The sequence below is a fragment of the Lepisosteus platostomus genome, chromosome 8 (genome assembly GCF_059453375.1).
Source record: "Lepisosteus platostomus isolate fLepPlt1 chromosome 8, fLepPlt1.hap1, whole genome shotgun sequence".
NCBI classification, from domain to species: domain Eukaryota; kingdom Metazoa; phylum Chordata; class Actinopteri; order Semionotiformes; family Lepisosteidae; genus Lepisosteus; species Lepisosteus platostomus.
The window spans coordinates 6,490,413-6,634,591 of NC_142618.1; the positions used below are offsets into that span (position 1 = coordinate 6,490,413).

At 36.9% G+C, this 144,179-nt stretch overlaps 1 protein-coding gene across 3 annotated transcripts; it reads right to left on the bottom strand.

The window, feature by feature from the left end:
- Positions 1 to 5,006: 5,006 nt before the first annotated feature.
- dok6 (docking protein 6) lies at positions 5,007 to 111,376 on the bottom strand. Of its 3 annotated transcripts, none has more exons than XM_088642202.1 (8): positions 111,160 to 111,376; positions 64,056 to 64,163; positions 49,663 to 49,777; positions 31,426 to 31,545; positions 29,411 to 29,600; positions 24,688 to 24,826; positions 23,926 to 24,040; positions 5,007 to 7,312 (listed from the first exon to the last, which is right to left on the bottom strand). In XM_088642202.1, the coding sequence occupies exons 1-8, from the start codon at positions 111,223 to 111,225 to the stop codon at positions 7,149 to 7,151; spliced, it is 1,017 nt and encodes a 338-aa protein (XP_088498328.1). In that variant the 5' UTR covers positions 111,226 to 111,376; the 3' UTR covers positions 5,007 to 7,148. The 3 variants fall into 3 exon arrangements, with proteins under 3 accessions (XP_088498328.1, XP_088498330.1, XP_088498329.1); XM_088642203.1 differs by lacking the exon at positions 5,007 to 7,312 and adding an exon at positions 16,043 to 20,338; XM_088642204.1 differs by lacking the exon at positions 31,426 to 31,545.
- Between the last annotated feature and the right edge of the window lie 32,803 nt (positions 111,377 to 144,179).

The window sequence follows — 144,179 nt, forward strand, 5'->3', positions numbered from 1 at the left end:
TGCAGCATTCTCCAGCTGATGGAAATTTTTTCCTAGGGAGACTTATTCTTGAAGACGTTCTTGAAATCAATTTCCAAGAGCTGTTCTCATTGATTTTGATGGTTTAGACTCATACTTCTTGGTGTGAGGAACCTTTTGAAATCTGATGACTGGAGGGGTTTCAGAGACAGAATGCAGGACTGCCCTGTTGAAATCCCAGCTAGGGTTAGGGTTAGCATTCCCACAGCACGTTTTTTACGCTCAGTGCTGTTTTTTGGGTCCCGAGGGAACTTCAGGATGAGTGATATTTTGCTCCTTTCTGCAATTTGTTTTCCGGAGACTTTTGGCTACCTACTGTAGGTTGTACTGTATATTGCCATCTTCACTAGTTTTGCTCCAAAACTCAGTCAGTTCAAAAGTTGTAAGAAAAACTGTTCTACTTGGTAAACTCTCTTAATGTTTTTCACTTAACGTGCAAGCAGATGTATAACTGAAGTCAACATTGAATAGTTCTGGTAACACGAACCCTACACTGGCCTGACATACCCACTCATTTCAATACCATTTTTCTGTTGAATAAAAATTTGCCTAAAGAAGACACATTATTGAAGGCCATTTCCAAGAGTTTTTTTTTCAATTTTGATTATTTAGATTCATAGTTTAGATTCAGACGATGGGGCTTCAGAGACAGATTACAGAAGTGCTCTGTTGAAACCTCAGCTAGCACAGACATTTTTTTTACGCTCGGTGCTGCATTTTGGGTCTCAGGTTATTTGTGATAATTTGCTCCTACCTGCAATTTGTTTTCAGAGACGTTTGGCAGCTTGTGTTGCATATTGCACCCTTCAGTAATTGTATCCAAAACTGAATCAGATGAAAAGTTGTAAGCAAACCTGTTCTAAAGGGTAAACCTCTTAATTTTGTCATTTAAAGTGCAAACAGAAGTATAAGCGCAGTCAACACATTAGCCCTACACTGGCCCAAAATGCATGCTCTTTTAAATACCTTTGTCTAAAGAAGATACAGTGCTTTATTTGGGATTAGTAAATTTAAAATCTATAACTATCTAATATTGTAAAACATACAATAAATATATATGCCAGCTTCCATATCATAGCAACTCACAACTGGCAACCCACTGAAGCTATGCGAACCTGGTAAGTAACTAGATGGGTGATCTCCTGGAAGAAATATTTGTAGAAACACTAGGGGGCGCTCACCATGTGGTCTGTGTGGTTCTTAATGCCCCATTATAGTGACAAAGACAGTATAATGCAAAAGGCGACATCCTTTGGAAGAGACGTAAAATGGAGGTCTTGATTCTCTGTGGTCATTAAAAATCCCAGCATGTTTCTTTAAAGGAGAGGGTTATAACCCCATCATCCTGGTCAAGATTTCCCCTTGGCCTTTACCAATCATGGCCTCCTAATAATCCCCATCTACAGTGCCTTGCGAAAGTATTCGGCCCCCTTGAACTTTTCAACCTTTTGCCAGATTTCAGGCTTCAAACATAAAGATATAAATTTTTTATTTTATGTGAAGAATCACCAACAAGTGGGACACAATTGTGAAGTGGAACGAAATCTATTGGATTTTTGAAACTTTTTTAACTAATAAAAAAATGAAAAGTGGGGCGTGCAAAATTATTCGGCCCCTTTACTTTCAGTGCAGCAAACTCACTCCAGAAGTTCAGCGAGGATCTCTGAATGATCCAATGTTGTCCTAAATGACTGATGGTGATAAATAGAATCCACCTGTGTGTAATCAAGTCTCTGTATAAATGCACCTGCTCTGTGATAGTCTCAAGGTTCTGTTGAAAGCGCAGAGAGCATCATGAAGACCAAGGAACACACCAGGCAGGTCCGTAATACTGTTGTGGAGAAGTTTAAAGCCGGATTTGGATACAAAAAGATTTCCCAAGCTTCAAACATCCCAAGGAGCACTGTGCAAGCGATCATCTTGAAATGGAAGGAGTATCAGACCACTGCAAATCTACCAAGACCTGGCCGTCCCTCTAAACTTTCAGCTCAGACAAGGAGAAGACTGATCAGAGATGCAGCCAAGAGGCCCATGATCACTCTGGATGAACTGCAGAGAACTACAGCTGAGGTGGGAGAGTCTGTCCATAGGACAACAATCAGTCTTACACTGCACAAATCTGGCCTTTATGGAAGAGTGGCAAGAAGAAAGCCATTTCTCAAAGATATCCATAAAAAGTCTCGTCTAAAGTTTGCCACAAGCCACCTGGGAGACACCCCAAGCATGTGGAAGAAGGTGCTCTGGTCAGATGAAACCAAAATCGAACTTTTTGGCCACAATGCAAAACGATATGTTTGGCGTAAAAGCAACACAGCTCATCACCCTCAACACACCATCCCCACTGTCAAACATGGTGGTGGCAGCATCATGGTTTGGGCCTGCTTTTCTTCAGCAGGACAGGGAAGATGGTTAAAATTGAGGGGAAGATGGATGCAGCCAAATACAGGACCATTCTGGATGAAAACCTGTTGGAGTCTGCAAAAGACCTGAAACTGGGACGGAGATTTATCTTCCAACAAGACAATGATCCCAAACATACACCAAAATCTACAAAGGAATGGTTCACAAATAAACGTATCCAGGTGTTTGAATGGCCAAGTCAAAGTCCAGACCTGAATCCAATCGAGAATCTGTGGAAAGAGCTGAAAACTGCTGTTCACAAACGCTCTCCATCCAACCTCACTGAGCTCGAGCTGTTTTGCAAGGAAGAATGGGCAAGAATTTCAGTCTCTCGATGTGCAAAACTGATAGAGACATACCCCAAGCGACTTGCAGCTGTAATCGCAGCAAAAGGTGGCTCTACAAAGTATTAACGCAAGGGGGCCGAATAATTTTGCACGCCCCACTTTTCATTTTTTTATTAGTTAAAAAAGTTTCAAAAATCCAATAGATTTCGTTCCACTTCACAATTGTGTCCCACTTGTTGGTGATTCTTCACATAAAATAAAAAATTTATATCTTTATGTTTGAAGCCTGAAATGTGGCAAAAGGTTGAAAAGTTCAAGGGGGCTGAATACTTTCGCAAGGCACTGTATGAACTGGCTTCATCACTCTGTTCTGCTCCCCACTGATAGCTGGTGTGTGGGGAGTGCACTGGCACGCTATGGTTGCTGTTCCATCATCCAGGTGGGGCTGCACATTGGTGGTGGTGGAGGGGAGTCCCCATTACCTGTAAAGCCCAGAAAAGGAGTGTCTAGAAGAGGGTGATGTCTTTTCTGCAATTTAATCAGCATACAGAATTTACTGCTGTCTGGAGAGTGGAACTGTGTGTCACTGGGTCTGCTGATAACCGTGGTTGAGTCCAGGCAGGGAAAGGCCCGGAGGCGCTTGTCAATGGTGTCCTGTAGAATTCTTCACCAGGGGACCCGGTCTTCTGGCGTAGCGGAGTTCACCATGTCTAGGGAGTGCGCTGTGGCTGCTCAGAGCCCAGGAGTGACTGGGATCAGATCCTGGCATGTGCAGGGCAGAGCCGCATGCATTACACAACCAGAGGGCTAAAAGGACAATTTGTGTGTTACAAAATACCAATCTGTAAGGTTGAACTCTCAGCTTCTGTGACAAGCGCAGCTCTGCCTCTGCTGGGATCCGATCACAGTGGCTCACTGTCCCATCATGACACTCCGCAGCTCTCTAAACAGCAGTGTATGTCCACTGCATCATAAGACCTACTGAGGGCCTTCCTACTGCGCTCTGCACTGTCTAGGGCTTTGAAGATGATGGCTGTCTATTTCTGTAGTTGTGCACTGACATACTGTAATTGCAACACAAGACCAGGACAAAACATTCAGTAAAACAGCATCACCGATTTGTTTTCCTTGAAGAAGGAAAAACATTCTGTTAAAAGCGGAATAACGCAAAATTCCTAAGACCTTTAGCACAACAGTGTAATTATTAAGAATGTGCCACATAGATGAAGCTATGCTTTCCGTATTTCCTCAACATCTTCCAAAACAGGTGTGGATTGTCTTGTTTCCAATAAAGATAGCTAATGCTAATGTCAGGAATGTACTGTACTAACTACCGAAGTGAGCTGCAGTATATGGGATGAATGGCCTCTTCTCGTTTGTGACATTTTTTGTGTTTAATGTTTCTTAGGTTCTCTGCTGTATGGTGGCACTAAAAAATATTCTATCTTGCTTCTCACCATTTCCACCTACCTAGCTTCACACTGATACACACTGTATCAGCCCCCTCACTCATCGCTTCTGAATCACCCTGTGTTACTGATGCCCTCAAGGCAGGAGGAATTAGTCATTGCCCTAGTTTATTTGTCTTCATTTCTTGGTTAGTTCCTTGAATGAGTCATCTTGGAAATGTATGAGCAATGGATAAACAAGAAGTCTTATCAGCCCCTTTTCAGGACATTAAAAAAGAAGCATAATTTCCCTATGAATATATTTAAAAAAGCCTTTGCTAATAGAAATGTTCCTTTTCAATGGTCTGAAAAGAATTTTCCTATGTAATGTCACATGCTACTTCATGTTCTTATTTAATTGTCCTTGAAGTCTGTAGAATGACCTAAAATTCTCATTTTGCTCAGTTCGGTATGCAAGATTTAATTTTAAGTTGTTTCTAATAACTAAGATGTAATAATAAAAAAATATAAACGTGAATGCGACTTATAATTCCAGTACACAGTATGTCTAGTAAATAATAAAATTTAAATATATTTTTATCCTGACGTTTTTTAACCCTATATCCCTGCTGCTATTAAATTAAATATACAGCCAGTTTTCCTCCAGCCGGCATTAAGTCCCTTGAATGAGTACAGTATGTAGAAATTAGCAGGTCCCAGCTGGATACATAAGGGAGTGATTTGTTTCACTGAATCAGTACTCTTTAATAGCCCTGACGTGTTTCTTTGCAGTTGAAAAGGCCATATACTCTGTGCAGATACTGTATAGTGTGAGGGTCAAGTGGGCTGCAGCCAAGGAGTGAGGAACAAAGAGAGGTTAATTCCATTTTAAAAGGAAGAAAAAGTACAACAGTTTTCTGTGGAGTGGAATATGGCACATTTACTTTTTTATTTTTGCTTTTCAGGATGCATTTATATGCTGGAATTATGTCAGTGTGTAAAAATTTACTTTTTTTTTTCATAGATCCATCCATCTTGTCAGGAGAGATCATTTCTGTGGTAGGTCAGCTTCTGCCTTCTGTGGCCAAGCAAGTTTTTGTGAAGTGTCTAAGCATTTCATAAAGTATCTACTTTGCTTTTTACTCATAGCATGGATACTTCAACCACAGAAAGCCTATTTCACAATAAATTAAAAAACACATAAAACATCCTTGCAGCAAATGCACTCACTTATTAGGTTATGAAGCCTCATTTAGAAGCCTGCAACATACTGCTGTATGTATGCTGTCATGCTGTAACTTTTCCAACCAATTAGCTATTAGGCAACAATATACTGTACTGTATATACACTCACACCATTTTTTTTTTACACACCAGTTGTTACTACAATGATACAATCAAAGCTGGCTATTTAACTGCTGATTAGGCCAGTAATGTATGTCATTTTCAAATGTGCATCTGTACGTTTATGGCAAGAAAATACAGTATTTTCTATTTGAGTGGGATTTATGCTGCAACAGTGACTTCCTCATGGATAATCTGTTTCTCTGTAAAAACAAATCAGGCACTTTCTGAAAGCATAATGAATGAAAAAATATGTGGATATGGCCAGTTCATTTTATTATGTCTATAGTTAGATGTACTGTACATAAGTACACAAATTTGTAGTTTTGTGCAAAAAAAACAAACTAGTAGAATCCTTGTCATCTGTCTGAGGTTTATGGTAACATGGTATCTAATTTAGAAGAGAAGGCTTTTGAAATCTGAATAATTTCTGTTTTGAAATTGAAATTATACTTCTGATTTTTAGGACACAAGTACACAGGACAAAGAGTCCAAAACATATTGTTGCATTATGATATACAACATCTTTGGAAACATCTTATGTGCAACGGAGTATCTCATTACTTAACATGACCTACAGAGGTTATCAATATTTTTAGTTGTGACAAATTTCAGTGTCATAAATGGATTCACCCTTATATCATAATTTAAAATCTATATTCACAGTTCCAACCTTGATAGAATGATATTACTTTTAGGACCACAGTCTTCAATGATTCTACACATTTAAAAAACATTCCTGGAAGATTCTCTATACCATTTCTGACACATTAACAGACTATCTGTTTCATAAATCTCCTATTCACTGTATATCATTACTATACTGTGCACATATGCTGGCAGGTGCCCTTCAATTTGACAAAAGAACCTAATTGAAAAAGCTTAACATATAAACCTTTGCCTTTTGTTTATTTTTAAAGGGTTGCTGTACCTGCTTCATCTTACAATATACAGTATATCTCATCCATCTTCTTCCATACATTATGTCCCAAAGAGTTACTTTCTGTGTTATTGTTAACCTGAAGATGCTGTGTTTGGGTCTGATTTTTGGTCCAAATGTTTTATCTGAATGACTCATTAAAATGTATGAATGCCCACACTGTTTTTTGATTGGGATAGTACAGCCATTTCAGAAACAGTACATTTTCATTTTACTCAAAGTATAAAAGCATTACTTTCATAGGCTTAAGATGTTAAATGGTTCAATTAAAAAAAACGAGAGTATGTACATATTAATAGGTCTTTGCTAATTAAAAATAAGAGACAGGTAAATAAAAATCCAATTGTCATTAGCAGCATTCCTTTGTAATTATATTACCAATCAATTAGATGTTATCAGTTAACCATATTCCACTTTTATAGTATGTGTTAAAAAAGGGATGGGGACTTGTAATAGATGAAATCAGACCATTCTAATAATGCTCTAGTCATCAAAGAGCTTGGCTTGTCTTCAGTATGAAGAGTAAAGACTTTTTCATAAAGCCAGTCCTAATTCTCATTCTAATTAATGGCTACTGAAACCCTAGAACTCTTACCTTGAAGTACCATAAAAGTATTCTTTAATTCACATTTCTAGCCTTCAAAGTGTTTGCAATTGTCTCTTTTATACAGGCTACTAGATTAAAACTATGTTTGATCTGTACCACCTCTACGAACTAGTGTAATGTCCCATGTCAGCCTGAAGAAAACTGTGTGCCTTATTCATTGCATGTCATTGCACTGGTCCAGAGCTGTAACTCGATCCATAGCCACTAGAGGGAGACAGTGCTTGTTCTTGGTGTCGGATCCGGGCAAGTTCTTCATCGGCACCTTGTTCCAGCAGATGGCTGGGAAAGGTCTGTGCTCGAGGAACTAGCGTCATACCCAAGCTTGCTCCTGCAAACATGGAAAAGACACACATTGTTACCTTTAGTAACAATTTACCTTCAGCCAGTAAACAATGGCTGATCTTAAAAATGTCAGGCTTGTCCGAATCATTTGGCTAAAGGCAAGGTTTCGGAGGGGTAAAACATGACGAAGAAAACTGTTTTTATTATTCAGGAGATGAATAATGAAAAGAAACGCAAATAATTATGAGATGCAACACGTGTAAGGTGATGAATGCAGCACTGACAAATAAGCATCCCTTTCCCAGTCTCAGGTAAGACTGAAACAGATTCCTCACCTCCTCTTCTGTAATATTTTTTCCCCTGTGATGATGTTTATGTGAAGGCGGGTCCATCAGGATTTTAAGCATGGTTCAAATAAAATGTAACCAAAGCTCAGGGCAGATGGAGAGTTCTGTGACTTTTGTAACTGACTAGTATAATCTTAATCTTCACTGTTGGACTTCAGTCCAGGAGAACCTGATAATAGACCACTGAATTAATACAAAGGTTAATCACCTTGGGATCCTCTCTAATACCATGTACATGAGGACCTACTTATATGTAACACTAAACAAAACTAGTTTGTGGCCTCCTCGTTTTGCTAACAGCGGATGCTTGATAGAAATTTCGTCTCGATCAGTGCATTTTGTGTTCCGCAACACTGTGTTCTGTGCACAACCACACTGGAATGACTGCTCTTGAAAACATCCATCCATCCATACAGTACAGTATATCTTTTTTCTATCACTTTCATACATCATCCTGATTAGGTGATTCACAGGATTATCTGATACTTTAACCGTATTATAGAATCCAAGTAGAATATGTAGATTCTTGTTCTATAATTTGCATGACTGTAACACACTGCAAACATATTAAGTTTATGCAAATGCCACCTTTCATGTTAACGCTTTTCAAAATTGTTATTCTTGTCGAACTCCGTTCCTATTTTTATTTCAGTCTTCTGAAATAAGGATTTCACCTTTTCCTGATCTTTTCCCCTCAGCTACATCATTTTCCCATTTAAATCATTGAACCTGCACAGAAATGTAATCAGGTTGATCAGCCGTTCATGAAATGCCACACACAGCTGCCAAAAATGATGACAGGTCAACGCTGCGCTTCAATTAGGTCACATTCAAAGTCAATTCATAGCTTCAGGGTCTATTTTAGATGTAGTCATTGCATCAAAATTATATACTGTGCTCCTTGGCTGCATGTCTGTTAAACTGATTAGATGCTAAACATTATTTTGTTCTACATAAATATGGATTTTGTAGTTAAAGTTAATTGCCCAGGACAGCACGACGCTAACCTTCTTTGATTAAATGATTATGAGAAAGTGAGCAGTTGCACATGCCTGAGCATTTTGGATTTTGGATGCTCAAAGACATTTTTGTATTACTGTATTTATTTATGCACAATTACAGTACATACCAAAAAGTGATATTTAAATACTGGAGTGAGCATTATGTTGCAGAGAAATGCACAAGGCAGGAAGAGGTTCCCAATCCTAGTTCTGCAAGTCACACCTGATGGTTAATTATTTATCTGAAGCCATAGTTGAGCTAACAAGTTGCTTGATTGGAACATTTATTTGTTTTGTTTTTTTCTACTCCAAAGCTGATATTGCATGTTATGAAATGCAATAGCTCAAAGGCACCTTCGAACATATTTACAAGCTGCAAATGAATCTTATTATTAAGTCAATCAATGATTCAATTGTGTTAGTTAGAGCTCAGCAAGCTTGAAAACAAGCAGGTAAGTGGGATCAATTACAAACCAGGACTGGGAACTGCTGGGAGAAGGCATCCAGTTGTTTGTGTTGTAAATAAATTACTGATTTTAAACTTTTATACTTAAAACATCCTACAGTGTTGAAACCCATGCAAACACAAGGAGAACACACAAAATCCGCACAAATAGCACCCCCAGAATTTGAACCCAGGAATCCAGCATTGCAAAACAGGAATCATTACATTTTTAAATACTATAAATAAAAAAATGTTTTAATAATACAAACTGTAATGTATCATATATTTTACTGAGACACACACTTATTATGCTAAGAAAACACCCTTCACTTTTGAAATTCAAAAGGGAATTATTTAAATATTGAATGTGGATTGTGTAGATTGTGGAATAAGAATTACTACTCAAGCTACATCACACAGAATGTCAAGTTGTTGAAAAGCTAAAGTCCACAATAATGCATCTATTTTGCTTTAAACAATGTTGTGCTCTGACACATCACTGAGTTTCAGTATAGCCAGTGTAAAACTTTTTAGCTTCCCTTGCTTAAAGTAGTCATTAGTTTGCTTATGTCAGTCCTTCTCTAGGTGCTCAGGTGTACCCTTTATCATCTTTATCTTTATCTTTATCATCAGCTATCATTGGAGCCCTCTGAATTTCCTTGTAGTGTAGCTACCAGACGGTGTTGATCCCAGCTGAAGTGTAGAGACAGTTCACAACACTTTTCTATTGGATGTGGATGTGAGCCTACAGGAAGCCACAAGTTAATGGGGTATTATTGAGTAGTTTCAGTCCCAAAAAGACCCCTCTTACTGACAGATTTGTCCCAAATTCCACCTACTGTAAATCAAGAAATTCCAAACAGAATCTTCCAGCAATCATTCTTTTATTAAACATGTTTTTTCATGTTTCAATGTCATACGTGCAAAAACGTCTAATATACAAGTTGCCTTACTGTATCTTGTGAGATTAATGCACAGCCCAAACCTATTTTTTTTCTACTCTTTCTGTGATTAAGCTTCCTTTTCAAACCCTGGTATAAGCCACTTAGAAAAAGAAATCCTATGTTAATTATTTAAACTGTGCGTAGGAATTTTTATTTGATCAAAATTAGCTTCCAGTGTTTGTGAGTCATTCCTTGCTTCAAGACCTAAAACGAAAAAGAGTTTATCTCACTGTTTTAGAGCAGCCTCCTTTGTATTCATAGCTTTCTCCATGAGATTACACAAAATATATTTGAACAATAATTTCTATATTTTCATAGCAGTATTTAGTCGAGGCATCTTGCATTTCTCGGGTAAATGGCCACATCCCCTCATGCTGTCCTTAGCCCTTCTCTCCTAAAAATCGCCAAAGACTCTGCTTATTTCTGCTCTATGCAAATAGAAAAAAGTTATTAATCTCATCGAGTTTACCACCTTTGGCTTTAATTATTGTAGTTATTTTTTAAATGGTAAGTAGCAAATTAAACAACTATATTTGTAAAGGTACAGTATTTTAAAAAATGTATCAGAATTCTCAAACTACTTGTATACTTTTTAAAAAAATTTAGACATCAAAAGGGATACTGTATGTGTTTTTTTCATTTTCCTATATACAGTATAACTTCAAAAACATCTATTTACTTTCTAATAGAGAGGGACATTAAAATTCAACCTAAGGATCTCATTAGTCAAAAATCGGAAATCTTCTATTAGAGAACAACTGCTTTTTAGACCCCCAACGGCATTTGTGACAATGAGACTCCAATGAATGGTATGATTAAAAACAGTCAATTAATTATCACCCACCACAGCCTCATTTACTTAGAAACATCTCTTTGTCCTATTTTTTTTTTTGTAATGCCTGATTTGCCTGTAATGTATTCAATATTTGGACAGCCTGTTCTTACTGTGTGTATTAAGGTTACCGAACCAAGCTACCGCAGTGAATGTTAAGACAGATTCAATTAAAGTACAGCCCACCAACTCCACAACATAAAAAAGTTCTTGGAAGTACCAATCAAAAGAAAACAAGAGTTTTCTTTGTTTGGAAAACACATTGCCAATGTCATGACTTCACACAGTGAATAAGAGTTACAAACAAGGGGAGATCACTGGGCTGATCTAGCTCCTATGGTAGTTAGCTAATTAATCAAAGGATCTTGTTCTATTATGATCAAGTGTATACTATGCTTGGAATTACAGTATCTGAACGAAAATATGTCTATTTCATATTACACAATGTTCACAAAAAATCATGGCTTGACTGGAAGGATTTGCTGTCTCAATTCCTTTGGAGGACACTGGTTATTTACAGTATACTGTTTAAAACAGAAGCCTTTCTTATGCTGCCTATCTGCAACCCTTACAAATGCTCACAGAGAATAGTTACAAATTAATGTCAGGACTCAAAAAGGGTTTCAGGCTGCTTGCTGGGTCAGCACTCCTAGTTAATGGGTAATAATACTGTATGTTCACCGTGCCAGAATCTTGTGTTTTAATATTTGTTTTTAATATTCCTTAATAAAGGAAAGTACTGGAGGTAGAGGGAGAGGAAGAAAGTACTGTAAGTGCAACTTCAGAAGCACACGTTAATGAAAAGATAATAACAATGTCTTCATAGCTTCTGCTAATAACATGAAATGATATAAGAAACAAAGACAGGTACTGTAGCTGTTTGATTATAATAAGATACCAAAAACAAACCACTAAATCTTTCTGAAAAAAGAAACAATAGGAACATCCTGCAGAAACTAACTTCAAAATGTTAGCTATTTATAATATGGTGACACTAAAACAATTACTGCACATGAATGGTAATTGTGCAGCTTATACAAATATAAAAACCTGTACAGAAGTGCAACATTGAACTTGTCAGGGATGAACTTTCCTTTGAAACAAACACAGATAAACAGAAATAACGGATGTGCATATTTTTTTCTAGTTTTAGTAAATTGGAGGGTCTCCAAAACTGTAAAAACCCTGAAGAATAATTTATGCCAAAATGTATTCACAGAAATTGCGCCCATTTCACAAGGACTAACACTACCCAAGAATTGCCTGTGTTTGAGAATGCTGTGGCTCTGTGGCTAAGAATCTGCGCTTGTGGCTTGTGCCGGTTCAAATCCCCTGGCTGGCAGAGGAATCCTATTCCGTTGGGCCCCTGAGCAAGGCCCTTAACCCCAACTGCTTCAGGGGTGCTGTATAAATGGCTGACCCTGCGCTCTGACCCCCAGCTTCTCTCCCTGTCTGTGTGTCTCATGGAGAGCAAGCTGGGGTATGTGAAAAGACAAATTCCTAATACAAGAAATTGTATATGGCCGATAAAGTGATCATATCTGATCTTATGAGGTACAGTATGTGAGATTTGACATCACCTGTGTTGCTGAGGTCCAGCTCTCCTCGCTGCAGGACGAGGAGGCTGGGATCACCATGCAGGGTGAGGAGAGGACCAGTGGGGTGAAAGCATGGTGTGTGAGGTGAAATTTGACCCTGCTATACTGTAAACTGACTTGTATTGTCCCAAATGGGAAATTCGTTCTCCAGTGAGGTAAAGGATAAACACAATATACAGTACAATACATTGAACACCATACGAATAAGAGGCACTCACATATGATGAGCAAAATATATAAACAATGTAAAATATACAATGAACTGTCCAAATAAAGCAGGTTCATACTGTAGCTGTGGGAACAACAGATTACCCAGATTCAAATGCAAAAGAATCAAGTTGTTTGAACTGATGATGGAAGGGGCTCAAATTCACTGTGCAAGGGGTGGCCTATGAATATGTTAGCTTTCTGAACTATTTGTTTGGAATAGATGTCTGTAAGCTGTAGCTGATGTGCATCATTAAATTTGCTGGCTAGTTTTACAATCCTGCTCAGTCTGTTCTTATTGTGTGTAATGTATTGAGGTCACCGCAGTGAATGTTATAAGGGATTCAATGAAAGTAAAGCCCACCAAATTCAAAACATAAACAAGTTCCTGGGAGTACCAATCAAAAGAAAAGAGCCATCTTTGTTTGGAAAACACATTTGTTCCTCATCAAAGCTCTTTAGCAAGAATTTTTTTTTTTTACATTTAGTTTGAAGAAAAACATCAGTATTCAGTGTAGGCTTGTACTAATATACTGTATATAGACGTATATACAGTATCCTGTTAATAATACTGTTAATGTATTCTAGGGTGTAGTTTTCAATATTTTTTTTCTGAAATGTCTTGCAATTCCACTGCAGTAGTACAATATAAGAGGAAATCAAGGGGTTTAGTTCTGATTCATGTTTCTGCTTGTTCACTTTTTAATGTTTTTTTTTCAAAGTTTCCAGTGCTCAGTTAAGCTTATATCTCCTTGTTTATTTGTAACTGAATAAAAACAACATGGTCATTTACAGTATACATTATATGTGTTATTGTTAGTAAATTGAAGAGAGATTTGCACCTACAGAATTTGAACATTGGTCAAATAAAAATGGAAGAAATCCTACAAATAAGAGGGAGACTGTTTAGGCCACTGGACTGCTACTGTAAGTAGCCACAGTAGCTGATTCGAGGATCTCGCTCAGAATTTGCTTGACAGTAGTGCTTCCTATTCTCAATTTTAAATGCACATCGATGTAATGTCCCCCAGTGTCCTTGTCTTTGCCTTTTTCTGTTGATTTTGAAGAAAAGAGAAAATAAGACAGAACGAAAGAGAAAAATATGCAACCTCTCTCACATTTTGCCTCACTATCATTTGTCTATACATGGACCATGTTTCGAAAACTGCAAAAACAGAAGGAAACAAATATCCAACTTGTGCATAATAAAGCAATTGGACTTGAATGAAAAACAAAAAAAAAACAAAAATGAAAACCATAAAGGCAGAAGTAAAAAAAAACATCTTTGTGTGTCTTTGTATAACTTCTCAGACAAAACACACAAAACAAAAAAATAGAAAATCATCTTAGAATCTCCAGATCTGATGTTCCAATGAGTAACTTTCAAACTCGAGCAAGAATTTCCTGTTTTTCCTAATCCGCATGCTGTTTTGTTCCTCTTCTCCTACAGTGCATCATTCCAGTCTCCCATAACTGCAATCCCCAACATCAAAATCTGGGCTCTCTGCAATTTCTGAATTCTCTTCAAAAAGGAATACACCATTTTTTCTTCTCACTCTACCCCTCTGGGTAGAGAAGTACTCATCTATACCCCATAACAAGCACATTTTCTGATCCACCCACAGGACTTTCAGCTTCCACGATGACATCACCCAGTGTGCAGTGAGGAGTGTGCAGACTCCAGGCATCTAAGAACTCTGAAGTTGTCCCTGCTGCCACTCCTAGGATCTTCAGTTTCTCTTAACTTTCCCCCTTACATTCTGTCCCTGTTTTTCCTGCTTTTGGCCACTCTTCCTTCTCATTCTGCTTTCTGTTTTCCTCATCTTCCTGGTCATTAATTTCATCTCTGCTTTCTTCCGCCCACTCCTCTGCTTCTATCCCTGGCTTCCAACATGGCCCAGTTGTCAAGTCTCTGATCTCCTCGGCCCCGGCTCTGTGCAGTGTCCAACCTCCAGTCCAGTCAGCTGCCTTCTTAGTTGCTCATTAAGGTATTTCTTAAAGTTTAATTAACAAATTGTCACTGATTTTTAAAGTTTGAATTATTTAATAATAACAATTCACAAAGCATCCTATTCTTGCAGGTTGTCATCCCTAGGGAATGAATATTATTTCCTGTTTATAGGAAATTTCTCATTCATTAAAAAAAATCTCTAGTTTTTCTGACATTATCTGATTATAATTTTGCCTGCATATCCAGTACTTTTGAACTATATCTCTAGACTAAATGTTTTGGGTTTAGTGAGTACCAGAGCAAGTAGGAGGTCTTAACTATTGGTGTTACATTAATGTAAAACCAATATTAATATTGGGCTACTGCAATTAATTAACTCGTCCATATTTCTTGAACTCTTTAGAAGTTCCCTCAATTAACTAGCACTGTTGACATTTTAATTTAAATGTTTGTCAAAATGTGTAACGCTGTGTGAGAAAATATGACAGAAACAACCGTGCAATTTTAGAATTTCAGTAATGTGACTGAATAATTTAAATCCTACTAGGATAGTCATACTGTATCTTCAGTGCATTCATTCTGGATAAAGGTTTTTCTGTGTTGTTTAGCAGCACCATATACAACTTGGGCGATAAAGATCCTTTGGGATTTTCCAAAAGAGCAGGGATATTTGCCCTAGTGTCCTAGCTAAATCACCATGGGATTGCACAATCTTGTCTTCCTACACTCCCCCCTTAGCTCCATAGGTGCATGAAGTTCTTACTCTATGCCTCATTCGCAGTGTAGTGGGGCTTCTGCTCCTCACCCAGGTGGGTGCTGCACTTCAGTGGTGGATGATGGGGCTCCACTCCTTCACAATATTTAAAGTGCTTTGAGAACCTATGTCATGAAAAATGCTATATAAATGCAAGAAATTATTAACAGTAGCTATTTAGTGGAGGTGCACTTCTTAATTGGCTTTAGTTTAAGGGTACTGTAGTTTCAAAACTGTGTTTGGCCTTAGAGTATAATATTTCGGGGTCAGATATTGTAGATACCCTAAATAAGATTATTATTGGAGGTTGTTACACACTATTAACACACATTCTGCTTGTAGATGTTCCAAAGGTGTTTTCGATATACAGTAAAACCTTTTAAACATATGACTTGAGAAGAGAATGTAAGCTGTTAAATATTCCAGATGTTGTGTATATACAGTGTATACATAATATTCTAAAACAATGTGTTATCTTCGCAGTAAATTGGCAACCCAAAACAATGCAGACAACCTCCTCTAGCTGGCAGACAGTGACTAAAACCCTGGTGATATATCTGATTTATGTCACAGATAAAACATTCTGCAGCATTTGCATTTCTTGGGCAACTAGATTAGATGGACGAATGCTTCTACATTAGGTCCCAGCAACTGTGAAACCAACAATGGAAATGCCAAAATGATGAATGTGCTGCAATGCTTTTTTTACATACTTTAATTTGTACAGGGCTGTAGGGGTACAGTGCTAATGCCCAAAGGAATTTTCAAAGAAATAGATATAACCCAGCGCATTAAGAAGCATTTACATACAGCAACCTTGGTATTCCGTGTGTTCACATTTACAAAGTAATCTTATTTTATAGATTTTAAAACATAAATTGACTGTAGCTTTCTTCACAAAACAGTTTTCTTCACATCTCAATCATGCATTACACACAAAAATGATACATCTTAAAATTTATTTAAAAAAAAAATTTTACAGCATGGAGCTTCGAAAAGAAGGGGTACTGTAGCTCAGAAAGCCAAAATATAAAATTCTTGAGGACCTCACCTTATTAAGTGTTTTCATATATTTTATTATTCTGAAATAGGCCATTTGTGCTGTGATGATTTTCTTTGTAGTTCAGTACCTTCAACACATTTTATTTTCACGGTAACAACAACTCAGTGGCTGAAAGGTAATCAATTATGTTGTTCCAGACCTGGGTTTTAGTGTTGCACAGACACAGACATACTGTATATGTTGCTGGACGTACTGTATGAAGCCAATTTGCAATGACATATTGCTTGTGGATTTGAAGAACTTACAGAGGACAACACCAAGTAATATATACAGTAGTTTTTCACTTCACTTGGTTTAGTGCAAAGGGATTTACTACAATGCAAATACTGAAACAGCAAACCAAGATGTTCGATTGGTATACAGTATGTTCTGAATGGAACATTCACCTTTGCTCAACATTTTAAATGTCTGTGAACATTTCAAAAGTCACTTTTAGAAATTGTACTCACTATTCGAGGCCCAAAATCTATAGATGAGCAATTTTAAGTCAAGAATAGAAAAAACAAATGCCAAATTCGTCAAACTGGTGTTTTTTAAAAAAATATTTTTTACTGTCTTTCAATTAATGATTAATTTTCAAATTCTTTGTTGTTGTGGAAACTCATTATTATTGGCATTTGACTGCTTTTGACCATGCATGCGAATTCCTTATGGGTTCTCTTATTTGAAGAAAACAATGAAAATGCTTGCTCATTTAAATGCATTGTAACGCTCATGAAGCTTGCACTCATACTGAAGTAAAACATTGCTCAATGATGCAGACAGATTGGTGTCAGTGTTGTCATGATTTGCAGAAGTTTACTGAGAGCAACCATGAGGGATAATAAGCTGATAGCGTGCCATAGCTGTATATCCAAGCAAATTAAATTGGAATTTACATTCCGAGTTTTACTGCAGTGTATTATCATTTTAAAATTAACTTTATTGTCCATATACCTTATTAACTTTGTAATGGAAAATATATACACTATCTAAATGAATTATTCAGCAGAGACATTGCCAAGTGCACTGCATCAAAAACAGTTATATGTTTGTTTCAAGGGGCGTTAATTAAGATTTTTCAAAGAAATTGAACTTTTTAAAACAAATCTCAGCAATTTGGCTTAATTAATCAGCACAATGTTCATTAAATTTTTTTAATTGAAACAGTTTCCATATTCAGTATTTCTATTTAGTTTAAAAGTTTAGTTTTTTGAGTGGAGCACATAACTTTTCAGCCCATAACTCAAAAAAGGCTGGAGTATTATTTAGGGACTCCTGGTGCCTATTTACATGGTTGGAGGTTCCAGTCCTAGGTGGGATGTGGCTAATGTACTATACCCCTGAGCATGTTACTTTACTATAATACCTTTCTTCAAATACATATAAAATAGGTAGAAATGTGAAAGGCTTTGGATTAAATGGTCAAACAAATAAACGAATGAGCATTATCTGTAGAGTATTTCAATACCATTGCAGCAAAGTCCCCGTATTTAAGATTTCTTCTGAACAATTAATTAAAAAATATTTTTGGCAGAAGTAAAAGAATCACACTTTAGTTCTAAAAGCTGAAGACATTTCAGGAAAAAAAATGAGAGCGCTGTCTAGGTCTGTGCAACAGATTCCCCTTGATGGTAGCCGAGTGTGGGAGGAAATCTGACATAAACCCCCCATGTAACCCATTATAAGCAGCCTTGGGGCCTATTTTCGTTGTATTATAACCATTTGGTCCATTGACTGCTTTCCTGTGCTAATCCTGTTTTACCTCAAGGTCGAGGTGCAGTGGAAGTCACCTTCAGCGCAACCCAGTCGATTCTCTTCATGTCGTTCTGCTCTATAATCGCCTTCATGTTAGTGGGCCAACATGAAAACAAGCAAGGCTCCCAGTCTGTGAGAGCTTCTCTGCTCTCTATAGCCGTATACGTTTAGGAGTCTTCCTACTTCTTTGCAACGCACTCCTAACCTTGTGAGCCTTCACTGCTGACCAGATGTCTCAGTTGTCTCCCTACGAGAGGGAGCTTCCCCTGAAGTTTCAATCCTGTCTCGTTCACTGAGAGGACACGTCCAGCCACCTCACCGCAAGACTATCTATCCCTATCGGCCCTGTCCTCTCCCAGAAAACAGGCTGGGGCCAGCATTGCACTCCTACTGACTCCTACATGATGGATTTTAATTCCTAGATGCATTTTAATTTTAATTTCCATTACTCTTAGTGATCTCCTCCCGGTAACAGTGCTTTCTTTATTGCGATGCTGCTACAAGCAGATTCTTTGTGGGAGGCAACAACATTTTTAAGAAGCACATTTCATGAATAAGGTAACCCAGTCTTAAAACCATGCACTGATCTAATTCTAAAATCAATCTCGGCATGAGCCCATGGTGAAAATGCTGAAAGGTAAACAACAAAGTCAATGCACAATGTTTCAGCTATTAATCCTCTTACCTGTGAAGGGCAAACATAATACCATAGGAACATAAGGACATTTCAAACAAGAGGATGCCTTTCAACCCATCCAGTTCACTTGGTAGTTAGACGTTAATTGATCCAAGCACCTCATTTGGCCGTTTCTTAAAAGAAGCCAGGATATCTGCTTCAACAACATGTCTGCGTAACTTCTACAACCCTTTGGGTAAATATGTACGGTACCATCAAAAATGTCACACCTTACTAATGCTATCCCTTTTTGTGAAGTTACAAAATGAATCAAACAGCTTTTTTTTAAAACTGAATATTTTATACAAAGCCTGAATGCTCAAACTGAAGACTTCTAAGGTTAAAATAAGTAACAGGAAACGTCAGCAAAAACTAAAGAGAAACTTAGAAATAATTGGTGGAAGCACCTTTGCCATCAGTTTTCTTCTTAGTTTTGCCTGTACCTTTTCCCATCTATGTTTTCATCAGTCTTGACAAGCTTCCCACTCCCTCCTGATATGAAGCAGGACTGTAACATGATGGTTATATTATGGATGGTGTTAAGTGGCTGATGCTCTGTTTGGTTTGCATCAGATGTAATAATTTGCATGACCAAAAAGTTCAAATTCTGTCTTGCCTGGCTACAAAATATTTTGCTACACATTTATAGTACTACTTAGATGTTTTGTTGTATGTGGGATTTGAATTTATTTTTAGTCATTTTTGACCCATGGACATTTTCTCCCATCTAAGCCAGTCAGCTTTGTAACTCTTTCACGATAATATCCCACCCAGCTTCCTCCTGGCTCGGCTGCTCAGTTTGGAAGGACAGACTGATCTAGGCCATGTCTCTGTGACGTACTGTACACTTTTTAATTATTGGCTTCACCTTGAAATGTTTTTATACACTACTTCCAAACTGTGCCTTTCTACAGCTTTATCCTTGAGGTTTTTTTTAAAAGCTCCTTGGTCTTCATTGATTTATTTATTCTGAAATTGTGTGAAACACTATTATTGCACTCAGACAAAGACCATCTAACTAATTCTGTGGCTTCTTAAGGTAATGTTTTATACACTGAAATTAATTTATGTTTTCCACGTCAAAGGATTTGAATACGTTTGCATTCATAACTTTTCTAATATTGTATTAATGAGCAATTTACTTCTTTTTTGGTTTTTGCTTTGACTCTGGGGAGTTCTTTTGTGTATGTAACAAATTATAATTGTTACCAGAAATTCACATGACTGCAAGCTTTAAAGCAACGAGCATGTGAAAACAGTAAAGGTGTCCGAATAGTTTTGCAAGCCGCTGTGTAAGAGGAATAAGAGAGGGGGAGTAAGAGAAGATGTCAGAGGTGAAGACAAACCCTTTCAATTCACATTTGGCTGTCTTTCATACTTCCCCTTGGAGACTGAAATCCACTGGATTATTTTAGATCAATGTGAAAACAAAACACTGGATGTAATCTGAATCCATTTCCACCTTCTGTTACTTTCCCCACCTCTTCTCTCTTCCTCTTGGTAAGGAACCGAAGGTACTGTGAGAAAGTAATAATGAAAGCATACAGAATATTATAATATGTAGATAAGATAAGATCACTTTATTGGCCATATACAGTTCAATTTCTCACATTAGGACTTTTCACATACCCCAGCTTGCTCTCCATGAGACACGCAGACAGAGAGAGAAGCTTGGGGTCAGGGCGCAGGGTCAGCAATTTATACAGCACCCCTGGAGCAGCTGGGGTTAAGGGCCTTCCTCAGGGGCCCAAGGGAGTAGGATTCCTCTTCCAGCCATGGGATACGAACTGGCAACCCTCCGGCCACACACACAGATCCTTAGCCACAGAGCCACTGCTCCGTCCAAAAATAGGTGTAGTTGAAAGTGTAAAATTTTAATTTATAGATGTAACTTCCTTGAATCAAAAATCAGTAAGTAACCTGAACCTTTTAGTCTTGAACAGAGATGTAGAGGGCACATCATTGAATTATTTAAAATCCCCAAAGGAAAATTAGATTGCTGCTGTTAGTTGTTTGTGGGCCAGCAGGTGTTGATTTTCCATGTGGTCCAGAATTTGTAAATGAATGGCCTCGTATGGTGATCGTGTACTGCTATAGAACGGTCTGTCCCTGACATGTGACTTTAAAGTGAGAGTCTGACTTCTTTAATCACTAAAGATCCAGTGGTGAAGTTCTTGAGAGTAAGGATGTTAACTCTAGTCCCCTAACTAAATTCCAATCCTGGAATGCACAGCATGACCTGTCTAAAGGTCCCCCTTAATTCAATTGGAGAAGCAATTTTTCATTTCTCCACTTGAACTGGTGTGCAGTGAGGCTGCTGGTGCAGTTTAGAACGTTGCTATTGTTGCTTCTAATTGAAATGTTTTCCTAATGTTTTGAGCATGCCACGTGTGTTGCATGTTTTCTACCAGCAACGTTTGACTACTTTCTCATTAACAATGCCACGGTTGTAAGAGTAGGAGGTATTGACCTTGATGTCCTGGCCAAATTGTAGTCTTGGCTTTTAGTGTACAATCTGACCTCCTTGAATTTCCATCTTCATTCAATATATGGAACACTTTCTTACTTTTGCAGTTCGGCAGTGCTGCACTTCTGTGGTGGGTGCAGTATTGCCCTTTATACATGAACATTCTTTGAAAAAGATTGTGATGAAAAGCTCTAAACAAGTGCAAGGAATTAGAATCCCCTTGTCTCAAAGGAAATGATCAAGAATGGTATTTTGCCACCATTTATCAGTTCATTCATTTCCAATGATTCATAACCTAAAAAAACTCTGAGTGAATCGCCAGCATTAAAAGTAAAATAAGAGAATATCTAACTTTCCAGAATATCAGTAGAGAAAGAGCAGCTCACTGGGAAAGAACAGAGTTAATCCCAAAATGTTTAATACTTTAAGGGTGGTTTAGGTGATGCATTGCTGGTATTTGTTTCTTCGAAGTGCCATATGGAAATTAGCTTTTTATTAGATCTCAGAAGTAGCTCATATTTTATATGACCAAATTCATATTCAAACTGAATTAAACACAAGTAATTACATTGTTCTTTTGATTGTACATTTTGTAATTATTCCCCTGCTGTTAGACTTATACTGTATACTGTATATAATTTGCATGATTAGTGATTGCAACAATTTCTCCCTTGGCTATAAATATACAATACAGTCTATTCACAAGTCATTCTACAGAGAAGTAAAATATAAATGTTTAAAAAAGGAATGGGACTGTCCAAGACCTAATGATTTACCTGTAAAGATATTCAGAAAATATCTTTCAACAATTGTTAGGGCTTTTGCATGGGTTAAATTATTTGATATCAGTAGGTTTACACCACAGTAACAACACTTGAATAAACTACCTGCGACTGTCTAAAGACATGCTTTGCAGTCTCTAAAACTAACATCAAACACAAGTGGTAGTTTGCGAAAGCAGTTTAAGTCACCTTGCTATTTGTGGGTTTTTGCCTGCAATGCATGTAGTGTGCACGTAACGACTCACCACACAAGCAGCTACTTCTACATCCTAAATCAATTTCTTAGAGACTGAAAACCTGTTATCTGGTGATCAATTTAATTAAGGCACCCCTAATCTTTGAGGGCAGAGAGCAATGAGAGTTTTGTACCAAATGAGCTCGAAGTGCTAAATTTAACCATCTTTGTATTATCACAAAGCCACCTATCCTTGGTATGGAATATGCTTTATGGATGTGGCTTAATTACAAAATAGAAGTACATTTGTCTCGGAAATCCTACAGTATACATGTTTTCAGTAAAATAAATGTATCCATTCCCTGCGTGTGTATTAAATCTAGACAATTAACGTGTACATATGTACCCATATCTTTATAAGCTATACAGTATCTGTGCATATTCATTAATCCAACTATTCCAGTGTTAGAACGTATTCTATTCTTTCCTTTACTCTTCTTACTGTTACACCCAGATTGGCAGCGGCTCACAACGCACAGCGGCCATGAGAGAATGCAGCATTTCTCCGAGCAAGTGCATTTCTCACAGGGCTAGAATTCCAACTACCAGCTTGGGTAGCCTGCAGATTCGCCCATCCTTTTTTCAAGCTGTTTCCTATCAGCTCATTAATCAGACCAGATTCCCTACATAATACCTGAACCAGCAGGGGGAAAGTGCTCTGTCATTTGAGCTACAGAACTACCGCTATGCTTAGCCCTGACACACTTCTTGCGAACTAGATTCATTGGAAAACCTTGTCCCTGTGTCTTATAATAATAATAATAATAATAATAATAATTGCTTACACTTATATAGCGCTTTTTCTGGACACTCCACTCAAAGCGCTTTACAGGTAATGGGGACTCCCCACCACCACCACCAGTGTGCAGCCCCACCTGGATGATGCGACGGCGGCCATAGTGCGCCAGAACGCTCACCACACATCAGCTATCAGTGGGGAGGAGAGCAGAGTAATGAAGCCAATTCATAGATGGGGGTTAGTAGGAGGCCATGATTGGTAACGGCCAATGGGAAATTTGGCCAGGACACCGGGATTACACCCCTACTCTTTTCGAGAAACGCCCTGGGATTTTTAATGACCACAGAGAGTCAGGACCTCGGTTTTATGTCTCATCCGAAGGACGGCGTCTGTTTACAGTATAGTGTTCCCATCACTATACTGGGGCATTAGGACCCACACAGACCACAGGGTGAGCGCCCCCTGCTGGCCCCACTAACACCTCTTCCAGCAGCAACCTTGGTTTTTCCCAGGAGGTCTCCCATCCAGGTACTGACCAGGCTCACACCTGCTGAGCTTCAGTGGGTTGCCAGTTGTGAGTTGCAGGGTGATATGGCTGCTGGAAGTCTTGAACCCGACTTCCAAATACCAGAACTTGTCAGAACCCTGTCCAGCCGCCGAAGTCCCCATTCTGTCCTTACTGCCTAGATTCTAGCCTTCTTCCCTGCCCGAATCCAGTCCTTGCTGCTGATTCCCAGAATTCTCCCTCTGCCATGTTTTTTTCCTTTTTTTCGACAAACTTCGCCAGCCTCCTGATATCACATAGCATCTGCAGGTGAGTTGCGCACCTGCCTTTAGACGTGGCTTTCAACAAAAATCTAACCACGTCATAACACTTTTACCTTGTAAACTGAAGATTTCTCCCACACTGTCTTGTCTTGTGATGTGGTGCCAGTAAGCGCTGCGAGGGAGAGAGACTGATTTTGATAATGCTCCTTCATTTGAACCGGACTGTATCTGAAACAAAGAAAGAAATTGCAAAGATCTTTCTCCAAATCAGTCTATGAAATACAGTTAGCTAGCTCTTAATTACTTTACATAAAACAGGAGAAAGCTTTTTGATTTGCAGAAAATGGAACAATTGCAGAAAGAACAGATTATGTTCTGAACATTAAAGCTCACATACTGTATATTGAGTATTAATGGCAATGCAGGTAAGTGATGACCCACTTACAAAGCTGGGTTCCATGATTTTAATGTTGCCATTATTTTGAACTATGGAATTTGTATGTCTTTGATGTTTATATTGAGCATGATACAGACAAGAAATGCCAACAAATGTGATCTCAACAGCGGAAAGAAAAACAAACTTCCAGAAAATCTAAATATTAAAATCAAAACTGAATGTCTTTAAACTATGGTTCTCCTGTAACTGTCCCTTAGAACGTGTTGCTAAGGCTTGTTCTAATGTCTTTCTGTGGAAAGCGCACATACCTAAAACCTGAAACACATGAATATAGAAGCGGTGTGGAAGTGCATTTAAACCTAAGAAGTGTGTTATTCAAAACGAGGCAGAAGCAAGAAGCAAACTAACTACTAACTACCAAACAGGCTAGATGTCCTGAAATGCCTCCTTTTGTTTGTAAACCATCTTATGTTTTTACCTGTGCATTTTTTTCCATTTCAATCATTAGCCTTTCATGCTGCTGAGCTATAGATAATGTGGCAGAGTGGACCCTCTGGTAGATCATCTCTCCTTCTCTCGTCTGGAATGTGAATAGACCCTCTCCTGTATCACACATTCTGTAGTGAGGGAAGAGTTATTCTGAGATTAGAGGAACAAACAAAATCCTTCATAGAATACGAAAATCCATCCTTTAATACATTTTCTACCCACTTCTTCCAAAAGCAAATGAAAACACGGAATAGAAATTTCAAACCCTGTTGATTTTGAAAGGTAACTTTCAATTGGTACCTGTGTTTTGATCATGTTTGCTTACTACTAAAGGGATGCCACTTAATTAACAGGGGACAGCCGAAAATGTTTAATTAGAAAAGCAGTAGTTAAATCTCCTTGTGGATGAATTATCTATATGAAATTTTTTTCTACTACTGCATTTTCTTTCTCTTGCTAGTGATTTTAGGAAAGGGAGTACGCAGTTCCCCCCTTACTATTTTCTTAAAAAGTTACATACTGTGGCTCTCACAGACTGCACTGTACACTCACAATCTGTAGGAAGTTTTTTTTTAAGTAAGTCTTCAGCTAAAACATCAAACACTACTCCATCATTATCTCTATGGTGCTGGTTGTTACTGCCAATAGTTTGTAAGATGTGCAATGTAAGCTCCCACACACAGCTGCTTTTCTCCAAAAATCATGCTCATTAAGCAACAAAAATCAGGTAAATATACAACTTGTCTGGATTTTAAGCACCAAGAAAATATCTTAAAATATCTTTTGGGAAGAAACAGCTGTGTGTAGGATTCTACTCTGAAACATTACTGAGAACACAAATGTTATTTTCTACCAGATTCTTTGTTTATCTTGTAGAAAATATTGAGAATGCCCTTTAAAATATACATTTCAATGCATTACACCAATACAACTCTGAATGCACAATATGACTAATAGGTTTTGTTTGTTATTCAGTCCAAACTGTATCATTAAAAGTTGTAAACTGCAAGAAAGCATCTGAACTCTCAATTCAAAATGCATTACCTTATATCGATAACATACAGGAAAATCTGCCAAACAAATTAAGAAATGTAAATGTATACAAATGTATAATCCTCATTTTGAATGAAAATGCCTCTCAGAACAGTTATTTGAGGAAATGTATGTGTCCTCTTTTCTGCTAGTTGTCTATATCGTATGAAAAAGAACCACACAGTATGTCTGGTTGTCATCTTATTTCATGTCCACTCTAAATATTTTGTTTTCCTCTTTGGACATGAAGACTTGATTCCATTCTATGGACACTGCTTGACAAATTAGTGGTGAAAAAAAGAAAAAAGCAAGCTTTTGTTTGCTCCATATGATGAAAACATCTATAAGTTGTCATCATGTCATGTTTCTCAGCTCTAGCCCTTATATGACACTGAATTTGACCATCTCTTGATAATCCAGCCCACTGAGGACAAGAGCCTAGTACGATAAGATATATTTCATTTCCCTTAAAACATTTTTGTGAACCTGCTTTGTCAGATTTATTTTAACATTTGAACAACTTCATCTTATTGTCCTACTAAGTATGCAGCCAGGATGCTATTTGTCTTCTCTGTGTCCTCTCATTAAGGCTATCTTATGTCATGGAGAAGAAAACAGAATATTCGAGAAAAGAAAATGAGAAGATAAAAAATGTTCAATTTCCTTGCAGGTCTGGATACATTGAAGAAGAAAAACATCTATTTTTGAAACAGTAAATCAATGCTTGTACTGTGGCTCTGTGCCAGATTGAACTGTAGTTAGATCATATGCAGATTGACGAGCTGGCATGTCAGCATTAAAAAGAGATTTATGCTAGCGTCTTTTCAGCAATATAAAAATTGTTCAGTATGGAGATTGCTTTCCACAAGTAATAGAATAAATTATATGATACTTACATTGTTTATGATTTCGCACAAACTGAAACATTGATATTTTGATAAGTGTTGATTCGTTTTTATTTTAAGTACAACAGTGTAAGGTAACATTTTTATAACTTTTCTAATAAAGAATAATTGAGAAATATATATTTTAATATGTTTTATTCCAAGATTACTTTTTGTACTAACAAGTAAAAAACTTGACACATAAAACAATGACCTCTATAGACCATACGGATCAATACAAATTACAGAGGAAGCAAATGTTCCTTGTTAGAGTCATCTTACCTACTATGCAAGTCAACATACAGTATTTAAGAACAAAATTAATCTCTATTCATAAGACTGTATGAGGAATACTACTAAAACTAATAAGTTAATTAAGAATTAATAGAGTACTTATAATAGTTTTCAAGAGAATTAAGAATGCTATACACATTAAATATTCTTTTTAGAAGTGCTTACAAACAGTAAAACTGTACACCACAACTTTTTCTGTGGCATTAAAAAACGTCACACAGAAGACACCTGCATAATAGTTTGGACAGTCTGGTATATTTCAGATGTAACCAAAGATCTTGGCGGGTCTGTGCCAGGTTTTCTCATGGTAATCGTGCCAATGTTATTTATCAGAGACCGATTTAGTTATATACTAAGTCAGGGTTGATCCGGCCTCAGCCTCAGTTCCATATTTATTTTTTGTGATTCCTCTAAACAGATGCTATAAGATTCGAGGGATCTGCCACACCGACCAAACAAACAAGGGACTAGCAGCCAATCTTGCGATGAAGAGAGAAGCTGAGTTCTGGGTGAGAGGCAGCTGAGTCAGGGACACCTGCAGTGGGAACTGGGAGCTGCATGGAGCTGTGTGCATGGGGAGACAGGGCTGAGAGGGCAGCACACACAGAGGGGAAATGTGCCCGGAGCTGTGCTAAGTGCAAGTGGCATGAAGTGCTGCTGTGTGACCAAGATCATGGTCAAGACGGTGGGGTTCAAAAGCATGGAGTTGTGTAGAGTAGAGTCCAAAGTACAAAGAGGAAGTCCGGAAGACAAGGTGGAGTAAGTCAGGGTCAAAGCCAACACGCACACTGTAGAAAAACAAAGCCGAGGGGTGATCCAAGAGAGGAGGTACAAAGTATTCTGAAAAAAAGTACAGCCGGGGAAAAAAAGGTAAGACAACACAGGGACGAAGACTTGAGGGGCTCAGGGAAGAAACTAAGGAACAATACACAAATGGCTCAGAGACGAAACTCATTAACAAGACTCAAGCGGCTCAGAGTAGAAACCAACCCCGACCCCGAGCTCTGTCAGATCCAAGTATTTATCTTGAGAAACACCAGAAACGGGTGGGGTCGTTAACCGTCTCCAGGTGATACAAGTGTCCAGTTAATTGGAGCGCCCCAGGGACACTAGCTGACAGTGTTGGAACTGCTGTTGAGCAGTAGATGTGGACATAACAGTAAGAACATTAAAAGATTTCGAATCAGAGAAGATTATTAATCCTCTCTAGCTCGTTTGGTTGCTGAACTACATAACTTCAAGCAAAAAAAACAGCATTTTAGCTCCAAAAACTGTCCTTAGTTTTTCTGAAGCATTTTTCTGTGGTCTTACTGTATTTGTTGTGTTTTTTTTTCTCTGCTGTTCTTTGATAAACAAGAGAAATACGAATTTATGCCGTCTATGCATTTCTATACAACTTTTGAAAATGTGATAAAACTCTATCCCTGATTACATTTTAAACACTTTTTGGGTCAACACACAAGGTTTGTTTCATTATAATTGTTAATAATTGTAATTATGTTGTTTTGCAAAACGTGGAAAATGAGACTTTAAAGCAAGCTTCTGAAATGCATTCTGTATTCTTGTGAATCAAATTCAATTTCTTTTGCAGTGAAATACGTAGAGATGAAAACAGGAATTCATATGAACTAGAGCTTAGCCTTACTTCACAAAAACAAACAAAAGTAAAATGCAATGTTCAGGAGATCAGGACAGTCCATCAAATCAAGGTGTTGGGTATGTTAGAATACTATGCGTTATTCACGTCCTTAGGTTCTTAGGTCTGAGGGTCTGAGCTCTAGGTGGATGGTTTAGAAGAAACTGTTTCATGTTGAGAGTATGATTTGTATGATAATGAAAACTAAAACTGGAGTGGGGGTTCAATAGTCCAATATTTTATTTGGAATTATCTAGTTTGATGTGATGTGGAGTTGAATAAATTGTACGGGAGTTGTAGTTCCAGAAAAACTCAAATAAAAAAAAACAGTACAGAAATAAAAATGTGTCAGTACATACTGTACACCTTTTCAAATATTATTTTTAATTTTAATACGCTAGCGGCTATAAGTACAACCAATCTTTCAGCTCCATTTTCTTTACCAATTTGGCCCCAGAGAGAGCAGAAACCATGATTATGGATTATTTCTGTTCTGATGAGAAAGGAGCAGATTTACAAAGCTTTTTCTGAGAAGGACGTTTTGCTTAGCTTGCTTCCAAAAATGAACCAAAGCGTTAAATGCTTTGTAACAAAGAGCAATTCCAAATAAAAGTCTGTTAGGGGTTCTTCATCATATACAGTACATATAGCATTTTAATTTGCAATATTGTACAACTGCATGTTTGAAATTTCTCTTAAAAATAAAGAGGTCACAAACACTTGTATTTATGCAAATATTATTAAATGTGTCTGCAAATTTCTAGTTAGCACCCCCAGGTGCCTTTATTTCATTAACATGTATGTGTTGTGCTAATGAACACAGAATCAATATGATTTTTTAAAAACAAAATAACACAAAACTGTACCTGCCAGACTCAAATGTAAACCACGTGGAGTCTCTTCCATATCTACGGAGGGAACTGAGGGGCCACATGACCAGCTTCACCCTGGCGTTGTGGATATCCCAGAGGTAGATATTCTCATGTGTGATCTGCATTGTGCATTCTCCATAGATGTCCAGATTGGGAGTAGGCATCAGATACACATTGAACCGTTCTGAAATCATAAATAAGATATTTTTTCATTTGTCTTCAGCCTCCTATAGAGTGTTTAATTAAAAGAAAAGGGTGAAATATGATCAATAACCATTTGCCATTCTTTACTTGGCTCAGTGAATTGAAATGATACAGCACTGCTGTGTGCTCTGTTTTCATTCATGGGCCAATGATGGTTTTGATTCAATCCCCCCATTTTGTAGCCCATAACTGTTTGTATGTGAATGAATGAAATGGTTATTAGAAGAGATTAGCGCCACTCAAGCTGAATTACTGTAACACAAATCCCTCTTTTTTTTCTTTACCACAAGAAGAAAGGAGCAGAAATCAGCTCAGGTCACCGCAGGTTAGAATATATGTACACTTCAACGTTTACATCATATTACAGTATATTATCCATCCATTTTCTAGCCAGTTCATCCAATTTAGAGTCACGTGGGAGCCGGAGACTATCCCAGCAAGCAATAGGAGGAAAGCAGGGTACTCCCTGTACAGGATACCAAGAAACCAACACAAACACAGGGAGAACATATGAACTCCATGCACATAGCACCCCAGGTCGAGAATTGAACCCAGGACCATAGCACTGCAAGGTAGCAATGATAACCACCAAATATATTAATATAGGGGAGTACTGACATTGTGAATGTTGTCCTGTTTAGTGAAAACAAAAAGGGATATATTTGAAGTGTATACTGTACATATACAATTGTCAGAAATATGAAACAGAAAACAAAGATAATATAATTATGTAAATTTAAAGAAAATAACATGTTTCAAACGCACAAGGTGTGATTAACTGATTAAGATCTCCATTTGAAAAAAAACAGTCTGGTGTTATTAAAAGCTATCGTATTCTTTGTTCTCATGTGTGGAACCAAAGGTGAACAGAAAAAGAAACGTGAAGGTCAGTGGACAGTTGCTATGGAGCTGAAGTGGATATCAAGCTGTCATTACATTGTCCTAGAACTGAATATAGAAAACGAACGCTGTGAATTATTTTAAAAAGGCTGACTGCACTTTATAATTAAAATTAATAGCAACTAATTATACATAATATTTCAAAATAAGTTAGATGTCTTGAGAGAGAATGTTACTGTGCAAAATGGTACTATTTTAGGACTAAACGAACTTTGCTTTAATTATTGTGCCCTGCTGTCAGAGATTTACAATGGTTGCACAAAATAATTTGAATACAGACCTTACTTCATTAGGTCCTGGCTAGAAAATGTAAGAAATAATACTATTTATAAGGCTCCAGCTGTTTCTCATGCACATATTTTTTACAGCTTCAAATGAACATGTTCATATTATTCATAAATATTAAGCTATATTAACTGATTGAATGAAAATGACCTTAATTCCGAAAATGATTGCTAAAGGACTGAAGAAAGCTAACAGTCAAGATCTTTTTGCAGTAAATGAAGCATTGACATCCAATATAACTTTCAGATGTTTTTCTTACAGTCAGAGAAAAAGTCATAGATAGATTCATTTGTCTAGAATTGAAATCCAGTTTATACAGTATGTTCGGAATAGATATGGATATGTATGCAGCAAGAGTCTATCTGATAATTTAATGCCCCTATTTAAGGAGTTCTATGAATCCCCAATGACACATAGATAATTTATATATACTGTATATATTACTGTTATGTACTGTAAATTTGGCATTCTCTCTAACAGATCTGGCCTTTGTTATAGTGCGCAGGCTTTCTGTAAAAACATTTTGATGACGCTAAATCATTCAGGACTTCAAAGTTGATCGGAATATGATTGATCATACAAACCCTACCAAGTGTGGGCTAGATTTTGTGGACACTGACCGTTCTGCTCTCTCTGCACACCGGCTGCTAACAGGTCTGGCTCACCCAGACTGATGTCATTAAGCCTGCTTCCCAGACACTCCACGCACAACAGTTTGCACCACTCCTCTGCCTCCAACTCTGCGGAGATAAAACATACAGTACAGTAGGATCAGGATCTCAACGACACATCATCCGAGGAACAAAAATAAATATCTTTTTTATCCTTGTTTTTTATAATATCTCCAGCCTGCTTGAAATTGCATTTTTCAAAGTAATGTATAAACCAAAATAACAGATTATTGTATAACTGCAGAAGCCAGGCCATACTGTAGGTTGGCTTGTCTAGATGCTCTCTGTTTTTGTGAATTAATGTTTTATTTGATTTTCTTAAGGCCCCCACAATTGGTTTTAGTAGTTTAGAATAGCGTTTCTCAGGGAAAAAAAATATAACAGGTGTGCAGCAAACTTTTGGAAAAATCACATATGAGGAAATTAAAAAAGGATATATATACAGTACATGTAAACAAAGCATTGTGTTCTGTGTATAGCATATTAATAAAAGAGGGGAAGAGCCTGTGAAGCCTTCTTCAGGTGTCAGAAAGACAGGGCAGACAGTAAAGATTAAATAGCACAGAAGAACAAAAGCTGAGAGGGGAGGAGGCAGGAGAGGCAGAGAGGCCACTCAGGAAGTGCAAAGCGGAGAGAGGTGAAGAAAGGTGTGAAGTCAAAACCAGCATGAGAATAGAGAAGATTACATTAAAATAAGTCTGTCATTGAGAGAAGGGGGGAGGTGTGAACCTGGTTTCAGGATGAGTTTAGTTTCTGTTGTCTTTCTGCTGTGGGAGTTGAGAAACCCTTCTTTGAGAACAGAGACAGAGAGATCAGTGTGATCATGGCCGTCTGAGGTGATATGAGAAACTATGGACTTGGAGAAATCTTTAATCTTCACAGCCCTACCATGTTCTCTGAAGCGGTCTCCTAGTCTCCTTCCGGTTTCCCCAACATAGATAGCTGGGAATTGTTTGAAGGAGTAAATGAGGTTTCTGGAGGTACAGGGTGTTGTCTGGGAGATCTAGAATTGTCCTGAAGGGCCTTGAATGAGAGTGGTGTTAGATATGTATTTGCAGGTGACACAGAGAGTTCTGTTGCAGGGGAAGGTGCCTGATGGGGATGATTGCTGAGTGCGGTCAAGGGAGCTGTGAACAAGAAGTTTACGTAGATTGGTTGGTCGGCGGTATGAGATGATTGGGCGGTTAGAAAAAAGGGTTCCGGTGGAGGGATCACCCTGTGAAATGAAGTAGTTGTTAATAATGGTCCAGGGGACAGAAAGTGTGTTAGGGTGGTAGGGAAGCACCAAAAGAATGTGGTTTTGAGACCGGGAGTTCCTGGTCAAGTTGATGATCCGAGGGCTGTTTTTGGCCCGGATGAGGGCCCTATCGATAACATGGGTGGGGTATCCTCTGTTGATGAAAAAATAATACATTTTGGGTGCTTGGTTCTGGAAATGTAGTTACTGCAGAGTCGACGTAGCCTGAGGAACTGTGAAAAAGGGAGAGAGTTTTTGGTGTGAGTGGGGTGAAACACTGTTCACATAGAAATTGTGAGTGTGGTGGGAGTTCAGTTGACCAGGTTGCAAACTGAGCCTGAGCTCCACTTTTCATTGTCATTAAATCCAGCTAAGATATAGTGACTATGTACTTTGATGCAAACATTAAAAGGTTTTGTTTAGGGCAGGTAACATGTAATGTAAGGGTCCCAGGATGTGGGGCAGTGTGCTGCAACATTTTTATAGTTGCAGAAGTGTGTTGTGAAATACCTTAGAAAACCTGACAAAACACTGATTTTAAACAATAGCAAATCCTTATTTTTACAACTAGCTTCTGGATATGAAGTTTTAAAAATGTGTCTTTTGTCCTGACTCAGCTTCCAAAGAGGCAGTATCATATTAAAATGGACAGAGTGGACTTCACACCAGAGAGCAGCAAACTCAAAATCCTATGTGCTGTAAATTGCTGCTGGATCTTGAGGCACTTGAGTGAAATCGCTCCAGTAAGTGCTCAGCTACTGTATATAAATGCTCACTTCTCAGGTAGTCAACGTGAGAATTTGTTACCAGTTGCCTTATCTTTTAAAATAAAGGACTAAATTCAAATGATGCAAATCTGTCCAAAAATAAAGATGAAAATAATAAACCAAACTGTTTAACTAGTGAGAAAGTAGTTCAAGGAATATATGAAAATTCAAGGCTGTGAGATAATCTCAAATCGTTAGGCCTAATTTAGTGGATCTCAGTAATTTGGCAACAAATTTACTAATATTGTAAAAAAAATGTGTATAAATGTTAGAACTAGCATAGCAATACCACAAGGCAACTGGGCCGATGTCAGTTCACAGCAGGTGGCTACAGGAACATATAAAGTATGTAAGGAAATCTACCTGGGAGCGACAGTGGTGTACATTGGCATGAGTTGGCTATAATGTTTATTTTCCTGTTAATTCCAGCTTTTTATACAGTGTGTATACAGGTATGTAAAGAAGGAGAGAGAAAGAGGTCTCAAAAGAGATGTCAGATTTGGCCATCATATGTCACATTAAAATTTTCTCGACTGAAACAGGTGGTCAAAATAAAAAGTTACCAGCTTTATATTAAAAAATGTATTTTTTTAAAAAAAAGCTTTCCTCTTAAAACAATTAGCACAATTCTACACTTTAGATCCTGTGCTTTGGCAACCCCTAGAATTATTTGAATTAAGCATGGTTTCAGTAATTAATATTAATTAATGTAACTCACTTTGCTGAGGAGAATGACAAACTGTATGGGTGAGGTTGTTAGGGCCCTGGAAAGAAGCAAGAATGAAACCCCATAACTTACATACTGTAACTGTATGTAATTGGCGAATCCCCAGGACTGTTGTTGCACACTGAGAGAATAAGTACAAATAAGAACTTGAACTTTATTGCCATATGTAACCGGTACTGGTACAATGGAATTCTTACTTACAGAAAGTCTCTCGATTGTAAAACAAGTTTAAAAAACAAAACAAAGTGCAAACAGTGCATCAAGACAATATACAAACAAACAGTAGACAATGTGCCAGTAAACATGTAGAAAGTTTGAATGTAAACAATACAGACGTGTAAACAATGACTGGAGATGTGCAATAGATAAGAAATCATAAAGATTTGACATGGTGATGGTGTAGGTGTGGTCCGAGGGGGATGGCTAAATGTGTTCGCCAATCTCAATGTATTGTTATAAATGGAAAATAAAACTCCAATGTATTGTTATAAATGGAAAATAAAATTTGAACAAAGACTACAAATGGCATAAGTGAAAAGGATATGGTTGGCCAATCTAAGAATAAAGGAAGATGAAAGGTCCGTATGAAGCTTTAATAACGTTTTCAAACCAACGATTGAATGAGGTCTGAATTTGGCTCCACCGAGCTGGTTGTTTTCAAGGAGTGTGGAGTATGGAGGTCAGGCTGGCAAGGCCTGCTTGGGAACACCCGGGGGAAGAGTCACTGGACTGAAGATGGACTCAGCTGCTGTGAGAGTTGCATGTGGATGGGGAAAGAAAGAGCTCAGTGTGACGGTTTTCTAGAAGGCAGCGTTGGGGTTTGCTTTTCCCTCCCAGTGGCTCAAGCTCAGTGGCTCACGGAGTCAGTGGGAGCACTAGAGTTTGGTTTCCTTCGAGCAGTTGGAAGGAAAGGAAGGGAGCCATAGAGAGTTTAACAGTAAGTTCTACTTCTGGTAAGAGACCATGCAGAGTGGTATTTTGAAAATGAAACGTGCACCTGGGTAAACTAGAATCTTAGGCAGAAGTGAGCGAGATTAGAGTTTGACCTCCTCTGGGGCTTTCCTTTGAAACATCGCTTAAATGATATACTGTATATACTGGTAGGTAAAAATGCATAGATGTTAACCGATAGAAAGTATGTACAGCAATGACGAATTTAAAAATACAGTATAGGGATCTGATCTAAAACATGGGAAAGGAGTAGCAATTCTAAAAAAGATTTCCATACTTTTCAATGGTTTTTGTATGAAATTTAGTATGAAAATCAGTATTTTTAGGTTCCCCATTAACTATTTTACTTACAACTTTGATATACTGTAAATTTGCCAGGGAAATGTCAAAATAAATGCTGTGTTCTCTTCCAATATCAATACTAGACTCCTGAGACAACCGTATGACATTTGAAAAAGAAATATCTTTCAAGATGGTAATTGAGGAAACAGATTGTTCTGGAATTTGAAGAAAGAAACAAAATGAAGATGGATTCAGACTAATTACAGTTTATATTCACGACAATATAATTCCCGCATTTGGGTTTGGTTCAGAGTTGCTGAGTTGAAAAAACATCTGGAGCCTGGTTCAGTTCAATAGATACAGTACCTACTGTATTAACTTCACTTCTGGTCCATCCTCAGCAGAGAGGTGAGATGTTTAAAGATAATGGGATGACATTAATTCTTCCCAAGTGGCAAGTCTGTTAATGCCATTTAGTAAATTGATCCCTATGCTTTTCCTCATGGTGTTGTTAAAAAAATGATCTGTACAACAGTTTGCTGTTTTCAAGATGAGGAGCAAGATAACTGACAAAATCATGCAAACCCAATTTGTTCTGACGTTTTACTGTAGATTTATTTAGACATGTCCATTGGGAGAATTGTAGGCTGCCTGCACAACCAATCAATGTTGGATGAGCCAGCTAGAATTCTTAATGAAGGCAACCAGCTGGGAAGAACAGCATCACCTGTGCAGCAGCAGCTTAGCATCTTGTGTTCTCCTAAAATATAGTACGTCCGGACCTAAAGCAAATGTAATGATGCACAATGAAAGTCCAGAAAATCTAAAACATTACATAAATAACTGGTTGGGCACATACTGTACATAATGCTATCTTAATTTACATATAGTATAAAGAAAACAAATTTTTCAACTGGTTGAATAGTAGTTCCTTAGTAAAACTGTAAAAAAAAAATACTGAGCGTAATTATAAAATATATAATTGTATAAACAGGAGCTCAGTGTCTGATATCTGAGCTGTCATTGAGCCAACAGTTGCTTTGTTACTGTAAGCCAATCTGTGTCAATGATGTCAGTTCTTTAATGCTCAAAGATCTCATATTGGATATTTATTATGTAATATTTAAATTTTAACAATGTGTCACTGTTATTACTGAGAACCTATCATGATTCTTTGATCTATATATTTATCTTGGTTTTTTTTTGTTTGTTTGATATCTATGTTTAAAATATTTCATTAACTCCAGTTGACCTGAATATTGTATTTCTTATGTGTATCTGCTTATTTTTTGCAGTGTCCTGAGATAGCTAAACATTCTTCATCAAGAAACGAAGGTCTCTACAGGGGAAGATGTTTACAGCAGTATATTAAAATTGAGAGATTGAGAAATGTGAAGAATTCTACAAATAAGACAATGCTCATTAAGAGGTACAGGAAGTGCTCTACATTCTCCAGACACTTATCGGTAATCCGAATCAATGGTATTGGGGTGTACATCTGCAGCTTGATGCAGGGCTTCAGTTTTCAAAGTAATATAAAAATCTTCAATTATTGGACCACAGTATCTTGAATTAATTACTGCTGGTCACTTGAATATGTTAACTTCAGCTTACTAGTATAAGAGCAGCCAGGAAGAAAAAGGCTTCAGTCTGCATCTAGACGCCAGCATAGAAGGAAGGGGAATGAGGTCTCAGGAGCAAACGTTTGAGCTGGTTTATACACTTGTGGAACACAGCAAGCAAAGGATGGTAGTAGAAAAAAATAGCTTTGGCTACACTGAGGGGCATCACAAATGCTAGAGAGATTGGTTGTGGTAGTCCATTCGCCAAGTTCAAAGGGACTGAAGTACTGTATGCTGCCAAGGGACAGGGCTAGCCAACTGGACCAGGATTGATGGTAGGTGTTAGCACCCGAAGGTGTAGTGCAGCACATTGCAAGATAGCAGAGTATCTTCTCCCCACAGCTGAGAATGAAAGGGATCTAGATAGCACAGCTGGAGTTCTGAGCACTCCTGACTATACCTTCAGCAGGTACACTAGGTTTGTGCTCTCAGAGTGTGAGAGAACAAACTGGCTTCTATTGTGAAGAAAACAAGTGAATACTGGAATGAACAAAAAAGTAGTATAATTACTCAATAAGGAGTGAATCAAGTTGAATACTCCACTGTCTAATTAGTTGAGTGAAATATGATTAGTGAAGATACTGAGTGATTGGGTAATATAATGTGAGTCTTGTTGAATACTTCAGGACCTGGTTATGTGTAAGTAGTAAAAGGAAGGTAAGAAGTACAGCACAATTGGACAAGTGACTCTTGTACTGTGGAATACTCCAGTGCTTGATTTGATCAGAGAGCAGTGGCTAATGAATAACATGAGTGAAGAAGATAAAGAAAGATTGGAGGGAACAGAATCCGAAAGGAGAACACCATAAAGGAAAGACCGTGCAGACACTTCCAAGAGGGGACCGATGTAAGAGCTAGGAGCCAGTAGGTAGTCCATCCAAGAACATAAACGACAGGTCACTTATAATGCAAAAAATTAAGGAACATCTTGGCATGGTTGAAATTAATCATGGTTAATGTGACAGTGATGCCACAGGGGGATTTTTATAATTTACCTGTTTATCCCTGGAAAAGCACTTTTGAATGGATAGCAATTTTCATTAAATCATAATGTTAATCTTTTTATCACTAATAAAACATTTTCATGACTGGAAGCTTTCATCTGCCATTGTAACTAGTTCCACGGTGGTAAAGTTCCACAGTTTTTCCAGATGCTCTACTTAACATAATATATAATTATTCTCTAATACGAACCTGCAGTATTTTGCAGCAAAGCTTTCCCTTGCTGAGTCTACGAAAGGTCTATATGTGAAAATAATACATGTTCTCATAATAACACTGACTTAATCAGGTGAATATGTGCTCTGTCATAATACAGTGGCACTTCCATAAATTATCTTTAACCTCCTGAGATAAAAAACTAATGCAGTAAGGCATTTTAGAGAATTCATTTTACATGAGTTCATGAATACTGAAGAGTGCGAAATCCAAACCTGGAGGTAACTTAATCTGTGGGTGAGTAGTGGCAAGAATAAATAAATATGCTTCTCAATATTCAAGGTAATCAATTCTTTATTACTTCCATGCTGGAACACATATGTTAGCACAAGTCCCCATGTATAGTCCAAGGTCATGGGGAATTCTCCATCATCTCTGACATTATTCTTCTGCTTACAAGGTGGCAATTCTGTCCGTTGTGTCAGTTTGCCTGCAGAGTTGTCTACATGCAAGATTTTTCTTTCAGGTCACATAGCAGTGGATGGGCTTTTGTACAGCAGTGAACGTTTTCAATGTCTTTTTAGAGGTGCTACAGGAAACTGTTCAGGACCTACTGTAGCTAGGACCACACCTGATCTCAAAAACACATCTGAGGAGATATGATCAAATGCTATTACCCTATAAACTTGCCCGCAGCCCCACCTCCTCCCTGACACCTCTATATTTCATTAGAAATAATACAAGACAATCCTCATAAGAATGCAGTAGCCATTAAATTTCTAGGGATATGGGGAGTACCACAATTTATTTTGTAGAAAGTAGCAACACAGAACCTAGAATCATCATTCTGTTGGTATTTACAATATTAATGTATCACTTATGCCCTTTTGCATTTAGTGGTTAAATATATGATCTACCCTTGGCTTGACTTTTATGGTAACACTTGGCCAGGGCTGTTTCCCCTCTTGAAAATGATTGTAGTTGAGAGCCAAGTAGCCTTAAATTTACTGTGCTGTCCAGATGGCTGTCTGAATCAAATTAGTTCAAAACTGCACTGAATTGCACTGTGGCTTCTTCCATCCCTATAATTTAGAGTCAAAATCAGGATACAGCCATTTGACCCTGATGTCAAGCACCTTGATTCTGATCTCCAAGACAGGGTAAGATAATTTCTATGATGGATAAATATTAACCTACCATAGACTTAGCAGAGGTTGGAATTAATACTGAGAATTGGTAAGTTGTATTTAAAAACTACACGAATTGCATCCCTTAGTATCTCAGTGAAGTAGAGAAAAAGGGGTTGTAGATTAGTAAAATCCTTCAACATGAAGGTGGGAAAATGTGTAATGTAAGAATTCACCATTGAAGTACTGTACATCTAAAGTAAGGGAAATGCAGGTTTGTATAAGACCTTATTAAAATAAAAAGCCTCCATCACAGTCCAAAAGATCATGTGAAATCCTCTCAGGGGGCAGTTTAAAGTACTGTAGATATTTTTGAAAGAAAAGAGGTAACAAAAAAGTATTAAAGAAATGATTTGAAAATACGGCCTTTTTGAAAAATGATAAGAAGGCTAGAGAAGTGATATTGTATTAAGTATGTAAAAGAGAAGCTTGTGCAATAAAAATGACAATACATAGGAAAACTTGAGTGAAATACTATCAGAAATGTCAGTCAGGTAACAAAGTATTTGCTATTTAAATACAAAACTACCCAGTAGGAACAAAGAGACAAAAGGAATCAGTTTCTGCTATACACCAGTGTGGACATGCTATCCCTCAGTGATGGATAAGTGGGACAGTCTCACAAAAATAATGCCCTGGTGCTGATAGAGGAGTTAGAAAAAAATATTGGCTAATATTGGCCTAATATCCTCTAGTGAAAGCAAACTGTATGCTCATTGGCAAGGTCCTTATGAACATGTCTAATGGGAAGGTTTGATACATTATAAATAACATCCTGACAATCAAATGTACCACATAAACCAGTTAAAGTTAGTACTCCGCCCTCTTCTTGTGTATGTGCTACAGTATATGGCATAGCCCAGGACAGCAGAAACGCATACTCTTGTTGTTAAGGGAAAATGCAGACACATTTAGTCATCTTCCTGGTCTGACAAATTGCATTAAGCATGAAATAGTGACACCCCCTGGTGTCATAATTCATGAGACACCCTATCATACAGTATGTTCTGCAGGCTAAACGGAAAAACATATTACACAGCTACTGTATAACAAATGAAAGAACTTATATTGACTGAAGAATGTTATTGTCACTGGGGCGTGTCCCATCGCAATAATATGTAAGGCTTGGAGATTCTGTAATGTTTTTAGAAAATTAAACAAAGTCTCCAAAAATGTATGCTTACCCCATGTCTTCAATTGATAAACTCATTGAACTGTTGGGACATTCTAAACCTTTTTTGACACTTGATTTGACCAAAAGATACTGGCAAATACTATGTAACAAAATCAGCCAAAGAACACAGCATTTGTAATTCCTTAAGGGCTACACATGTATACAGTCCTTCTGCAAAGGAACAAGTCATAGGTTTATTCCATGCTTCAGTCCTTCTGTTTGGATTGCGCAAAACTGTTGATGGATAAAATCCACAGGAAACATTACACTTACACCTTCAGCAGGTAACGTAATTATATTTAAAACACTGCTAGGAGGTCCTGGATAGTACTGAAGAAGCTGGGCTGTCGATCAAACCTAAGATTATTATGCAACATGGCGCATGCCTCCAGTACAGTCGTCGTTGTACAGTAAGTATTAATCTCTTCTCAACTGATGTTCTGGGTTAAATGGTTAAATAAAGGCTTATATTTGTAAATACTATCTCAATACACGTTTCTCCTCTAGTTAAGTGCTCTGATAAACTGAGTATTCAGAGCCTGAAAGTTAAGAAGCAGTTGTAAACTTTTGTCAACAACTGCAACACAGAGAATAATCTTTAATAAAGTATGTAATTATTTTCATACAACACAGATTAAAATCACTCCTTAAACTCTAAAAATAACAAAAAATTATTAAAAATTATTAAAATGATTAAACTTTCCTCACTTATCAAAATAAATAGTGAAATTTAATTATCTTTCTTAATTAGCACACAGTTTTGTTTGGAACTCATTGATAGCAAGCATCCTGACCATCAGAAATGAAAGAGAGTGATACTGGGTATACAGTACGGTATGTCAAGTATTTCAACCTCACATGGCTTATCTGGCTTATCTTACCATTTCTGAGACTTGACTGATCTAAGCAGTGATAAATAGAGGATCAGTAAGTCATTTCTTACAAGAGATTCCAAATATATTGCCTTGCATATTACAAAAGAATACCTAAACAAAGACATTTCAGGAAGATTGTGAGCTTTTTGTTTGTTGGCCAAATATTCCAAATGATGAATTGCATGTCTGTTTGTGTGCCTCAGTCCTTGGCAAACAAAGCAACTTTAATACTGGAGGCTGTCTTTCATTTCTGATGTTCTCTTCTATTTACTGTATTGATTTATTGGCCTTTCTATATTTTCTTATGCCATGTCACTGCATTTTACAATGGACGAACAAAGACGACTGCTGTATGCTTTAAACCATTTATCTCGTTGTCTGCCATGTGACAGATTGTGCTATGGAATGTGGGCATTCTGATTCTGTGGCTGTGCCTAAAACAATATAGGGGATTTCTATGACAGAAAGAAATTACATAGCCTCTAACCTTCTGAAATTTTTTTTAAGGAGGGTTTAAACAAAAAAAAAAAACTTTCCAGAAGATATTTGGTATATAACTGTATCACCGGGTACAGATATGTGATAATATAATTATAACTGCATGATTCTGAGACAGCTGCAACTGCATCTCTCTGATTCTAATTATGGTGTTACAGTAGTGCCTCTCTCTATTACTCTTGCCAGGGTAGTGGGGTAGTGGTAACATCTCCTTGCTCTCTGGGGACTCGGGGGGACAGCAGCTCCACTTTGGGCGGAGAGGTGGCTCTGTGGCTAAGGCTCTGCACCTGTGACTGGAAAGTTACTGGTTCAAATCCTGCGGCCGGCAGAGGAATTCTACTCCGTTGGGCCCCTGAGCAAGGCCCTTAACCCCAACTGCTCCAGGGGCGCCGTACAATGGCAGACCCTGTGCTCTAACCCCCAGCTTCTCTCCCTGTCTGTGTCTCCATGGAGAAAAGCTGGGGTATGTGAAAAGACAAATTCCTAATGCAAGAAATTGTAGAGGGCTACAAAAGAAACATTATTATATTATAACTTTCTCTGGAGACTTTGGGGCTAGCAGCTCTGCTCTTTCATGGCCTGTGTCTTGCATCCATCAAAATCCCTTCCAGAGTTTAATTTTTCACCCTCTGTGGCTCAGAGATGGATAATAGAGATTGTATTTCCACCTTGGGGACGTCTGACACTTCAGGTGTCGACCTCTGCAGCCCCCCCCCTCCCCATTTCCCACAGTCTGTGAAAGTTATCTGGTAATTTGGGGTGTCATACTAAAATTGACATGCATTACAGAATTTTAAAAAATGAACTTTTTAAAATCCTCACATATTTAACAGAATGTATACTTCACAGAATCTATATTCAGCCAGACCTGTTCATGCCACTTTTAATTTGAATATCTCTTTTTATATTTTTCCAATTGAAAAAAATGAATTTGATATACAGTAGCTATAAATTGTGCATACATAGTATAGTATCAGATGAAATTTTATTTCCAATCATGAGTGTAGAAAGCAATATATCAGCAAACAAAATTCAAAATGTAATGAAGATGGTTAAGCAAAAAAGGAATGTAATTATAGTACCTGTATCATATTTGGGGAAATTTGTTATAAAAAATTTTGTTGGGTTTGTAGGCATTGTTTGACAAATTCAGATATACAACTTTAAATACTGTATTCATTAACAAATGCATGTTAATAAACAAGTTTAAAGCTTATTTGCCTGCACAAAGCATTAAGTACCTTTCTTAAACATTCACCTACTTTCATTATATGTATTGGAATAATGTCCCTTTTTGTTTAATTACAAATGTATTTTTAACGTGAATATTTTAATCAAATCTTGAAAAATCAAACCTAACAATTTTATGGGTAAAAAATTCTACCCATCAGTAAAAGCTGCAAAGAAAAATAAAAAATCGCAATATGTACAGTGGATTGCTTCAGGAATTAAAACTTGTTACCCGTACAATATGTTAACTTTTTTTCTTCTTAAATTTCTTCTTAAAAACACCTCTAAATGGTTACTGCGAAGAGTCAAAGAGCACAAGTTCAATCAAAGCGGAGGTAATGAGGAATAGTATTGCCTATGCGCTATAGTATGTAAGGAAGCTTTGTAAAGACTTCATAAAAAACACAGGCCGTGTGAATACATACCCATATGATTGCAAACAGTTAGCTTGTAATTGTACTTGTGTCAGATTGGAGTGTTATTTGTGTAAAGGGCCAGCGTTTTTGTTTTTTGTCTCTAAAGATATGTCACTAGGACACAATGTAATAAGTCAGGGAGCAGTCTCACAGCGTCTGACAGTGATTTAATTAGTGTGAAGTGTGAAGTGTGAAGTGAAGGCTGTAATATTTCTAAATGAACAACTTTAAGATAATATTATGTACAAGAATCACTATTGAAATATTGTAGTGACATGCAGAATCTAAGGCTAGTTATAATCAGTTTCTTGAAATAATTGCAAAAGGTGCTCTGATCTTTTGAAAGAGCCTTCTCGGACTTACAGTAACAGACTAATATCTCCTTACTAAGCAATTTTTGATTTCAGCAAATATTTTTGCCTTATTTTCAAAGCAGTTATTTTTAAACAAGACTTTCTTTGTTAGATAGATGTAAAAAAAAAAAAATTTTACACGAGGCCACAAAAAAATATAATTCTTTGGAAAAATAAATTAGTCCTGTTTCATTCTGAATTCCCAAGCAGTATTTTGACACTCTTGCTACTCCTTTGTGTATCTTAGCCTGACAGGTTTAAGTGCAGTAACTTGGTTAGGATATCCCTGATCGTAGCGTTCAGTTAGTAGATAATTGAATCACTAAGCAACTTTTTCTCCAGCTCAGCAGATCATCTGCAGTATGGATGAGCAGGTAGATTATGAGATTTCAAAAGGTTTATTGGGCTCAGCTGTACATCTCTATAAGTGGCTTGAGGACAGAGCACAGCAAATGACAAACTGCAAGGAACAATTTTAAATCACCAGGGCAGACAAGAATTATATGCAGCTGCAGGATCCAAAGCAGAAAAAATGTAAGCTGAGTTATTGTACTAAGGATAAACTTGCCAAAAACCATGAAGACAGAAACCTACATCTTTCAGTACTATGGTCATTTATCTAGCATTTAACCAGTTCCAAAAAACATTTCATAGAACTACAAAGTGAAGGAGCAGAGTAGTCTACAAGTATAGTAGTATAACTATAACACTATAACTAGTGGTAGAAGCTGGAGAAAACGGATGTTCTGTACAGTATGTGTGGAGCTGCTGGGACTGTAACGAGCCAGTGAGCGGCAGATGTAGACATGCACCTTAACTCAAAAGACTAGACATCTACAGCTCAGCGTGCTGTAAGAGCTGCATTCAGCTAATAAAATAAACAAAAAACAATGATATTTATTGCACAGACAGAATACAGTACTTGCGTTTGTTTCTCTTAAATTGCATTTAGTTTTCACCACTCACTATCTTGCTGTTCTACTTGCAATACTATTTTATGTGACTAAAAAACATTACGGTATATTCCTAAGGAGAAAAAAGACATGGATTTTATTGCACTCCTTAAGTCATCAAAATAAAAAGAAAGTTATTACTAAAATGGATCTTGTCATAGTCTGATATGAAACTGGAATCTGCTTGTGTTCCTTAATAAGAAAACAAGTGGGAAGTAAAGGTCTTATTTCCAGTCCTCCAAAGAAATCATTATGTGTCCCTTACTTGATTACATTTTGCTGTGTGCTTTCCACATTCTGAAGTGAAATGATTTTCTAATATAAAAATAGTTTTCTCCTCCAAATGTTCCTTGAAATACAGATTCTTAACCTCCTGTGGATAGAGTAATCTCCTTTCAGGAACTCTCTTTAACACAACATCAATCTGAAAATATCTAGTTATTAAATAATACAATAATCAATGCCAATATATTAAAAGCAGAAAGTCTTACCAACCGAATCAGTTTAAATGACTTTCAGAGTAAATGATCTGAGAAACTGTGGCTTTTTCTCATGGCTTGGGTGAGCAAATGCTTGCAAACTGAAGTGCTGGGGAAGGGTTCTGAACTTGTACTGTAGCTGGAAAGCTGTCAGTTCAGATCTCATTGAAATGCTGCTGTTATGCTGTTACTCACTTGAGTGAGGAACCTCACTCATTGCATCATTGATATTATCAATGATATTGATATGATCATTGCATAAACATTGGAATTTACACATAACTAAAACACGCAGCTTTATACTGTAAATAACGTATAACTGTAACTTTAAGTTTTGTGGACAAACGCCACAGTGCAGTTCAGGAGAAGAGTTTTAATTTGTTACGAAAAAGGCCGTTTTCTAGGACACACCCAAAATGATGCACACAAAGTGTATTGTTATAAGTTTTATTTTCTGGGAAAGAAAAAACACATTTAGAAACTCCTCATGCTGTGTTGAAAAGAGAGCACGGGCTAATTCACTTACAGTACATTTTAAATATGATATGGCAAATCCTTCCATCAGTTCGGATGCAGAGTGAAGGTGGAAGTCATTTCCCATAACATGTTTGAAGAGGCTCATATGTAAAAAGATATTGGGTGTCTTTTTGAAAATGTATACTCTTCCCTTTCTACAACTGGATACCTGTTTTGCTTTGAAAGTTCCATGGTTTTCATAGCTGAATATTTGCTTGAAAGTCATTTTCAGACTGAAGTACCTTACAGATACAGGGGTATTTCACACATAAAAATATACTGTATAATACCTTTTGATTAAGAAATCCTAGTCCTGAAGACTGAAAACAATGACTTACTGTAAACATTACGGACTGTTTCTATAAAACATAGCACTTTTTGTCTCACTAGCATCAGCTTCCCAGTTGCCTCAAAGACGGTATTTTATTTGCCATTAAAGACAGTCTCGCATGTGTGGAAAGGGAATATTTAAGCAACTAATAATTACTCTAGTTTATTAGTTTTGAATTCGCTTGCCAATTATATAATACAGCCCTTGGACCTCATATCCAGTTATGTGGTCCTGACATTTAAAGCATGGTGAATGCACACTTCTGTGTACAATGCAAAACAATTAGTTAAAGCAAATCCCTACGTGAAGTCAATAACCCATTTGAATCAATTTAACTTGCTTTTAACCTAATTTTATGGAAAACAAATAATCCATTATTATTGCTTATAGGCCAAGATCCATACCAAAAACCTGTATGCTTATTTTGCAAATCGTTTCTACTAATTTCACCATTGTGCTATAAATGATATGATCCTGGAACAAACTCGTGTTTTTCATTTTTTTAATGTAATGTAATACAGTGTGATTTCAGCATACGTTGAGATCTTGAATGTAATTTTGAGAGTTGAGTGCTGATGCTATTGGAAACTGGTGCAGCCTTAGTGTAGCCTATTGATGGAAAACAGGATCTCTGTGGAAAAGGAGTCTGCCTGCAAAAGTGATTCCTCTGGATAATGAGTCATTTTCATTTGTGGTTTTTACAAGGATCACAGTTTCTACAAGGATCACAGAACAGCTTGTGAAGTAGAGAGAACCTGAGAGTTATATAATATGACTTTTTCTCAGATCTGAAAATGTCTGTTTAATTCTGTGTTTCTTAAATGTAGAGTAAAATAGCAGTGGGTAATATAGAAAAAAAGTCGCACAAAACAGATTATGTGCATTCTTATGGTGTTCAATTTGAGTTTGTGTAGGACAAAGCTTTTAGGTTTATTAATAAAAACCAGCTTGCACTAGGGTTTTAATCTTTTCAACCTATACATTCCAGGCCTTTTTAAAAACAGTAATCCAGCAATCATCTGGTTCCATCCAAAATTAATATCCTTTAAATGGGTCAGATTTTTTCGGCAGATGTTAGACGTCAAAGAAAATGCTCAGCAGAGTATTCTCTACATGAAAAAATTGCAAATTTGCAATAAACAATGACAGAAATGACAAATGACAGACATTGCAATAAACAGTGACAGAAATGACAAACATTGCACATTGTGCTGTTCACAATGGCTCTTTTATAACCATCAGGTCATATATCATTTGTCAGTCTCTTAGATCTCTGAGCCAGTTTCTGATCATCTACCAGTGGCTTTGTGTTCATCTTTGAAACCCCTTTGAGATCCAGAGTAAAGTCAATAATGCCAGCAGACTTGCGAGTGTGGTTGTGTTCACCACTTAGGTAAAAACAAATGAATAAAACAATTCAATTAAGTAACTGGGACTTTGGATGGAAAGGGAATTTGGTGACCCTGCAGCCCTAAGGACTGGAGTTGCCTACTATCCTTTCTTCGGATCAATTTCATTAATATAAAAATTTCATTACAGCAAATTGTAAAGTATGGCCTTGTAAAACATTAAGGGCTTTTTGAAGAGCCCCATCAATCTTAGCCTGGATAAGAGCTTCAGACTTAATACTGTAGTACAAAGCAAACAGCAAGCTTAAACTAACATTTTAAAGTCCAAAGTGTATTTAAAAATACCACTGTTTATTGGATCTATTATCTGGTTTTATAGGAATAAATCCCTTTAATGTGTATTTTATTGTTCAATAAATGAGCAAATATGTATTCAGGTTTTTTTTGCAAAACTTAATATGGAACAACTGTTTAAGACGGTACAGTATCTACATCTCCCAATTTATTAAAATTAAATTTGAAATACCATAAACCTTACAATTGAGCACTTCCAAATGTAAAAAAAAATCACATAATTGAATACAAGAGCTGTTGGCCTCATTACAATAATGCACTTCAGTGAGGTATACAGGATTTATAAATAACAAATAACAGGTGCTTACTTTTACCAACAATGGGTCTTTTGATTCATAATGGATTAATTGTTGTAATTAGTGTGAAACTATTAATTCCACAGAGATGATTGCAGTCTGCTAAAAATTGCATTAGAGTAACAATATGCTTTCCAGAAAACAATTTTAAACAATCTAAATTGCAGTTTAGCATTTCTCAGTTTTTTGCCACAATTCCTTTTAATCTGCTCTCAATAGAATGTTAATGGTCACAACAAACCACTCACTGATGCTCCTGTTTAACACAAGGACCAGAAGGTAAAGGTTCAACTGTATTACACCACAAAGGCACGAAAGGGAGAAATGTCCTTGACAGTTTGAACTAACACATGTCATTATTTAAGGATACACCTGTATTGTTGACAGGTACTATAGAGGAGATCTATTAAACTTCACCATTGCCCAAATATTCTACTTTAAAAATACAGCTTCTAATCTCTACATCTTTGTGATGCTGAATAATGAGTGACTCACAGCTTGGATGTACTGTAATCATTTTCTACCTCCTTCCTAAAACGCCATCAGTTTTGCAGTCTATGGAAAATTATATCAGCAAAACATGCTTAGAAAGCAATTCATCTTAAAAACAATAACTGACAGCGACAGAAAAATGATTTTTTTTAAAGTGGTGGCTGAATGTGCCTCGCTTCTACATGAATTTCCCCTAGATGTGCAGTATTATGCTATGTTAAGGAGAGCTAATGATATCTCAGCAGGACCAGCATGCATTTTCCATGTCACTGACTGACGTGCCTGAGAATTTCTTAAAAAGGAAATTTGAGCTCTTCATGATATTTCTGGTGCGATGCTCCGTTCAGCTAAATTTAATTTTCAAGTCATTCCCACTGGAAGAGGGGAAATCATTTCCTTACCTTTTTTTTAAACGTTGACACGTACTGTATCATAGTTGCATGACCAGTGAGTACGTTACCTTTCAGTCCACTAATGCACTGCTGTATAAATAAGTGCTAACCAAATATATTTATTTCACAATGCAACATGAAGTACACTTCCTTTTTATCATTTAAACTACTTGTTTTCTAAAGTTTTTTTTTCTCAAGCAAGTGCCTTCAGCAATATTCATTTAAGGCAGTGGCAAACGTCAGAGCTCACCTCAGCACTGTCCCACAGGGCTAATTTAAAGAGTTTTTGGAAGCCTGCCTGGAATTCACAAGTAAGCTCAATTGATACAAGGTATAATTGGACAGGGCTGCATTATAAAACAGTATCCAGGCATCTATGAAAATCAATAGCCCTAACTCCTCTTTATTTAGACGTCTACAGCAGAATGTACTTTAAATAAAGGCTTGTCTGGCTTGGTTTCCAGCACACTTTCCTAATCTATTTAAGTCTGGAGTTTCAGGAGCCACATCAGTTTCTCAAGCTGGAGATGCACTATTAATTGCTTACCTGACTCACAGGCAAATGTCTTTGACGTCTCGTCATAGAAGATAATTGTCACCGCATGTTTCTTTGTCTCTCGGGGCAGCCTGGTTATGTTCTTGATGTTATGCAGCTCAGTTATCTAGAAATTGAAGGTAAAAATATTGCTGTTACCACACTGAATTACTGTAATAAAAGCAAAATAAAGGCTCTGGATAATGAATGCCATGTTTATTGCAAAGCTCACTGTTCTAATGTATTAAAAACAAACTGCTACATTTTTTTAAAGACTTAGCTTTTAGAGTCTGACTTCGCCGGCCTTTTAATGTATTGCTTTTTCCTACAGCATACTGTACTGTATGTAAATACAGGACAAGTGTTTAGTTCTCTTGCATAGCAAAGAGTACAGCACTGAAAGAAATAGGAAAGAAGGTTTTGGCAACATACTTTATCATACCTGTATATGCTCAATAGATTTTAAGAGAGTACAGTATATTCCACTTATTTACTGTACATAGAAATAACTTAAAGTCTCAGTGGGAATCAGTAGGTGCATAACATGCTATGCAGTATTATCTTGTATTGTACGGTATTGTATACCTGTTAATTAGATCTTATCGTACGCTAATATTCTGTATTACTGCTTTGGGGTAGCTTAACACTGGATTGGCTTATTATTGCATTTATCTAACATGCTTTGAGCCTGACAATTCAGTCTTCACCAACTGTTTGACTCCAAGTATAGTGTAGTGATGGACTATGCCAGCCTTTCATTAAAACTGCGTATTCCTTTTAATTTCTGTTTATTTTTCTTTCTTCAGTTACCTTTTACCTCAGCTGCATTAATCATGACAATGCTAACCATCACAATCCCTGAACTGTGTTTTCAGAAGTCCTTGTGGGAATGCAGAGTGATTTCATTTGAAGTCATTGTTTTGACATTTCTGTATGTTTTGGGTCAGGGTAGTGAGCTCCATGATGTTAAACTCCTTCATATGGAAACCACATTTGCTTATTTGATTCCCCCTTGACAAGTTTTGCTCTAGTTCTTTGTAAAATGTTTTCATTTAATCTTTAGACTCCGTAGTGTTGCTGTGAGCTGGCATTTGCCATCTACAGTATATGCACATAATTGAACTCCAGTATAATTTTAATTTGTCACTCTTACATTTGACAAATTGTTAGTTTAGTCATCCTTTATGGATGGCCCCTCATGGCACTGTTCCTCTCAGCAAGTCTCAGTACTTTTCAGCAGATTCCCAGTGTTCAACTGAGCTTATCAGAAGACTAGCTGCAATCTGAACTTGTCCCTATTCTGTTATTGTGTACTACAGTATACTGTAGGTGAGATGGGCTTTCACTAATATGTTCTCTTCAAATAAACCAAATAAACCAAAAGCCCTAAAATGTAGAGATTGCTGCTGTTTATTGCCTTTGCTATCATCAAGTACCCTTTTACTATGTGAAAATGTAAATATGGCCCCAACTACTATTATCGGTTTTTGATGCTGGTCTTATTTGTAATTTCAATTGACAGCTTTCAGGAGTATAGACAGAATAATGAGTAAACGATAGCCACACACACATAGCGTATTTTAATGTAAACATACTTTTAATTTATCATATTAATTTAACTGTATCTATTAGCAAATTAAGCACATGGGGTGCAACTCTATTAAAATAACTAATAATCTTTTACCTTTAAGTACAACACTTTGAAACTGTTCAAGGGGGAAGTTCAATTGCAAAACCTTTTATTCTCTGAGCTTGATGTGGGAGAATGGATGAAGCAACACAAGTCTTTCTGGAGGGCTGCCATCTGTACCATCTTGTAAATGCTTCTGTCTGGAGTGCTGAATGATTCTTATAGCCTGTGGCTTTCTGGTTCAAATCCAGGCTGTGCCACTATTTGACTACAGCTGGCAGATTTAGCAGGGTGCCCAGCTGGACAAGCACTGTTGCCAAGGGGTAGCTCATGGATGCTCATCGTCCTTTGTACAAGAACGATGATGCTGGTTCCTCACCAGGAAGTATTTAGTCTGGTATGCAAGTCACACCAAGGCCTTGCTATCTGGATCCAGAATTCCATAAGGAAAAAAAAATAGATAATATACCAATATATCATCTTCCTCACTCAGTGTGGGAGGCTGCACCACCAGTTAGGGCAGAAAATTAGGTGGCTGCTCCAAACTACTGGTTATAAAAGACATCTGTCTGAAAAAGGTGAGCAAAAGACTTAGCCAGTTTTCCTGCTTCTTATATACTTATTTTTCATTTAATAAATCATGTAACCACAGCTGCTTTTTTGCCCAAGAACCGATGGTAAGAGAACACTCTGCAGAGTCTAAAAAGCAAGTGAATAAAAAGAATAGTTTAAGATCTAATGAATGTCTTTAGTGGTGAAGAACTCCCAGATCCTTAAATACAGTAGATTCTGACTTTAGAAACCTTACATGTTTCATGTAAAGTGCACAGTTATATTAGTCTCTAAACATTAATTTTGATTTAGGAAATATTTAGAAAATATATTTCAGAATAGTGCAGAATCCACAGTCATACTATAGTATTAATGCTCAGGAGTCCTGGCTGTATCTTTTTATTTAATTCAACCAGATTCTTGAGATTGTTTTTGCTTCAGTTAAATTAGCAGCAGCTGAATATGTTAAAAATAAGTCCTAATTAGAATATTTTTATACTGTAGCACAGGGTATCTAGACAACATTTCAAAAGTGGGTTTAACTTAATAGAAATGTGAAATGTCCCATTAGCACTGAAAAGCTTTACATACCTTCTTGTGTCATACTGTATCTCCTGTGCAGGTTAGGGTAAAATACATACAATCCAAGAGTGAAAAAAAAGGAAAACAGGGACAATTTTTCTCTTTTTTTCTCCAACAGATGCTACAGTACCTACAGTAGCTGTAAGCTAACTCCTGTAAGCAAACTCCTTGAGAGGGTCACCAGCTCTAAGGAATGACCTTAAGAATGAATACCATGTACCATGTAATACCATGCTGCAATTCTTCATAACTGAAATTACGTTGTACTGAGTAGAAACACGTAAATTACAGAATATGGTAACTTTTCCATTTGTAGAATCTCCAGAAATTAGCTCATTTATTGAAAGTCAATATTCTGAGAGATTATTGAATGTGAAAGCAAGACAGATAACTGCTGTGTGTGGTTAACATTTCTGTTTGTAAACATTAAGAAGATTGTTGTACTGTATATATACTGTATGGTGTAAAACTGTACATGAATAAGGTTAAACTGTAGGATATACTGTACAGTAAACAGAGGGGGTAAGTAATTGAATTGTCTAACTTGAAACTTCTAAAATCACAGTTCCAGTATCTGCTTTGACTGAAAAGATTGTTTACCAGTGTGTACGAAATGGTACTGTAGATACAACATTTGTATTACTTCTTTTTCAATGCTCCTATTGAAATGTCTGCTTACTACATTTTTCCCATGAATTCAGAAAACAATTTACTTAGCTGCTATGCCTGCGTCTAGGGATCCCTGGGATAGAGAGCTTATTTCCCACCTGCCTTATAAAATATTACAGAGAAACAATTAATCCAACATAGATTCTTTTATTTCTGTATTTATGTTACACTACTCTTACAAATCATTTTCCAGAATGCTTTTTTGGCTTTGTGGTCTATACCTTGATGAGAACAGTCTCATTGGAACATGCAGTACCTGGAATAATCTGACGTACTGTATGCTACTTTAAACCTAGATTATCTAATGGTTCACTACATAATTAATTCATAGCATCTATGTAACTCCATATAAAAGATTCTGGAATTCCTTAAATTGTACATAGTACACACATTTTGGAAGAAAATATGATCCTCTTTATCTGAGATACTGCAAAGAGATATCCCCTGTTCACCACTGTTTCTTTTACTGAACAATGATTCATCTTTTAAACTGTCCATTTTGCAGAAAAAAATATAGTTGGAAAGTACTACAGCACAAGAAAAAATGATAGCACAGCACTGGCTGACCTCTGATGCTCTACCATGGCATCAGAGGACTTTGATGTTTTTAGACATTTTATTTTTGGAACTTTCTACAGCCCGTATCCATGGTGCTAAGATGCAGATAATTAGATAATTTTTTTAGCTCCTCTTTAGGAGAAGGTTGCCTTTGTAGGTGGGGATGGTGGGGGGGGTGTACTGTAGGAGAGCTTGATTTGTTTACTGGTTTTTCATTGTTTATAAAAGAAGTAATACAAATGTTTTCAAAAAGAATACAACGTGCTAAATGAAGATCTACGCTGAGGCTCAGGAGGGAGGACAACAACCAAGTCACCTTCTTTTCGGCTGTTATAAATCATAATCAGAAGTCTTTTCCCAAAAACTATTTATACCGTAAGTAAACCCCTCTTTTTCCATTACCCCTCCATCCATTGCCCACCCCATCTCCATGTTTCTTGGTCACCCCTCACTCCAAAGCTGTCCCAGCTTTCCTCCTGTGGCCAGGGGGCTGGACCTCAGACAAGTGGGTGAATCCAAATCTCACCAGACCTAAGCTCTCAAAAAGCCATTCTAAGCACGTTGAATTATTGGGTATCATTGTTCCCTGTGAATTAAAAAAGTTGGTGGCAAAATGGGCCAGAGCAGACATGGCTTCTTCAACACCCAATTTCTGATGACAGGTAATAGTAAACTCACCCTCATGATTATTATTTTAATGAGTTAGCACTTCGTGTAAAGTGCACTCCAATGCACTTCTTGCAATGACAGACATATAAGGCAGTTTTTCACCAAAACCAGGACCAAGGATCAGATGCATTGTGGCTGTTTTTTTTTCAAACCACATGGAGTAAGGAAAACAGTTCATTTGTTTTATCTGGCACTGAATTTTCAAAGGTACATAAAGCGAGCAAGTGTAAGACCTAGATTTTTACCTCACTGTTCTATGAGACTTCTGTGAGCAATTTTTTTTATATATACTGTACAGTATATACACATCCATGAACTATCATTAAAAAAAAGGTACTATACAACCACTATGATTACATGAACAGAAAGAAAACTGTCTTGGATCAATACATGTTGATCTTGAGGTTTTGTAAGAAGAGACTTTAAATCACACCAGTAGATACATCCATAATATTCACTTCTGTATATAAGACAGAATACCAAAACACTGGCGAATGAAAAAGCTTTTGAGAATGATATTAAGAGCTTCAGGCCTCTAAATATATAGATTAAAACTACAGTATCTTGATTTAGACTGTGGATAACAATAAGATTAATATAAAAAAGACAGTTCTGTAATCCTGCTATGTTTGTCTGGCAATGAAGCCAAAAAGAGAAAAATGGTCAGATTCTAGAATGACAATTCTGTACATGCACATTTACTATACATCTGCCAAATTGTGGTCTTTACGTTATTATTATTATTATTAAGCTGTTATTATTCAACAGCTTTACGTTATTATTTGTTATTTATTAAGACATATAAACCTGGTAAAATACAGTACTTACACTACTGATTTGAGATTAAAATGTTTTCTTAATGTTAATTAAGAATAACTTTCAGTACATAGAATGCAGTTTGAGAGGGCAGATGTAGACTCTTATCTGAACTATATTCTTCAGAAAGCTACGAGGCATGACCTGTCATCTGCACTCACCTACAGTACAGTAAGCACTTGGTATAAGGCAATTGGCAGTGTCAATTTAAAAACCAAAAAACTGTAGATTCCATGGTTGGTTATTATGTGCTGTCTGAAGGCAATCTGCACCAGAGGGAGAGAAGTAAGCATCTTGCTGACCAAGCAAAACAGACTTTCTTGATTTAAGAAGCTTAACTGCCTGGCTGTTTAGAGAGGAAATTGAAGAAGTCTAGCGAAGAAGCTCAAAGAGGAACTTTGGCTTTGTTTGTGCTTTGGATATTTTGTCTCTTTCTTTAAATTAAAGAGTACTATATCTGTACCATACAGCTGTTCTTGTGCCTGCTTTACCTAGACCTCCCTTTCATTATATGACACTCAGCTCCACTGTCACATGCAACATATCTAGTACAGTATGTATTTCACCTTACTGATAATGTACTGAAAACGAACATGGGGAATGGAAAATGTGGGGCAAGCAGTTCCCCTTCAATATAATAATAATCCCTTGCATTTCTATGACATGTTTCTGGACACTGCACTGAAAGCGCTTTACAGGTAATGGGGACTCCCCTCCACCACCACTAGTGTGTAGCTCCTACCTGGATGATGTGACGGCAGCCACAGTGTGCCAGTAAGCTCAGTAAACACCAGCTTATCAGTGGGGTGGAGAACAGAGTGATCAAGCCAGTTCATAGATGGGGAGGCCATGATTGGGAAATGCTAGGGCCAAATTTGGTCTGGACACTAGGGTAACACCCCTACATTTTTCAAGAAACACCTAGGATTTTAATGACCACAGTGAGTCAGGACCTCGGTTTTACATCTCATCCAAAGGATGGCACCTTTTTTTACAGTATAGTGTTCCCATCCTTATACTGGGGCATTAGGACCTGCATAGACCGCAGGGTGAGCAACCTCTGCAGGTTAGGCTCCACTAATACCTCTTCCTGCAGCAATCTTAGCTTTAAGAGGAGGTCTCCCATCCAGATAATGGCCAGGCTCACACCTGCTGAGCTTCAGTGGGCTGCCAGCTGTGAGCTACAGGCCGATCAAGCTGCTGGCAGATCTTGTGGAAAAGTTGGCTGTGTGGCTTTCCTGGAGAAACGACATGTGCGTATAAGAAAGATGGGGTGAAAGCGGACTTCGATGCTGAAGGAACGGCAGGCAAGTGGGTGTGGGTGACGCAGGAACGGATAGAGGCCAGAGTGGCGTGGATGACGGCGGGGAGACCTGTGAGGAGGCCACTGAGCTGGGGAAGAAAGGGTTCTGGGAGATGACACTAGCTGTAGTGAAGACTAGACAAACTGTGTGTTTTGAGTGCATGAGAAGAGTGTGAAGTTGAGCACAGGGGCAATAGCAGAGTGTTACTGTATGTTCCGAAGGAAATTCAGCTTCTGAGTCATACAGTATATGTACAGTAAATTAGAATCTGGGTATAAATAGCCAGTCATGTTTTTTTTTTTTGTCAATGGTAGATATCAACATGTTCTGTAGGGATTATTTTCAAGTGTGAAAGGTAATACTCTTTAGTTCCATGAGTATAATAGTTTCTGCTGAAAAGAAAACCATAAATAAATGCCCCTGTGTATTTCAATAATGAGCATTGATATAAGGTTGTTTTATTTTTCTGTTTACACTTCCACTCTATTTTTTTTAATGTAAAACCTGTCCACCAAGAAGACATTTACTGTGTGTTAAATAAATACAAAGATTCTATTTAGAAAAACACACAGGGGAAATGTCTTATGTATTGCCTAAAAGTTACATACTGTAACGTCCTGCTGTTTATACAATAATTTTATGGTAATGTGACTAATGTTATGGCATGTATGAATTTTGAATAGCTGTGCACCACTCTTGAATGCCTATAAATCAGGAGGGGTGCAGTTCTGAAGTTTCTCATTCCCAATTCGCCTGCCAGCTCCACAGCTCTGTATTCAGTGATTGAGTCTGGAAAAAGAAAGCCCTGGACCAAAGCCATGGTCACAGGAAGGACTCTCATGAGGAAATGTCATGCAAACAAAGGTGATGTGGAATTAAGCAGGTTCTCACGGGGTCTTGTGTGTATTAAAAATACAAGTAAAGCTCTATGAAGCACATTTGGAACATATGAATGTATAGTAACCAGAACAGAAAATAATGGTAAGTGTCGAATAGAATGCAAATTGAATTCCTTGCAAAGAAAAACAGACAGGATATTATCAGCGAGGGGATGTTATCTGTCATAATTTAGGGCAGTGAGATTGAACACAGCTTTCCATGCTCCCCCAACCTTTTCTGTAAAGATGTGCCTCCTGTTCTTGGTATTAAATGTACCCCTGTGAAGATTCCACTGGTGACATCAGGTTTGTGTTTTAATGTTTATTCAGAAGACGTCCACCATGTTGACTTGGTCAATGCTTTTGGAGAACCCTTGATTAAAAGGTGTGGCTTTTAACTATGTATCTTAACATTTTGTTTTCCTTTTTTGCTTCTTCACATTGTGTATATGATGTGTCAATATAAGAAACCAGGTCCTAGTTGAATGAATCCTCCTTGTGCTCAGTATTTTACAATTTTAGTTAGACCTGAGCTGTTTTGGATACGTGTATGCAATACTCTGCTACTATATCACAGTGAATTGGAATATGCTGGCTGCTCGGCCAGTCTTGATTTTTTTCTGGATTTTTAAAATTGTAATTCCTGCTTCTACTGTGTTTACTAATCAGCCCATACTGCTATTGTCTATAAACCCAACTAGTTTAGTGGAAATGTCTGCCAGTGTCGGAAGTAACAGAACTCAAGTTAAGGATAGACATAGACTATGTAAAGGGCAGCATGGTTAAGTTTTGAAAACTATCCCTGAAGTTGTTTTCTATACTGTATATATACACTCAGGATTGTCTGAATAAACAAGTAAAATTAAATAATACACCAGAAAACAAATCACATACGTCATAATTAGCGGTGGTGATTTGGAGGTCAGTTAGAATGAAAATCAGCAGATATGCTGTTCCTCCAGGACCAGAGTTAGGCTAGTTTACTTACAGTACTGTATGAGAATCTAGTTTATTCATATACATGAATATGAATAAATACATATGCCTGTTATGCTTAAAGAATGATATCACCCTAGTCAGAAGATTCACTCCTTACCTGTACTCTTTCTTCATTCAAACAATTCTAAATCCAAAAACATGCATTTCCTCAAATAATTATTTTATATAATTTGAGAATTAATATTTTCACTTTTACTTTCACAACTTTCTCAAAATCTAAACATACTTTGCTGTTATCTCCACTAAGCTCGTTGAATGAAAGTTTAACAACTCAATTAAGTAAGATTTACCTTTTCGAAAGTCATGTAATACAAGTCAGCCTTATTGGGAATTAACAAATCTGCAGTCCCTGTGTAGTGGCTTTGTCTAGAACATCTATTGGAAGAGTTGCTTCAATGGTTTATGGATAAAATTGATATGGACAAGTACTGTTTCCTGAGTAGACTTGGTAGCATGCCATCAGGTCCTGTACATTTCTTATTCTTGAATGTTTCTAGTACCAGAATCATTTCTCCCTTTTTTAATGATTATTCATTAAAATAATCCTGTGCTGACAATGTGCTCTTTTTTCATTAACTGGATCCTGTTGGTTTTTAACCATTTATGAAGTGCATTATTTTTCTTTATACTTTAGAATGATTTCTATGAGTCTCTTCCTTATAGATTGACACTTTTTATTTTTCTACAGTGGGTTTAGATCTAAGCCTGAAACATCTTATTGATATATAGCACTTCATCTTCCTCTTTTATATCTTTCCTGTCTGGAAGAGTTTGAATTGGATTCCTGAGGAGACCACAGATTTGGTCCTACAGTATACCTCAAGTCTGTTACCTTGATAATTGAATTTATTACAGATATAAAGACTTTTTACAGCAGTGATTTTGTTTGTGCCTACACATATAACACATTGGGTTGTCACCTGCTTCGTCATGGCCATGGTATCAGCCACCTCAGCTGCAAGGAGAGAGCATGCAATAGTCATCCTAATGTTCCAGATGCATATGTTGTTTGTTGTGTTTCAGAGCACAGAGTCTTTAGCAGTTTTGCACTCTTTTGGCAATTTTGGGTTGTACTAGCAGTAATTATAATTGGGTCAGAAATCAAGGTGTCCTGGCACCTGCTGACTTGAGCACACCAAATCCTGGTTATTTGAGTCAAGATTGTGTAGTGGAGCAAAGTTGTTTGTTAATATAATGCTGTATATGTCAATTTGATGTTAATATGATGGTGGAGGAAAGAAACATAGATGTGAGGAGGGGGAAGCAGAAGAAGTATTTATGTGATTAGTCAAGAAGAGTGAGAGAGAATGGAGGAGCATTCTTTCTTAAATGTGTGCTTCTATCACTCCTGTGTTAAAAACAACATACTTGGACCCCTTAACAGCTTAACAACTACCACTGTATTTCCAATTGACCATTTTCTCTCAAAACGTCTGAACTGGCAAAGAATGGCTGGTCAATTTCAATATTATCTTGAATCTAATGAGCTCTTTAAACCTCTTCTCTTGGGGTTTAGACACAGACAAAACCCTTGTTAAGATACTTAATGATTTGCTGATGGCTTCTTATTGATGATTTTTTTAATAGTATTCTCCTTCTGGATTTGAGTACAGCTTTTGATGCTGTCGATCACAACATCCTGTTGAGCAATGTGGAAAATGATCCGAGGCTCAGAAAATTGGCTATTGTGGCAGTTCCAGTTCCTTATCTGAAAGTCCACATATCCAGGATGATCCACATTGTTCTGTGGCTGGATCACACAGTTTAGTTGCACTTTAATATTTATATGATGCTTGTTAGTCAGTTTATTTATTAGCAGAGAGTTGAGTTTTATTGTTATGTGATTACATTCGGATATGGGTAATATATTATTACTACAGATCTCTTTAGCTATATTGTGACAAGACCGTGAGGCTCCCAGCATCAGGTTTGGAAGAGGCTGATTTTGAAGTCAAGCCCCTGAGGAAAGTTAGAAATTAGAAGTTAGAAGTTAGAAGTTAGTATTAATGGTGCCACACTGCATGCAACAGAACCTTCTCTTGTGCTACATCATGACTGTGGAACTCACTGCCAAAACCAATTACAGACTCCGTGACTTTTGTTATTTAAGAAAGACTCTGGAATATTACTGTAACTGGTGGGCTGTAGGTTCCACTCTCTGCTGCAAACACTGCAGACTTTACCCCAGTTGCTCCAGTCTACCCAGCTGTTTAAATGGAGACCAGCATTTTACTTATGTGTTCTGTTGAAATTCTGCAGTCTATGTCTTCATGTTTCTACTTATATTTGTTTCAAGATCGTATTTTACGAGGAACATATCTTTTACAAGCAATTGACAGAATGAATGTGTAAATTATACTCAATCAGCAATGCTTACATTGCACAGACCTTGCAAAAAAGCATTTGTAAGCATTTAACAGTAAGGGTAGAAACTAAAGAATTTCTAAGGATTTTTTTAAGTGTGAAAATATGCCTGTACCATTAAAACAGCCTGCTGACAGGCTGATTTCTATGACACTCTTTTGTTACTCATTCACCTGAAACTGTGGGTCACAGGTATTGATGTTGTTCTTATTTTATTTAGTGTTTTGAAATGTGTCAGCAAAATTCTTTTCACGGGAAATCTGCAGTATTCTACATAATGTCTTCTGCATAAATTGCTAATAAAATAGTAAGAATAACATTTTGTTTATTCCAGGGAAATTCTGAGACAGCAGATCTGCTTTGTTTGATTTAATTCTTAAATACGCCAGTGAACACAATATGATCAGGGCAATCTCATGGTGCTTGGTTCTTAAGACTTTTTGCATACAAAGTAAAGACAGAACACCACATTACCCAAAGTGATTGGCTACAAATTCTTGAACCCGAGCAAGTAAATATATTCAGATATTCAGACTGTATTTCTCCTATTTTGCTATTCACTTTATCTTTTCTCTTACAAAATAAATGTCCGCACTCATCTACAGTATAAAAGCTAAACCACTGCAGCTAGATGTCCGTGAGGCTTGTGTTACTACTGGATTAGGATCAGAAAACAGCAGAGGTAGTTTCTGGTAGAGCAAAAAACTTGGGACAGAATGCAGTTGCACAGTCCGAAAGGCATTTGTGGTTATGAAGGACTGAAAATGAAATGAATGCCTTTGCAGAAACAATTCTGTGGCTTGCTTTGAACAAAGATAACAGACAAAATGTTGTATTTTTTTTTCCGGTTTACGAAAATGTTAAATATCTCAGATTTGGATCTCAAAAATATCAAGCAGAGGATAATTCTCTGCTGAAGAATACAAATAATTAAAGGGTAAAAGAAGAAAAAAGGGAAAAAAGACAAATTTAAACCAGTGCCTATGAATCCTGGTGTGACTTTCTTTATAATTTTTCAATGTGGAGTTAACCTCTGTTTGTTCCTTTGCAGCTTTCTGATTGATGTAAATCTACAACTCAGCCTCCTCCACATTAAAGCTGAGATAACTGTTATCTTTCTAGAGGACACAATGACAGTGCTGGCATGTTAGCAATGTGTTCTCTACATACAGCAGATAGGCTTGTGAATCCAGGCACAAGCAGCGGTCTAATTAAGGTGCAGGGGTGAAGCAACTGAAGTGTGTGGATGATGAATCAGTTTTAGGACAAGTAAAAAGGAATGGTTAGCTAAATATAGCTGTCTAGGATAGATTATAGCATTATGGGAACATTTTACAGGGTACAGGCACCATCTATTGAAAGCCAATTATTTTTTTTCCTTTTTAAGTGTTAAAGCACATTCCTCTACACTGTACTTTGATTGAAAAATTTGTATGAAAATGAATCTCACGTGCAATTAGCTTCCATTGCAGAGTATGTTGTATACTGAAGCCTTGTCATCCTGTAAGTCTGGGATAAACATCTGCAGTACAGTTTGTACAACATGCAGAAGAACAAGATACCGCATTTTAAAATTTTGTGGATGCCTTGCTCAACACAAACATTATATGGTTTTCTGAATGGGGTTGTTGGGATTAACTGAATGGGGGGATATCATCTGTGTTATAAAATTCATGTCTTTCTCCTTTTCATGGAAACCAGTGACATGTTTAGGATGAAATTGTTTATAGACAAATTAATCACACATTATTCATACTTTTACTTCTTAATGAACCATCTGTTAACTATGTACTTTGTAAAACAATAATCAAATATTTAGAAGCACCACCTTAATATCAAGTGTTATGGGTTACATTTATAGTTCATCACTATTGATTGCAAAGATGATTCAGTTGCGCAGACAGTAGTTGTACTGTATACAGTATGTGCACTCTTAAGAATACTTACAGTAGCTAGCTGAATTCACACAGGCTCTGAATGGTTGAGGTTAGATAATCAGAATTCATTCTGAGTACAACAGGAGTTTAAATCTAAAACACACTTATTGTGATAACTGCCATTTTGCTGCATCCGTATCTAAAGATGAGGTAAAAAGTGCATAAACTGAGACCTCCAATAAATGTCATACAACCCATAGTGTCCTTGGCTTATTGTTCCTCCTGAAAGCATCTGACCAAAGCACAACTTGGATTTAAATAAGGAACACTCAATATGCAGGGCTTGTGCTGCACTTAGAAACAAAGAGTAGATTTGCAGTACTCAACACCAGTGAATCGCAAGTCCATGTGAGCTGTCATGACCGTTGTCATGGCACTTTTTGGAGAAGCAGTCCGTACATCTACAGTATGCAGTATGTTTATTTACAGTAAATTAACAGTATTGTGAAAAAAACTAACATTGTTTGAATGTTTAAATTTGTTGAATCTACTTTCGCATTCTCATTTACTGTGTCATTCTTCATAAAAGATCTTATTTTAGCTTAAGTTGACTGGTGTTCATTCAAGATTATTTCTAGATATTTACACGTTAAGAAGCTATTGGCCATCTGTGACTTGGAGGCAGATTGTGAGGTCTTTCCCAAGATATAAACACCAACTGCTACTGTTAGGAAACTAATTTATTTCTAGGCAGAAAGCCAGTGGAGCCACACAATCTTTCTAGGTCTTCTCTGCATTGCTTTTTTTCGGAAGAAAATATTTTTAAGGATCAACAACGGCTGTTCTTTTCCTGCAATCTTTGAAAATCCACCACATATTAACCAGACTTAAATGAAACAATAGTTTCCAAAAACACATTGCGCTGAGGATGCAGCCGAGCTCAATCCACATAGCCTAGCCTACACAAGAAAAAATAAGATGAGCTCTTGGCCCTTCTTAAACCAAATAATATTTTCTGAAATTTATTTTTGTCCATTTTTTTGTCATGTAAACACGCTATGAAATGAATTTGGCAAACCTTAAAAATGGAAAAACGCCAACAGAATAGACCAATTAAATCTACAGTGTTAGTTAAATTTTATATCTATTCAGGGCAATATCAGGCTTTCGTAACAGTTGAAAGGCTCATCAATAGATCTGAACAGTATTTTGTCATAAGATAATGATGCTTTACTATAATTTTGGCTGATGTGTGAATGCAAAACATTTTACATTTGCGCCCATTTACACTGGAGGGGGCAGGCATTTTACTGGAATAACTCAAGAGATGTACAGTACATTGCTCAAGGGGACAACTGGGACTGGAATCCCCTAACTTTTTAATTCTAAGATTGGAACCCTAACCACTACTCAACACTGCTAAATACTGGAAGGTAGAGAACTCCCAACTGAGACACACTGCTTTAAACCACTACAGGGGAAACTGAAACAAGAAATTCCCACGCACCTTGTGAAAGTTTCGGAAATAAGCTGCCTTCTCGTCTGGAAATTTCTCTAATCGTCTTGGACCTTTACTTGATGCCTTCTTCAACACTAACCAGCATCTTCTGAAAATCTGTCAATGAAATAACGGAGATGCCATTAGGAATTTTGCAGCTTGGTCATCAGAACAAGTAATTAAATAAAAAAAGGAAAGAGCAATATGCGTTGTAGCAGGGTAAAATCTATTTACTTGTGAATCATTGCCTTATTAAGGATTCATTTTCTCAGAAATGACTGGCTCTAGTCCATCTGGCAGAGCTTATCTTTACAGTAAAAAAATATATTTCCGTAGTCCGCCCACGTTTCAGACTGCAACTTGAGCTTGACCTTGACATTTTGTTTCTAGGAATGGAGTTACAGATATCACAACCTCTTTCTTCAAGAAAAAAAAAATATCGTTATCACAAGAATTGCAAAACATTTAGACAAGCAAGCAAAAGAAACAAGAGAAGTAGTTGCTTTCAGTCTATCTGATTGCATCCAGGAAACTGGGGAAGTGCCAGAGAAAACAGGGAGGGATCAAAATGTTATTGCTTGGGTATGAATCAGTGAGGTTTGTCATATGCTGCTTGATCTCTTAATTTATCAGCCCCCTGGCATTCTCCCATGGAGTGCACTGAAAAAAACGATTGTGACAGTTAGGCCCAATCATTACCTAAAAGGCAGCACTGAAACTACCGCCACCTTTGTTAGTCAAGACACCTGCAGGCTCATGGTCATAAACATCATCCAATGTAAGGAACACAGCTGGGCAGAGGGAAGAGGTGTAATATGTCATCTGCTGACAAATTATTTAAAACAAATTTAAAACCACTCTTCTTCTTTCAAAATGGCACTGGGGCATGGTGCTAACCACCTTTGTCTCACATCTCCTGTCTCACATCTCTGTACTTGGGAATGATCTGAGTAGAGTTTCCCACCTTTAGTTGAAATATTTAGTAGAGTACTAAAGGGATCTACTGTATTTTAGGATCACTGCTCTTTGCAATTAAATAATATGAATGATCTAGATAATTAACAAATTAGTCAAGTTCACAGGTGCTTCCAGAATAGGAGGATTAGAAAACATTATAGAAGCTGCAGAAGGAACAACAAAAAAACTTTGACCAAAATGAGGACAAAACACCCAACAGATTATGTTAATTGCAAACAAGTGTTGAGTGTTACCTACGGGTAGCAGAAACATCAACTATACAGCACTATACAGCAAGTATAATATGAGAAACAACAAGCTTGAAGTACAGTAGGCATATCCTTATCCTCATCTGACCAATGTACAGTATGAAAGTAATAGTCAAACAGGATATTAAAATATTCAGTATATAGGTAATGTAGAAGTTAAATTCAATAATGCTAGGTTAAAATTCTACAAGGCACCACAAAATGTATTTAAAATCAAAATTTTGTAATAAAATTATGTACAATTTTATTTCTCCACAAAATGTTGTGCTACTGTACCTTTAAATCATTCCAAAGAATATTCCCATGATCAAGGAATGCCCAACACAGAGCACAAAAAGTATTGTCTGCGTTTAGAGCAAGCTACACCCATGTTATTGAAGCCATTAATCTGGATTCTGGAAATCTGGAAATGACTGGATGAGATCTTTGGATCAATTAGTTACAAGGTACTAAATGAGCTAGATTGGCAAAATGGTTTAGAATGAACATTAAAATTGTGCATTTGAGTTAATCAATGACTGGGTACTGACATTCATGCTCCAGCAATAATGGATTACGTTAATTTCCAAATATACTGAATATCCTATTTTTATCTTGGTAACACTTGACACTAAAAGATTCTGAAGAATTCAGACCAGTAGAAAGCCTGGTCTTGGAACAGATCGCCGTGAAGAACATGATCTTGCTTTCTCCTTTATCTTGTTTCTTCCATAGTATGTGTAAAAATAAGTAGTGGGACAATGAATAAAATGTTAAAAGAAAAACCTACAAACGTATCCAGCATCTTATATTTTATGGAACAAGTAATAGGTTTATTCCATGCTGAAAAGAGAAGAAAGAAAACACAAAGTTTCGGCCGTGGAGCCTTCTTCAGGTGTCACACGACCGAAAACGTTGTTTTCTTTCTTCTCTTTTCAGCATGGAATAAACCTATTACTTGTTCCTTTGCAGCCTATGCATGCTGACACAGCTACCCACCTGAACTCTTATATTTTATGACCGTTTAGCAAGTAAAATATATTATTTCTTCAGAGAGACTGTTTTAAAACAAAGTTTGTTTTCTTATATACTGTATTTACTTTTTTAACATTTTGACACTAAAGAAGGCCTTGATCCTACACCTTTATTACCGTGCTGCTAAATATTAGTATGGATTCAAAATGAATGATGTGAAGCAGTTTTTGAAAATAAGCTCTTTAGCTGGTGGTTGATACACAAATGCACTTGAATTGATGTAACAAAAAAACTAGCATAACAGAACCCCCCAAAAATTTACAGTAATTCCAAAATGTATTATTCTTACTTCATTAACTATCACCCTTTTCAGTGTGGTACTGTAGGTGTGTTAATACTGCAGTTGTGCGTTTCGCTTAATTCACAGTAACAATTAAAGTTAAAAAATGTGAATAATTCTTATTCTATTAATGAAGAGATGGGTATGTAAAACAAGAAAATGAAAATGTTGGTTATTCTTCACCAAAGAAACACTCTTCATAAAACATCTGCACCAACCAAAGGATGAAAATAAATTATCGATGAACAGACTACAGTACATTTGAATGGTAATAGTAGTTAGTAGAAAAAATATGAATTTGCTCTACAATATCCCATTAAAGATTTAAAACATGAATTGTAGAAAGTTCATTTGAAAATTCAGAAGAACTCCCTTTCCTGTCTCTGACAGCTAATCTTCATTTGTTTGATGTATGTTTACTCTTCACAGCTTTTCAATTGGATTTTTTCCATAGATAAGAATAATTTTGTATAGTCAGCTGATAACCTTCATAATAAATAACACAGACATTCCAATAATTGATTCATTCTCTTCTTATCCTCCTGATACAAAAGATAACCTTTAAATGCTATTTAAACACACTGAATAGCTTTAACAAGAAAATTAAAAAAGTTCAACTTCTGATTAAGGTACTAGGAAACTTAGACATTATCTGATCTTATACTGCACAGGTTTTATTTTCAAAAAGGAAAAAAAATCATACCATGTAATTCACATCCAAACTGAAGTCATAAGATTACAATATTTTATTATATAATACTGTCACAAACTAGTGGGTTAAGAATACATGAAAAATGAGCAGGCTAATCAACAATTAAAATCAATAATTACAACCCTCCATTGTAAAAGATATGTTGAGAATATACCCAAGCTATTGGTGTAGTTTGCGGCACCTGAGATCAGTATTCCCTGGCACAGCTTTGGCAGAACAGTAATAAATGTGAGTTCAACTAGGACAAATAAATATTTATTAACACTAACAATAACACAAACTAAACAACATACAGTATACAGTAACAACATACAATGTACAAATTACAATATTTAAAGACAAGTGTCTCTGAGGCCCATTTATTGACCATCCCTGAAATCCCAGATTGCTAAGGCAGCAGTCAGAAATCCTATATAATACCTCAACAGACAAAAAAAAAAGTCACACCTGCATTCAAAATAAAACAGAACACAATCCAGAGCAAAATCTACCTTCCTATAAACCTGGATGAACCAAAGCAAATTATATCTCCCTACTCTAAGAATGCGTCACTAACCTGGAGAGAACGTCTTTAGCCTGGGGCTTCCTCAATAAAGGAAAGCATGTTTTCCCAAAATATCAGAAAGGCATAGCCGTTTAAACAAATGTAGTTCAAATAGGTAGCTGCATAGGTTGCAAAGGAACAAGTAAAAGGTTTATTCTACGCTGAGAAGAGAAGAAAAGAAACAACATTTTGGCTTTGGAGTGGGTGATGATATTATAACGACGACATTTATAAAGCAATAGGAGGTGGCTAGAAAGCCTGGTCTTGGAACAGATCGCCGTGAAGAGACGGGTTTTGCTGGTTTGGTGAGAGGAGGGGGCAAGTAGCCCTGCCTTTTATCCTCACATGCCTTATCAGCTGCTGATTTCCCTCTCTCTCACACACCCAAAGAAACGTTGTGTTTCTCTTCTTCTCTTTTCAGCGTGGAATAAACCTTTACTTGTTCCTTTGCAGCCAACGCATGCTGACGCAGCCACCTACTTGAGATAATCATATCGTAAATATTTAAAATCCTCACAGGCACTCACAAAGTCAACATAGAGGAAGTCTTTAGAATGAACAGTGAAACACAAAATAGAGGACACAAAAGGAAACTATGTGGATGTTTTAAAACCAAGAACAGCATACACTTTCCCAACCTTTGCTTTGACATTTTCTAGCTACGAGGCAGAATCTTCACTGCTTTAAAAACAACAACAGTTTTGCTTTTAAGCAAACATTGTGCTATATATCAGCACAGGAATCCTGTTATGAAATTCAGCCATAGCAATACCCAAGTTCGAATTTGCTTTCCACATTGTGCTAACCTACTGTATCCACAAGTTAATATTTCTTTGCTAAAATTACTTCACATCCAGATGCTTGTTATCCTTTTTTTTGACTGGTGTCTGTTTGGAGCAATCTTTAAAAAATGAGCTCTCAGTCTCAAGGATTCAATGAATTACATCACGTAATGTGCAGTACATTTCCAAATCAAATTTCATATCAGTCAAAGTTGCATGTTTAAACAAAGGCCTTTTGGTCACTTCAAATAACCTGCATTATTGAGGAAGAAGGTAAGTGGGACATGCTTTTAAACTCAATACATTTATGCTATTCTCTACAATAATTTGCTTCAGGAATAATACATTCATTATATAATCACAGTAGCCATTGTTAAGCACAGAATACCATCCATAAAACAGCATGAATCAGAAAATTGAGAATAGGAATATTTTGACTTCATCTTTTCACAAAATAAATCCAATTTTTCTGAAGGTCCTATTCATAACTATTCTTTTGTTCCCTTTATTCTGCATATACATTTATATAATTTCTAGATTACTAGAGTGTTCTGAAAATTAAGCACAATTCTTAATTAGAAAATGTGAGTGGTCAAGTGTCATTCATGCATTTATGGGACTGCATCACTAAACTAAATGAATTTCTGTAAGTGTGAGCAGAATATACAACAATGGCACTTGTATGTATAGTTCTAAATAATAAAGACATTTAAAATGTTTAGTAGAGATTAACATGGCCCTCCCAAAGACATATGTCAAAACCAAAGGCACTACAAGGACTTGAGTGGAAACTTAGTTCTAAGTGAATTTATGACTGAAATCGTTAATTACTTCTTTACAAAAAAGGCTGTCAGGGTCTGGAACAAATTTCTTAGTCATGTGGTTGTACCAGATAATCTACAGTATAGAAGAGTATGGAATCCTGGAGAAAGCAGCTGGAAGAGAACCTTGTATCAATAAATTGTTAGCATACAATGCCACAATACAATACAAAATGGACCCAGTAGAATTCAATTTAACATACTGTATATGAAGTCAAGAGTAGCAGGCATGGACATCTGTTTTATAAGAAGGGCATAGCTTACTTTGGTCAGGTGAACTGTTTTCTACTTTACAAATCAGAATAAGAAGTCTGGAAGCTTCCCATTTTCTGATTTTGAGCACTGTGAAACATAAGAACAAAATAAAGGTTACAAATGAGAGGAGGAGGCCATTTTGGTTGTTATTGGGGAATTGATACGAGGAAATTATTTACTGTATCTGTGTCTTGAGAAAACCATGGTATTGGCTTTAACATCATGGCAGGGTAGTTTCTTCCAAACTCCTACAATCATGTCTAAAAACAAACTACCTCCTGATCTCAGTTTTGAATGCACCTGTAACGAACAGTTCTATCCAGACCCTATGCGCACGACAATCCAGAATAGTGAGGAACATTAGGAAAAAGATCATGCAGGAATACGGGGATGAAAACAGGGGGCGTGTCCAAAGCGCGCTGGTGCACGGGGGAGGTGTGGCCGAGGCAAACAATCCAAAAGTAATCCAGAGGGTAATCCAAAAACACAAGAATAAATCCATAGCCAGGTGATCCATCCAACAAGGAATTAAAAACATGAACCGGGTCGGAACCGGCGGACAGGGAACGGGAACAGAGATTAAAACCTTAATGGGACCAGGCGCTTCCAGGTCCCGGACTCGCACGATACGGAGATCAGATGCAGAGCCTGGATGAACGTCAGCGCCTGGCTTTTAAGGTGGACTGGGAACAGGGGGGGGGTCAGGTGCACAGAATTAAATCCAAAGTGAAAGGGCCGGAGCGCCCTTAAGGAGGAGGGACTACAATCGTGACAGCACCTCCACATAGTTTCCACTCTTCTCCTTTATTTCGTGTTTCACGATTCAATTTTAAGTCTCAATTCAAATTCTGTTTCCCCACAGAGGGAAAATGTGTTTTAAGACAGAGTCCAACACAACAAAACAACAAAAACAGACAAACATCACCAACAAAAAATACAGAACAGCAGTGTTTCAGGAGATAGGAATTATTTTGCATGGTTTGAAAGTTGGTTTGCTGAGGGGATGGAAGATTTCCAGAGTACCATTACTGCTGGTGAAACAGAGACCTTAGATAGTGTAACGGGATGGGAATAGTGTAGCTTCACAGAGAAGGGGATGTGCCACACACTATAATGGTCTTAGTCTTTTTTACAACTCTTTGAGAGGGAATTTAGGTGATCTGATTTACCCCCCAAATTGTGCTGCTTATCTTCACTAATATTCCCATCCTATAGCAATACAGATGTTGCCAAAACCAACACGTATGGCAGTGTGTTAAAACACTTTGTGGAAAAGTGTTAGGAGAAGTTAAGAAAATATTTCACAAATTACATTCAAGGTATTTGCCAGCTGTTGCCCATCCATGTCATTTAACACAGAAATAGTATTAGCATTAACCTTCTGAGAGATGTTGGCCATGGATTTGATGCCCTACGATCCTGGTATCACCCAATCAACCAGAGGTATAGTTTTCTCTATTTTTCTCTGTACTGATCCTTAGCTTTCCCGATCTCTCGTTTCACCTCTTTCGGCACTACCTTCTTTGTCCCCTTGAGGTTTATTTTTAAGCAGTACTTGTCTGGGACAATTGGTTACCCAGTGCTACTCAGGTTCTTTATTGAAAAATTATTATTAGGTTCATTCTGAGGAAATCCGTTTGACTTCATAACATGTTTTGGGATTTTAAATACTGTACTTGTAAATGGTTCCCTTGTAAACTTCTCTGTTCAAGACTGAAAAGATTCTGTTCCTTTTGTCTGCCAGTATAGGATCTGTGAGAGGTAATATTCAGTTGCATATTTCATACCAGCTGCTAATTCTTGATTAATATCACGATGGTGTTCGTTATAAGGTCAATTAGGTAGCTGCATCAGCATGTGTATCCTCACCTCTCTCGACCTCGCACCACTTGATTGGCCACTCTGCCTCTCCCCTGCTGCTGCCTCCTCCTCTCTCCTGGCTTTTGTTTTTCCATGCTATATTATCTTTGCTGACTGCCCTATCTTTCTTACACCTGAAGAAGGCTCCACAGCCGAAACATTGTGTGGTCTTTCTTCTCTCTTCAGCACGGAATAAACCAATTGTTCATATAAATGTTTATTCCATGCTGAAAAGAAAAAGAGACAACATTTTGGCTGCGGAGCCTTCTTTAGGTGTGTAATTCATTATAAGTTGTAGGAGCCTCTTCACTACTGGTTATTAATGTAAACTGTTTTGGTAGAACAGTGGTGGGTACTCTTCCCCCTGCTGCAGATTTCCCAAACTAATGCCTCAATAAAATGACCTGAGGCACTAACATGAGAGATGCCTTTTGCTGGATGAGGCATTAAGCCAAGGTCATATCTACTGAGTCATTAAAGATCACAGGACACCGCTCATAAAATTAGTAGAGTTAACCCTTATGCTTTAAGCAAATTCCACTGTGGGCTAGTATAATCTGTCCTACCTACAGGATTCTTAAAACCACTGGTGAAGCAATTTCTCACTTCTCCATCTGATGTGAGTAGGGCTGCTGATACAGAACGGCTGCTTTGTGCCACCCAAGGTGGGTGCTACACTTCAGTGGTGGAAATGTGTCTCCTTCACCATGTAAAGCATTCGGAATGAGCAAAGGAAAAAAAAAAAGAGCTACAAAATATTACCAGTTATTCTTCTTGCCGTCATTATTATCATCAATATATATAAAAAAAACAACTGACAGGAAGAGTGCATTGCATCTATGGTTTAACTACTTAAATCATACTTTTTTCCACTTGAATGATTTCTTTCCCTTCCCAGCCTTCTCCTCTATTGCTGAGCAGAGTTCATGTGGCTTGACTATAATTAAATAGACAAATAAGCAGAAATATATTCCGGGACACTACATATTAAACATATGTTGTCATTATGAAAGGAAAAACTGGTTTTGAAATTAGTCATTTTAATCTAAAACAAAGTTGGAAAATAGGTTTCCAATGCGGTGCTTATTTCCTTGTTATATAAAGCACAACTATGCAAGCTGCCTTTAAAATGCAAAGTGACTCATAAATAAGAAATGATTAGAAGCAGGCAGAATAGGGTTTCTAAATATCGTCCATTTAGTCCAACTGATACAACTGCCTCACCAATATACCGTAGTCGCATTCATTATTTTAGACTAACTAAATTTTAAACAATGGTTTTGCTCTATATCACATGTAGTACGTCTTCCCAGCCAAGTTATATTTTACCGTATGTGCACTGTGGTGAACACCTGAACCACAGAAAGCTGCTCAAGGTCGCCGTCACCTTAAAATCTGCACATTTTGACCCATCAGTTTCTAGTGGACAGGCCACCTCCAGGCTCCTAGATGAACGAGTGGACCTCTTCCAGAGAAGCCTGCTCAGTGCACTGACTATTCTTCCCACAGGGCTTTTCAGCAGTTCGGTCACTTGAATCCGTCCACCTTCCAGCTCATTCCACCCACCAGTCAATCTTAAATCTAGAACTGGAGAATTCCACTGAAACTTGCCCTTTTATACAGGGACACCCTGGTATCACCCAGGATGATACCACACCCAGGGGCGGTGCAGTGGCTCTGTGGCTAAGGATCTGTGCCTGTGGCTGGAAGGGTGCTGGTTCGAATCCGTTGGCCGGCAGAGGAATCCTACTCCGTTTGGCCTCTGAGCAAGGCCCTTAACCCCAACTGCTCCAGGGGTGCCATATAAATGGCTGACCCTGTTCTCTGAACCCCAAGCTTCTCTCCCTGTCTGTCTGTCTCATGGAGATCAAGTATCCAAAAAGACAAAATCCCAATACAAGAAATTGTATATGGCCAATAAAGTAATCTCTCTCTCTTCCACTTCAATCAGTTTGAGTCACCTTCTAAAATGAGATGCTGGAGCCTTACAAACTACATACCTGACTTCTACCCAACTGATTCTGAGCTGCAAATCACAATCATTCAGTAATACTCTTTTCCTAATCTTCCGACTCTATCAAGGAAACCACAAGCCTGTCTGCTAGTATGAAAGTAAATGAACCCATAGAGATAGGCATACACTCACTCATCTTCCTTCACTGTAAAAGCCTAGACACAGACTAGTAGCAGTTTTTCTCCTGGTTGCTAATATACACCACCTCGCTAATCCAGGGGTGTTGCCAATTGCACACAGAGCCAATTATATTAGCTCTTGTACTCATATGGAATCTCACTCCCACTGGATTTCAACTAAGCCAGGTGTGTCTCATTTATACCCAGATAAGTTGTTTTCAGACAAAGCCTCCTCTTTAGTCATTACACAATATTTAAATTTAAATGGAAACTGTTTCAGATATGTTTTATGTTCACAAAATCTAGTGAATTCTTCATAACTGACAATTCAGTCTATTTATGAATTTCATCCATTCCCTAAACCATGCATGGGCCTTGTAGTCAAATGTAATAAAACTCTGAATTAATTAGCTGTTGGTTAGATGTTATCAAAGGCTGCGATCCCATAAATAAGAGATTAAACCTAAGGTACTAAATTCTTTTTGAAATTCAAGTGCTGACATCCCTTATCTTCTAACCCACAGTTTCAGTAACCTTTGCCTTTCCAATACTTGAATTGTATAGCCCCCCATCATGAAAAACATCTAGGAAAATTCTGACTTTATCAAAATGTAAACACTACATACAGTATATAGAGTACTGTATATTATCCTCAATCTCAGAATTCAATCATTTACTGAAAATAAAAGCATTTTGCATTTTGGTCATGTCAGAATTTTAAAAGACCCAAACAAGCAAAATCAGATGTACCTTACTGTATTATGCTTATACCGAAAAATGTAAAATATAATACAAATATAATTTCAGTTTACTGAAAAATATAATGTTTATAATGTTTTGTATTTTATTTGAAATTATATATTTGACCTGTGGCACATTTTTAATATAATGGAATTAATTCTTGTTTGCAGTTTGGGCAGTGTCTTCAAAATTGGAGAGAGAGCTGCACTTCCGCCAAGCACAATTAACAAGCTGATTTTATCTGTCACTTTTACACAAAGGACCAAAGCAGGGCTCCTTTCTGTTTGAGCATTTTCTTCTCTTGCTGGGCATTTAAATCTGTGCCTTTTGCAGAAATATTAAAAACAGCCGTTCATTTTGATCTCTAAATATGATCTGAACATTCTCAGAGAGCAAAGTGGTTGTTTTTCTGGTGAATGACCAAATTCTGAGACTAAGTCTAACATGCTCATACAAGCAATGTTGCATGGCAGACAGGAGAGAAATTCAGGATTTTAAAAATTAGCTATTTAAACATTCACTTACAAGGGACCAAAGTATGCAGCATTACCTTTAGCAATAAAACTATGATGTACTGTAAACTTTTCTATGACACAGAGAAGCTGGGTACACAGGTGTAAGATTAGTAACATATTAATTAATATGTTAGAATTAATGTGCAGCACCCCCTAGGTAGAGAAATTGCAATCGCCACTTGAATGAAAGGGGAATTTATCTAGGCCAGGTTGTGCATGACCACAGTGGAATTTAGCCAGGACACACAAGTTAACACCCCTACAACTCCTACCCTTATGAACAGTTCAAAGGCATCTTTGATGACCATGTAGTCAGAGCCTCAGTTTGAAGAACTGCACAGTGACAGGTAATCAGCTAGTACTGATGAGAGGTCACAGCTGCCAGTAGTTACTACATTGATAGATGGCAGCTGATGTCCTCTCTACACTGGTGCTCTCTTTAGGAGGTGTGTGAAGGTAAAGCTGCAGGAAAGACGCACTGGTTCCCTGGGAAACATCCGTAAGAGAAACGTTTGGAAGAGTTGTATGAGCCATGGCAGAGAGCGAGAGACACACAGCCTTATTGAGCATCAAAGAAGCTGACACCTGAAGGCAAGACTAAAAAGCCTTAGAAAAGCAGATTGTTTAAGGAACAGCTATAGAAAAAAGTTTATTTTGTGTTATTTTATTGACCAAAAGACGAGCAGTTCCACACCTCTTTGTTTTTACACAAAGGCATGTGCTGGCATTTTTTGATTCCTTCTCTAACTGGCACCTCCTAGACTGTAATATCCCATGAACAAAACTGGCACATTAGTTTGGTTCAGTGGAAACAGTGTCACACACTGTATAATAGTGTAGTAATCTGTTTTTTTTCATTGAGGTCTTCTACCCTCTGGGGAGAGATATAGGCCAGGAACAGAAGGAAGGTTACAGGTATCCTGAAACTAAATCTTTTTCTGATTTTCTGAGGACTACAGGAAAAGGCTTTAATCATCATATATACGTCCTTCATTTTTGTTTTAATAGCACCCAGTTAGAAAAAATATAACTGCACACCAGAGTAAGAATAACAATTTAGATGGAAAAGTTTGGCGCTCATTTTTCTATTGGCTCATGAGGCATGTGTAGATTTCTGACACATTCAAAAGGGTTTTTACTCCATTATTATTTGCAGTATTCTGGGTACGGATTATGTGTGCAGCAAGCAAGCTTTTCAGAGAATGTGGCAGCACTCAATGAATTTAAATGAATTCATCCACATTCTTACTATCTAGAGCTCCAGGGTGCAGAATTTACTCTCTGATCATTTTTCAGCATGTTCAGGTGGTCCCTGTCTCAGCCAGGATTTACAATTATGGCAGCTTACAATAATGAAGGACTGATTTGTATGTTAACATGTAAAATTACTTAAAATAATAATACCTTTCTTCATATTACTGGGGTTGTCAAATGAAGCATATAATTAAATGATCTTAAATTACATTAAAAACATAAATGTAAAGATTCATGACCTATTTATTAAGTCACTTTATAAAATGCAATGTGAACCACATATTACTTTGAAGTTCAGGTGGGTAGCTGCCTCAGCATGCATAGGCTGCAAAGGAACAAGTAATAGGTTTATTCCATGCTGAAAAGAGAAAGCATGGAATAAACCTATTACTTGTTCATTCACACATTACTTTGCTGCACATTAGGAAAGTCTGGGAGAAAAACACCCCTAATTTCCATCAATCACAAGGGAAGGATAATTTGATTGAGTTTCTTGTGACTCCAAAGTGTTCTGTTTTTTTATTATTCATTTGAACATTAAACTCACAAAATTTAAAATAATTTTTAAAAAAAATTGAGATCAGTCAAATAATTCACCCATTGGACAGTTTCCATCCCTGCAACTGTTTTTAAAATTAAATTTACATTTAAAATTCTATAGATACTGTATCTGTAGGTGAAACAAAAGGAGCACCTTTGTTTAAAATGACAAATATGATCTAATCACATTATTGCTACAGTTTATTAACTGATTACTAATGCAATGCAGGGTTTTAATTAAGCAACTGAAAGGAAATCCAGAATGAAAACCAGCCACTGGATTTATGAGGATCAGGACTGAGAAGCCCTACTTTAGGGTGTAACTATGGATCTTTTGAACATTTTTTACCATCATTCATCACACTAACACTCCACCATCTCCTGCACTACTGCCAATAGGGAATCCTTCAGGTTCATTGCAGAATGGTTCCAACTTCCTAGTCTAAATTATCAGGCAGCCATCCCTCATACCAAGAGGGATCAATCCAACATATCGAAAAATGCTCTTTATCTCAGTTGCATTAATGGGGTTTGTCTGTATCTTCTGAATCATAATGATTGGATTTTCCATATCACAAAGCAGAATAAGTGACTTCTGTGTGTTATCCCACTTTTTTAGTGATCCTTTAGAATAGTATTAATAGATATAGAACAATGTTTCCAGCAAAGCCCTAGAGCACACTTTTTAGATTGTGCTTGGGAATTTGTGCTTTCCAACAGTATGAAGACGACAGTAAAAAAAAGCAGACATCTCTCCTATGCTTTCTAAGAGAGGAATGTATAATACTGTGTGTGCATGTCAAAAAATAATTCCTATATACTTTATTCACTCCCTCAAAAAATGAATTTAAAAGGATAAAAATTAATGATGTGGATGAGTGGTATTTCATTTTTAGACGTGAATTTTAAGAAAATCCTTCTTAACTGACATAAGTAAGAGATGAAACATATTTATCTTTACCTCCCTTTTTCTGGATCTAAAGCTTTACTCATGACATGGAGCTGATAATACAATTATTCAAAGTGAGCGATTGCTTCGGCAATAACTGCAGATTGCCACAGTTCTTAAAATGTTGTCATTTACATGTTCGATGTTTCTTAAGGACAGGTGCTGCTAATAAATGGCAGGGTAGCAGTACAATATCATGCTCTGCTGTTATTAGGATCATATCTTCTGGAGCAAAAAACATTAAACCTAATCATATCTAAAGCACTAGCCAGGTGGATTTGTACCAAATTACTATAGAATAAGAATACAAGGATGATATTAACTTGTTAAACAGTGGTAATTTGATATTGTGAGATTAATGTGAATACTATGATATTAATACATTGCAATTAATATTTTAATATTAATATTTTAATTTTAGGAATCTGATACACCAGTGACATATATTTTTCAGGTATATGAATTGATAGATAACTATTTTATGTCCACTACTGTGGGAATTTGTCCTTACCTTCTCTCATTAAAATACAGAACACACAAGCAAAACAAAAAGGTCACATAAAATCACATAAAGTAAATGAAATCACAACAACAATACATTATATAGTACATACAATAAATGGATGAATAAATAGGTAGTGTGGTGACTACATTTACATACATTCATTGAGCAGTTTTGCTGCACAGTGGACAAAGGACTTCATATAAATGTTTTTTTTGAATTTGATGCCCTATACCTGATGGGTACATTATGCATTGAGAACGGAGTGTATGGGAGGAATCAGCTGTGAAGTTGCTTGCCATTCTGAGAACTGTACCGTGATATAAATTGCTGAGCAGAGGTGGCTGTTTCCTAATTATTTTTCCTGCCATTTTCACAATCCCAGACAGTTTGGTTTTGCTTTTCAACCTCAGGTTTCCCTACCAAGCTGTCATGTAAAATACCAGGATTCTCTCAACAAGGCTTTTATGCAGTATGGTTCAGGTGGGCAGCTGTGTCAGCACGCGTAGGCTGCAAAGAAACAAGTAATAGGTTTATTCCATGCTGAAAAGAGAAGAAAGGAAACACAACATTTCTCTTTTCAGCACGGAATAAACCTATTACTTGTTCTTTTATACTGTATGCCATCTCTAGGACATTTTGACTAACATTAAAGTTCTTAAGTCTTTGAATTAAAAAGATTCTGATTTGCTTCTTTTTTAAAAATAATGTCTATATTCTCAGTGTATTCTCAGTATTCTCAGACTCTGGTCAATATGTGTTCCAAGATAGTTAAAACTCTCCACAACCTCTACAGACTGACCATTTTGCTATTAGCTATTGGCTTCAAAGGTTGCCCACCGTCAGTTTTCACATTAAAAAGAAGCTCTTTAGTCTTGGTCACATTTACATGCATTGTTCTTATTTGCTCTAAAAGTAGATGTAAGTAGAAGTCTCTAAGATTGGCCCAATATCTAAACATTGTGGTTGTGGAGTGAGCCTTGAGTTAACAAATGAAGAACAAAATGGAAATTAGGGGCAAAAAGTATTGAAAATATTTGAAACAACTTTTATAACTCAGAGCTAAAATATAAAAACAACTTTCATGAATTAATGTCAATGTTAACATAAAATGATTACTATTATACTATTAATAATGTGATGATGATAATGATGTCGATGATACCATGGCCCTCACAATGATAAGTGGACTGAAAAAGGAGGGATGGATTATTATTTAAATATACATAATCATAATGATCTCTGATGCACAGTTTAAATGGTGACAAAGTGTTGAAATGTTTGCAATTTGTGAAATTGCATTTATAACAGCTAAGCTAGACTTAGCTTCCAACTAGGCATTTTCGAACTCTTCAAGCAAATCAGGCTTGTGAGTGTCCTGGAGCCTACCCCAGCAAGCACCGGGTGGAAGACAGGGCCGTGGATGCAACCCCATTCCTTCGGAGAGCAGAGACGCAGACACACATTCACACTAGAGTCAATTTGCCCAGGGGCCAATTAACCTACCAGGTACAGTGTGTTTTTGAACTGTGGGAAGAAATCAGCGCACCCAGAGGAAACCCACGCAAACATGAGAAGAACATACAAACTCCATGCAGATAGCACCCCAGGTCTGGAATTGAACCCTCTATGCTACTGTGCTGCCCTCTATACTGTACGTATTGTGTAGGCCAAGTAATAGTTGTATAAACCCCAGTTTTACTTACTGTACAACTGGGCTCATGAGCATGTGATGGCAGTGACTTAAGACTGCCGAGACACAGAGAACAGTCACAGAGGGGATTGTGTATGCTTACATTTACCAAGCTGTGTGATTTCGGAGATTCCACACATCTACCTGAAATTTTACTGGACTCCGAATATATTTCGGCATTCCTGCAACACAAGCAATGGTTCTGAGGCAGATGCACACCTTTTAGAAAGGCCTCCAAATTATTCTAAAGGAAATTTGAATATGCCCGTCACGGATGGCAGGGAGCTGCTGCACAAACAATCAAGAAAATGCAGAGAGCAGATGAAAGCCTTTTTATATATCATTAAGTATGATTTATTTTTCCACATAGACTCTTTGGATACTTGATGTGACCAATAACAGTGTCTGTAAAATAAATTGCTATGAATTTAAAATTTATAACACAGGCATGGAATTGTTTTAAAATGTCTTTGATTTTGTGTAATCACTGTTGCTTTGATGTATTAGGCTTAATGGCTCTTTAACCTGAACTACTTAGTGTTTAGAAAAGAACACACAATCAGTGTCCTTTCTAATCAACTAGACAATATTCCCCAATAGGATGAAAGAGCTAAAGATGAACTGTACCTCTTTGAGCATACTGATTGCATGCTCAAAATTCAAAGCCTGATTAATGAAAAGAACCAATGGCTGTATTACCTTGGTCAATTATGAATCAGAGCACAGTGTTCTTTTCAATTTTATAAAACTAGAAGAGCTTTTTGTTTTATTTAAAATGCATTCAACTGAACATTCAGTGAAACGAATAGATGAAAACTATGTTGGATTATAGGCAACGTGGCCTGGTGCTTTCTTCTTTTGAAAACTGAGAACTGTTGAAAATGTCTTTTATGAAGCACTAAGAACTCTTTTAAAATGTGTTTATTGTTTGTAACATATGCAAATACTTATACTAGGACTACTTCATTCCTCTGTTGTTAAAGGTGATGGTACAGCATGCAGAGATGCAAAACTGGTAGGAGAAAGAAACTAGCGGACACTAGTTTTTGCAAATAACATTTTCTTTAGTGAGATAGCTCCCATAGGCTTCGAATTCTATTATGTTCTTTGCGCATAAGGTACGGTATAATGAGCTTTTAAAAGAAAGCCAAGAATTGCAACAAATTCATAAAGTTCATATTAGTGTATATTCATAAAATGAATATCAGGAAAATAAGTGGAAGTGTGTACTGGCATTTTATTGGGTAGACACGACATGAGTCATTTCATTCTGCTGATTAGCATTTGTCAACCACATGAAGCGTGAACCTGGAGGTGAAGGTCACAGGCAGGTAAGGTGTGTGGTCACCACTGGAAGTGATGCAAGCTGTAGACCTGTGATGCATGCTTTGTATCATGCTGAAGATAGCATTTGTCCAATTTGTACTGTAATGCCTAGATATGCATGTGTCCCTTTATTGGTTTCTGATCCTTAGATACCATGTTATCTCAGCTTATCCTATAAATGTTTAATGGGGCCTAGCATTTCATAAGGAAGCTGGTGTTACATGTGCAATGTGTAGACATGCGTTGTTCTGTTGGAATCAGGAGAGGCCTGTAGGAAGAGCTACAAGAGAGTCAGAGTCAGAAGTCAGGTTGCCATCAATCACTACAAGAGGAGTTCTGTAATGAAGCGTTCTTAAGGACCCTGTGCAGGCGACACAATCTGGGAATGAGTGGGGAAAACACGGGGAAAAAGCATGCAGGATACGGGGATGAAAACAGGGGGCGTGTCCTTGGTACGCTGGTGATCGGGGGAGGTGTGGCCGAGGCAAACAATCCAGGAAGAAGTCCAAGGGAGAATCCAAAAGGAGACAAAAGTCCAAAGCCAGGCGATCCATCCTAGACAGATGATTAAAACTGGAATCGGGTCAGAACCGGCATGGGAACGGGAATGGGAACAGAAACTAAAATCTTAACGGGACCAGGCGCTTCCAGTCGAAAACATGTCGAAAACATTACATATATATTCAAATTTGCATGTTTTAATGTTCTTAAAACATACATGGACACTTCTTCTGGTGCTCAGTTTAAAATGAAATTCAACACCGTGAAGAAAAATAAAAGACATCTATAATATCCGTATAACATAAAAAGTGTTCAGAATATTCTTAAGTCACAAGGTAACAGCACTCAGGTACTGTATCCCTGAAGAAAATTCACAAACAATAAAGGCCACAGAAAAAATAAAAAGAGACTTTTTTAACTTTAAACAGGACTATTATCAGTATAATGTATTATCATTAATCAAATACACTTTTTGATTTCAAACTAACTACATAATCATGTATTTCGAGACATTTCTTGATTCATTGCACTACATGGATTTTACCTGTCAGAAGAACTGTTACTGCAAGGTCTCTAAGCGTTTATGTAAGGCTGGTACATTGGAAATAGAAGAAATAAATCATTATGTGGCTGACACTCCAGCAACCACGACTGCTGTTACTAAAAGGAAAGTTGATTTGACTTATTTCTTAAATTTTAAAATTATTCAGACAACGTCCTTTATGCTGTATTTCTTCACGGAACATAAATAATTTATTTCGTGTTAACCTATAATAGGATGCAATTATTCATTCCATGGATTCACTGTGCCCATATAAAGGTTAACTACCTGGTTTTCTGCCACATGCACTGAACAGATTTAATTGTGCAGGCTAGGAATCTTATTTTTGCTCTCCTGCTGTGAAGCATTGTCATATGTCATCCAATTTACATTTTCTACAAAATAAAATAATGTTTTCCTTGAAGTCTGAGCTTTTATTGTTGTGTGGTATTAGATTTTTGAGACCTGTGCTGCAGGGTGCATTTAGGCTTAAAACATAATAATGCATGCATTAAGCAATGAAAGATGACAAAAGAACAAAGTATTACAAATGTGTGAATTGTCCTGATGTTGTCCTTATGGTTACCAATCCTTGAAGGATTTATATTCTATATAGATACTGTATAAATTAAATTATCATGAGCTGAAAATTATTGCCCTGACACCCCAACCTGTAGAGCCCTATTCTAAGTAATTGATACCTTTACTTTCAGGAAAGATTCAAAACATCTTTAATATCTACATCTAAAAATCTAACATCTAAAACAATTACTTCTATGCTTAGGAGCAATGAGGCACAAGAGTGCAAGTTATAATCTATTTTTTGTAGAGGATTGATATGTTAAAAATAAACCATGTACATGCTTAACAAATGCTACACATTTGTTCAGGGAGATTATATATCTGTCTGTTAACAAAGGTGATATGCATTACATGAGGCAGGTCACCCAGTCTTGTATCACCATAAAGATATACAGTACGTTATCTAGTGCTATTGTTGAACAAATGTTATGTGGGTGAAAAGACTGATAATGCACCTTTAAATTTAATTTCTGTCAAATATGATTTCTGAGTCGCTAACTGCTAGGGGTGAAGGTTGTTTCATTAGGTGCATAAGACACTAACCGACAGCCTACTGCCTTCAACAATCAGATATACTTTGCCCCAGAAAGGCTGTGCCATGTTTTACAAGTCACCTCGGCAACTGCGAGGTTATCACAGCTTTAGCATGCAGGAGACATTGCTCGCTAAGCCTCATTACTGATTCTGGGTCTGCTTGTCATGATAAATAAATAAAGAACATGCACCAGAGAGCAGAAAACTGTACACAAGCCTGACACATCAGCTTGTTCTATGTGGCATGACAACTGTTACAGTTATTACAGAAGGATTTCTCTGGCATGAGAATGATGGCAATTCAATTGTTACCACAGTCCTACTGCTTTACAATAATACTGATTAAAATTAAAAATAAAGATTCAATTTACTTCTAAATCTTACTCTTATGGGACTTTTCTTAAAATCCATTAAAAACCATAATACCACAGATATAATGTGTATTGCTTTGCTTAAAACAGTTCATTTAAAAACGGTGTGAATGATTTTTTTACAAATAGGGGAAGTGGGAGGAGCAGTAGGTCTATTTTGAGTCATGTGAGTTCTGTGTTTGTGAGTTATTTATCATATAGTACAACTCTGGCAAAAGGGTAATAAATTGGAGGCAAACTAGAACAAACACATATTTATTTAGAAATAACACAAACATTACACAACATATAAAATTGAACTTTATTTAAAAACTAGGGCACTTGAGAGACTTTCGGTATGTTCTACAGATGCAGAAAATGTAGTGTAGTGTTTTAGCAAACCCAGTTGCCTAAAACACTACACTACACATGTTTGGACAGGTTAACAAGAGATATTTAACTTTGTGTACTGTATAAAAGAATACAGCCCAGTTCTAATTTTCCATTTCTATAACATGAATGCTGAAAAGGGAATGAAAATCTATCTCCCTATTATAAAGATGCGTTACCAAATTAGGAGAGAACATCTTTAGCTTGAGGATTCCACAATAAAGGAACATTATTTAAATAACAGGACAACAAGCTTCCTTAAACAAAGTTCAAATTATTTAGCCAGAATCTGATCTCCAAGAGCCCAATATATGTCTCCTGTCACAGCCTGACTGACAGACAGTGAGTCTTTCTCTCACAAAAGTGTTATGTTTTATGTTTCATGGGTATCGATGTCCATTAATGTTTGCACTATAAATGTCTGTAAATGCTGTGTTTATTGTATCTGCTTTGGCAACACTGTAATTCATCAGTCATGCCAAGAAAACCTGTATAATCTGAATCTGAATCTGACTGATCAGAACAAGGTGCTCTCATCTGGCACAAACATGGGTGATGGTGCCTCTTCTCTCTATCTCTCTCTTGCCCAGCGTGGATTTGACACAGCTTTTACAGTGGTTTGACCCAGGAGAGGACTCGACTCAGAGATCAAGTACTGGGAGCAGAAGAGGAAAGCATTGTCTTCTTTCCCCTCTACCCAAAACTGGACTTAGAACAAACAGGGTAGAGGGGGGAACACCTGGGACACATTACTCTGGACATCTGGGACTGAGGAGGATATCTGGAACTTCACAGTGGTTTAAAGAGGCGCATCAGGTCCTTGACCAGAGCTGGTTCAGGAGAATGACAATGCCGAACATTTAATTTGGGAGATTTGGTACTGGTAACTAGGGTTCTAGGATTGCTCTATGACTTTTGTGTTGTGTCATGTGTTCTGTGAATTGGGTGAGCGGTCATAGGAATGGCCATGTTATAGGATTATGGGATTATTGGTATAGAACTGGTGGTTCTAGGTGATAAAAAGAACCTGTGCCAGGTAAAAAAGGGTCCCAGTGTTATGGTTCTACCTTCTCACCACCAGAGGGCACCCCAAACTCTAGTTTCTGCTCCATCTGCGCAGCAGAGGTGCAGGCTGAGCAAACATCTGTAGCCAATCCTTGGTTGCCTAGTGTTCATAGGTCTCCATGCCTCCCCTCCTCAGGCCTATTTAAACCCAACTTCCCGACCAAGCTGTGCTCAGCATTGTTTATCTCTACATTGAGGTCCAGACTCTCACTTTATTGAAGTTTTCCTGTTCTAGTATTTTTCCTTCTTGTCCAGATTTCTTCCTTTGTTTGCTACTCCTTGATTTTGTCCTTGTGTTTTGTTCCCTTAGCGTTTCTTGGATTTTTTGTAGTTTTTGTTCCTGGTGTTTTTTTTTCCTGGATTACTTACCTGGTTTTGGACTTTGGCCTGTTTCTCTACTTCACCTTCGGAGTACGTTTTAGTTCTCATCCTGGGTGTCCTTCCTAGCTCTGGACTTGTTTATAGACCTTGACTATGGATTGTGTTTTGTTTGGTGTTTTTTGACATTTGGAACCCAAACAAAGTCTATTCCTTATAATTGTGAGCTGTCAGACAGACATTTCACCTAGCACCCTTTTGTAATTACTAGGTGGCACAGTCAAAGACATATCAAAAGGAGTTTCTGCTTTTAGGGGTAACCCAATGAAATGTGCAGTATGTTTGTTCATGCATATATTTTTTTTTCAAATACTATCATATCATTTCAGGAGATTTGGTAAAATGTCTCACCAGCCCATGCTGATCAGGTGCTCAGATCAATAAGAGAAAAATAATCAAAATAGACAACCATCGAGGTAAAACAAATTAGATATGGAAATATGGGAAGTCTTAAAAGTCTTCATGGGACAATTAACAGCCAGGAAAGAAGGGAAATCATCTGTATGGTGAAGGAACAATTGTGACACACTGAAGTTCCACACTGTAGCTACATGTACAGTAATGGTCCAGGGAAGGTACAAAAATAGAGGGACTAATAAGATAAGAAACAGACAAGCATCTTTGAGAATTCATGAGTGTAGCACAAAGGAAATAGCTGAAAAAGGACAAGAATGAACCATAATGGGAATATGGGATTATAAGAAGAGACATTGTAATTAGTCACTTTGTCATTTACAATGTCATTTATGATCCATTTACATGGCTTTTATAATTTACATATTTTTTTAACATGTAGAAAGAGCTTGTTTATGTAGCTCTATGTATGGATTGGCTGGTCACACCAGGGGCTAGGCATTTCATAAAGAATATACTGTAGATACATTGACAGGACTGTAGTTAAATTGTAAATGTCCTTTCTTTCAGGATGAGAAAGAAAGGACTAAAGCAGTTTCTACACACTTCCTGAAATCCAGTAAAAATGATTATAGACTAAAGTAGTTCAGGTGGATAGCTGCTTCAGCATGTGTAGGTTGCAAATGAACAAGTAAGAGGTTTATTCCGTGCTGAAAAGAGAAGAAAGGAAACACAACGTTTAGGCTGTGCACCCAAAGAAGGCCCCACAGCCGAATCGTTGTGTTTCCTTTCTTCTCATTTTCTGCATGGAAATAAACCTCTTACTTGTTCCTTATTATAGACTGGTTTAATGTGTGATTTTCTGAAGGAAAGAAAATATTGTCTGACAGTAACAGGCTGGTCTAAGAAAAGTGATGTAGTGGGTAACTAACAAGCCATGGGAGGATGAGCTGTGGAGAGGTTGAAAGGGTTGGGTGCTTTGCTCAAAACTGTCAACATGGATTGCTCCTCAGGAAACCAGCAGAGGGTAAAACCCTGGGTAAGGAGAAATCCTTCAGTTGACATACTGTATTAAACCAAAGATCTGGCTACTTGATCGCATCTTTATAAATGTAAGACTAATTTCCTCTTTAGGTTCTAGATGGATTCCGGACATCCAAAAGACCCCCTTAATTCTGCTGATGAAGAAGTTACTAACTTCTCTATGGCACTACAAGTCAGTGACCAATGAACTAAGAGCAACATTGTAAAACAGTCTACCACGGAAAGCTTTATATTAATACAAATTAGAATTATTATTAATCTTGATCACAGCTCAAAATCAAACCATAACCCTTGGTTTAAATCTTATTTGCAAATGATCACTTGTTTTAAACTTCTCAATTAAAATTAATAACTGGCTAATGATTTTCGTATTTATAATGTGTCATTTTAAACCTCTAAACTGAAGTGTGAATCAAAGATTGATGAGAGGTTGAGGTGGGTTATCAACAGTAGTTTGTATAATCTCACTGAGATGAATAATATCCTGTCAAAACAAGGTGACCTGGTAGATCTGAGTGAGTAATTCCTCAGCCAAAAAAGACAAGAGAATCTGGTCTTCAGTATTTAATGTTATTATAATAATTGTATTAAGCTCCTAGTGTTGCTGCAAGATTTTCCAAATTCTCTGATTTTCATAATTGACATCTTGGGATGAGAAAGAACGAAATTAAGCAATTATAAGTTAGTTATGTAAAAGGTCCTTTAACTGAAGCTCATTTTCACAATTTATTACACATGCATCCAGAGATTCGAAAACTATCATGTTTCTTCCAGGACCTTTTCAATTTTGAACAATTTTAGCCCGCCACAACAGATTTACATGCAGTCCTACACATTGAAGTTAATTATTCCCATTTGACAAGTAATCACAACAAATGTGCTTCATATCTCAGGAAAAGGGAACTGGCCAATTCAGACTTTATTTCTCTTTGAGCTCAGCTCAGCACAATGTAGCTTTTAATCCCTTTGATTTTTTTTAAAGTGAAATCTGCCTCACTTGTTTTGAAAATTTCAGTGCAAGTTAAGAATTGTGTGGTAGAGCATTTGCTTGACTCTGAAAATATTTATTTGTGTCCTCTGGGTTTAATGATGGAAGTGAGAAAAGGATAGACAAGTTGCATATGGAGATTCCCTCCTGCTGTCAGTTTCTTAGCTGGCAGGTTTATTACAACATTCTTTTATCAGAAGCACATGGTGTATAAATGAAGAAGTCGAGCAACCACACACAAAAGTTAATGACACACTTTATAGTCATATTATATGCACTATCAAAGCAAAACAAGTTGTTACTGCAGATCTGTCCACACTTTAAACAACATAAAAATATGTAGCCTCACAAAAATGAGGAAACACAACAAAACAGATACAGTATGCCAGAACTAAATGCCTAACCCATATACTCAGTCCAAAACACGTTTGTTGAAAAATAAAAACAGTGTGGTGAGTAAATATTGTACATCTAACACAGTTATATGCAACACCCCTTCAAACTTTAATTATTTAATGCTGGGAGCACTTCAGGAGTATGGGTGCAATGCTGAGCTCTGTATACAGTAGCCAGACAGCAACCATGACCATTATCTACAGCTACATTTGTTTACTTCCAAACAACCAAGACAATTGTACTCCTTTTAAAATATTCAGGTCTTAAGGAAAAATCAAAGGATGCAGAGATACACCAAGAACAGGTTAAATAAATGAAGCACATATTATTTATTCCTACAAATATCATACAATTCTTTTTAGTCTTATTAGATCTGAGATACAGAAATTATTTCAGCCTGTGAGCAGAGTTAGAAGGTGAAATTGATTTACTTTGCAAATCACAAGTCTCTAAAGGTGTACTGCTGTCATTTGTGATGAGTTTCCAGTCTGATTAATAAAGCAAGAATTTAAGAATTTCCCCAGTGATATTTCGAAGTCACAATGAAACAAGTGTGATTTTTTTAGAATGTAGTGTACAGTATGTCTGTCAATATTTGTCCACATAAATAAAGACAGTCTTGACTACTAGGCCTCTATTACCCTTTATTGCTCAGGCTGACAGCTGTCATTGTGGAACACTGATGATGAAAGACAGTGTCTGTGCATAAGGGGGTTGTAAAGTTTCTCTTCTAATTAGCAACAAAATCAGTTCATATGAACATACTTGAGTTATAATGGATGTTTACATTTGGAGGCATAATCAGTAGTGGCACACCATATAAATCAATAAACTTTCATTTATGGAACAGCATAAACAAGGAAAAGGGTTTGGAGAAACATTTGGTATATCATGAAGATAAATCTGTACATAATTTATTGATATACTGTGTTGTGATGCTGAGATATTGAAAACAGTGCAAAGGCTACAGCAGGGTTATGTAAGATTATGTCAATTTGATTTCAAACTACTTTCTTCTTACTGAGAATCAAAAACATTTTCTTTAAGACATGTTTTGAAACCACTGATGCTCTTCTGTCTTAGTCCCATAATTATGAATAAAACTGAAAAAAGTCCTGTAAAATACAGTATACACATTTTTTCACCAATGAAAATAATCGTCAGTTCCAAAAACTGTGCACACCCATTGCATTAGCTCAAGATACCATTCAATAATTTTGAGGATACTGTATGCAGTATGCTGTGGCTGTATTCTTGGCTTGTGCATACAGTACTTAGTTTCCCAGAGCAGCAAATGAGCTCACACTATCCCCTCATGTTTCAAATAGACAAAGCAAACTCATTGCAAAAAGGTATGACCTGCTTGCTATTGGTGTACATTAGCACATCTTTTTCTGAATAGGTGCAGCTATTGCATGTACAGTATGTTCCTATTCAAGGCCACTCATTCTTTTTAGTTGCTACACTGTAGATTTATTACAGCACAGAATCTCTGAGTTCACAGTGTACTACTGATAATCCAATGTTCATTCCTCTTGTGCTTCAATGAGAATAGGCAGTTTTGAAATCAATTATCCCACGGTTTACACCAATGCACTCAAACAGAGGCTGTATTTCAGAAGTATACAGTATATTTAAGTTTGGTTCTTGAAAGTTTCCAAGACCACAGTGAGTCAGCAGCACCAAGATTTAAACTCATGTCCACAGCTCCATCTGGCTTTTAAGAAATACACACTGACATTTTAAAAGCAAGAATCAAGAGATAGGGGTGTAATATTACAAATCAGGTTTTTATGTCAAAACTATATAATCAGCAATATAATCGTCTGTGTAAGACAGGATGAAAAGTGACTATCTGTTGCAGAATGCTATACATACTGTAGTTAAAAAAATGTAGTTATCAAAAGCCAGAAGGTTGGTTGTTCATTAAAACTCTCTGCCGGGAAAGCAAGCTGAGCTTTTCAGCTCACAGAAGCACAGGGATACAATCCAGATGCTGCCCTTTGATAGCTGTGGCCAGGAATTATACCAGCACTTAATTGGCTGGCACTTGATTCCAGCTGCACCAGAATAATTCTTGGTACAGTCAAGCGGGGACTCTTCTACACTCATGTGGATAGGCCTGCTGTCCCAGGTGGCTCCCAACCTATATTCCCTCTTCAAGTCTCACTTAACGTTGTGCATTTTCTATTCCTATTTCTATTTACATTAGGAAAAGAGGTTCATCAAAGTACAACAGCAACAGTCCATTAGTCTGAGAAGGGCAGAATATCAAATGTTGTTTTTAAATTAGGTGTAAATACCCAAGAGGATTTTTTCTTCCCTTTTCAAGTACAAGCATACTGTAGATACAGATATAGTTACAGCTACTTCTCAGGTGACACAGATGCAGCATGAATTTGCCCAATCTTATTGTTGCACACATCAATTTAGACACAAGTTTTACTTTACACTACCCGATTCTAACATTTTACAGCCACGAACATGACACATTCTGTATGGCAGGAAGATAGAAACTGCTTCTGAAGTAACTAGAGTCATTTCTCTTTTCTCCTCCCTCTTTCATTTTACGAGTGAAGATGTGTTCATATGAGAGATTCGTTTTCAAGGAGATTTAATTTTAAAGTTTTCACAATGGGCCCAACTTTTTTCAAAGTGTACAATTTGATTCCTAATAGACAGTCACGCTCTGCATTGAATGTGTTCTATAGGAAGGCTAAGCCTTCTCTAGTGTGTCTTTAGATTTCCAGTTTTTAGTGGTTGCAAAGTCAATGAGAATGTTTGTGGGTTTTAGGATTGGAGGATTGATTACTAGTAAGTGGTCCAGTTAGCCAAGAGATGGAGATAATGGGATGGTGCAGCTCAGAAGATGAGATATTCTTTCAATTACTTTTTCCAAAATTGATGAATAGGCAGGCACAGCCAAATGGCATGAAAAAATTATTGGTGGCATCCAGTGCACAGAGAGAGCATTTGTCTATGGCTGTTAATCCAATTGTGTACATTTTGTGCTGTGTAATATGTGCTCTATGGTTTACTTTATAATGGATGAGTTGTAAATCAATATTACTACAGTAGTTATAGAGAAGGTATTCCTACAGATTTGTGGTCAGAAGAGACTATACTATAAGAGACTTCTAAATGCTTTTTTCCCACTTTGTAGTTGGAAGGGGTATTGCTGAGTCAACACAGGATAATAGTTTGTTTAGTTTGGAAAAACATCTTTGAAGTTGTTATTTTATTGTTTTTACTGTTTTCTTCTCTCAGAAAGGGCTGAGTATACATACAGTATATACTGAGTTTGAAGTTTAGTGCACATTTTAACTGGAGATACTGAACTTATTGTTCCTTCCCATGCCGTTCTTCTGGATGACATTTTCAAGTAATATAAAGCTATTATTCTCTTATATGTGATGAAGATGTGTCATACATTTTTGTTTCCATGTATTAAAAATTAGTGGAGTTCTATTGACTTGAAAGTCAGGATTATGCCAGAATGGAGTATGTTTACATGGTGTCAATGTGGAGTAAAGGATTTCATTGATTTTCCACCAGGCTGTCAGGGATGTTGAGATAATAGTGTTTTTGAAACAGTTGTGATGGCATATTGAAGCATAAAGAAATGGAAAATCAGAAATTGAGATTTTTATGCATTCTACCGTAATTATTTCTATCCAGGGATTGGTTGTTTCTTTTGTGATTTGATTAGTTTCTTTGGAATTCAGGAATTACAAGGGGCATTTGCTAGAACTGTATATGCACTGAAGGTCAAATATTGAGGGCCTGCTAAGTGAACAAGTGGGATTATTATCAAGGGTACGTTACTGTATTTTAGTGTGGTTTAAGACTACAAATTTCACTTGGAATCTCTCAGGATACCACAGTTTAGCGGGCTACTAGGCATGTTTTTTCCTGAATTGCCTCCTTTCCCAAAACTCACTGTCAAGCCATCATGCGATTAGGAAAAAAAATAAAAGTCCCAAGAAAAAGTGTCCTTTGAAAGTCAAACGTATAATTTTGCACTTGAAATTCTTTCTGATATAATTGTTCTAATTCTGCTGTTTGGATTTCTTCCTCAATATTGGCCTTTAATGAAAGAAAAGCTTCTAAGGTATGGGAATTGCTCTGTGTCCTTCAGACACTCATTGTGAATCTGTTATCAATGAAGGTGCATGCTGTGCATTCACAACTTGCTTATAAAGACTTTGGAGTTTTGAATATGAAGTAAAATACTTATTTTCTCATACTGTATGGCTCAGTAAATATGTTGCCATATTTTGATGAACAGTTGACTCATTCATTATGTCAACATTGGCAGGAGATCTATTTGTGTCAATGCACATACTGCAGAATCATCAGCATACTGGAGTTCGATCGCTAAACTTTGTGTGGGTTTAGTTTGGAATCAGAATCATTGGGGAGTCTATGATTTACAATCTGTTTGATAGTGCAGCTGCACTTTAGCAGGGAGCTTGTGTTTTATCAAATGGTGCACGGTACTCAGAAATATTGAAGATATTGAGTTGGATAACAAAACCTATCTGAATCCTGTCTGGATTCAAAGGGCTCTGTAATGGATACCCCACAAGGGTGATTCCTCTAGTTGCAGCTGTCCAGACAAGCATGATAAGTCAGACCCTTGGGCACCCCTCCCCAAAAGGGTTGAGCTAAGCAGGTCCTAAAACAGAGCTGCTCATTAGTAACTGGACCTGATATTTTCTATGTTTATCTGTGTATGCTATTATGTTTTATGTGTCTGTATGTTATTGATATTAAATTTTACATTTGAATTGTTCTTTGTTCTTTCAGTTGTCAGGCACATTAAAATGTCTTAGAAAGTGAAATACTGTAATATTAATAATAATGAGTGTGTTCTCTCACCTGTGCTGTAGAAATACTTCAGCAAAAAGACAGCGAATTATTACTTTGATTTACATCTTTGTAAATAATAAAATTGGCCTGAAGGTTTCCTAAGCTATCAATGCAGTCACATCAATTGATTTGTAAACAAAATGTATTAAGTACTTTTTTGAAGTGCTCTACTAAATAAGCATTTTCATTTAGATGGATAAGTAAACTACTCGTTGGAAAAGACAAATATATAGATATAACTCACTTATTCCACATCTGAGACTAACTGAGACTGATATTTTCAGATTTCTTAAATAAAAAATCTATTCAAATCATTTACAGTGTACTACCCCCTTCCCTGACCAGAACAAACCCAGGATATCAATCCTTTTGGTATTTGGTAGAACTAGTTAAATGTGCAGTTCAATCCCACACAACTTTGCCTTCATTTCAACCTCAAATTAAGACAAACCTCCCAGAATAATGGTTTGGCATCGGGATTTAGCTGTTTTATTGCAGTTTTCTGCAAAGCTTTCAGCTTTGTCTGTTACTGTTGTGAAATGGAGGTGCCATTTTTTTTCTTCCTTACATGTTATCGACATCTTTGAATTATAGCCCAAATTCCCAACAGAATTTTTTAAAGGTACATTAAAAATGAGTAGCATATGAAAAGTCACGAAACCCTTCTCTTGCTATAAATTCTGCCAGCCTGAAACCTAAAAATAGGAATGCTTTTATCTGGTGCTTTAGTATTTTCAAAGACAAACAACTAAACGTACTGGGGATTTTTGATTATGAAGTTCAGCAGCTTCTAATTTTTGCCGCATATAAAAGCATACAAACTTCCTGCTGGTATAATCTCATAAAAAAACTTTAAAACATAAGAAGACATACAACCGAGAGGAACCCATTAAGCACATCTAGCCCATTTTTATAGTGTGAGCCTCATCGAGCCAAGGATCTCATATCTCCAGCGATTGACAGAAGCATCTTCCATCCTCACACGGCCCTTTGAGCGCAAAAAGCCTCCATCTTAAATATATTTCTACTTAGTTTCCACTTGTGCTCTTTGGTTCTTTTTTCAGTGTTGACAGTAAAGATCACTGGTTGACGTTGTCAGTGCCTCTGAGGACTCTGGGTACTTACATTGGGTCCCCTTGTAGTTTGCTCTGTTCACAAATGTTCAAAAACCCATAATGAAAATAGGTGAAAAGATTAATTATTTACACAGATTAATGTAATGTAATTAATTTACACAGATTAAACCTCAAGAGGGAAACCTTATGAAATGATTTTTTTTTCGTCACACACCGATTTTTCTTTTTCCACTCTGGCCAGTAAGGAATGATTACGTAGCCAGGAAAGCAAATTCAGTCAATATATGCTTGATGCATATACTTGTTTTAAAAAAATAATTTCAGAAAACTTATGACAAACGCTGCAACCCTCTGGATGCACTTGTGCAAACATTGATAAGACATTTTTGAGCAACAGGAAATTGGAAGCTTCTGTGCTAGTATTAAAATATTCTTATACAGTACCTTGTGTATACTTTTTTGCATTTAACTACATGCCCATGCCAATGTGTCTCTTGAACACAACATTAATGCTAACACAACAGGTTTTTCTGGTACAGTACATGCATCATCCATGGAAATACTTGTGTTCAGAGCCTAATAGGTACAGATACACTTTTAGATTTGCTTTGCTCTCTGGAGATGCCTTCCATAATTAAACTCATTTTAAAAATTCACTGAGCTGCACTGAAACTTTTTGCAATTCCTACAGCTGGGATTAGTTAGCTAGAGATTTTTCGGATCCCTTCAACATATAACTCCTGTAATATCTTGGGCTCCTAGAAGTGTGTGGTGCAGTAAAGGATGTACCTCTCATTTGCCTGGACTCTGAATTTCCTGCATGGGACTGTGTGTCCTTTCACCTTCTAAAAGATACAGTAAGTGGCTGGAAGGTGGGTGGGGTTGGAGGAGTCTGACTAATACTTCCCTTTTCTCCAATTTGTGCTGTTGGGGGGTTCATTAGCTGTGAGCTGAAATGTGAAAATCACAGTTTTTAAAAATAAATATTTGATGATACTGTACTTTTTCTACAAAAAATAAACTTCCTTATTTTTCTGCTTCTCGGTATGGACTTAACCTTTACTTGTTCCAATACATGTTTTATTTTGGGCTAGTTTCATGCATACATATTTATCATTTAAGAACAAACCATAAATTGTGTACTTATCATTTAACTCAGTAAGAATTTGATGAGTGCAGTAGGTTGCAGACTTCTTGTGGTTATTGCCTCAAAGGGATATACAACCAAATACTGACTTTTACACTCTGGTATTTATGTCAAGTTATTCCCAGTACTTATGAGCCACTTAAAATCACTGGGATGAGCACAAAGCATGGTTTGTTGTAATACGTAGGCACTGTACCCATGTTCTGTCTGTTCAAGGAAATATCAGTGCATGCTACAAAAACAGTTGTAATTTTCCAAAAGGAAAATAGTTTGAGAATTTGTTGCAGTTATAAGTGTTCTTAGACTACTCAGTATATAATGGATGAATGTAACAGCAGCAGGGTTTAAGACACATATAGTTAGAAAGCAGACAATCAAATCCCAGATACTAATACACTGATACAGTACTAAGACTAATACTATAAAACTTATGATGTAAAATTCATAATTTATACTTATACAAGCAACTGTAAAGCAAGCCTCCATATCTGCTGTATTCAGTTTGTATCCTTTGGCATGTGCTACAAATTTTAGTCTGTTGCAGGAGCTGGAAAGCCCTAGCATCTGCAAATAATACAAAATACTTCTATATAAACGTCACTGTCATTAGAAAATGCTGAGCTTTACATTCCTGCAATATTCTACAAATACGTTTTTACTGTATATATTTCACTTTCTTTTCCTAAACAACCAGTTGTTAAAAGCTGCCTTAGAAAATGTAGATGGCAAATTCACTTCTGCATGATGCAAAGAACATTAGAAAGATGATCATTTTCAAATATTCAAAAACTTCAAATATGGTTTCAGATGTGGTTAGCCAGTCTGGCGGACAAGTAATAAAATACTGTGATATTTTTTGTTCATATTTACACATATTTGTTAATTCAATGATAAGATAGCGTGGATCACAAACATAAAGATACCGGAGAAAAGATCACTCCTGGTGACTGGTTATGGCTTGTACTGTATAACAGTTGTTAAGCAACATTCGGTTTAAAACCATTTGAAAGGAGTAGGTGCTATGACTGTATAAAACTCTGGATTTGTTTGACCCCAAAGTAGCGATGACAGTTCAAAAGGAAGTGCAAGTTCATGTACAGTCCATCTGATAAGAGAATCTGGAGCTTTCTGGAGTAAATCCCGAACATTTTCCTCCACAAATTGTGGTTAGAATGGAAATGAGTGTACAGTTACTATGATTCATCATTGAAATAAAAAAAAATGAATTAATGAAATTATTTGTTTTTAGATGTCTACAGTATACAGTATGTGAAATGGGTGACTTGAAAAGAAATTTAGAACTCGAATCAACCAGCCTTTTTTTTTTCTTCATTTTTTAGACTTTCAGTAGGCTTTTATCTGTGCAGACTATCAGGTACTTCTGTTATTGCATCACTAGGTCACAGTATAAGATCATTAAGCTTGTTAAAATCTGATAACCTTGACACTACCCAAAGACAGCTGCCTGCTTTTGTTGTAAACAGTAACTTTCCACACGCACCAAACAATTATTCACCTTGATACTTACCATCCCTTGTAGGTAAAAGTGGAAACTGTACCTGACTATTCAACATTGGTATCAAGACATGCACATTCTGACATACCAGCTCCAAATCTTTAAAGGTACATTTATCTTTGAATTATAATACTATAAAAGAATGTTTATAGGATACAGACTATTCAACACTTATTGATGGAGCTGCACTGGTTATTTTTTAAATATACTGTATAAGCTACAAAAAATAAGAATGAAACTCTCATTCCTTTATAAAATGAATTGTAAACAAGGTTTGCTTGTGACTCCTGATCTTATTTCCATTTAAATGCTAATCTGAATTAAGGGCCTGGAAGTGGCCCTTAATAGACAGCAATATTTGAACATGTTTGGTCTTCTTACTTGTGGAAGACTGAACTTAGCACTTTGTATAGTCATTTAAAAGAAACCACAATGCTGCCGTCAAATCATCAAGTACAGTTTTATTGCAAACTAAAAAACAGACCACAGAGTGGAAACAAAGAAGAAATGGATTCAATTGAGCTTTGTTTCCTGACTGTGCTTTGCTCTAATCAATCCTCGCTTTTCTGACATACAGAACAGCTAATAGTAGCATTTGCCCCTATTCATACTAAAAGCTTTTTTGATAATTAAAAACAGCAGGATTCAACGATGCAAAATGTTCTACTACAGCCTTGGCAGAAGATTTATTTCTTTAAGCAATTGCGTTGCCCAGTATTGTGTAACATTTTTCACTGTGAATGCGTTTTGAAACATCTTCTCACCAGGCTAAAAAAGATTAATTCTTCAACACCAACACAAGTACATTTTCATTTTTAACTCCTTGATTATTTTTTGTAAAATAAAAATTACACAGCAGAAGAAAAAGAATAAAGTGAAAGCATACAGCATGTATAAACATTTGACAAGATGAAGAGAAAAAAAAACGTTTGACTATTAATGGTCTTTATTATTTTTAGTGGACATGTTAGTTACTGTAGTACTAGAGCAAAGAACCTCTAGTAACTGATGGTTAAAAACAGAAAAAATATATATATTCCAAGGTAGCAGGATGATCCAAATATAGTCTAATATTTTTTACATCAAATAAGTGTGGGTAATATATGCTACTGAATACTGAACTGGTTATTGAACAGTAAACTAAATTGAGGGAAATGATGTTCAATCTTTACAAAGCATTAGTACTGCAAGACTTTTTGGTGCAATCCATTTAGAGATGGCCACTACAACACCTGTAGCCTTAGAAAGTGTTATATTCTCTTGTGGAAAACGTATTTATTCTATTCCAATAACAGCTTCTCTTATTTTGCCAGAACTGCTGTATGCACAACATACTGTAAATTGGATGTTCTGTTTTTAAACTTCCCACAGTGATTCTTTCCTGAAGTATGGAAAGTCAAACAAACATAACAGAAAGAGTTTAAAGGAGAGTACCATGAACGATCCTCCTGGTTTCAGGGGACTGTCGGATACAAACAGCATCGACATTTTATACAAGAAAGTTAAAGTTCTAAGTGGTATTAATATCGTCATCACAGGGGACCATTTCATAGCCATAAATAAAAGAAGGACACAGGGTCACAATTGAAAATTAAATGTGAATTAATTTACGATGGTGAACAGGAAGTGTTATTCACTTACTGCAGATACTGAACTAACAAATAAGGAAGATGGGCCAAAATGGCCTTTGTGGCTTTTTTTTTTGTAACCTTACTTATGTTCTTAAATTTGATTAATTTTCCAGAACAGCCTAAATGGGAAAAATAGTTTTGTACCTACTGTATTATAGTCTGCTGTGTGAATTAAACTTTGTGTTCAATATGAGAAAGCAAATTAAGCATTGATCACTTTGATGTGTTCTTTGTCCACTGACTTATTACACTGCCATAGTAAAGCACTCCTTTGTCTGCAAGGGTAGTAAAGATTCTTGTAAAATTTAATTCATTTATTATGGGCAAGCAGCGGTCTACAAGTCATTACTGGGGATTACTTTATTTGCTGTCAGAAAGAGGGAATGAAAACAAATTAAAGCCATCAAATTATATAACAAATAAATGCAGGATTGATTTTGATAAAGGTAAACTCTTGTACGTAAAAGCAAAACATCACCAACACATAAAGAGCAATACCTTTGCCTATTACTGATATCAGTGGTGAAGACAAGATTGCCATTTTAAGCAGAAGGCAAGGACACATGTGCCATCAGAGCGTCTGAATCTCACAGGATCTTCTCCACAACAGAAGTGATTTAAAATACTGTATCTGACCTCATTCATTCTGCGACATTCATTCAACCCTACATCTTTTTAACACTCAACCTCAAATCTTTGAAAGACAAGCACAAGAAAAAGCAACATACAGTTCATGTATTGTAAATATCACAGTGGATATTTCAGATTCTAGGAAAGTTTGTGACAGTGGTCACATTCTCTTTCCGTTCGGCTGACTCTTACTTGTAGTCATTCCTGATGGCATTTCCCACGAGCTATAAATACCATCAACAGACCTTTCTTCTTTGCATTTGTCTCCTCCACCCCACCTCCTCCTGTACCTCTCTCTGCATGGGGGTCCGGCCAGAGGCTTAAGCCAAGTCTTTTCATGCCTTTTACACAAGAGGCAGTTCCACTGCACTCTATTTCAGCCTATGCAAGATACACATCTCCATTATATGTTTCCCCAATTCACCGTTCATACATTTTTAAAAAATGAATTATGGTTTTGTTAATTTTTCAAATTATTTTTTTTTCCCGAATTGTGCGATGCAGTTGAAAGTCTATAAATCACTGGGAATTTTTTTGCAAAGAAGCTCTTAACATGAAAAACCCTCTTGTACTCCAAATGGAATCTGAATAGTCTTATAAAATATTGTTAGCTACTGTATGCTGAATTGCACAATATACTGTATGTTGGAGCTAAATGGATATCATGAATATGATAGTTCTGCATGAATGTAAGATAATCCTTAAGAAAATTAAAGCATTTATGGTATTTAATAACTGTGGATTAGGGGAAGGGATCTGCTCAACAAGAAATAAAAGGAAATCTTGAACAGATTATCTTTTCTTAACTTCACATAATTTTTTTCACTTTCCTGAAGGAAGGGAGAAAGCATGCATTATAGGATGAAAGGGGGCAACATTGATTAAAGATGCCAAACTAAAAAGCCACTCTTTCTGTTAAGTCCTAGCCTAAGGAAAAAAAAATGAATTTGAAACAAAAGGCTTAATGCTGAACTTTCAACGTTTTTAATTAAATTGTACTGTACAAAGACTTGATGATTTAATTAAATTGTACTGTATGTGTCTTCAAAAAGGGGGGGATCTGTAACTTGAAGAAGAACATGGAAGAATTTAACTGTTATATAAGCTAACAAGGAAAGAAGTAATGATTTGTGTTTGATTCAAAAGACAGAACCATTTCACAAAAGATTAAATTACAGACCGATTTCTTACAGCCCAAGGTTAGTTATGTTAAAATTAAAGCTCCCTAGCAAGTTTTTTGTCTTTCATGTGCTATTACAAGTTTTTAGTGCATCAAAGAATATGGAAATTCAGGCGATTTTCTTGTTAAAAAGCTTAATCACAAGAGGCTGTGAGATGCTCCACATTTCAGCTGACGCTTTATGTCTTTATGAAATTTCTTGCTACAATTGATATTTTCAGAAATGAAATGAGTTGCACATCCTAGTTCAGGCATTTCTGTACATTGTATTATGCCCACAAAGATTTCAAAGAGACATTATCTGTTTAAATTATATTCAGAATTAAACTGTATGTACCTACTGTATATATCAATTTTGTACATACTGTATATAGCACAGGGCACAAGATGTGGATAATTAAAAAGCCAGCATAGCCTGAGGTTATCTCTCTTGTACACAGAGTCTTAATGGTTACCTTAGTCCACATTCTCTGTATTTTGACAGGGATGTACAGGGATAACCTACAAACAAGGTGAAGTTCTGAAAAGAAAAATACCCAGAATCACAATGGGCTGTATGGAAAATCTGCTGGTTGCAACACTGCAAACACTCCAAAACACCTATAGCTACACATGTGAGTGAGCCAGAGTGACCACTTATATGGAAGTGAGTTTAAAACAGAGAACAGGAGGCATTTCTTTACCCAGAGGTACTGCATGTGGGAGTGTAGAATAAGCTTGACAGCAATGAAGTTAAAGCCAATATCCTGCTTGTATATTCATGAAACGACTGGATGAGGTACTTGAAATAATTAGCTACTGTTCTTGATGAATCAGATAACTTCCTTGGGTTTGTAACCTTTCTTACATTCTTACCATTCTTAACAACTTAAAACATAAGAAAGGTTACAAGCAAGAGGAGGCGATGTTTTTATGTTCTTAAGTAGTACATATTGAAAATATCTTTTTAGGATGAAAAATCCAGGCTACAAAATATTGAACACTGCACTGTAATATTGAAATCATACAAATATGTGTGCATTATTGCATTAATGCTTCCCAAAACACTTATGGAAAATCAAATACTCACTGCAGCCTCAATGCTTGACCGTAGAGATGGTTTTGACCGGGCTTGTGCCAGATGCAACTCTTTGCATTTAAAACAAATAAGATGAGTTTTTATTTTGTCTTTTTACTTTTTGCAACATGGCTGCAGTATACTGTATCTCATACAAGAATTAAGACTGGTCTTTTTCAGTACAGTAAACGCTTCTTTCTTACCATTCAACGATACAGGGCAACTTTATATAGGGAAAAGGGTACCACTGATGTACAATATGAATAATGACTCCCATCATTCAGTCACTGTTGGCTGTACAGTGGCATCGTTATTTAGTTTCCTGCTTGACTGGCTGCTCAGTGTGGGATGACCACCTGATCTAGAGGGTTTCTGGGCAGTATGATACACATTCTTAGTGACGACTTCACTACACTCAAAGGAATAGTGTAACCTCCCCCTGATATGTACTTCTCTAATTTTAACTCTATCTCCAACTTTTCTTAGAAGCTCCTTGGTTGACATGGTGATTTTTTTGTGTGACTAGAAATGTTTGTGTTTGAAATTCATTATCTCCAGTACCTGAGGTAACATACAGAGACATACTGTTTGGACTTCATTTCAGAGTGATTTACAGTAACTCTGAAATGAAGTTAAATCACTGTTTTCACACATACAGTAGAGACCATTGCACTAATTTTTCAGTGATGTAGTTTATGATATACAGTAGCTTTTAAACCATTCTATTGCAGCTGAACTGATTTAAATCTTTTGTAGCAAAGGTGTTTGCTACAAAACATATGAAACATAAGAAAATAAAACATAAAACATACTGTATGAAAACTTAAATAGATAATTCTTTATTCGACCTTAAAATCTTTTTACTGTACATGTTATCAGTGTTTTAAAGCTTTGGAGTAAACTAAGAAGATTCCAAATAGAAAGTTCTATTTGAAAACAATGTGATGGCAAGTTCACATTGTAACAAAACGTGGAAACTGAAGGCAGTGAATATTTTTGTAAAGCACTGCATATAGAAAGCGAGAGAGGGATTATATGCGTGTGTCTGGTAGAATAAGTCTGTGCTGTATATAAAACAGCAAATCAATGTTTCATTTACTAAATTATGAGAGGTTCTTGATTTGGGTGTTTTGTTTTTCACAAATAGCTCCAAGTACTAGTTGTGACCATTCTAATTTACAGTATGAGCAGTACAACCATACTAATTATTGAGCCACTAGATGTTCGTCAAATTATTTTAGATTTGCTGTATGAATTAAAAGTTTACAGCTATTTAAGTGATGATCAAATGTTTCTGAACAAGTAGACATACAATACTTTTGGTAAATATAACGTAACAGAAATCATTAAATGTTAAAGACACCATTTTTTCCTAATTAATTTACTATGGAGATTAAGGTTTGCTCACAGGAGACAGAACCAGAATACTCCACCGGTAACAAGTTCTCACTCTCCATTCTCTTTTTTTTATGTTTTAAACAAAAACACGTCAGGTTTAATTTTCATTTTGCCTACAGTAGATCGTTTGAAACCCATTCTTAATACAACAAAAAAATCAAACGTTTTTTTTTAACCTTACAGATATACCTATAGGTATAGAATATACAGTATCAATAGGTATCCGATTTTGAAATTTTGCATTAACATAGCTCATAAATTACAGACACTTTTCGCTTAGCGAAAATGCACCAGACTTCAGGCCAAACTGGAAACACCCGGGCGCCTCTGTTATTCACCCGCTCGCCTCAGTTTCACGGAGTACTAGTAAGTACAAATTCACTGTACTTAAAGTGCTAGTTGAGTGAGTGACATACTTTCAGTTGAACAATCTACACCCTTTTACAACATACTGTAGCAACTTACCACCCTAAGACTGTCATATAAGTGTAAGTTATTATTATTATTACTTTCATCTTGGTCAAACAAGCTACGGACATCCTTAAAGAAGATAGCCCAACTACTTTATCATCGTTACCAATATCAATTGACCCGCTCTTTTAAAAAACCTGTGGCCAGTGTTAAATCTCCTGCCATGCTCATGCTATGTCAAAATTTTAAATTACTTCATAACCGTATTTTGATAAATAAAGCACTTATAAGTTGTCCATTTAGTAGTTATTTTAAGTACTGTATGTCTTTTTTTCTATTTGATGCTGTAATACCTTTTTTTTTACCTGTAATGTATTTATCCGGTAATTTTGTGATGTTGGACGGAAATCTTTTCTGGTTGACGCATCCACACATTATGACGTGTAAATAATATTAATGTAAATGTTAAGTCTGTAAAACATCGTTTTGAATAACGTCACACTCTTCAGGATCGCATCCTGGACAAAAATCAAAGACTTACTCTATGGTTTTTGACCTTGAAGTTCAAAACACGTATTTTGTATTTGTTGTTTATATTCTCTCCAGTATGCTTCATCTTTTCAAGTTATATTATTTTCTTAGTGAGGCATATCGGTCTCATTAATCCCATCTGTATTTTTTACGAGACAAAAGACATATTGTTTTTTTTCCATTAATCAGGAATTTGGCTGTAAAGAGATCCCCATTACATTTCAAGAACCTTCTCCAGCGTGTTGTCTGTTTCTGCAGAGCATATTTCTCACGGGGAGCAGCAAGGTCAATGTGGTTAGCATACTGTAGCTGCCTTGCAGCACTGAAGCCCCATATTTAGTGCCTCTGGAGTTGTGTCGAGTTTGTATCGTTTCCCCGCGTTCGCGTGGGTTTTGTCCGGGTGCTCTGGTTTTCCCAGTACTGGTACTGTATGTTAATTGGTGGAAATTGTAGGAAAATTGGTGCTACTGCACTGTACGTGTGAATGTGTGCAGGTGTCTGTGTCTGCCCTGCCATCATATCCAGGGTGTATCCTATTTATGAGGATAGGCGCCACCTCCACCGCGAACCTGTATACAGTAGGACAAAACAATTAGAAAACGCGAGCATATTTCTCCTATGTTTATTCTTTTAGGGGAAGACATAGAATGCAACTGGATGTTCTAATTCTCTGTTTCTCGAGGAAACCAACATTACAGTGATCGCCGATATTACTGTACCTTAGATCTCCTTGGCATGTACTGTATACAGTTTCTTACTTTCACCTCAATTCAAAACAGCAACTGGTGCGTTTCTTTGTTGTCATTAAGAACAGCAGCCCTGCAGACTGTACAATGAACCTACCAGACCAGTACAGTAATAATAACTTGAAAAAGGCTGTCATTAAATTAAAGCAGTGTACTTTTCAATTAGATAAATGTATTTACGACCATACAGCCTCTTATTGGTTCTCACCATTATTAGACTGTTGGCTTCTGCGCTTCTCCTAAACACCCAGAACCAAAGAAACAGGATCTAGTTCAAGGTTACAGGGTGACTTGGATGCTGAACATTCAAACTACGGTTTATCAAACACCATTAATTTTGTTTTCTTTTGCCTTTTCCTCACACACATATAAATATTTACCCTAGAACCCGTCTATTCCATTACCTCATAGAAAAACAAAGAAGCGTGGCAGTGCTGTTAGCATACTAACAAACTCTGCCCTGTCTACCTCAGCAGTTCTCTGTACATTATACTGGAGATTTACTGCCCATGCATCTCTTCATCGTCAAGAGAGTTGTGTTAAACAGTGGCTTATAAGACACATTTTTCTTCTGTCAGCATGGTACCAAAATCTGTACACATGTATACTTCGACAGGCTCATGCGACGCAGTCCCGAATGGTAAAGGTCACTTCTTTTACCCTCCTGATGTGACTCTCATTGAGCAATTCTGCCCCCCTTCCCCGAGGCTCCAGGCACTGCAGTGAGAACTAGACTAAAGTTTTATAAATAGCCTATTCTCTAAAGAGGTATTTAAATAGCACTTTCACACTTTGCAGCAGACTGTGGCATGTGTGCATTGCCATTCTTCTTCACTTTAGGAAGCAGTTTTTATTTTCACATCATTAGTTATCATTAGCTACCTTGCTCAATTAGTCTGCTCTCCTGCCACGCGGTATGATCTATGCTATACATTATTATTATGTTATATGTGTTCTTTAGATATGCTGTATATACTGTATGTGCATTCTCAAGAAAACCATTTGTCTGATTGATCTACATGAAACACCATCATCCCTTGGAAGAGGCAGAACATATGCACATTTTTACATTCATTGGAGGCTTATAACTTTATACCTGAAAAGGGCTCTACAGTCAAAACCGTCTGGTTTTCTTTTTCTACTTTTCAGTGTTGAGTGAACCTCCACTTTGAATTGCAGAAGGGGTTGTTAATCCTTTGTAGATGTATCGAGAGGATATAATTAATTTCATTTGTGGACTGTATAGCTATCTGCGTCTTGTGCAGCAACTTCTTTTTTTCCTGAATGGGAATCGTGCAACTTTACAAAATCTTTTGTGCATTTTTCTTTCTTCTACAACCTGGTGAAAAATATCTGTACCATTTTAATGAACTCGTTTTCTGTATTTCTGTTTGTGGTGTAAAATTGTGTTAGTGTTTGGAAACAATTAGAACACACATGCACATATTACTCAGTAGTAACTGAATACTACAGTAATACATTTTGAGTTTAAATATTTCATGTACAGTATGTACTGTATTAATAATATAACTGTGGATGGCATTTATTGATAAAATTATAATGACTTGTGAGGATTGTCTGCCTTATGAGGGAAGAGGTAAGCAAGCACCACACTCACTAATGCAGATACTAAGTTGAAAGATCGAACACATCGCATCTACACAAAATAACATTTTTCTATGAAACACAATAAGAAGGGAAGACGCAAAATAAGAGGGAAACAGCAAAAATCATGCATCCATCCGTTTTCTAACCAATTTTTCTAACACAGGGCTGTGGGGGAGCAGGTACCTGTTGTGGCAGGCAATGGGCACAAGGCAGGATACATACTCAATAGGACACCAGCCCATCTCATGGCACATACAAACCCACACCACGGCCAGTTTTCCCAGCACCTAATTAACCTACCAGTATGTCTTTGGACTGTGGGAGGGAACTGGAGCACCTAGACAATATACAATATACAAACTCCACACTGATACCACACCAACACCACTGCAAGCCTGCAAGTACCCAGGAGGCCACAGGAGGGTGCTGGGCTGCCTAGCTAATTAATAATAATAGTAATAATAATAATTGCTTACACTTATATAGTGTCTTTCTGGACACTCCAATCAAAGCGCTTTACACTCCCCACCACCACCACCAGTGTGCAGCATCCACCTGGATGATGTGACTGCAGCCATAGTCCGCCAAAACACTCACCACACAATAGCGATCAGTGGGGGAGGAGAGCAGAGTAATGAAGCCAAATCATAGAGGGGGATTTTTAATGACCACAGAGAGTCAGGACCTCAGTTTTACATCTCATTCAAAGGACGGCACCTGTTTACAGTATAGTGCCCCTGTCACTATACTGGGGCATTAGGACCCACATAGACCACAGGGTGAGCACCCCCTGCTGGCCCCATTAACACCTCTTCCAGCAGCAACCTTAGTTTTTCCCAGGAGGTCTCCCATCTAGGTACTGACCAGGCTCACACCTGCTTAGCTTCAGTGGGTTGCCAGTTGGGAGTTGCAGGGTGATATGGCTGCCAGCTTATTGTTAATCCCAGTAAACAATAAGCAAGGTAACTATTCAAGGTACTGCATTTAAAGTTGAGAGAAATAATTATAAAAAAGGAGAAAATTATAGAAAAAAAACGTTTTCTAAAAGTTTAAAACTAGAAATGCAATTTTTTGGCCTCGGCAAGTGACCAAAACAAAGCTTTCACATTAAATAAAATCACCCAGAGATTTAGATACATGAAATAATAGGATTCAGGAAATTAATTAATGACAAAAAAACAGAATTGATACCAGTAGGGAGTTGTGTGGTTGAGAAAAGTGGGCGCCTGTACTTGAGGCCCAATGTAGGACATTTTTGTTGATCACAGACGCTGAGCTCAGGCAGCAGAGCTAATGGGCCAGAAAATTAGGAACTGGGACTAATTGTATGCCAGCAAAAGTTAGAAGCAGAGAATGAGAAATAGTGGAAAGAGGGAATGAAGTAGATGACTGAACCTGTAGGAAAATGTATCTAAAAATCACAAAGAAGGGTAGATGGTAAGTAGGCAGGAAGTTGGAAAAACCCTGAAAGGATTAGTGGTATCGAACAGGGGCAAATCAAGCATATTATACCCCCACACTGAGAAATAGTATTCAAAACATTTACAAAAGTGAAAATTTGAAGAAAAAAAAATTAAAAACAGACACTGATACAGACCCTCTCAGTGGGGAGGAAGTTTCTCTAGCAGAGAGCTTGAATGCTACAGTACATAACCTACTGTACCATCCACTGCTTTCAGCTAAACTCTGGGAATGGTCAGAATTCCTGAATGCTGGGCGTGGGATATGGTGACTAATCTAGTAATTCTATCAAATAGTACGGTTACACTGTGGTATGCATTGTATGCTTACAAAAGAACCTCAAGATCTATACTAGAAGAAAGTGTGAGCCAAGGGAGACGTTTAAGGATTAAATTAATCTGATCTCTTTTCTGAGCCTTGGTTAGCATGCAGTATGTGCTTCTGAGTTTAGAATTAACAGCACTCACTCTTTCAAACACCAGGAAATTCAATTTGTGTTTATATGAATGAGTGGCTACTAGTCATGATTAAAATGGTGAACATGATTTCTTAAAAAATGATAGATTTTGCTTTATGGTTCATAGAACATAGTCTAAATTCTTATTTTAAAGTATTATTAATAATATAAAAATATAACAGAATATAACATCCCCTCATATGGGTTAAATGTCACCCTGTACTGAATTAACCTCTCATTCTCAGTTCAGGTTTAAGGTACTGCAGTACGCAATCAGTATCCATATTAACCACTCTCTCAGTGCAGTGTTAATGTACTGTAGTGTCCAGTCAGTGTGTCTGTATTAACCCCTCTCTCTCAGTGCAGTGTTAATGTACTGGAGTGTCCAGTCAGTGTGTCTGTATGAACCCCTCTCTCTCTCAGTGCAGTGTTAATGTACTGGAGTGTCCAGTCAGTGTGTCTGTATGAACCCCCCTCTCTCTCAGTGCAGTGTTAATGTACTGGAGTGTCCAGTCAGTGTGTCTGTATTAACCCCTCACTCTCAGTGCAGTGTTAATGTACTGGAGTGTCTAGTCAGTGTGTCTGTATGAACCCCTCTCTCTCTCAGTGCAGTGTTAATGTACTGGAGTGTCCAGTCAGTGTGTCTGTATTAACCCCTCTCTCTCAGTGCAGTGTTAATGTACTGGAGTGTCTAGTCAGTGTGTCTGTATGAACCCCCCTCTCTCTCAGTGCAGTGTTAATGTACTGGAGTGTCTAGTAAGTCAGTGGGTCGGTATTAACCACATTTTCTTTCTACTGCAGTGACCACTCAGTCAGTGTGTCTGTAATGTATTAACACTACTCTGTATGCACTCACTAGTCTATTACTGCATAGAGTGCATGCATAGTCATAAACCTATACTGTACATGGGGCATACTAGAGATCAATTACCCTCGCATTTGGAGCACTGTTTTTTTCTGTTGTTAAATGACATCCCTTACTGTAATTATGCAGTTATTTCTCTATAAAAAATTAATATGCTTTTAATCAGAAAAGAACCGAGACAGGAAGTCTATGGAGTCAGCCGATGAAGTTTCAAATGTGGTGGCACACAGAGTTTTTTGTAAGCAATGCAGTTCAACAAAATAAAAACTGGGGATACTAACAATTTTTTCTTGTGATTGGTACACCTAAAATGCAACAGTCCTCAATTTTGTTTGACCCCTACAACAATTCCCCACATAGTTACATTTAATTGATAAAAAATCATTTCAATTACAAAAGTGGATACGTATTTTCCTTAGCATATGTCAGCATTCAACAATCTCAAAACCTACAACACTTTATTTAATGTTTTTTAGAAGGAACATAAGTGGTCTTTAAACTGATAAATATTCAATATTCAAAACAGGTCAATGTGCCATTATAGATGTGAGTGGTGTATATACTGTAGTATAATGCATTTAATGCTGAATACCTGCATACTGGACCTTCATAGAATGATAAATTGTAAAAGGGTAAAACTTTACATTGTACCCTTTGTACTTTGCATTTAAGAATTAGTTACTGTACATAGAGCACGTACAGTACCTAAATTGTGATACCATGGCATTACACAACATAAATGCAATGTAATTTTACAGTACATGTATCTCATTATGTAATTAGAATAAAGTAATCATTCTAGAATGAATGAAGTAATCACTATAAATGTTTTAACTGAAAGTGCAGTTTATGTATTTCTATTTGGGTTTATAAAGAATAACATTTCAGTTTATTTTGCCCACGTTCACTTTCAGTTCACAGATGAAAGTTGCCTTTTAATTTTTAATCTGTTTTAAAATATTCTGTTGTGTAACCAAAAATATAATTTTGAGGTTGACGTATTACTGTACTTTCAGGCGATAAAAAGGGTTGGTTTTGGTTTTAGATATTTAAAATAATTATTTTTTTCCAATTGTTTATTTTATTAACTTGTACAGTATATTGAGTGCTGTAGAGTGTTCCTTAGCAGCCTTCATCAGCATGATTAAAAACATTGTACAAATGCAAAAATCAAACAAAAACAAGTATTTATTATTATTGTGCAAACTTAATCCCATGTTAAAAAGTCACTTGTTTATACTGTAGCAAGTTATCAGTTTTATATCTCTGTATTGCTTCTAAATTCTAATGGGAACGATTTCTGATAAAATTAGTCAGACTCTAGCTTAGAGCCAGTATTGCTGAATCTTTACAACAGAACTACCGTAGCACATCATCACTGTGCCTGGTAATGAGAACGAACATCTCTCATTTACTTCTTTTAACCTGAAGCTGTGCATCGTACATCACTGCTCTGAAACAAAGCAACAGACCTAATTGCACGTTACAAGACAGGAAGGCACCAAAATAAATCATCCTAATACAAGCTGCAGCCAAAATGATTCTTTTCAGGAATATTGTCAAATGTGTTAAAGAAATTTCAACTGTACCAAAGCCCATATCACTCAAAAATGACATACAATGGCTCTAGTTTCAAAGCGTTACTGAATTTGTCCGTATTTTTTTACTTTTCTTTTTTGCTTTGATTGTGACCACATCAACTCTGGTAAAACAAGTCATTTAAATTAAAAAAAAAACTTTTACCTAAGCATCATACAGTAAGTGATACTGAAGTGGGCTCATATAATATAATATACAGTAATATACAGTAATATATTGCATATAAATGTTTCATTCAAAATGAACTTTTTTCTGTATTTTGAAAAGCAAGAGGAAGTTTCTAATAAGTCTGAGAGTATAAAATGTGCATGTGAATTTACAGAATGATGCAGACAGCATGCCATTTAGATTGAAATATTTGCATATACAATTCATACATTTACTGTACAACCTAGCTAAAACAACAAAAATCACATACAGAGAAGTAAGCAGCTAAGTAATGCAATTTCAATTAGCAATATTAAAACAAATGTAAGAAGTTACTTTCAGGATAAAAGGTAGCCTTGCCTCTAAAAATAGTTTGATCTTTTTTTCTTTCTCATCTTTTTTATTTCTTGGAACACACAAAGGACAGTAACCTCAAAACAATAAAAACCTTTTTTTAAAAATCCAGCTGCTTAAGCAATTACTAGCCATGCTGACAGCAAGTGTTACTCACCCCCAGCTTCCTGCTACGAAATTTCACATATCCTTGTTTCACTATGTCATTAAAGTTGGAAGCCATAGTCACTCAATGCTATCCTCCCCGGCTTAATTTAGTCCCCTTTTGTAGCTGTGTGTGAGTCTTTCTTAAACTGCTCCGGCATTCAGACTTCAGAAGCCTGCTCCAGTGTAAGTGCACCAAAGGCTCATTCCATCTGCACAGAGGGAGATAGAGTCCGTCAGCTGATTTAATTCACTAGAAGCTCTGCTTCCTGGATTACACCACCCTTTATCCATCACAGGGGTGCAACCCAGACACTTTTTTCTACATTCATCTGGAATGCAATCCAAGAAAATGGGGTCCTGCAATTGATCATTTCACTGGAGAAGACACTGCAAGGCACATCCTCATTTCTTTATAGCACTTCTTTCTTCTACACATAAAAACAGCATTTGTACAGGGATTTTAACTGAGAAGCAGTTTAAAAACACATGGAATCTAATAAGCCAATTATTATTATTCTAGTCAGGTTCAAGCTTATTATTCCAACAAGTTCAGTATATAAAACTTTACAAACTTTATATGTCTGTGTGTCTGTTTGTCTCATGGAGAGCAAGTTGGGGTATGCGAAAAGACATATTCCTAATCCAAGAAATTGTATATGGCCAATAAAGTGATCTTACTTGCTTTGTGTAAAATGGATTTGCTGCACTTCCTCTATAGGTGATCAATTTATGATGAATAGACACAGGAGAGAATAGCAATGAATCGTGCACTCGCACAATGATATTTGTTTCCTACTCCAGATTAACAGGTGGTTACATTTCAGACAATATACTTAATAAAGACGCTTATGATACTCAGAAACTGTTAAAAGGTTTAACCTATTTACAAACCCTATTCAACCTTTCAGGAGAAATACTGAGTTATTTATCTAATAGAGTGTAGTTTTAGCTGACCTGGACAATGATACTGTAAGTATGAGATTCACTGATACATTTTGGCTCTGTTTAAGTGAAATAAGAAATGATTTGTCCTGCACAAAGACAAAAACTCTGAAATTGTAGGTATATTCTTCTCCTCATTTTGTGAATTATACGTTGTGATGGGTGCAGGACTTCATTCCAGTCACTTCCACCTTCCAATCATATACAGTGCATTTCCCTAGACACCAGATAAATCCAGCTCACCAAAGGAGTGTGTCTACAGCTGTGAAAACGTTTTACACAGTCTAAAATTTAGGGTTGGTGCCGTTTTCTACTGTAATTCGCTCGAGCCCTGTTAAGGTAACAATAGCTGATTGTTAATTAATTAGTACATACAGTACTTTTACATATCAAGTTTCAAGGACTCCAATGCATTAGATAATGGGATCACCAAAACTGCTAACAGTTGTTGATCTACTAACTTTACAAAATTGAAAAAATGCATTAGACCATGGTGCCACATTCGCATATCACAGCCATCTCACTGCTCTACATCGGTAAGAGAAAAGCCTGACACCACAAAGCAGTATTGTACAATGACTACCGGATGTCCTTCAATATCTGGTACCCTAAATAGTCAATTAAATAGATGATGGCTACCTTATTGTATACCATAGACATTAAGTCACAACCTGTAGTTGTGAAAAATGCTAGCTACTGTACCTACAGTAAATTTGTGAGGAACGTTATGTGTCCTTAAGCAGGTTAAGCCAAACTTTACACTTAAATAGTCAATATAATTCACAGAGCATCTATTTCTTGGATGTTGTTGTTCCTCATGAAATGTGTTTAGGTTTTTATATAAAGAGAAATGTGGGTGAAGAGAAAATTTCCAGGTAACCTCACACCTTGTTTTTGACATGATTCCTGCTTAGAATATTTGTTTTTTTAGGAACTGATGAACATCTAGAAATGATTTATTCTGAAATGTTTGTCTCAAATATTCACAAATTAACCCAAATCATAGATGAATCACAAATTTTGTTTTTTGTGTAGCTTGTCTATAAACACTATTGATTTCACCCTTATTGTGTGGGAAATGAAGCTTGTGTGGGCTGTAGACATGGTTTCAATCCTGAGCTACTGTACTTCAGGGAAAACTATTAATGCTCTCAACATTTTGTTTCCAATACAGTGAGTTTTGTCATCCAGTCTCTCCACTAATTAGTGACTAGTCAAAAATGTACAGGCAGATACAAAAACTAGATACAAAAACAACAACAATTTTGTCTTTCCCTGCATGCATGCAACATCTTTTCATTAGTGGATTAATTAATAATTTGCTGCCCTTAACCTGTGTTTTTGTGTCTCTGTCTTACTGGTTTGTTTTCCTCATTTATATTTACATATTACTGGAACAGTGACTTTTCTGTGCACCGTAGATGTGATAATCAGCGGGATTAACACAGTTTTAAAACACAATTTTACACAACAAAATCATGACTAAATCTGAAGTGCCCAGCACTTAAGAGAAGGGCACATAGTGTTTGATTATATTTAAATGTTATTGTCTGCACAGGCACTGTAGTTCCTGCAGTAGCTGAGAGAAATATGACTTAGTACAACTATTGTTTCATCCAGTGTTCACATCCTCTCTGTGCTGAGTTACTCTGTATTGTGAGGAAAGCTATCTTCTATTTTCCTGTTCTCACCAGAATGTGTGAAGAAAAATAGCCCACAAGCCAAGAAGCTGCTTCATGTGCAGAGGGAACCTCTCAAGCTCAAACTGTGTTGAAAATGTTTTATTAAATTTTTTGGTAAAATCACAAAATGTCTCTGGTATGTTTTGGAGAAAAGAACAAAAAACTGAGAGGGTTATAGGGTACAATACATTTGGTGACTAGATATGTACTGTATATTCACATTATGGGTGAAATTTAAAGTTTAATTTCAGTAATGAGAAATTACTGGCCATTCTGCAGAGCTTTTGAGGATAGAACACATTATCAATATCTTTTAAAGATATGAATATTTATTCAGAAAATGATATTTTGATCATTTTTTTAACCAATAAATCAATTAAGAACAATTCCTCTTCTACAATGATGGCCGAAATAGTATAGAACTGTATCTATTTGGATTAATTAGGTTTAATCTCTTTACTTAAATTACTGGCAGCATTTCATCCAGAGGAAGTATGTTGGTTTATTACAGGTGAAAGCAAGATTCCCAGAGTCTCAAAGAATGTGGATAATGTGCAAGATTTTGCTGTTCCAGTGTATTTAATTTAATAATTGTTTTGACACATTTTCGTTAAAAGATTGTGTGGGGATCTTTTACCCCACTTATATCTTGAAGCTTAGCGGGTCACAGGCCACTATTTGTGGCCACTATACCAGCTCTGCCACAACACTGGTTTCCTGGTGTGTTTTTATAAAAGCTACTGAGAGCCATGAAAGTATAAAAAGCAGATTGTAAAGCCTGATTAGTTTAATTATACTGTATATACTATACAGTATTTAAGACTTTCTACTGTTATATTGCTTTTCTTACTGTGATAACTCTTTCAAAATGTAGCTTTCAAAAAGCTTCTATTCATTTTCATTTTCTCTTTTTTCTTTAAAATGTTTCTCTTGCCTCGCTGAAGAACCGGGATGTGGTGAAAATGTAATTACATGTGGTCTAAAAGAATGTGAAATGGGCCAATTAGTAGTCATTGTGGCAATAGATTTACTGAGGAAGATCAAATATGTGAAATATGCTACAATTTTATCACTCTTGTAGCTGCTTTACATTAGTATGAATTAAACTATTGAAAAATAAACCTACAGTATATGAATTCTGTAATGAAATCTAAATCTTAACATTTTTTTATTTATATTTTTTAAGTTTTATGTTTGTAAACTATGCAAACATTTTTAATTAAAAATAAATAAATACAAATAGGGTGGAGTGGTGGCTCTGTGCCTGTGGCTGGAAGGTTGCCGGTTCAAATCCCACAGCTGGCAGAGGAATCCTACTCTGTGGGCTCCTGAGCGAGGCTCTTAACCCCAGGTGCTCCAGGGGTGCTGTACAATGGCTGACCCTGCACTCTGACCCCAAGCTTCTCTCCCTGTCTGTGTCTCATGGAGAGCAAGCTGGGGTATGTGAAAAGACAAATTCCTAATGCAAGAATTTGTATAGGGCTAATAAACTGATGTTATGTTTAAGAATTTATGCTACTGTAGAAAAACTTTGTGATATACTGAACCTTCCTGCTCATTTTTTGTCTGCTTTTTTTAAGCTTCTGCTGCTCTCTGTCTGCCTATTGACTCACACAGAGTCTACTCAATTATAAATATATTAAACTTCACTATGATGATAAACGGACAACACTGTGGCACACTGGCTAGCATTGCTTCCTCACAGCGCTTGAGTTCAAGACGCTACTGTATCTGTGCAGAGTTTGCATGTTGTTCCTGAGTTTGTGTTTCCTCTGGGTGCTCTACTTACCTCCCACAGTTGAGCTCAGAGTTCCACAGTTCAAAGATATATTTGTACATTAATTGGCTTCTAGGAAAACTGGCCCTGGTGTGAATGTGTGTGTGTTTGTCTGTGTGTGTCCTGTGGTAGACTGGCTTCCCATCCAAGGTGTATCCTGTTTAGCCTCAGCTGCTTGCTGGGATAGACTCTAACTCTGCCGCAACCCAGTAGTGGATAAAGCAGTTAGAAAATGGATTGTTGATGGAAAATGTATTTCTACTCCAAAATCCACCGAATGATGTACAGCAGTGAATTCACAGAAAAGCTTGCCACAGGAGCACAAATGGAGCCAACAGAAGTATTCAAACCTGACTTTAGCTCCATTGTACAGTAGCCTTTAGGCAGGAAACCATTAACATTCTGTCCCAAGTGCATCTTAGCAAAACTTTTGGAAAGCAAGCTGACCTGGATCAGAAAGAAACCTAATAATGTATTTAATTATAAAGCTATCTCATGGTCTACGTAAATTATTAAATAATGTTTTTGCCAGTTACTCATTTTCTTAGTTTTATTTGTGTTCAGTGTATGCTATTATCTCGAAAAAAACACTTGCCTTCTGTAACTAAATACACAATTTCTGTATGTAAACTGAGACATGTATACTAATCAGGAATTTTTATTCAATCCTAGCACATGCAAGTCTACTGTATAGCACATTGAATGAAAGTGTTCATTAGGGATGAAAATATTAATTAATGCAATTTTACACAATTTTCTGTTAGTGAAAATGTTCTCCATTTTCTGTCATTTTTACCCCTGTGAGCACAATGATCATTGTTTTGAAAGAAGTTGTTTCTCATACTGTTGAGCCAAATCTCAATAAAGCAGCGGTTTAATTGAGTCCTCATGTTCATGCATGAGAAGAAAGAAAGAATGCACATTCAACAACATTATTATACCCAAAGCTGTTGAAAAATAAAGATGACAAGATCAATTTGCAAAGATGTCAAATGTATACAGAGATTGCCTCTGCACCATGCTGATTCATCAAAAATGCACATGATTTATCTAGACTAAAACAATTCCTTATGAATTTAAAATGTTCTAACAGTATGTACTGTATTTGCAACCTGCCATCAGGACAAACAATTGTATAATAAGTTCTAAAAGTGATGCTGTGTAATAGTATCTACTGTAACTTAAACAAATATTCCATTTACAGTAGTAACGCCCCTAGCTAATTAAAAAGTTCAAACTTATTACAGAAACTGTATAATGCTACCTTATAGAGTCTAAGATGGTGTTGAAACATTCTTTCCTATGCTGCCCGAGTCAAAATGTAGCATTTACACAATACAGCTGCAGTGTTCATTTGTCAGGTCCTGATCTGTAATATTCTGACATCCTAATAATGTGTATAAAACATTCAAACCATTCAAATCGAATGAATTCAAACCAAATGACCCCCTTCCAGTAACACTGTTGCAATCTTGCTTAGTGGTTTTTCAACTAACATAACCACACCATTGCCTTCCAAGACCATGTGGTAGCGTTTTTACAATGTCGTGTTTCAGATGCAACTTTCAACTGGTGAATTGAAAGAAAGATAATTTTTGGACGACGGAAAGTATTACTTTTTACAGTAGCTAACAGAAACAACAACGAGATGTGAGGTTAGCCTTTACCATCCTACTTGGTCATGAAACAGTGCATGGCACTGCCTAGGCAGTAATTGTGTTATGTACTGTGTTATGTGTTGTGTTATGTACTTCACCCCACTGCCCTCAGGCAAGAGATATAAGAGCATACGGACACTTACCACTAGATTCTTCAATAGCTTCTATCCACAAGCAGTGAGACTGGCGAACACATTTAGCCATCCCCCTCGGACCACACCTACACCATCACCATCTACCTCATTGTAATTTATTTATTGTACGTCTCCAGTCATTGTTTACACGTCTGTATTGTTTACATTCAAACTGTCTGCATGTTTACTTGCACATTGTCTATTGTTTGTTTGTACATTGTCTTGATGCACTGTTTGCACTTTGTTTTGTTTTTTTTTTACACTTGTTTTACAATTGAGAGACTTTCTGTAAGTAAGAATTCCATTGTACCAGCACCGGTTACATATGGTAATAAAGTTCAAGTTCAAAGTTCAAGTACTGTACAGTACAGTAGGTGTTCTGGCTGAACTGCACAGTGGGCTTGCACAGCCTGGGATGCTGAAGGTTATTGGGCTTCATCCAAGTACAGTACAGTATGTGATACTTTTCAGTAGTGGTTGAAGTTGGTCCTCTTTCATACAGGTATGACAAGTTCTGCTTTGGGGTGAAGGGCATTTCATATGGTTAATTTTTAATGTAGTATTTAAGTATTCTTTAGTTGATGAAACCACTGATTTGAGATAACATGCTAAAATAAGATGCTTATTGTAGACTTCAGTATTACACCTACAGTGTATTGATTGTATAGGCTTATTGCTCTGCAGTGAGCTCGGAGAATCCAATAAGTGGCCAAATAAATTGATGATACAGTTGAAGATATTTTGGATCATGTATAGCAATACCCTGGAATTCCTAAAGAGGTTAGTGAAAAAGAACTGCGAATTCCTGTCAGTTTTGTAAACAGGAAAATTCTATCTTACTGGTAACATTTATACTATATTGGCAAAAAAAAAAGGTAAACAAATATCTAAGGACCTATCAGCTTCAGACCTGTTACAAGCACAGTTGTACAGGGACAAAGGAAAAGTTGCAAATGCTATTTCTGGGGGGAATCAGTGTAGTGACATGAGGCAGCTGGACTTCACTCCTTGAGTTTACCTTTGCAGAATACATCATGATAAAGTCAACTGTCTCTCGGAGTCTATTAATGGCAGTAAGACTGCATTTTTCAGGGGTTGGGGGGAGTTGCACAAGAGGAATTTGCAGTTCTAGAGGGATGTCAGAGAACGTTTTCCTGCCTTCTGCCAGATTAGAAAGGGAACTTGGTCAAAAGATCTGTCTCTGCGATGAAACCGATTTAGAAATAAATAAAAATAAAATGGCTTCAGCAGAAAAAAAAAATCATTACCTTTACCTAGTCTTCCTACCTTGGGAATACTCAGCATGAGTTTCGGTAAGAGACATTTATCTTGACAATTCTTTGTGATGGCTTCGAAACAGCTATTGCAAGTTTTGATACAAATAAGATGCATTTGTACTTTCAGAAAACTTTTCACTAGCTACCCACAACATACTGATCCTAGGACTTAAAGTAACACAGACGAAATTGTGCACCCTCAGGATGATAATAAATCAAGGTGAAACACAGTAAGTAAGGACAGCTCCTGTTGGGAGCGTTATCTGGGAGTAGGAGCAATTGGAAGGGGAGTCCCGCTTTCTTTTGTTTCTTCTTTTAATAATAATGTAAAGCATTGCACTGAGGCAATGCACCTGCCAGCCAGAGAAATGATAAAAAGATGGCATTAGACTTTGAAGGGCAACTCAGTGGGAGTTACCACTGCCGCCTCACAACTCCACAGTCCTGACTTCAATTCCAGTCTTAGGCATCTGTGTATATGGACTTTGCATATCGTTCCTGTAGTGCTGTGAGTTTTCAGCTGAACGCTCCATTTTCAAGGATGGGCCAGTGGATTTGTAGTATATGAAATTACTCAGTGGGAAAAGTGGGAAAGCTTTTCAGTGATGGTAGTGAATTCAACATTATGATAAGAGGAAGAATACGGTTTTATTTATGAATAAATTTGTTTCAACCAACCCAGAGTTCAAAGCACTACACAATAGCAATACCAATTGTGCATTATACACAACAAGTAAGAATAAGCCTGTCATATTGACTTATCAAAACCTGAGTAAAACTACTGTACAGTATATTATTGAAGGCCCTTCTCTCGTGTGCAACCTTTACTATAATATACAATATGAGTTTTAGTGAAAAAAGTGGTCTTTAAGCGCATTGTCACAGTCTCTAATGGATTTGGGTACTGAATTTCATAATCGTGGTGCCGCACATGAAAAGGCTATATTTCCTGTTGTGTGCAGCCGAGTCTTTACCACAGTGAGATCTCAGATTAGGAGATGGACTATTGTGATGCTGGCAAAACTTCAGGTGGTTCAAGGCTTCCCCGGTGCAGTGAGCACAGTTGCTGCTGGCTAACCTCAGCATCTTTGATATTAATAGAGCTATGGACTGAAGATAGAGATTATTCTTGAAATAACAGAAATACATGGTACAGCACACAGGCTTACATCTCATCTGCGAATGCAGTGCGGCAGATGACCTGTTTGTCTGCTGCACTTGTAACAAAAATAATAATAGAATGGCACATCTCAAGCCTGTATGTGCTAAGCTATAGCGCAGACCTATTACTGAACCTACAGAATTTAAACAGGGTTTAAACTGACCCCGTCACATGTACTCATGCAATAAATCTTTAAATTCTGGAGCCCGACAGTTTTATGCGTTATATGTGAGTAGAATAACCTTGAATTCCGTTCTAAATTGCACTGTGAGGCAGATTTGCGCTGATGTAGAGTAATTTTAGTTAGCACATGAACCACAGAATTGAAGCCAGATTACAGTAATACCTTAGATAATTCCCTGGTGATTAAGGTGCTCCAGCAGTCCAATCTTGATGGAATAACTATATTTCAGTGGAAGAAATGTTAAACATGCAGGGAGAAGAAAGATAGCCTTGTCACCCAAAAACAGGGCAAAGCACAAGTTCTGAGAGGTTATTAGACAAATGGAAAAGTTTCATGTGTAAACTTACCCAGTCTGCTGTATTCTTCTTTATTCTCCTGAGAGTGATGAGATACATATTGTTATAATAAAAGGGAGAGGGGTTATACTGTAAATAGATGCAGAGGTTCAGTATTATCCATTGGTTTTCTAACTACTTTATCCAACATTGGGTCACAGGGGAGACAGTGCCTGCCCCTGCAAGCAACAGGCATAAGGCAGGATACGCCCTGGATGGGACGCACACACTCACACTAGGGACAGTTCTTACCAGCAGCAAAGTATCCAATTAAGTACGTCTTTGTACCGTGGGGGGATACCAAAGAACCCGAAGGAAATCCATGTGAACATGGGGAGAACACGCAGTACAAACTCCATGCAGATTGTACCCCAGGACTTGAACCCAGGGAACCAGGACTTCAAGGCAACAATGCTAACCAGTGCGCCACCCCGCCACCCCAGGCTCAGTATTAATTGGAGATTATTCATTACACCTGTTCACAAATCTTGAGTACAAGCAAATTCTGAAAGTTAAATAATTAAATAGCCCCAGGAGTCAAGGAAGACTGTTCAGGATCATCATGTGGCTTCTTTAATTTGCTGTGACAATTTGGCAGTATAGGCAATTACTTTATAGACAATAATTTATCAAAGTATACATACACAAGACATAATATACAGAAACTAATATTGACAGATTTTACACAGTTGGAATAAGTAATAGAACTCAAGCACAGCAATCAATCTTCCCTGCTCAATTGGGCACATTGACAAAATGTAATACGCTCATAAGTAGACATGAATCTTTACATGAGAAGATAAGACTCATAAGACAAGCAATCCTTTGCAGGTAAGCCCTAAATCTGTAAATCAGTGTTAAAAAATAGATCTAGGTCCCTTTTCCAAATGCATGCAAGTGCAGACGGCTTTGCCTGGATTAAAAAAAGGAAAATTAAATATTTGCACACGCAAAAAATTATTTTCCGGAGATTTAAAATGAGTCAACTCCGTGCTCAGTATCTTACATGTTGTGGTTCCACAATAAGATATCTAAAGGGTCAAGATTGTTTGTGGCACCAGGAATGCTCACACCTGTTCCACTTTTGTCTCTTTTTCTATACTGCTCTTTTGTAGTGTGTCTTTTTTAAAACATAGTGTTGCTCGCGTGAGCTTTGGCTGTTCAGACACCGAACACTTCATTCAAGAAATACACTGTTAAGTTGTCAGACACGTGGTTTCACTTCTAAACCAGGGACTGGATATCAGATCAGATGACTACCTAGCAGACCCAGCAGTTATGAAACCCCTGGTGCCAGAGCATCACTCCCTGATGAGGGAGGGACAAAAAATAGTTATCCTGCACATCCATACCTGACGCATAAGAAACTAAATTACAGCAAGACATTTTCATTTTTACTGTATCATCACCATTATCTTCCAAATTGTGCTTTTTATGGTAGTGTCGTCCACAAGCTCAGTTTTTTTCTGGAACTGGGCAACAGTAATTACACAACATCTTTGGAGGATGAGGACATATTAAACACATGCTAATATAGGGATCCTGCTTGCCAGAGCTAAATCAAAGTTCTCTTTGTGCTACTACCATTGATTTGCCTACCGTTCCACTGCTTGTCTGCTGTTCTCTGGGTGTCAGTGGCAGAGAAAACAGAATGGGTGAGTTGTTAGGCTGCAAGTGCTGCATATCATCAGTCATTTTAGGGAATGATTGTGGTCTTTGCCTTGTACTGTTCGCTGGATTCTCTGGGTCTGTTTTTGTTGGAACCCATTCAGCAGGCTGCCCATTTCCATTTAATGTACTGTAATTATCTGAATTAAGACATTTATGTGTGGAAACTCTTCCTTGAATAAACAGTTCTAACCATGTAGAGATTTGTTCTTTTAATGTTGTTTAAATCGGGGGTTTAAAAATGTTTAATTCAGAGTTGGAAAATCAATAACTAAAATAATCATAACCCCCACAACTGTAAAGATATGCCAAGAATGTACCCAATCCTTTAGTATAGTTAGTATAGATCTTTGTTCTCTGCCGCAGATCAAAACTGTAATAAATATAAGGCAAACTAAGACAAATGTTTAGTAAGAATGACAATAATGACACACAACGTTACATATGACATACATCACACAATGTTACACAAATATCACATAAAACATAACACTATTTACAAAAAAGGCTCCTTAGAGGCCTACATTCAGACCATCCAGAGAAACCAGTACTTTTAACTCAGCACTAAAAAATCCTATACAATGTCTATCCAGGCCCAAAAGATAGAGGAATCTCCTAAATAAAGCAGAAGCTTCCTAAAATTCCTAGTTCCCTTCCTAAAATCCAGAAGCTCCATGGGAATCTATCTCCCTATTCAAAAAAGCACATCCACTAACCATAAGAGAACGTTTTTAGCTTGGGGATTCCTTATAAAGGAAATCAGAGTTTCCTCAAATAAATGAATGTCAAGCTCGCTTAAGTTCAAATATTTAGAATTTGTTCTTTCAAGGTATATCTGAATAAGATCCTCTCTCCCGGCACACTGCTCTTCTGTCTCTTCATACTGGTTGTTCCCTCCTCCATCTTCTCTCTCTTCCTCATGCTTTCGCCTACAGTACCTGTCTTTTTATCCTGTGTTTCTGGACTGTTGATGATTTTTATTTACTAGAGTAATTCACCAGAAGGTCACCTTTGACCTTTGCCTCTCAGACACCCTAAGGGTCAGTAAACACTTCGTCTTCTATCCATTGTTTCTATTGTGGTTGAGATTTTTTCCCTGTAGCCCTGACTGTTTTAAAGAAAACAATTAAATGAGTTTATGCTCCATTAGATCTTTCACATGACTGAGGGTAAAAAGACATTTAACGCAAGCACTGTAGAATCACACTTTGAAACTATGCAAAATTATGAAACACTCTAAACAGAATTTAAGTCCCACAATCTACGGTGTGTATCTATGCCGTATTTGTATTTGCTATATAAGCCTACAGTGAAGACTGATCTCCCATCTCCCCAACAAGAAGAAACACAGCAGACTGGACTCATCATTTTGTTTTTCATTTTGAATTTCATTTCTTTTGGATATTTTATATATTGTATATGATCTGCTGAAAAGACCATTCAGTGAAGAAAACCACAAAGAAATTGAAAATCTTTAGCCTTTCCTATTTATCTTTAAAAATCAATGTCTACGTTTTGGCAGGCTTCTAATTGCAGAGCTTGTATTCAAGTGTGCAGTGGATCAAGTAAAATAATCACATTTGAAAAAGGTCATGCACTAAACGAAGATAAGCAGGATAGAGAATATAGGTTTTTGTAGCTGAATACTTATTTTGCATCTTTGTATTTTCTTCTGTGTATTTTACAAATTATCAAGACTCTGTACCAAAACTATCAAGACTCTACCAATCTTTTAAATGACTTATTTTGGGAATGTCCACTTTAAATTCAATTTATGAATATGATATCAAAATTAATAAATACATGGGTGAATATTTTCAGGTTCAAGCTGGAAAAATGTTTTTTACAACTCGACATAATTTATATCTATTAGACCCGACAAAGAAAACCACACCCAGTTCTGGTTAATCAGGTCATGATTTCTTTATTGCAATAGATAATAGGTTAACTGCTTGCCTCTTACTCGCCTTTTCAAACAGGAAAAACAGGCTTTTATGTCTAGGAAGAAACAGAATTTCCACCTAACAGTCAGTAACAGTTTGTTACCTTTTAAGGTGTAAACAAGGTCAGAGAGTCAGGCACTTAGCTCAGGTCAACCTTGAACAATAAAACAAAACCCTTCATGTTGCTAAATCGGAGCATAGGATACATAAATTACCTCTCCAGTTGAGAGACCCTGGCTGGCCACAAAACAATAAAACAATTCTTAAAGACTCAGTTGTTAACTCATAACAAGGCACAGGTTCCTTCACACCAAATACAAAAGAGACATTTAATGTAGAAAAATACAAAATCAGTCTAAAAGTCCAATTCATCTGTGCAAAACACAAAAATAAGATGCAGCACACATTTATTGGTTAGCAGTGCTGGAGCCCTGGGTTCAACTCCATACCTGGGGAGTTATCTGCATGGAGTTTTTTACGTTCTCCCTGTGTTCGCGTGAGTTTACTCCAAGTGCTCTAGTTTCCTCCCACAGTCCAAAGTTGGCCCTGGTGTGAGTGAGTGCACCTCTGTGTCTGCACCAGTGGACTGTCAACCTCTGCTGCCTGAGAAGAGTCGTGCAAGTGGAAACAGTTGATGAGGTTTCATTTTTTAAAAAGACAAGTTTTCAAAGAGTTTTTGGAAAACTGTTTTTGAAAGTCAGAACCTGAGCTTAGCTACCCAGCTGTGATAATGGAAAAGACCATGAAGAATTATTGTTAGCAATCCTATTGGTGAAAAGAGATTATGTGAATTCCTCATTCTAAATAAAGAGGACTGTTGTTCTTACCTGTCTGAGAAATACACGTAAAAATGCTTTGACCAAAGACTATTTTTGTAAATGGTTAGCAATACAGCTGGAATAAACTGTTTATTAGAAATGAATACTCAAAATGTATTATAGCTCCAGGGATTAAACATACAGACATTACATTAACCCTTGGGAGCTGATGGCAGAAGTGTGCTACCTAGTCTCACCTCCACTCATCGGGAACAGAAATACTGTCACCATGATCTGGCTCTAATCTACAGGTTTAAGATACTGGCAAAACTACTCTGAGTATCACAGTAGGACTGAGATCTTTGTTATTCCTGCAAACATTGCATGGAGCTGGTATCTAAGAGAATTACTCTCCAAATAGTATGTTAGGCATAATGTGCAGGAGCCAAATCTTCACAAGGGACCATTCATTGGATGAGGAAAGGTGTTTGTTTTCATCAAATGTCTTTTGATTTCTGTTGGGCACATTTGCTGTCTTTTGGGGATTTAGGATATTTGGCAAGTGTACAGTATATCAGGCAGGCCTGTACTCTTGATGTTCCGGGAGAATAATCTGCTGAAGTGTAATCTTTTGCAGGAGCACAGACTTACAGTATGGAGAGGCTGGAGGCTTCTTCACTGAATGTGTGAAGTAGTTTGGCAGTGTCAGTGTCTTACTGGTCATCAGTTTCTTTGTCTGTAGAAAGATTAGTTATTGAATTCAGACAATACTAATTGTCTATTATCCATATCAGAATGATACAGTTCATGTGTTTAAAATAAAACCCATAGTAAATTCACAATTATACTTGATAAATCGCATCTGGTTTTGCTAGAATGTCTTAAGAAATCCCATCATTACTCTAATTGAGTTTCTCTTGCTGATGCCCCAAACTTAGTTTTGACATGTTCTTGGCACTTTCCATTGAATGTGCCCCAAAAGCGTCTCGTGCAGCTCATCTAATCCAAAATACATTAAAATAAAACATAGCAATCTTCTTAGTGTCTTAATACAGTTTCTATAATGCAGCAGAAAGTTTTCCACATTTCACTGTCACTGTAATATGCAAAACTCGACCCAAGAACCAAGACAATTTTCAGTCAGTTTTACCAAACTATTTTGTCAGGAAGTGTTTTACATTATTGGTAAATTGTAATTATATATACTGTATACACTAAACACAAACCCATGTGAGAACAGTTGATATAAATCACATGTGAATGCATATAAATGGGTGTTTAAGATTCAACACACATGCAATTAAAAAAAAAGTAGAAGAGGGAGAAAAAGTAGATCTTCTTGCTTTCATCAGGATCTGACGGCTGGCACTTCAACAACACCTAGTTAAATGGTGTTACAGCACAACTTAATGCATATGGAAGCATAGCTCTTCCCTTAAATTAATATGATCATATTTTCCCACATTTTCTATTTGTAATCTTTATCCCGGCATGTACTGTGCTTCATGATCTAAGGTCTAGTGTTGTACTTCACTGCCAGAGCTGGATATTATCCTGTTTTGACAAATAGCATACAATGATAAGCCACAGAAACCCCTGTGATTGATAGATTATTGATTAATTATAAAAATGGAAACATTGGGAGCAGCATTGAATGCATGCTGTACACAGTGTCTGAGATAAGCAGTAGTAGCAGCAGTTTTGTCAGTTGTGTCAACACTCTTGTGCTTGTAGCCTGTGCTTGCAAGATAGGAGCTGTGTTTCTTGCAAAGTTAAAGCATAAGATCATTCTACTGATCAAGTTGTGAAAATGTATTGTTACAGATTTGTAAATGAAAAAATGTCCATTTGCAACAAATAAACAGACTTCACTGGGATCTGCACATGATTACATCATTTTCTGACTATCTATGCCTCTGAATACTTCAAGGTCACTCAAGTATTTAGATGCAATCATCCAGGCTTTGCAGAAGGGAGACTTCCAAAAGACAACCTGAACTGAAAGTAGGGAACAGTCAGTGGTTTAAAACCATTGCACTTTCTTTTCAATCAATTCAACATTTCTTAACAATTCAGTCTAGAATGGTGAAGAACAGGCACATGACCTAGACTAAAAAAACTATGCAGGTGACCAGAAATGTATTCATAGTATCAATATAGGCTTTGAAGCTAGTAGGGGAAAACAGACTTAGAAAAATTCTAGTGGCCTAATATATAAAATAAACCTCATCCTCTTCCTATGTAACAATAAAAATATTATTACTGTGAGTAGAATTACATTTCTGTTCAAGATGTTTAGTATGTTTTCACATTTCTTGGAATACTGTGACCCTGAGATACTTACTTAAATTTAACAATAAAGGCAAAGAGCTACAACAGTAACACAACCAAGAAAATTATACAGATCTGTTGATTGGAGGCAGTTCTGTTAGTTCACATTCATCCAAGCCTCTGTCGATGAAGGCAAAAAAGCCAAATTAAAGTTTAAATGAGGGCAAGACATTGACAATGTTTACATTATTATGGGCAGGTAGCCTGCCAACCCATATATTGTTAATATCTTAATCTCAGTTTGACAGAATAATTTGTTGAATTTGCCTGAATTACTGTCTTCTATCCGTGTTTTCCCATTTCTGTTTCCTTTCAAAAGTAATGTAGTATTAGTAATGTGTGCTGTCAAGAGATAAAATATGTAATGTTTAATTACTTTTTAATATTTTCAGTTAATTACGGCTCATATCCCTTACACAAGACCACTAACCTAAACCACCCAAAAATATAACCTTTCTTTGTTAGGGATGGGATGACAATTTCTTAATACCAATATTGTTGAGATAAACTGAAATGGTACTTATCCAAGTCAGGCCTCAGTTTCAAGAATTCCAACCTAGGTTAAAACACTTGGTGAAAACACTTCAAACGGTAGCAAAATATTGGTAACATTTTAGGGGTTGTAAATGACATTATGTACTGTAGGACTACATAGCAAGCAAGATATTACCACCAATGAATTAATAAAAAATGTACTAGTATATGTGAGAACGGTCTGGGTTTTGTTATTAAAATTCATTAATCATCAGGTTATTAACACTAGGTTAATGTTTTCCTAATAAACGGTATTACACGTTATAAAGCCATTTATAAAGAGTGCAATGTTCAACCACAAATCTTATTTGGGCCCATCTGTGTTATTCTTCGGCCAACAGAGTTGCAGAGAGATGACTGACTGACACCCAGTTGCAGGACCTAGGGGGCCCTTCAGGTTTTTCTGGAGTTGCTCAGAAAGAGAGTGGCTGTGTACAGTGAAGGGAAAGAAGTGATACAGGCAGATCGAGAAGAGACAGTGGCTGAGGAACTGAGAAAGCTGGTCAAGGGCCGTGTGAAAAACGGGCTTAAGTCCGGTGAAGATAAACCTTCCCGGCTAGCAGCAGCGGACGAAGGTGGAATGGGGGCGCCTCTGAAAAAGACAGCGAATATTCGATACCGACACCCAGAACCTATTGTGATATTGTGGTCACCTTTTTTTTCTGCGTTTCTTGTTGGTTTTTCGTTTCATATAACTGGGTAAGAAAGATCACCGGCGGGAGATCGTTCGGGTTCTATTTTAGTTTTCAAAGCCGAACCGAGTTTTCTCATTTTGAGGGAGAGAGAGGCGCCATAGCCGAGATGCCGTTGGTGAAGTCTAACGGGGACACATCCACGTGAGCTGCCGCTATTAAGAGGAACAGCTGCCATCAACGATGTTGGTATTACATGCCCATGCTGCTGTCGGAAAGCATTTCTTGCCTTCTTGCGCCCTCTATCGTTGACTGGTAGGGTTTCGGGATAGGAAATTCTCTGCTATGTCACAGTATTTTAAAGCATCTTTATGTGGCATCGTGCACTCTCAAGCTGAGAATTCCTTGACTTCATTCAGACTCCGCTATCTGCTGAAATACAGTAGGCTTCTTATAGGATGAATCGTAGCACGGTGCGATCAGAGTCTCTGACTCCTCTGGTTCCCATCTGTCTTTACTCTGCTGCGCATGTGTGACACTAAAGGCACCAGAGACGTTATTTTTTAAAAATCTGTCCAATCCTAGGACTAGAGGCAGGAGTGCTACTGTATTGCATGTAGCCAACTGATCTAATTCAATGCAATTATCCACTGTTTTTGTCCTGTTTGTATACTTTTTTCTGCTTGCGTATTTGACAGTTTTGCACTGGCAATTTTCTTTCAACTTAATGCCAAACTTAAAAGCCAAAATTTTATTTTTCAGCTCTTTTGTATGAAACGTGTATATCTTCCAGTTCGTACTGTAACAAATACTTACAGATGAGTACAATTCAGTGTTAGCATCGGCTTCCTTCATAATTCATACAGTTTGGAATGAAAAACTGTTTCTGTACACATGTTCAACACACGTGTCTCAAGGAAAGTGACACATACTGTAGAGTATTAGTGCTGAAAGAGATATGAGAAAGAGAGGTGTCCTGTCTTATCCAGAATGTCCACCAGTTCAGTGAGATCAAGAATTCTGTGAGTCCTGCTCAGCTCCGAACACAAAGCCACAGTGCTGATATGAAACAGGAGATGTGAGTTAGGAGACACACTTCAAAAACGAGCACGTCAGAAAGATCAGATAAGATCTGGACTTCATGTAGGAGTCTAAGTTAGTTTTTGTGAGACCTGTTTACTCCTAACATAACAAGGAAATTCAAGAAGGAAAAATAAGTAAAGAACTTAAGCAGAAGAAATTAGAGGGTAATATTAGAATATTAACTTTCATTATAACTTTGAAAATGTGGTTCATCATATAACACCCAAACTTGTCGGAAGACCACAGGAAACAAAATATCAAAGTTTGAAGCTAGAAGAAGCTGCCACACTGTATTTCACAGATCACAGAATTATCTAAAAATAAAATAAACCAATGCTACCTGATATTTTCTGAAAACCTTTTTTTTTTGTTATGGCTTTTGCAAACAATAAAAGAAAACTGAGATCTGGAGAAAACAGTGCACAAGACTTTCTACAGTACAGTACCTTTGTGTACCCAAAATATTTAATTTGCAATCAGATCAACAGACTGACTGTACCTTAATCAGTTCAATGCTGTAAGTTTCTAAAATCTTTCCACACTGGGTATCTATTGTGATACCCTAAAATATGATATAACGTCACCAAGAACAACTGGTCAACATACTGGAAACAGTCCAGTGACACAGAAAGGTATCATTACTTTGTTGAACTTTTCTTATAGTGAAACAAGAGCAGTCTCCTCTGCAGGTGCTACACTTGGAGGCTTGAAACTCAAAGGTCCTGAACACATAGCATAATGCAGGATATTACACCAGCTCACATCTCCAACACACCGAAGTGACTCTGAAGGGAGATTATTTCATGGAAATGTGTTTCTTGGTGACATTAGTAAGCCTTGTGAACCAGCATTATTACTGACAGAAAAGGCAAACCACTACAGGCTATGAACTAGCTTACTACAGGCTGTGTAGTAAGGATCCTATGTAGACGGTATAATACGGAAGTAACTGGAGAAGGACAACAGGGAAAACACGATGAGGATCCGGACTGGATGACAGACGGGGGAGTGTGACGATGGTAATCCAGTGCTCGGGGGGGTGTGGGACAGGCGAACAGGTCCAAACAATCCAAAAAGGGACACTGGGGCGCAATCCAGGGTCCAGGTGCCACGAGAACCATCCCAGACAGACAAGGTTAAAATCCAGAATGGGATCCAGAACAGGAACAGGGGGTTAAAATCAAAATAACGGGGCCAGGCACTCTGAGCCCCAGACTCAGATGGTCAGGATGCCGTGATGAAGCCTGTGCCGTCGAGTTTTTCCTGGACCCGCTGGTAGGCTGACTTCTGGGCCACCACCTTCCAATACTGAGCCAGAAATAGCGGGCTTAAAAATAACAGGCAAAACAGGGGGCAGGTGCACGTAATCAACTAAAATACGAAAGGGTCAGAGTGCCCTTAAGAAGAGGGATGACGATCATGACAGCTACCACGTGCACCTGCAACAGTGTTTGGTTCACAGCACAACTAATAGATCCAAAAGCTGGATCTCATTTAAGACTGAATAAAGCTACAGTACAATACTATTCTGAAATATTAAGTTCCAATAAAAAAAAAGGAAACTAGAGATCTTTTAGTGGATTTGCAACCAGACACTAGAACCTTTTTGAAAATGGCAGTGGGGATCTATATCGAATATATTTTTCCATATTTTTGTCACAGTATAACCAGTATAAGACATACAATATGTCTTGGACTTTTTAATTGCCTAGTAACTGAGTCTACTTCTGCATAGCGTTTTACATTATGCATTTTCAAGTTGGATAGACACTTTCAGGATGCTACAATTGTCATTTTCATTACTCTGATTCAGAAAATGTGATGATTGAATGCTGAAAACAAAGTAGGTATTAGAATATATTTTTAAAAAACTTATGCTTTTACTTGTTTTATTTTTAAGATAAAGCAGCATTGCTGCCTGGCAAGAGATTTCCTGCACTGAGTGACAGAATTTCAAACAACACAATAAAGAAAAGGTACAGATCATGCAGTGTGTCCTTAGTGATTACATTCTCCATAATCATGTCTCTTGTAATATAAAAGGACGAGATACTGCTGTTTCACATGGCACCTGCCAAACGAAACCACAAAGGAAAGGCTGACATTACTTGTTCTGCACATAGAGACAGGCATAATTTTTCAGCATTGCATTTTTCCAGAATCCAGCAGCTTTAAGTTTTAGTTTCATGGGGTCTGTACAGATACTTGTCATAGTTCCATCCTCTTTATCTGTCACATCAAACCCTTCGACGTTTTCAAAGTTTATTGAAGGAGATGTTTATTCCATTGGCCTGTTCTATTCCTCACATGTTGCACACACAGTGATACCTGTCATGAAGCATCCTCTAAAGCTATTATTAGTTGAAGTTTTAATTCTAGTCCCAGTTCCCTTTCCCTCTCATTTAGTTTTGAGCAGAGCGTTGCCAGCTCTTGAGGAATTTTCAAAAGCTTCCCACACTACCAAGCAAAGCAGAAAGACTAAAAAAGACTGCAAACGAAAGCACAGAATGCAGAAAAAAACAGCAGCCTTGAAATCGCATTTAAATTAACTCCTCCAAAACTATGTTCATTTTATCTTGCTCACTGTGCTGTGTCTCCTAAATTGTTTTGTGCTACCGCCACTTTTATTTACAGTGTAAGTAAATCACGCAAAATCATTTAAAAAATCCAGATTTATAGAAGTTTGCATTTACAATCATATTAAATAATAGTGTTTAACACTTCCATGTTATCAAGCTGTTTTATTCCTTCAAATACTGGCAATGGCCTATAGTATTCTAAGCAGTGGATAATAGTAGTTCACAGGGGTCAACAACATCAAAGAATTGTATGCTTTGTGAATGTTAGAATACTTGGGGAGACAGGCTTGGCTTGGCTTGACCTGCTTGGTTAATTGGCAGCCTCCTGCACAGGATGAGGAGCTCAAACCCCGTTCAGAGTGAATGAACCAAGGAGACGCTGCAAGGTGGAGATGGGGTGGAGAATGGATGCTTTAAACAAATGTGAAGGGAGACATTTGAGTTCAGTTACTGTATGTAGATGGTGATTAAGTAGAGCTGTGTGAGATTGACTTGACCTTATTATCCCTCCTGAACTTCAGTTAATAAATTCCATTCAATAAAGTTAACATGGGGTGTTAAATATTTTTCACGATCAATTCTACAGTTGAGCTGCACTCAACCTCAAGGTCTTACAAGCTGCAGAGAGCCGTCACTCATGAATGAAGAGACAGAATTTACAGTGCAAGAATGAAAGTACAAGAAGTGTTTAGAGGAGACAAAAAATATTGAAACCTCTGAACTGTTAACTGATGTTTTGCAGAAGCTGACCATAGTACATTCCCAAGCCAATTAAACAACATTCTGAGCAATGAAGTCCAAGCAACAGCTATTAAAGAAAGTAGAATAGGCTTATGGAATTTAAGAGACATATAACATTGTTGCTTACTGAGCACATATCCACTGCTAGATAAGAAGACTGTAACGATTTCTGTAACACCACCACTCCTGTCAGTTTTTTAAGCAAAAGGTACAGGTTTAAGTACTCAGTTGAAAAACAAGTTCTAATCAAAAACACTGCACTCCAGTTAGTGTTGTCCCATCAGTACTGAGAGATTGAAAATTTGAATGGATTTTTGCTTAGAATGGAAAATAACATTTGTGTGATTACTTAATACTCAAATCCAGATTTCATCAGCTTAACAACGGAGGGTCATCCGGGGGTAGTAGCCTATTATTGTATTATTGTACTGTTTCATCTCCTTACCTATTGTCCTTAAATAAATGAAATCATGTTTTTTTCTCTATTTTATACTACTGGATGTACCGTATATACAACAATACATACAACACATATTCACCATGGGCCCTAATTCGAAAACTATGGAAAGAACTGTGGTGATTAAGAGTGTTTTGACTACAGGATTCTATATTTTTATCATTATTAAATGCTGTACTGTACAGTACATTAATATTCAACATTTGCAATCTATAAATTGTTTTGTTTCAGTATTTGCCTTTAACTTAGGCATAACCCTCAGCATATAATTTTCTTCTGTAACATACAGATATTAGATCATTGAATATTCTTGTTAAAACAGAAGTTGCAAAATTATTTCTAAGAATGAAGTTGCTTTTAAGGCATGTTCCTGAAAGAATAAAACATGCATCAGAATAAAAAAACACATCTAACCATGTAAGCCAATTAATTTAAACAAAAAGTGTATGATTCTTATCATCAATAGAATTTTTTAAACTGAAATTCAGGAGGGAAAACAATGACAAGTGAATTACACACAGCTGTACATAATCACCATTTTTGAACTCCTCTACCTCATCTCCACCTTGCAGCTACACCTTAGTTCACACTCACAACAGACATGAAATAACCCATATAAAAAAGACTAAAGGGGAAAAAACATAATGCTTCTTTAGCGTTCATATTGCAATTTTCCACAAAACCCCAGCCTGTTGTTTGGCTGTTCTCCCCCATCTTACTAATAAACATCAGATTATTTAGCTACTTACTACTTATTAAAACAAGTATATCATTAACCTTCAATGTTAACCTTCTAATATGCTTTCTTGTGTCTGTGCCAGAATCCTGCTGCGTCTTGTCTTGTCATGTCTTGCTCCTTCTAGTTTAATGCTCCTCATTTGGATTTTGAACTGCACATTCTTGTTTCATGCATATATTACCTTACAAATGTCAATGTCACATTCCGTTTATATGGCATCCAGCCAGTCCTGAATTTTCTCTATTTTGCTTGTGCTGCTGTTATGCCTCTTGCATCTCCGCCTTTTGGTTTGTATTATCTGCAAATTTGGAATCCAAATAGCATAGCCAGATGTTCTAATCGCGTCATTGTAATCTTTAACTGCAATTGCTTTATCATCTCAGATACAGAAATCCACTTTGCCAAATCTAAAGGAAATAATGCCAAATGGGTTCTGTAATGAAGCCTTCCTGGCAAGATAATGCACAGATCAATTTGACAGGAAGCAACCTACAGTAGGTGTACTAGTTTGCACACAACTGGGGCTTTCCTCCTCCATGGATCTCAGGAAACTGTCTTTCTAATTAATTGAAATACAATTATTAGCCTTTTTTGTTCAGTCAGCTTGTAATAGAGGAGCTAAGCTGTAATAGTGGAGTGATCATGTTAAAGGACCTAATGTGCTTCTGACCGTTCAGTTCAATTTGACATTCTTTTAAAAGGTGAAATTGATTTTAAAAATCTGTGGCTCTACCAGCGGTGGGAAGACGTTATGACTGCATATGATCTAATTTTAAACTATTTGCTCTATGCTGGGTTCCTGATTTACGTCTTCTCATACTCAATCAATAAATCAATCAATCAATCAATTCCATCATTGCCATTGTATTGACCTCACAAGCAAATGTACCATGCAGGCTGTTACTGTTTTTTTACGCTCACTTAATCAGAACCTGAGAAGAACACTGTTCAATTTAAATGCAAGAGAATGCAATTTACAAACCCACCTTCAGTTCTTACAATCATCTCTAAACCTTCACATTACAGCCTTTATCATCCTGACAGTCATTCTTCCCAGGCACATATTCCTTTTACAGCAGACACATTCCGACAAGATTAAATACTAAACTCTTATAATAATCTGTCCGCTTTTTACCATGTTTACTGTTTAAAACCAATTCCAGGATAATCACCTCATCTGAGCAAAGAGTCTTTAAGTTACAGTTCTCCCCCATCATACCATCTACTCAAGCATTTCTTTAATCAGGTTAGAAGGTTACAAATGAAAGGAGGCCATTGAAGTCTCCTATAGTTTTCTCTGTTCAAGATCAATGTTATTAAATTGTCTGTGTAAGACACAGCTAGGAACAGACCTTGTTGCCCTTCTTTGAACTGACTGCAGAACAGAAATGTTTTTTTGTAATATACATTATTGACCATGATTGCTGATTTACAGCATTCTGCATGCCTTGTATAAAAATATAAACTTCCAATTATGTCATATTTTCAATTCCCAAATTCTTCGAAGCTTTTCTATTTCCTTTGAGAAGTTATAAATTACTGAAATTAATATTAGAAAAAATACCTGGACTTTCAGACAATGAGTTTCCTTTTTTGTTGTTTTCCTCTTTCTGCCCTGTCTATTGTGTATGGTGACATGTTCTGTTTTCTTTCATGAGGTGATTCTGGCCTTTAAAGCTGTAGAAGCTGTAGACATTTCGTCTTGGAGGTCATAAAGGTCTTTATAGACATATTACAATTACAGTATATGTAATCTCTTGGAGCTACACCTGTATGTTGAATGACTTACCACAACCTACCTGTGTTCATGTTTGTTAGTAAAAAGAACTGGGCTATCAGCAACAGGCATGTTCCTGAGTTTTCAGTGAGTCTTACTTTGCTCTCAGTAAGCTCCTTTGCATTAGGCTGTCTGCAGCTGTGTGTTAGTACAGGGAGGTACTGTACATATGCACAAGATAACATGATAATAATTTTGAGGGAATAACCAATATACAGTTGTGTAATATTTATTGATAAAAAATTCATTTTAATTGAAAAGTAAACTTTTGCATAAACCAATGGCTATTTAAATTACTTAATACCAAGAAATTGTATTGTTAATATTATATCACCAGTGTAAGATTCTGTGTAAGTACGCGTATATACAGTACACCTGTAGAAGTGTATGTATTGTTTTGTAAATGCAAACCTTTGAAATTCAGATGATACTGTTTGATTTAAATAGTCACCATTACATATTGTAATAACAGCATACAGAAGTCTGATTCTCTCTTTTCAAAAGCAATACTAAAATAATGGACTAGCTTTCATATTCTTTCATGCAGCTAAATGGATGTTTAAGCATTAGTATTGTGAAATCTGACTCCAGATGTTCTGTTTTCACTATCATGCCAGAACTATCAGCCTCTCTCTTTACTCAATCTTCTCAGCAAAGCCCTTCAGTAAATGATTCGATACTCCATTGTGACCCGTCTGCTTGTCTCCAGTGTAGTTTCAGTGTTTTACACTGAACAGAAACTGCTTTGCTCTTGGAAACTAAACTTACTGTATTCACAGCTCATTCTTATGGGTTCGTTTTCATCCTACTAGAGCTCTCAGCTAATTTAGATTGTAAGACTGAAGGAAAGTTTGTAAACGTTCATTGAACCCATCCTGTTTGGTTGCAAGTTACTAATTTATCCTAGGATCTCATCTGGCTCTTTCTTTAAATACAGTACATTACAGTAGATGTCAGCAAAAACTAAAGAGAAAAAATGAAATATTTTGACTGTGTAGGTTTTCAGACTCCTGAACTCAATATTGGATGGAAACCCTTTCTGCAGCAATTACAAGTCTCTAGTAATTTTGTTTAGCAGCTTTGCTGCAATCTTTTCCTCTTCTTCTTTGCAGGTTTTCCCAGGGTGTCTCATGTTATTATTGCACACAGATGACGTAAGGTCATTTGTGTACCTACATTAAAAAAAGGGTTAGATATTTATGCAATCATGGCTTTGTCATTTTTCTTCCATATTAGTTATCTTTTATTTATTTATGTTTTTTGCTTTGAATGTATGAAGTAGGTTGTGTATACAACAAATATTAACTACAGTTAATATAACTAAATTGTTATATTTGTTATGAATATAATTGTTCTATTAAATAGAAAAAACTGTTAATATTACTAAATGTTAAATGTCGACTACTTCAGAGTGTCATGACAGCAAGCTTTATAGCAACACAATGTAAAAACTACAATGGTCTGGTTACTTTCCAGCGCTTGAACTGTATATTGTCCATATACAGAATACCGTCTATATTTGGACAATGCTGTCCGTTTTGTAATTAATCTTAATCTAAGAAAAGGTAGGTACAGTACAATTAATTAAAAATAGTAATTAAACTGGAGGATAAAGAGATTTTAATACCAAAATCACATTCTGTAAACTTTTTGGCACATTTCATCCGTAAAGGATTATAATGCATTCGCTAACTGATTCCTGGAGTCAGAGACCACAAAACTGCTCATCCAGTGACCAGCAAGTGCTGCTGAGCAATTAATGTTTCTGAAATGTCTCTGGATGCTTCTGACAGATGAGCTAATGATGGAAAGAGTGCTACATTTATTCACACTTGACCTGTTCCTGTTACAAATACAATGAGTCCCATGACTGTTCCAGCTGTAACTTGGAAAAGAAAACCTGCTAATGGATGTTAAGCAGTAGGAGTACAATCCAGTTCATTCTTACTTTGTTTAGACTATACAATAGCAATTGTTTCTAGTTATTTGTGAAAAAGATTTTTTCTGATCCAAATGTCATGTTGTATTATATTCTGTGAATCATTTTGCATATCTACAGTATATGGTAAAGAAAAGTCTATTGTTGTGTCAGAAAATACACTGCAAGCATATGCCACTCACAAATGTTTTTTGTGGGTGCTTGCTACAATTTGATATTAATAATTAATGTATTTTCTTTTGATCTTTCTCAGAAACATGTTTGATAATTTTGGTATATTACACATGTAAGAATACACTCATTCATTTTAACAGAAAATGGAAAATTGTATGATGAATTAGAAATAATAAGCACACGTAAAATCTAAAGAACATGGGATATACACTTGATGACAATTGCCAAAGAGCACAAGGGGATGAATGAATCAATAAGCACATTACAATTCTTAAATAACTGGTTAAAGAAGTAACTGAAGAATGTAACTAGTAACTGAGATGTTTATGTATTTTTATCAATAACAAGTGTAAATAATTCTTGAGACTTTCATATTTAAGCATTTAATCTTTGTCTCCTTTTATCTTACACCAATGCTATAACCTTTGCAATTAAAAGGGAAATGACTACAGTATTGAGCAGACTTTCAAACTCTCTGTCGAACGTTTCAACTTCATGATCGCAAATGGTAATGGGGATCTTGTCAGCACAGTATAAAGATTATTGTGCTAAACTGCTTCAAACCATGGCTTAAGGAAGGCTTAGTCTCTACTAGATTTATGAAAGAAATAGATAATATTTAAGTATTCAATCTATATTGAAAAACAAAATAATGTTATTGCTTATACAGTAAATGCAACAGATTCACAGTTATTATCAGAAACATTATAGATGCCTTTTTTGTTGGAGGTGACAAATTTCATAAATACAATATTTTCTAGAGGTGTTTACTATGCAAATTCTGTATTAAAATTATTTTACTGTACTAAGTATTTAGATACTAGAAGCACTTAAGATAAAGAAATCTTTAGGGCCAGAAGGTGTTCTGCCATTTAAGGAAACAACAGATGGTGTTCACTGGCCATTAAAAAGTTTTTCCTGTGGTCTTTTGATAGTGTGTAGTATCCACTGATTGAAAAATTGCTAAGGTAGTGTATGTCCATAAAAAGGGTGACAAACTCAACCAATTAATTAAAGACCAATGAGTCTAAATTAATTAGGTTATAGAAACAATATTATAACTTGCTCAAATTCTTTCTATAAGCCAGAGTCATAAATGGATACAAACAGAGCATATGATAGTGTATTTTTAGATTTTTTATAAAGTTCCTCATGAAAAGAGTAAAGTTTCCATTTTAGGTCTCCAGCAGTCCAAAACAGTTCCCGTATCGACAGATGCAAGACTCCAGAAGTACTTTTCATGGTTTTTAATAAAGATTTTCCATCAAATTATAAGCAACTTAACAGGTCTAACCATTTATTTGAAGTGAATACAAACAATGCACAGCCTTGAGTCCATCTGTCCATACAAAAATATACTGTAGACAAAAGTTTTATAGAGCAAAAAAGAATAGTCACTTCACGTTAAGCCTCCTTTCAGAGAATACAAAAAGACACAAAGAAATGTCCTTTGAACATAAATGCTTCTGTGAAAAAGCCTCAAAAGGCCAATTCCTGGGCCACTTGAGTATTATGGTCAGTCACAAATGAACTTTTAATCAAAAACACACCAAAAACATGATATGTCAAAAATCTGTATACTTCATTTTTCTGTTAGTGTACATTCATTAATACAGTGTATAGTACAGAGTAAATCAAGATCCTTTTGATGCTTTAAGGTATTTATCTCTTGAGAATGTTAAAAAGTATTTACATTAAAAAACTGACTTGCACTCAGCATTTGTTAGTTGCTCAAGAATGCACTTCTCTGTCAAAACTTCCAGAATCTGGAGCCAATAATGTACTGTATGAACATGAATGCATTCATTGGCCACTAAGAGGTAACATTATGCTACTCTATGTGAATACATATCTGTGTAACACAATATTTTGTTACATTATATGCAGTGTTTCTAATGTTAAAAATGAATCTTGAAAGAAAATCTGTAAGTTGCCAACAATGAAAAGGAAATTTTCATTTTATGCCAGAGCCATTTATATCTGTCTTCCACTTTCAACACAGCAGTCATAATTGTGATTAATAGTCAGCTTTAAATAGCTAAATAAATGCTATGCATCAGCTAAGCTGTAATAAAATAATCTCATATTGGATCAATAACTGGATCCATCCATCTTCCAGTGTAAGCACTTTCACATAGAATTCTCTATCGTAATTGGCAGCTTTTGACAATGGTAATACTTAACTAAGCTCTATCATGGAATCCTTAATTAAATGTTAGCTTACAGTAATTGAGCCTTTGCCGGTCTTATTAATATTAATAAATAACTTCAAGTAACTTGATAATACCTCATTATTACATTATATTTTTGGGGAGGATTTGATATAAATAGCTTGCAGTGGTAAAATATGAGTGTGGTGAACATTAAAACAGTTGTTGGACTCTTTTTTTTTCTTTTTACATTTATATATTTTCAAAAGTCATTTTTGACTTTTCAGTGAAATTTAACAACTCAGAGCCAGCCTTCCAAAAAGTTGGATGTTTGGAGACTTTTTTGTTTAAGATTAGATGTTCTACAGTATACTGTATGAAGGCTTATTAGTTCCAAACACAATATTACATTTAAACAAGATAAATGTGTTTAAAAAAAGATAGTGCTGCTTATTATAATAATAAGTAAATAATTATAGAGTTTTTTAATATTATTATAGCATGTAAAATAAAACAAGATTTTGTTTTGGGGGGAAGGAGTTTGCAGGAATACAATACATTTTCATAGCTCAGAAAAATAAAGGGAAGTGTATCATCTCACACCTAGCTGCCCTTGTACAATTGGTGTATGGCTCCTTCACTGTTATTTACACACATAATGATACATCTGCGTGGCCTTTCTTAAAGATAACATCTTTTTGCATGCCGGCTGCTCTTTGCGCAGTTGCGATTTAGTACAAGTTCAGATATTCAAACAGATTAATAAAAGGGTGTCCCTTGCTTCCAGTAAAACAAGTCAACATCCCACGTGCTAGCTCAGAAAGCCATTGGCACATTAATTTAGTAGGCAATTCTGTATCCGTAGGAGGAATTATTGTAATGACAGCAAACTTCCTTCTTGGCTTTGCAGAGCCGCACATCAGACTGAAGTGTAAATGAGCCCACTGAGACCCGTCTGTGGGTAAATGTCAGTGTCCTTTGGCGTGCAGGGGGAAGAGTACAGGAGAGAAATGCTGCCAGCTCCTTGACCTTGTTACCAACTGATGGGATGAATGACTCAGTCACAGAGCACCATCTCTGCAGGGATTCATGGACCATATTTGTGATTTACAAGGATCTGTTAAATGGAAAATGGTCCGCGGGTTCTTCTTGTCCTTTGCTATTACTGCCTCAGACACAAGCGTCTTTTACTAGTTGTAAAAAACCCTATCAACATGTGTTATCTTTGACTCCATGTGTCATACTTCAAATGTGCCATGGCCAATAATACAGTATGCCTGTCTTCGCAGGCACATTGAGGCTCATGGTGCATGAAATTGCTGTTTTGCAATACTTTTTTAAAGATTCCTAGTTGAATTAAGATAATCTTTTAGAGCCAGAACATGGGGTATTTTTAATAGATTTAGGGAGCACACTCACCGAATACTGTTAAGAAAAAAACAGGCCACAAATGTCTTCCTTAATTTAAAGAAAAAAAAACAATAATGGATAAATGTATAGTAAAATGTGTTCTTCTGTAATATTTACTTTGTCCTCAAAACACTTTGGATTATTTATTATGTTACATCAGATCTTACAATCACATCTCTGGTATGGACAAACATGAGGAGATAAGCCAACAGGGACTGAACAATGCCAGGACTGGCTGTCTTTGAAAGGTGTATCATTGTGGAGGACTCAAGTAGCAGGGAATTATTGTGAGTGTGGAAGTGTCAGAAAAAGCCAAAATTATTGTTTCTTCGTATAATTTTGTTTTGCTTCATACACAGAAATTGGCATCTAGCGGGGGTCATGTACTGTAGGGTGGAAGGGAGGACAGAGACACCAATGTTCACTCAATGTGTGCAAAGCATAAGGGAATAGGAAAGCCACACCTGTTGACGCAATTGGTGGAGAGCATCTGTAGTGGTCCTGGGCCTTTCATGTGTGCAGGGAATGTTTCTACATAGTCTCCTAATAACCTTCTGTAGTCAGTGTGCGTTACTCTTGCATGAAAGTTATACAGTGTTCTTTATACTTCCAATAAGTCCACTGAGCGTTTTATATAAATTCCCTTTATTTTAACTGTTGACTGGCTGTCTTTCATCTTTTGTTATCCACTTTTCACTAAATGTTACTACTGTGTATCTTTTGGGGTGGCATCTTGTAGTGGGTAAGTCTTTGAACTCATGACTCATCACCTTCTGGGATGAGGTTTCTACTGCTTTACCTTGGATACTTTACTGCACTTGTTCCAGTCCACCCAGCTGTGCAGGGACCAGAATTGCTGGGAGTTTATCATTGAGATGGACAAGTGTCTCCATTGAGAGTAGTGTGTTCTTTCGTGCACTTGACACTACAGAAACCAGGATGAGCCACTCTGGTGCTAGTTTGGACTGTACCTTTGTGTATCTTTAAAGTATCAAGTATTAGATTTCTTATGTTATTGCTCAGCAACTGAATTGTACCACCAACATCATGTCCTATAATAATATAAACAATTTTAATGTACGGGGACAGACAAAATAGTGGAATCACCAGTTAGGAATGAGATCGTGAAACAGTGGATTTGGGAATGTTACGGCGTTTGAGTGTGCAGGGCGTGACAAATATGTCATCAGGGAGGCATGGTGGTGCAGTGGCTAGCATCCTGGTCATAGTGCACAGGCACTGGGTACAATTCCAGACCTGGGATGCTATCTTATGCCTTCTGCCATAAGACTGTACAACGCATCCACCTTGCGTCTGGGCAGAGGCAACATCGACAGTGACCTGTTTCTGGACTGTATGCATCTACACATCTACTGCTACATCTGTTCTCTTTCTTTTTCTTTTTCCCATTTACAACCGTTTTTTGTGCAATATATGCCAGGGACCTGTGCAATACATTTATATCTATATCTATATCTATATTTACATCTATATTTATATTCATATGTGTGATATGATTTTTCTGTGTACTGTTCTGTTCTAGTTCTAGTTCTTTGTGTGTCCGGACTGTGAGTAACTCTTGTATTGTATTGTATGTATTGTACTATTAGTATATAATTCGTTACACTGTGGCTGTGTTGTGTGTGTTAAGCTGCTGTTGCACTGCAATTTCCCTCACGGGATCAATAAAGTATCTATCTGTATGGACCTTGAAACAGTATGTTCTGCTTGTGATCGTGTGGGTTTCCTCCAGACACCAAGACCTTAGGAAAATGGCTCTAGTGTGCATGTTTGTGTCAAGAACAGTTCTTTCCGGGCCCTATGCGGACAACACGATCCGAAAGGTGAAGAAACAATAGGGAAAAATATCATGCAGGAGTCGGTCAGGAGACAGGGGGGCGTGTCCGAGGTGAGCAGGTGTCCAGGGGAAGTGAGTCCGGGGCAAACAATCCAAGCATAAATCCAAAAGGGAAATCCAAAACGGGAAGCAAAGTCCAAGACCAGGGTATCCATCCAAAATAATTAAAAACCAGAACCGGGTCTGGACCAGCGGAACAAGGAATCAGGAACAGGAAACTAAAACCATAACGGAGCCAGACACGGCAGGACCCCGGGCTCTCACGAAACGGGATTCAATGAGAAGCCCGGGCAAACGCCTGCGTCTGGCTTTAAAGGTGGAACTAAAGAGGGGCTGGAATAAGGAACAGGTGTGGGGAATAGGACAGAACGAGGAAGGGCTGGAGCGCCCTTAAGAGGAGGAGTAACCATCGTGACAGTTTGTGTCTGTGTGTGCCCTGCAAGGCAATGGTGTTCCATCCATTGTGTATCCTCGTGCCCGTTGCCTGCTGGGATAGGCTCCAGCTCCATCATGTTTCTAAATTTGATGAACTGGATAGGAAATAGGTGAATGGAATACATCATCACTTCACTATTTGTAGCTGTGTGTTTCTATAGATGAAAAAAAAACTGTTCATTTCAAAGGAACTAATCCCAGAATATTAAAATCAATTAATCAATTCACTTGTAACCAGCAAAGTACAGCCTAAGAGTTTCCTTATTTTCTCACAATGAACTATCTGGTTGCATTGTACCTATGTTTCAGATCACAGTCATACCAGATAGTGGCCCAATCAAAGTCATCATTAGTTACATCATCAATAAGGGTGAGTGAATTAATTCCAGAAGTGGCCTAGTCATGAATGCATAGTTCATTGCATTACCTCCACTGTGCTTCAGAATTTGCTCTGAGGTACAAAGATAAAGTCAGTAAAGTTTGGAAAACAAGATGGACAAATGAGGATAAGATAAACCCCGAAAAAAGAGAAGCGCAGATAAAAACTAGAGAGCACCACCTCATCCGTGAAGCATGGTGGAAGTACTGTGAGTCATGTCAATCATGCCTGTGGAACTGGCTTAATGTTAGTAATTCTGAAAACATTCTATTTACACCACTGGTGCTGAGCT

Coding starts and splice junctions, on each gene's coding strand:
- dok6 (XM_088642202.1), bottom strand. CDS start 111,225: ATGGCTTCCAACTTTAATGACATAGTGAAACAAGGATATGTGAAATTT. Junction 49,778..64,055: donor ATTTCCGAAACTTTCACAAG/GTGCGTGGGAAT, acceptor TTCAATTTCTAG/ATAACTGAGCTGCATAACAT. Junction 31,546..49,662: donor GACATTTGCCTGTGAGTCAG/GTAAGCAATTAA, acceptor TTATCTCCGCAG/AGTTGGAGGCAGAGGAGTGG.